At 40.9% G+C, this 141,942-nt stretch overlaps 1 protein-coding gene and 1 pseudogene across 1 annotated transcript; one reads left to right on the plus strand and one right to left on the minus strand.

The window, feature by feature from the left end:
• The first annotated feature begins 39,747 nt into the window (after nt 1-39,747).
• Nucleotides 39,748-121,290, plus strand: PCOLCE2 (procollagen C-endopeptidase enhancer 2). Its single transcript, XM_043474190.1, has 9 exons — nt 39,748-40,120; nt 41,121-41,229; nt 95,161-95,416; nt 100,245-100,369; nt 102,768-102,904; nt 110,379-110,533; nt 114,578-114,661; nt 117,578-117,745; nt 120,715-121,290. The coding sequence occupies exons 1-9, from the start codon at nt 40,038-40,040 to the stop codon at nt 120,843-120,845; spliced, it is 1,248 nt and encodes a 415-aa protein (XP_043330125.1). The 5' UTR covers nt 39,748-40,037; the 3' UTR covers nt 120,846-121,290.
• A 14,349-nt stretch (nt 121,291-135,639) lies between these two features.
• LOC122445634 lies at nt 135,640-135,735 on the minus strand (annotated as a pseudogene).
• Between the last annotated feature and the right edge of the window lie 6,207 nt (nt 135,736-141,942).

Below are 141,942 nucleotides of genomic sequence, written 5' to 3' on the forward strand. Positions count from 1 at the left end.
CTGAATATCCATTGGAAGGACTGATGCTGAAGCTGAAGCTCCAATATTTTGGCCACCTGATGCAAAGAGCTGACTCACTGGAAAAAACTCTGATGCTGGGAAAGACTGAGGGCAAGAGAAGGAGTGACAGAGGATGAGATGGTTAGATAGTATCAGCAACTCAATGGACATGAGTTTGAGCAAACTCTGGGAGATGGTGATGGACAGGGAAGCCTGGCATGCTGCAGTCCATGGGGTCACAAAGAGTTGGACACGACTTAGCAACTGAACAACAACATAATTGGTGTACAATATTATCTAACATACAGGTGTAAAAAATAGTGGTTCACAATTTTTAAACTTCCTTTATAGTTATTATAAAATATTGGTTATATTCCCTGTGTTGTATGACAAGAGACCCCCAACCTCCAGAATCTAAGGCCCAATGATCTGAAGTGGAGTTGATGTAATAATAATAAAAATAAAGTGTATGGCTCAGAAAACTCAAACAGGGGCTCTGTATCAACCTAGAGGAGTGGGATGGGGAGGGAGATGGGAGGGAGTTTCAAAAGGGAGGGGATATATGTATATCTATAGCTGATTCATGTTGAGGTTTGACAGAAAATAGAAAAATTCTGTAAAGCAATTATCCTTCAATAAAAAATAAATTAATTTAAAAAATAAAGAGTTCAATAAATCTTATGAGCTTGAATCATCCCAAAACAATTTCCCTACTCCCTTGTCTGTGGAAAGATTGTCTGTCACAAAACCAGTCCCTATTGTCAAAAAGGTTGGTGACCACTGTCGTACAATACATCCTTGTAGCTTATTTTATACATAATTATTTGTCCCTCTCAATCCCTTACGCTAACAGTGCCCTTCCCACCTTCCCTCTCCTCACTGGTAACCAATAATTTATTCTCTACATAAGATATGGAATGAGTTGCAATGGAATACTATTCAACCATCAAAAAGAATGAAATTTTGCCATTTGCAACAATATGGATGGTTTGGAGGGTTCAGACAGTGAAAGACAGAGACAAAGTAATATCACCTATGTGTGGAATATAAACAATAAGACAAACTGGTATGTGATAACACTAAATAACATTAAATAAAACAGATAAGAATCAGTAGTTAACATTTGCTTCATTGGGTGTTAACATCCTGTGCTTCTGGCATCATTTCTGGGCTCCTCCTGGCAGCCATGTGGAGACAGCCATGGCATCTGCCACCTTGGGAGCAGGCACAAGCCGGGCACATCCCTTTCTGCCTGTGGCATCCCACCAAGTCAGTGTGTTCCCACGGTCCTCTTGTGTCTCATACCTCTGTGGAGACAGGGAGGGCTCAGGGTGGGAAAGAAGGGGCTGAGGTGTGAGGCTCGAGGCAGGGTGATATCTGGGCTGTACCACGGGTGGCCCAGAGAAGCTCTATGACGGGTCCAGCTAATTGAGCAGGAGAAACATGACAACAGCACGGCTTCCACAGATGGAGTTCCATGAGCTTCCCCGTAACAATGGTCAAAACAACCTCTCAGTGGCCCCAAAGAAGGTGCTCTTCCTGGAGGATCTTGAAAAGACCTTGCTAAGTCACTTTAGTCGTGTCCAACTCTTTGTGACCCTATGGACCATAGCCCACCAGGCTCCTCTGTCCATGGGATTTTCCAGGCAAGAATACTGGAATGGGTTGCCATGCCCTCCTCCAGGAGATCTTCCTGATCCAGGGATGGAAACTGTGTCTCTTGTGTCTCCTGCATTGGCAGGTGGGTTCTTTACTACTTGGGCTTCCCTGGTGGCTCAGATGGTAAAGAATCTGCCTGCAATAAGGGAGACCCGGGTTTGATTCCTGGCTGGGAAGATCCCCTGGAGAAGGAAATGGAAACCCACTCTAGTATTCTTGCCTGGAGAATCCCATGGACAGAGGAGCCTGTCGGGCTACAGTCCATGGGATCACAAAGAGTCGGACATGACTGAGCGACTAACATTTCATTTAGACTACCACTAGCGTCACCTGGGAAGCCCCGAGAAAACCTTAGCTGAGCCTAATAAACTGTCTGTCCAAAACATTCTCACACAAGTCTTCTTGTGCACATACAAGAGATTTCCCTAGGGTATATATTCAGAAGTGAATGGCTGATTAAAAAAAAAAAAAATCAGCTGCTTGCAGCAACAGGATAGACTCAGAGGGCATTGTGCTAAGGAAAACAAATCAGACAAAAATACAAATACTGTATATTATTTATATGTGAAATCTAAAAAATCCAGCAAACTGGTGAATATAACATAAAAGAAGCTGATTCAATATATAGGGGACAAATGACTGGTTACCAGTGGGGAGTGAAGGGAGGGACACTATAGGGGTGGGGAAGCAGAAGGCACAAACTATTGGGTGTAAGACAGGCTTAAGGATGTATTGTTCAACATGGGGAATATAGCTGATGTTTTGTAATAACTGTAAATAGAGTGTAACCTTTAAAATTTGTACACAAATAATTTTAGAGTGAGAAGTGAATGGCTGGATCATTTGAAATGTCTATCTTCAACTATACCAGGTATTGTCATATTATACTCCCAAATAATTACTTTTTATTGATTCGGTCTCTTTCTTTTCCTTTCCTGCGGATATGTCTGAAACTCATCTATCATTTAATATATTCACCTGGGAGTGGGAGGGATCAGTGACTATATCTTCCAGAATTTCTTCCTGTTTTTAGAAATATTTTGCCAAACTCATAGGGAAACTGAAAATATGAATTAAATGGTGTCTATGAGGTATTTTGATTTTCTCAAATAGGCTACTTAAATTCACATTAATTTTAAAACCAAAATTTCTCATTGTTTCCAGGAGAGGGCACAAATTTGTTTTATATTTATTCTTAGTGCTCTTAGCCTAGCTAACTTTACCCCACAGGCAAACTTGTTTGTCTGTATGCTTACACACCCTGACTCCCATTTCACACTCACCCAATAAACACACAGCTTCTGCTATCATTTCAGAGTTGGATGATAAACAGCCTTGGGAAGGCTCTTCACCCTGGTGCAAGACCCAGACGATCTGCATGGGCTTCTTGAGACTCCCATGGCTGTGGGAACTGGCCTGGAATGGAAGATAAGGAGGCTTTTACAAATTAAATACATCTGGCTTTAAATTATAGTTTCTATATTAGTTTTCCTCATTTCCTGTGCCACTGATGCTCCAAAAGTAGTCACAGGAATGGTCCCAGGCAATAAAGGAGTGGATTGTCTGTAGAGAGTTTTAAAACAATATTAACTAAGTTGGTCTGCTTTTATTAATATTAATACATAGTAATAATATTAATACATAATCACATACTGGCAATTCTACGCAATGTCAGATACAATGTGAAATACTCTTTCTCCCCCCAAATATTTTTTTGTCTAAATTCTGAAAGAGTTTTGTGGTTACTATTCAGTTTTTAAATTTATTTATCTATTTTTTTAATTGAAGGATAATTGCTTTACAGACTTTTATTGTTTTCTGTCAAACCTCAACATGAATCAGCCATAAATATACATATACCCCCTCCCTTTTGAACGTCCCCCCCTCTTTCCTCCCCATCCCACCCCTTTAGGTTGATACAGAGCCCCTCTTTGAGTTTCCTGAGCCAAACAGCAAATTCCCGTTGGCTATCTGTTTTACATATGGTAATGTAAGTTTCCATGTTACCCTGTCCATACATCTTACCCTTTCCTCCCCTCTCCCCATGTCCGTAAGTTTATTCTCTATGTCCATTTCTCCACTGTTGCCCTGCAAGTAAGTTCTTCAGTACCATTTTTCTAGTTTCCATATATATGCATTAGTTTATGATATTTATCTTTCTCTTTCTGACTTACTTCACTCTGTCTAATAGGCTCTACGTTCATACACCTCATTAGAACTTACTCAAATGCATTCCTTTTTATGGCCGAGTAATATTCCATTGTGTGTATGTACCATAACTTCTTATCCATTCATCTGATGGACATCTAGGTTGCTTCCATGTTTTAGCTATTGTAAATAGTGCTACAATGAACAATGGGATGCAGGTGTCTTTTTCAATTTTGGTTTCCTCAGGGTAAATGCCTAGGAGTGGGATTGCTGGGTCATATGGTGGTTTTATTCCTAGTTTCTTAAGGAATCTCCATACCATCTTCCATAGTGGTTGTGTCAATTTACACTCCCACCAACAGTGCAAGAGCGTTTCGTTTTCTCCACACCCTCTCCAGCATTTATTGTTTGTAGACTTTTTGATGGTGGCCATTCTGACCGGTGTGAGGTGATATCTCATTGTAGTTTTGATTTGCATTTCTTATGCTGTTTTGGTGACTGTAGCTTTGTAGTGTAATCTGAAGTCAGGAGGGTTGATTCCTCCAGCTCCATTCTTCTTTCTCAAGACCATTTTGGCTATTCAGGGCCTTTTGTGTTTCCACATGAATTGTGAAATTTTTTGTTCTAGTTCTGTGAAAAATGCCATTGATAGTTTGATAGGGATCACATTGAATCTGTAGATTGTGTTTGGTAGTATAGTCATTTTCACAATATTGAATCTTCCTATCCAGGAACCTGAAATATCTCTCCATCTGTTTATGTCATTTTTTATTTCTTTCATCAGTGTCTCATAATTTTCTGTATATAGTTCTTTTGTCTCCTTAGGTAAGTTTATTTCTAGATATTTAATTATTTTTGTTGCAATGGTGAATGGGATTGATTCCTTAATTTCTCTTTCTGATTTTTCATTAATAGTATATACAAATGCAAGTGATATCTGTGTATTGGTTTTGTATCCTGAAACTGCTAAATTCACTGATTTTAGCTCTAGTAATTTTCTGATAGTATCTTTAGGGCTTTCTAAGTACAGTATCATGTCATCTGCAAACAGTGAGAGCTTTACTTCTTCTTTTCTGATCTGGATTCATTTTATTTCTTTTCCTTCTCTGATTGCTGCAGCTAGGACTTCCAAAATTATATTGAATAATAGTGGTGAAAGTGGACACCCTTGTCTTGTTCCTGCACTGTTTTAAATTTTAATCACACATTAAAGTTCCAAGTGGTCACAGAAAAATGAGAAAATTCAATTGAATGAGAGAGAACTGAAGTAGGCAAGAGAACTTTAGAGGCAAGATTGCCTTTTAAAATTTAAAATCTTTTGTTTAAATGCAGAAGCAGAGTTTCGCTGGAGTTGGAGACATGAAATGTGTTCAAAGCAAGCTTGGATGATTCTGAACCATTAGGAACCAAACTCTCAAGCAAATGCATGTAGATAAATCCAATTATGCTGGGGATTCTGTGAGTTAACTTCCATGTAGCACACAATGTTTATTGTAGGATAAACAATAAAATATGCTAATTTTATTTTATTATAAAACTGAATAGTGGCCAATATCACTGATGAACATAGATGCAAAAATCCTCAACAAAATTTTAGAAAACAAAATTCAACAACACATTAAAAAGCTCATACACCATGATCAAGTTGGGTTTATTCCAGGGAAGCAAGGATTCTTCAATATACACAAATCAATCAATGTGATATACCATATTAACAAATTGAAAGATAAAAATCATATGATAATCTTAATAGATGCAGAAAAAGCCTTGACAAATTTCAGCACCTATTTATGATTAAAACTCTTCAAAAAATGGACATAGATGGAACCTACCTCAACGTAGTAAAGGCCATATATGATAAGCCTACAGCAAACATTATTCTCAATGGTGAAAAACTAAAAAACAAAAAAATGTTTGGGGGGAGAAAGAGTATTTCACATTGTATCTGACACTGTGTAGAATTGCCAGTATGTGATTATTAATATTATTACTATGTTACTGAAAATATTGTATAAAGTAGGATCTGTTAAACAATGATCTGCTTTGTGAGTCAGATAGGCAGGGCGCACAGCTGCCTCCCAGCACAGTGAGACCACCCTGCAGAGCCAAGGATGGAAGAACTTCCCCCAGCTAAGGAGGCTGCCCCCTACTGCTGGAGTGTGAATCTGCCCACAAGGGCGATAGAAGTTAACCCTCACTTTACCCTCAATCTTCTTTTATTCTGAGATATGTAATTAAGGGAGATTCCCTGGCAATCCAGTGATTATGATTCCGAGCTTTCACTACTTAGGGCCCAGGTTCACTCCCTGGCCAGGGAAATAAGATCCTGCAGTGGCATGACCAAAACCAAACCAAACCAAAAAATTCCCAGAGGTGTATAGTTAATGAAATGACAGCTCCATGAAGATTCGAACTTGGTCTTGTCAGCGCTGATCCCCAAGAACAGAGGGCAGTCAACACATTCTTATTAAATGAAGGGAGCAAGGTGGTGTTACTCTGCACACCTGGGTGTGTGCGTGTGTTCCTGTTTCTGAGTGTTCAGGGTGAGCATTCCCAGGAAAGGTTGGGACCCCATCAAGAGCAGACATTGTGTATTTTTCTTCCTTTGTACCTCCCCACAGCTACCCCAAAATGCCAGAGACTCCATGGTTGCAGACTGACTAATCAATTGACTACAAGGTCAAGACTCAAAACATTATTCTAATGAAATGTAAAATGGCCAAGGAGTCATTTGTAGAGACGTGGATGGACCTAGAGACTGTCCTGCAGAGTGAAGTAAATCAGAAAGAGGAAAATAGTTATCACATATTAACACATACATATGGAATCTAGAAAAGTGGTACCAATGAACTTGTTTACAGGGCAGGAATAGAGACCCAGATGTAGAGAACAGATGTGTGGGCATGGGCATCCCAGTTCATGGGATGAACTGGACCAATGGAATTGACATATTAATATATACACTGCTGTTAAGTCACTTAAGTCGCATACAACTCTTTGTGACCCCATGGACTGTAGCTTACCAGGCTCCTCTGTCCATAAGATTTTCCAGGCAAGAATACTGGAGTGGGTTGCCATTTCCTTATCCAAGGGATCTTCCCAACCCAAGGATTGAACCTGCATCTCTTGCTTGGAAGATGGATTCTTTACCACTGAGCCACCTGGGAAGCCCCAAATATATATTGCTATGTGTAAACTCTATGCCTAGTGGAACCTGCTAAATAGCACAGTGAGCTCAGCTCGATGCTCTGATGACCCAGAGGGGTGGGATGGAGAGTGGATGGGAAGGAGGCCCAGGAGGGAGGGAATATATGTGTACCTATAGTTGATTTACTTCCTTGTACAGCATAAACTAACATAACATTGTAAAGCAACTATACCCCCAATAAAAATAAATACATAAAAAATAAAATGGTCAGGGAAGTAAAATTCAATAAAACAAAATAGTCCTTTTTATTCTTTTCTTATCCTCTTACTGATTTCCTTTGGAGGGAGGGCTACTCATTAGAAAATAAAACGCTCAACATATTAAAAGATACAATGCCTGATACTAATCTTTGCCAAATTTTAATAATGTATTGCTCATTTATACAACTGATGCCAGGAAATACATCTAACTATGTGTCAGAATTACTAAGGTTCTGTTCAAAGCAGGAAAGTAGGAGAATGTAACTTTTAAAGGATCTGAGCAGCTCAGATAAGATGCTCTTTCAAAGATGAGTAATATAGAATATTAAAGACCCTAAAGATTACATAATCCAGCCTTGGTTTGTAAATAAAGATGCCAGAGCCTGGAGAACACAAGACTTCTGTCCAGTCTCACAGAAGGGGGAGAGCCAGGACCAACAGAGAGCAAACTTTACTTTTACCTCAGGTTCTTTTTCTCTGTGACTGAGCTTCTAAAGTTCTAGAAAATGCTCTTTACTTGCTTATTGTATCAACTTGCTTAAAGTACTTAAAAGGTGTTCCAGAGTCACGGCTGTTTATGGTGGCCATTGATTAAACAATGGAAAAGAAATGATATCCTTACATTGGCAAATAACAAGGTACTGATTAATGAAGATTTGAAGATATCTTTAAGAACCACTTATTGCAACACACATATATTTTTTAAAAATTTTAGAGTGTAGATTATTTAGCAACACACATATTTATAAAGTAGAATTGTGTGTTAATTGCTCAGTCCTGTCCAAATTTTTGTGACCCCGTGAACTGTAGCCTGCCAGGCTCCTCTGTCCATGGGATTCTCCAGGCAAGAATACTGGAGTTGGTTGCCATTCCTTTCTCCAGGGGATCTTCCAACCTAGAGACTGAACCTGGGTCTTCTGCACTGCAGGTATGTTCTTTACCGTCTGAGTCACTAAAGGATTAAGAAATATTTATTGAACATCTACCATATACGTGACACAGAGTTATTTCCTGTAGAGATTACTGGATGAATAAATAATAGACACACTTGCAGAACACTCACCATATGCCAGCCTCTGAAATTCTTTACATTCACTAACACATTGATCTTCACAGCAACCTTCTATTATCATCATCCCCCCATTCTACAGATGAGGAAATTGAGGCAGAGATAACTTCGCCAAATCAAACAGCTAATAAGTAGATCTCTACTAATCTGATCACCTGGCAACATAGACTGTACAAACTATTGGATATGATCTCTTTCTTGCTTTAAGGAACATAAATTAGGAAAGGTGAAGGGCAGTGCAGTGCAGATTTAAAGAACACTCAAGGAAGACTCTGATGTCCACCAGGCCATCCACAGAGCTGAGGGGATGGTAAGTCAGGGAGTTCTTTGAGTCCAAGAGGCAGATACTAATTTAGAAATAGCACTGGGAAGACCCAGAGGGATGGGATGGGGAGGGATGCAGGAGGGGGGATCAGGATGGGGAACACATGTAAATCCATGGCTGATTCATGTCAATGTATGACAAAAACCACCACAATATTGTAAAGTGATTAGCCTCCAACTAAGAAAAATAAATGAAAAAAAAAATAAAAGAGACTTAAATTTGAAAAAAAAAAAAAAGAATGAAATAATGCCATTTGCAGCAATGTGGATGTAACTAGAGACTATCATATGTAAGTCAGAAAGAAAAAGACAAAATACCATATGATATTAATTATATGTGGAATTTAAAATACGACACAAATGAACCTATCTATGAAACAGAAACAGACTCATGGACATAAAGAACAGACTTCTACTTGCCGAGAGGGAGGGGGTTGGGGGAGGGGTGGAGGGGGAAGTTGGGGTTAGCAGATGTAAACTTTTATATATAGAATGGATAAACAATGTATAGTACAGGGAACTACAGTATATTAAATATCCTGTGATAAACCATAATGCAAAAAATATCCTGTGTAAAACCATAATGTACATTCAAAAGGAAGCTATATATGAGTCACTTTGCCAGACAGCAGTAATTAACACAACATTGTAAACCAACTATACTTCAGTTAAAAAAAGAAATAGCTTTTTTAAAAAGGAAGAAAGAAAAGAAAATATTATTTACTTGTAACCCATATTTGTTTTTATGAGCTAAATTGTGTCTCTACCCCAAAACTCCAAAATTCATTTACTGAAGCCTTAACCCCAGCACCTCAGAATGTGACTGTCTGGAGAGAGGGGCTTCAAAGAGGTAATTAAGGTAAAATGAGGTCATTAGGGTGGGCCCTTATCCAATCTAATCGGTATCCGTATAAGAAGAGGAGATCTGGACACAGACAGACATGAAGGGAAGACCATGTGAAGACACTGGGAGAAGACAGTCTTCAGTTAGCCAAGGACTGAGACCTCTGAAGGAACCACCTCCGCTAACACCTTCATCTCAGACTTTCTAGGCTCCAGAACCATGAGGAAATACTTTTCTGATGCTTGAGCCACCCAGTCTGTGGTACTTTGTTATGGCAACCCTCAGCGATAAAGAATCTGCCTGCAATGCGGGAGACCCAGGTTCAGTCCCTAGGAGGGGCAGATTCCTTGTAGGAGGAAATGGCAATCCACTCCAGTATTCTTTTTTTTTTTCACTCCAGTATTCTTGACTGGAGAATTCCATGGACAGAGGAGTCTGACGGGCTACAGTCCATGGTGTCACAAAAGATCGGCCACAACTTAGCAGCTAACAACAACGACAAAGACAAAAAGCAAAATAATATAGAAGAATACTGGGTACTTTGCAGAATTGAAGGAAGAGTTGGTTACAGGAACCAGTCAAAGTCAGTAACCACCAGGACTGGAAACAGAGCCTACACACACACACACACACACACACACAAAATCTCTCTCATCTGTGTTTGACTTCATCCTTCTCTTCTAACTCTGCTTTTCTCTCTCAGCTTCAGAATATAAAAATGTCAAGGATGGACTCGGTTGACCCAATGTGACTTGTATGTCCCACCCTAGACCAGTCAGTTCATTCTCTCCTCTCAGCAAGGTGTCTCTGCACATCCTTGGCTGGTCCATATCCCTGAATCTAGAGGCTCCTCTGGGTCACTGTACACAAAGAGCAAACCTGGTTGCTGAGCTGGGAGAAAGATACTCATTTGTCTGCTGAGAGGAGGAACTTGAGGATCTGACTGTTCCTTCAAAAGACTTTCCATGAAACTCCTGTTTGCAGCCCTACCTCCTACCTTCAGAAGAATCTGTGCCCCTCAATCCTAGGGCCTTTCTGAAGTGTGGTGTCATTAACTGGCTTCCTTCTTAACTGTTTCCCATCTGCAGAAACTGTGTTTGGGCTTCTCAGCTCTGCAAGGTTAGTTACCACTCAGCCAGACCCTGTCCCTATTCCCCACAAAGTTGACATTAACTATTCACTCCTTCCCTCTGTCCTTGTGGACTTGGGCCATTTTGACTTGTTTGTTGTCATTTTGGTGGTGTTTGGGAAGGGATCAAAGAAAAGTGAATGCTTTTAAACAGCAATGTTTAACCAGAAGTCTATTCTGGGGATTTTCAAATAATCCACTCTGAACATGCCACAGTGACTGCCTTCCGGCTTGGGAGTGGTGATGGGGGTTTGGGGGCAGAGGGGAGCAAGGTGGAGGGAAGTGTGGGAAGGTGCTGGCCCCCACCCCCTATCTCCAGCAGAAAATCTTTTGCTTTTTTCTGCTTTATATTTTGGGGCTTCTCCAATTTCATTTGGACAAAAAGCCTTTAACTAAAAATAGAAAACCTTTAAAACCACTGCATAACACCAGGCTGCCTCTTACATATTTTATAGAGCTGTAATCATAGTGTACACCCGGTTTGGTATTCTGGCTTGTTTTACATTTTACATTATGTTGCATTATAAACATATTTTCATATTTCTGTAGCTTTTTCATCACCAGTTGTTCAACCCCGTGCCTGGCACATGATAAGTCCTTAGTAAACAGTGATTGAATGAATGAATGATAATATTTAATAGCTGCTGTTTTGGTTTTTTTTTAATTTTGTCTTTGTGAAGCTAGTGAAACTTATATGTTGTACATGATACTAGTAAACCTTAAGCCTAAAAAGTCATTTTACATAGAAAATTGAATGTCTTATATAGCTGTTTCAAATTGCTTCCTTTTCTTTCTTTTTTTGATTAGTTTTTATTGGAGTATAATTGCTTTACAATGTTGTGTCAGTTTCTGTACAGCAAAGTGAATCAGCTATGCATATACACATGTCCCCTCTTTTTTGGATTTCCTTCTCGTTTAAGTCACCACAGAACATTGCGTAGAGTTCCCTGAGCTATACAGTAGGTTTTCATTAATTATCTATTTTATACATAGTATCAATAACATATATATGTCAGTCTCAATCTCCCAATTCATTCTATCACCTCCCAATAGCTGCTGTTTCTAATTTCTTATTATTACCGTAATAACTTGTGCTGAATTCATACATTCACTCACCTAACATGCCTACTACATGCCATACACTGGTGAATGGTGCTGAGAATATGACAATGAGATAGACCTGGTCCTTTCCACACCACGCTTGTAGTCCAAATGAAGAATCAGGCAAGTGAGTTGAGAATCACAATACAGAAACATAAACACTATAGCAAGCAAAAATGACGAAACAAAAATTGGAGCACTGAGTAAGTGTGTGTTAGTCGTTCAGTTGTGCCTGACTCTTTTCGACCCCATGGACTGCAGCCTGCCAGGCTCCTCTGTGAGATTTTTCCAGGCAAGGATACTGGAGTGGGTTGCCATTTCCTTCTCCACTGAGTAGGGGCCAGTAACCTAGACCTGAAAGTCATGGAAGGCTCCCTGGAGGAAGAGACCAAGGAAAATCATTTTAAAAGTAAGCAGAATGTGCCAGGTGCAGAAGGGAAGACAAATGCTCCCCTCAGAGGAAGCAGCAGATGCACAGCTAGGCACAGAGGAGACTATGGCATAGTCTCAAGGTTCAAGATGACTGGAGGACAGTGTGTGTATAGGTGAAAGGCCAGGGATGAGCCAGAGAGGCAGATGGGAGCCAGGGAATGAAAAATCTGGCGGATTTTCTGCATTTGGCCTGCACCCTAAAGGTAATGAAAACTGTGAGCACTCTTAGAGTAAAGCCCACTTGCCATTTCAGGGTCATATCTGCAGATCCTACTATATGGCCTGTAAGCTGTGATGAGTCTGCAACTTATCCCTAAGAGCAATGGATACCATTGAGGGATTAAATAAGCGGACAATATTTGCATCTCAAAACAACAACAACAACAAAAAACAACCACCCAATCTGATTGCAACTTGAAGACTGAATGGAGGGAAAAGGAAGACCATTTAGGACTAGCAGAGAATATAAGAGATGGGCAGTGGGGGTGAACCAAGGTAGATGGGTTCAAGGAACAGGCTCAGAGAGAAGCAATAAGCCTTGGTGGCTGGAAATGGAATGTAAAGGAGAAGAAAGAGGCTGAGATGACACTGGATTTCTGGCTTAGGCAATGCGTGGGCTGTGGCACCACTCATTAAGATAGAGACTGTAGGATACGGTAGCCAGTGAGTTCAGTGGGCACACAGGGCTTAAGGCACCCGAAGAAAAGAGCACTGGACCAAAGATGGGATCTGGGTATCATGCTCAGCATGGAAGTGGTGAGGGGTGTGGAGCTGAAGAGGAGAGTGAGATTGTTCAGGAAGAGATGTGGAGAAGAAGGAAAGAGTCATGTGATCAGATCCCCAGGGTGTCCTGATAATTCAGGATGGGCAGAGGGAGATGAGCTTGCTAAGGAGCTGGGAAAGAGCAGCTCAAGATGCTGGATGAAAATCAGGGAGGAGCCATGTTATGGAGGCCAAGCAAGACAGTGCGGGAGGAAGGGGCAGTGTGTCGGCCTGATAGGGACTACAAAGTCGCATCCAGAATGCTACTGGGGCTTCCCTAGAGGTGCAGTGGATAAGAATCCACCTGCCAATGCAGGGGACATGGGTTTGATCCCTGGTGTGGGGAGATTCCACATGCGGAGCAACTAAGACTGTGTGCTGCAACTATTGAACCTGTATCCTAAACCCTGTGGGCCACAAGCACAGAGCCCCAGTGCTGCAACTACCGAAGTCCATGTGCCCTACAGTCTGTGCTCCACAACCAGAGAAGCCACCACAATCAGAGGCTGAAGCACTGCAACAAAGAGTACCCCCCCCCCCCCGCCCACTGCAACTAGAGAAAGCTGGCTCAAAAGGCAACGAAGACCCGGTGCAGCCAAAAACAAAAATAAATAGAAATGATATGGTAGCACAGGGAACCATGTTCAGTATCTTGTGATAATGGAAAAGAATATGAAAAAGAACATTTTATATATATATGTGTGTGTGTGTGTGTGTGTGTATATATAGTAGCGCTAGTGGTAAAGAACCCACCTGCCAATGCAGGAGACATGAGACACTGGTTCAGTCCCTGAATCGGGAAGATCCCCTGGAGGAGGGCATGGAAACCCACTCCAGTATTCTTTCCTGGAGAATCCCATGGACAACGGAGCCTGATGGGCTACAGTCCATAGGGTCACAAAGAGTTAGCTGCAAAGTGTGTGTGTGAGTAAGAACACATACATACACAGATATATAACTGAATCACTTTGCTTTATAACAGAAATTAATGCAACATTGTAAATCAACTATAATTCAATAAACACTGGGATGACCCAAAGGGATGGGATGGAGAGGGAGGTGGGAGGGGGGTTCAGGATGGGGAACACATGTACACCCATGGCAGATCCATGTCAATGTATGGCAAAACCACTACAATATTTTAAAGTAATTAGCCTCCAATTAAAATAAATAAATTTATATTTTTTTAAAAAAGGAATGTCAGGAGATGCTTGATAAGGCCACTCAAAGCAGAATGATGAACAGAAGTCAGGCTGCAAAGGTTCAGAAGCTTCTGGTTTTCAAAGTATTTAGGCAAGACTTTCAAGAACTAGGGGTGAAAGAGAGAAGAAAGTGATAGGAATCCAGATAAGGAGAAAAAGAAGGTAAAAGAAATTTGAGCATGTTTGAGTTCTACCAGTGGCTACATATTATCATCTATTTAAAACCAAAACCAACCAACCAACCAGATAAACATACAAAACTCTGTTCAAAGGCTGGCTCCAACTTTCTACTATTCTTTCACCATCACCCAGTGCTACAGCCAAACAGGTTAGTTCCCCAAATAAACTGCCCAGGTCACCACCTCTTTTTCTTGCTCTATATTATTTCCTCCCTTGAAATGTTACTGTCACCTCCCCTGGTCCAATCCAACCCACCTGCATCACTTTTGGGAACCCCATGATGCTCCACCTGAGACTCTCCAGAGCTCACTGCTTGACCCACACAGTGTGCTCTTCTTTCTTCTGTCCCTAAGTTATTTGGATATTTCCATCAGGCCTCATCTCCTTCTGCTTCATTGACTATGCTGAAGTCTTTGACTGTGTGGATCACAACAAGCTATGGAAAATTTTTAAAGAGATGGGAATACCAGACCACCTTACCTGCCTCCTGAGAAACCTGTACGCAGGTCAAGAAGCAACAGAACTGGACATGGAACAAAGGACTGGTTCAAAATTGGGAAAGAAGTAAGTCAAGACTGTATATTATCACTCTGCTTTTTTAACTTATATGCAGAGTACAACACGTGAAATGCTGGGCTGGATGAAGCTCAGGCTGAAATCAAGAGTGCTGTGAGAAAAATCAGTAACCTCAGATATGCAGGTGACACCACTCTAATGGCAGAAAGTGAAGAGGAACTAAAGAGCCTCTCAATGAGAGTGAAAGAGGAGAGTGAAAAAACAGGCTTAAAATTCAACATTCAAAAAACTAAGATCATGGCATCCAGTTCCATCACTTCATGGCAAATAGACGGGGGAAAAGTGGAAACAATGGCAGATTTTAATTTGGGGGGCTCCAAAATCATTGCAGATGGTGACCACACCATGAAATTAAAAGATGCTTGCTCCTTGGGAGAAAAGCTATGACAAACCTAGATGGTGTATTAAAAAGCAGAGACATCACTTTGCCAACAGAGGTCCATGTAATCAAAGCTATGGTTTTTCCAATAGTCATGTATGGATGTGACAGTTGGACCATAAAGAAGGCTGAGCGCTGAAGAATCAATGCTTTCAACTTGTGGTGTTGGAAAGACTGTCGAGAGTCCCTAGGACAGCAAGGAGATCAAACTAGTCAATCCTAAAGGAAATCAACCCTGAATATTCATTGGAAGGACTGAGGCTAAAGCTGAAGCTCCAAAACTTTGGCCAGCTAATGTGGAGAGTCAACTCACTGGAAAAGACCCTGATACTGGGCAAGACTGAGGGCAGGAGAAGGGGGTGACAGGGCATGAGATGGTTGGATGGCATCACCGACTCAATGGACATGAGTTTGGGCAAACTCAGGGAGATGGTGATGGACAGGGAAGCCTGGCATGCTGCAGTCCATGGGGTCGCAAAGAGTCGGACAGCACTTAGTGAGAACAACAACTCATGACTTCACTTGACTAAATTTCTAGAAGGCATGGGTTGTTCCTTAGCTTTGTAAGCTCTTTTTATACAGTAGGAGTTCAACAAATATGGATGAGCAAAAACTTCAATGAACTTCATGGAAGTGTTCATCATCCACAGTTGATACCCTGGCAAGAGATAACCCTCATTCAGATCTTGTCCTTGGCCCCTGCATTTTCATGAAATAGCAAATCCCTAGGCGTTCATGATATGCCAGGCATATCATCTATCGTACACATCCGTCCTATGAGGTGGCTACTGTAATCACTCCATTTTATAAATGAGGAAATTAAGGCGCAGAAATGTTAAGTGACCTACACAAAGGACACATAGCTAGTGAATGGCTGAACCAAAACTCCAAATCCAAATCTCTTGGCCCTTGGAGCTTATGACCTTATCCAAAATGGCACACTGACGTTGCCCTGTTCTCTCCGCTATCCTTGATGACTTGAAGAATGGAGAAAAACAATTTTAGGAAGTACTCTAAAAGTGCCCTCAGTAACAGCTGTGCAAAAAATTGTAAAATATGCTGCTTTAGAAAGCCCTTTCAGACTGGTAGAAAAGTTGGTGGATTCTGCCATTTGTTTCCTTTTTAAAAATTTGGTAATGAGTAAATAGCATAAATAGTACACACCTCCAAGAAATAGCCAAATAGAAGTCAGTCATTGAGAAAACAAGATATTGGAATACTGGAAAGAAAGGAAGTAGCTAGATAGCAGAAATATTCACTTTTCTTGGCTTTTCTCTGGCAACACTCAATATTTAGTAAATTCTGGATGTTCAGCTCCCTGGCATGATTCTGAAAACCACTTTTTGTACAAAAATTATATTTCCAAGGAAGATTTGTTCGTGATGACACAAAATTAGGTGTCCTTAATTTTTTAAACTTGTAAAAATGACTCTTTGCTTACATGACTTTGTTTTTCTAGTAGAGAAACATCAAGCCCAACAACTTATCACTGCCTGGAATGAGAACCCTGCCCTCATTCCTAGGTAGTGATCCAGGAGTTGGACTGTGTTTTCTGTTTTCACAGACATGTTGGGGTCGGTCTTTTTCCATTCATCTAATAACATTACTCATTATTTCTTGACAATAATTGCTTAACAACTCATTTGTTTTTCTTTGGAGTACCATTCTAATCAGATATTCATTATAATAAAATTAAAACATAGCTCAATTTCTGCTAATGGACTGTGGCATTCTTCATATTAGGAAAAGCTTCTATCTCTATGTCATTATAAAGATATTGAGTTCCAGGAATATTCTAAACAAAGTCAGAAACATCCAGTAATAGTCCCCACTTTGGCCAGATTCCCAGTAATGTCATTGTGTTTTTTCCCCAGATAGTCTATTAGAATGCTGGTTCCTCATCTTTTAAAGATAAGCTGTCCACCCTTGTTTGATGGAAAAGATTTCTTTTTTGGCCTAACTCCTTTTCTTCTCTCTGACCACTTGTCCTCCATCAAAAAGTGCTTCATAAAACACTTTTAAAAATAAGAATGAATTAAAATAGCTGGGTTTGAGAATTTTTTTTCCTCTCCCCAAAATTCTGGATCAGGCCTAAAAAATCTGTTTTGGTCAAAATAATGTCATAACCTTTAGTGAACCCTTTTAGATTCACTAGTATTGAAATGTTTTATAACTGATTTACTGTTTATTCCTTTTCCCTTTATGAGAAATTTAGAAATTGGTCAAAACAATTTTCTTAAATAGAGAATTGTGGAGAGAAATCTAGCGTTTGGAGGCATGTGATGTCACACTTTTAGCAGTGCAGCAGCTGGGCTTTATCCTCAGCTCCCCAGGGGAGTGAGAAGAGTCCATTCCATCACGCAACTGGCTGCGGCCAAGGCAGGGATGAATACCTGAGGGTGACCTGGAACAGGTGCAATGTGGCTTATCTCAGCTGTACTGTATAACGTAGGATATGCCAGTGCAGTCCTGGCATCAGGTAGAACAGAATTCAAATCACAAAGAACCACTCTGTGACCTTGTTGCTGTTCAGTCATTCAGTCGTGTCCAACTCCTTGCAACACCATGGACTGAAGCATGCCAGGCTTCCCTGTCCTTCACCTCCCAGAGTTTGCTCAAACTCCTGTCCATTGAGCTGGTGATGCCATTCAAAACCATCTCAACCTCTGTGGCCACAAGGTCCCTCTGTGACCTTTGGAAACTCTTTAATCAGCTTGAACTCCTGTTTTCTCATTCACAAAATGGAAAACGGTGATATCCATCAGGGCCTAGTCAAGAGACAAGAAACCATACCAGTCATCTGAGAAGTGAGAATTTAATATGAAAAAACCCTTAAGGACTTCTTTGGTGGTCAAGTGATTAAGGTTCCACATTTCCAGTGTAGAAGCTGTGGGTTCAATTCTTGGTCTGGGAACTAAGATCCCACATGTCACCTGGCAAGGCCGAAGCAAACAAACAAACAAAAGCTGGTGGCTCAGACTTTAAAGGATCTGTTTGCTATGCTGGAGACCCGGGTTTGATCCCTGGGTTGGGAAGATCCCCTGGGAAGGAAATGGCAACCCACTCCAGTACTCTTGCCTGGAAAATCCCATGGACAAAGAAGCCTGGTAGGCTACAGTCCATGGGATTGCAAAGAGTCAGACATGACTGAGTGATTTTCCTTTCACTTTTGTTAATTAGGTATAACATTATTAACTAGGAGACCAAAAAGGTAAAAAGAAGACATTAAGAAATCATACCAGCAGCAACTATGGCAACAGCTACCTTCCCACAAAGTGGAGCAGAGAGACAAAAACCAAGTAATTGGCACAAACATCATCTCTGGAACACCTACTCCATGCCACGCACAATGCCAAGTGCTTCACACGCCTTACTTTATTCACTTATATTAATAACTTAGGGAAGTGTCCCCATTTTACAGATGTATATGTAAAGAAGCTGGGTTTATCTGACTCCTTAACTCCTCTGCCATATATAATGAAACAGTGTCTGGATCTTATCTCAGTAAGCAGACATCCTTCCCACCTCCATCCTCCCTCCCAGTTCTAATATATTCAATATTCTCAGAGCTTGGCAGATCCTGGGGAGAGGCAAGGGGCATGCAGAGTCAGGCAAACTTACAGAGGACCTATGGGGAGGAAGTGGGCCCATTTTGTGGTTCAGAAGTGTATAATGAGACCCTGACAATAGGCAGATGGTAAGGAAGAGCAAGAAGGGAATTCACCTGGCAGGAATTCACTAGGAAGGAGAAGTCTGAGCTCATGGCCAATGGTTCACTGGGGAACAGTGGTGCTGGTCACTGAAGCCTTGGGAGATGGTCTGATCCAAGAGGGTCAGCAGCGTGGAGGTTCATAGGCAGGACTGTGAAGCTGGGGTGGAGCTCCTGAGAGAATTTTGAAGGGAAGAAGCCTTCTTCTTTGTATCTTAAGCCATCACTATGACCTGGAGCCCTGGAATGAGAGAGCCATCTCTGGCCATCAGGGCGGAACAAAGGGTCCAGTTTAGAATGGGCAGCTGTGATGAGAAGTGGCATCTTCCTGAGTTTTGGAGGTTTCAGTGAAGAAGGCAAAGGTTTTTGCAGGAACAGCCCATAGTCATGTCATCTCAAATAGTTCTAGAAAAAGAGTCAGCCTCTAGAGAGGATTGTTGAGGTGAGAGCCACAAGGCTGAGTGAGTAGCATGTTCCATCTGCCTTGGGTCAAATTGCCCAGAGACAGACTCTGAGATGGAGACTTGCAAGTAGGTGTCTCACCAAGGTGTTTAGTCAGCAGTAACACCTATAAAGAAGTGAGGAAAGCAAAACTGGGCACAGGGAGAGACTAAACTGCACTGCAGATGCAACAGAGGCCTACCTAGCTGACTCCAGCCTCAGTGGGAACTGGGATGGCCCCTCAGAATATTCCCAAATTGGGACTGGTCTTTTTAACTCCCACATAGACTTACAACTCAGTGCCATTCTAGGGGAGCGGTTGTAAATCTTGTTCTACAGGAAATTCCTAGACATATGCCAATCAGGAGACCTTAGCATCTGACACCCCAGCATTCTGACACCCCAGCAGTTGGGGCAATGATTGCCTTGGTCCCAAATGAGAGATCAAAGAAGCCCACCACAGCATACCCTGTACATCCATCAATTTTTAAAGTATTTCTCAGATAACTCCTCTAAGTTAGGCATTATATGGAGCACAAGAAACACAACAGTGATTGAGATGGACAAATATTCAGCCTCAAAGTACAGTTACATTTACTAAACTTTTCTTGGCTTCAATGACCTCATCTACAAACTGGATAATAATAGTTCCTAACGCAGAAGATTGCTGTTAAGAAGGAATGAGGTGCTTCCCTAGTAGCTCAGTGGTAAGGAATTCACCTGCCAAGGCAGGAGATGTGGGTTCGATTCCTGGTCCGGGAGGGTCCCACAAGCCACAGAGCAACTAAGCCCTTGTGCCACAACTATAGAGCCCGTGCTCTAGAGCCCAGGAGCCACAGCTCCTGAAACCTGCATGCCCTGGGGCCCATGCTCTACAACAAGAGAAGCCACAGCAATGAGCAGCCCGCACACCACAGCAAAGAGTAGCCTCCACTAGCTGCAACTGAAGAAAAGCCCACACAGCTACCAAGATCCAGCGCAGCCAAAAATAATAAGTTAATAAATAAGATTATTTTTAAAAAGAATGAATAAGACAGCACATCTAAAACCCTTAGATCTGCCCAGTACACAGCAAGCTCTCAATTTGTATTAGATGTTGTTATCATGATGTGCAACGTCCACTCTACAGTATTTGAGGACTACAGCCTGGAGGACCAACAGGGCAGTCAGCTCCACCACTGCCATCCTTCCCAGGCAAGAATTTGCATGAATAATGGGTCATCCCCCAAGGGATAAAGAGTTGGAACTCTGGCACTGATCCAAAAGCAACAGTGAGGAACTCCTGCAGGAGAGAAGTGTTTCTCTGTAGTTTACCTTATCGACTGATGGCCAGTCCAGCCCCCGTGGACTCAGAGAGGCAGAGGACTGCAGGAAAGATTAACTACTAACACACATCCAGTGATGCCATTGAATCCCAGACCAGTCTCGGGATTTTTCAGTTACATAATCTCTGTGGCCAAGTAAGCACAGCCTGGCCCAGCCAGCAGCTCTGAGAGAGAGGACACTCACCAGGCAATCAACTCAAGTTCAAGTCCATTTCTCCCCCTTGGTGCCTCTCAAGTATCTGTTCCCCTCCCCTGGACTTGGGCTCTGAACTGGGACTTGAACCAAGCACCGCATCCAGGAATTTCCCTGGACTCTACGGATTCTTTTCCTTGGCTTTGTGACCACAAACAGCTGTGCCCCAACCCCTTCTTCTGGCTTACCTGTTGGCTGGGCACACCTGACCCCTGTCTGTCAGGTAAGAGGGCCTGAATGGCAGAAATGAGAGCAGAGGGTATTGTCTTCACACGGAGTCCTTGTTGGAGAAGTGAGGAGACGCTTTCAGCAACACGTGCACTGTCTCTGCTGTCTCTGAAGGCGTTGGACGCTGCAGCGGCAGCACTGTGCTTTGGGTACCTTGGCTTTAGCAGCCACGGAAACATCACAGGAGGCCACTGCAAAGGGGGCAGAGGTTACTGGTCCTGAGCGATACCCAGAAGAACTGTTCCACACATGTACACGGGACTCCTCGCTAAAGTCTCCAGGGACTCCCCAAATAATTTGGGAGGAAGCTGAGGTTCTGAAGTTCCCACATAGCAGGGAGGGATAAAGCCAGAGAAATTCTAGTCTGTATGCTCTTGCGACCCTCTTTGTCTCTCCCATCTGCCTCCAGCCAATATCACCGCTCTTGTGTGTCCTGAGGTCTTAAGAGTTATTTATGGATAATTGAGATTTGTTTTGTCATGTAGCTTCTATTCTCCCTACTACTAACCACAGTATAATTTCCCTTGGGGGATCACCAACTCTTCTTCTCTCAGTTCATAGAATGAATATGGGGTTGATTGTACCCTTGGCTCAACATATGGACATGTGTCTCAGCATTGCTAATCAGAAAAAAAATATGACATTTCTTTTGGTCACACTGATTGGTTTGGGGATGGGCACATGATCCAGTCATAAAGCTCAATGAAGTTTTTACTGGGAGTCTTAGGGAATAATTACTCTTTCCCAACATACTTGAATAGAGGTCTGCTGCTCCTGGAAGCATCTTCTAACCACATAATATTTGGAAATTGAACCAACACTGAAGATAACCAGAGATGAGAGAGAGTGTTTGGGTTCCAGTGATGCCATTAAATCCCAGACCAGTCTCCGGATTTTTCAGTTACAAGGGCCAAAACATCTTGTTTTCAGTTAAGGCTGATTGGGTTGTTTTTCTGTCACTTGCAACAAAGAAAATAAAGACAGATGCAGTCTGTAACCTGTGCACGAAAGGATACAGAACTTAAAAGGCATGCAAGCTCACTTCAGTTTCCATCTCTCCTTTAATTTAATCCTTATTTCAACTATGAGATGTATTAACAAGTAAGGATGAGGATTTTATTGTCCCACTGAGGAGGTGATAAAGCTATACCCTTGATATGCTGAATGACTTGCCCAAGGTTTTCTAGTTAATATTAATAGATGATGGAACTTAGGGTTGGTGACCTTCTCATCTGGGAGATAGAAAAAGTCAACAAGATCAGTCCACAACACTACAGGTGATGAGACCTACTTACTGATAGTATTGTCTTGAGGATACTTTTGAGAAAGCATCTGATGCTGCAAATATTTTCTGTTTATATCCACTAGTGTCATTTTATTTTGCCTTTGGTCATATTTATAACCCTAAGTGGGCTTCTCATATTAATGGAGACAAAAAAAGTGCCTGGAGAAAACAAACTCAGTTGATCAATAAGAATTTATCAAATACTTAGAAACTATGCCATGACTTTCAACCTCATTCCCTCAGGTTTTCTGCCCTTGGCTCTCCAGAGCTGCTCACCCAGATCTCCTTCTGAAAGAGAGCAGAGTTGGGGCAAGGCTGCCACAAATACCAGTTCTGGGCATTAGAGAGCTTTTAAACAGCCCTGGGTTTCCTATTTCCAAGCATGAGTCACTCCTTAGCCTGGAAGTTGCAGCTGTGAGTGATGCCTAAGTAGATTCAGATTGACTGACTGACTGACTGACTGACTGTTGGACAGATTGGTTCTTTCCACTGTCAACCCAAAATTCTCCATGACTTCACTCTGTCCAACTGCTGGGATGTGAATATCACTTATAGGAAAACTTGGATAAAGACTCTTGCCCCATTCACTGATTCATGTAACAAATGCTAATCGTATACCTGCTACGTGTCAGACACTGGACTAGATTCTGAGGATACGAAACCAACGCATAGACAGCTCCTGTCCTCAACAACTTTACAACTTAATAGAGAGCAAGCCACCAATGATAAGAATAAGGGTTCTAAAGCAATTTAGGTGTTTTTATACAAATGTGTACAGAGTACAGTGGAGGAAAATGAAGGAAGTTCCACCTTGGGCAAGAGAGCCAGAAAAGGCTTAGAGGTGGTTGGTGCATAAAGTGAATCTTGAAAGAGAAGGACATATTTGCCAGTCGATGGAGGTGGGGTGGGGTTGGGTAACTTCCACGCAGTGGAAACAACAGGAATTTTCCATTCCAGCTGCATGAGACAGAAAACCTGACACTGGTGGGTTTAAAGAAGAAGGGAATTGACTAGGGAACTGATTGAGAAAACAGAAAGTCCCAGGATGGACTCATCAATCATGGTGGGATTCTGGGCCCAAGCACTGTCTTTAGGACCTACTCTCTATCTCTCATCTAATTTCCTTTGAGATAGCTCCAATAGTATCAAGATGGTGACAGCAGATCTGACCCAACATCCCCTCAGTTCTTAGCTTCAGAGCAAAAATGACTTCACATCCCACTCTTCACAGAAATGTCTCATTCTCCAAAAATGTTTCATGGCAACCCATGGGCTCTGGGGAGGGAGCATTCAGATGCCCATCCCTGAAGTGTTCGCTGTGGCCAGGGGAGTGGGAAGCTCTGATTTACTGCTGCCTGAGTCACTGTTCCCCCCAGAGAGCCGGGGTGGAGCCTCCTCGCCAGGACAACTTGGACGAAGAGTGGGGAAGGACAACCCAGGCACTGAGCACAAGAATGGGGAGTTGACCACAAGCGTCCATTTCAGCTCTAACCCTGCCAATCTCCGCTGCCTGGTGTCACTGTGGGAAAGGCTTTCTCTTCATTCCCACCAGAGAGTCCCCACCTCTAGGGAAAGCCAGCAAGCAGCTGCAATCCCAGAGAGGCCCCTGGAGTCTCAGGGGAGTCCTGGCTGCCCCTGACCCCCCCACGACCCCTTTCCCCGGGGACCTAATGAGACCAGGCCACAGGTATCACCACCTCAGTTTTTCACTTTTTATTATGCTCTATTGGAATCTATGAGCCACTGCTTAGGAAGAGCAGCTAGAGCCTACCCTCCCAGGAGCTGAATTTCCAGTTGGTGCAGTGGCCTCACTCTTGTATTTTGGAACCTATTTCTACCTGCTCATTGCATGTTATCCTCAAAGCTAAGAAACATGCTCATTCTTGGTACAGTGTCTTCCTTGTCTGGAACTTTCTGGCTATAGTTCCCTATATCTTCATAGACCTTCTTATACAGAGGAAAGGGAATTTAAGAACACACACACACATATATATACATTTTATAGGTAGATATATATATATTAAAATTTTTTTATTAATATATAAATTTCATACAATAAAATCTACCTATTTTAAGTGTACAATTCAGTGGGTTGTGACAAAGGCATATACCCATTGAACCACCACCACCATTGAGCTATAGAACATTTCCACCTCCCCCAAAAGTCCCCTTGCACCCTTTGCAATCTATACGCATCCACTACCCACCCCTATTTCTGGCCCCAGAAAACCACTGATATGCTTTTTGCTGCTCCAGATTAGTTTTGCCTGATTCAAAATTTCATATAAATGGAATAGTATTCTGTACTCTTTTAGGCTGACTTCTTTTGCTCAGCATAATGTTTTTGAGATTCATCCATGCTCTGGCAGGCATTAGGAGTCCCTTTCTTTTTTGTGACTGAGTAGTTTTCATTGTATGCATGTACTGCAATTTGTTTATCTACATTCCTGTTGTTAAACACCTGGGCTATTTTACCTTTGAGCTACTATGAATAAAATGACAATAAATATTCATGTATAAGTCTTTTTGTAGACATATATTTTCATTTCTCTTGAGAAAAGATGTAGGAATGGGGTTTCTGGGTCAAAAGTGTATGTTTAACTTTGTAGGAAAACAGGCAAAGCAATGGTTTTCCCCAGTGGCTCAGCAGTAAAGAATATCCTACAACACAGGAGACATGGGTTCAGTCACTGGGTAGGGAAGATCTCCTGGAGCAGGATACGGCAACCCACTCTAGTATTGTTGCCTGGAGCATCCCATGGACAGAGGAGCCTGGCGGGCTACAGTCCACAGGGTCTCAAAGAGTCAGACATGACTGAGCACAGCACAGGCAAAGTAACAAGGATATATTTACAGGACAGAGAGTTGTAGGCATTATTTTGTAATAACTTTTTTCACCTAGTACAAAGTATTTATTTTAATTGTAAAAGAAAACCTTAATTATAAAATTGCCATATTTTTATTATAAATAATTCATATATTCAGAAGAGTGTAAGGTAAACATAGAAACCCCTCTTGCAGTTGCTTACTTTCCAGATTTTTCATGCATATACAAATACATATGGATAAATATAAACATATATGTGTGTATACAAACATGTACATATACATACACACAGACATCTATATTATTCCACAAATGGGATCCTTTTATAACAATATTTCACAACTTACTTTTTAAACATTTAAAACCTGATCATTGTTTCTTACTAGTACATAGAGATTTACTTCATTGCTTTTTTTTTCCTTCCAGTTTTTTTTGAGACATAATCTACATAAGATTAGTAGTACTGTATAAGCTTCAGCTGTAGTGCATGATGATTTGAACCACATACACCATGAAGTGATTATCGCAAGTCCAGTTACCATCTCACATAGGTATTGTGAACTTTAAGATGTAGTCACAACCTAGAAGTTCAAAGTCACATTTTATTTGATGGGAATTTGGGGGACTTCAGCCTGGGAGATAGCATCTCAAGTGACCCTGAGAGAGCTGCTCCAAAGAAGCAGGAGGAGGAGTCCATTTATACACAAGTTTGCAGCAAGGGGCAGGTAGTTTAAACACTGAAAGATTATTGTTAATTAAGGAAAATCAGGTATCTCAGTCTAAGGAATTTAGTGCTTTTCTATGTATGGGAAGATGCAAGAGTCTGGACTCACTGCAATCATTCCTTTCATGTGCCTCTCAGCTATCTGGGGCCAGCAGCCTGTGGTTTGATGACTGATATTCTTAGTTCCTTGCTCACCACGGGCAGTGGGGGCAACTTGTGGTGGGAGCTCGACAGCTGTCAGATAGCAGGCATTGTTCTTCCTGGGCTCAGAAATTCACATTTGGAGGGCTGGATCCACGGATGCCTGGGACATCCTCGTTTATTGATATGGCCAGAAACATTCCATTTCACAGTACAGAAGTAAAGAAATATAAAATTTTTTTTCTTGTGATGAGGACTTTCAGTACTCATTCTCTCCAAAATGTTCACACATAACATACAGCAGTGTTAATATATTTAACATGTTGTACATGGCATCTTTGGTACTCATTTATCTTATAACTAGAAGTTTGTACCTTTTCACAGCCTTCATCCAATTCTTTTCCCTATGCTGTCTTCCACTTCTGGTAACCACAAATGTTATCTCCTTTTTAAATGTTTGTTTTTGAAGTATAATTGACATAAAACTATGCTGGTGTCTGATACACAGCATAGTGATTTAGCATTTCTTTGAATGGAATATAATCTATAGAAATATTGAATTACTATGTTATACATCTTAAACTAACACTGCATATCAACTATACATCAATAAAAATTCATTAAAAAAAAGAAAGTAGACAGATGGATATTTAATAGAGAATAGAGCACTCATAGATGTCAATGCTCCAGGCCTTGCTTTCCTCATTAGCAAGATGGAAATAATACCTACCCTAATTCTTGCCACCATTGCAGTGGTCAGAATGGATAATGCATTCAGGACATCATAAAGTGCTAAGCTGCACAGCATGGAAAAAGGGCCAAAGGGATTCCAAGGGAGGAGAGAGTGGAAAGGGTTTAAGCAGGACTGGATCAAGAAGGACCTGACCCTTGTATATTTGATGAAATCTGCCCAACAGGTGGACGGATGTATGGACAAACAAAGAGGTAGACAGATGACATAGTCTCAAGAAATAAATAATAATTTAAAGACTTTAGGGAGAATATTAGATGTATATTAATTAAGATATGTGTGTGTGTGTGTGTGTGTGTGTGCTCACTCATGTCTGACTCTTTGCAACCTCATGAACTGTAGCCTGCCAGACTCCTCTGTCCATGGTATTCTCCAGGCAAGAATACTGGAGTGAGTAGCCATTTATGTCTCCTGCTTGGCAGGCAGATTCTTTACTACTGAGCCACCTGGGAAGCCCTTTAATTATGATACCTGTTTTGAAAAATCACATGGGCATAAATAAGTTTCCCAAGACCTTCACCATACATATTTCTCATTTTGGTGCTCAACTGAGGCAAGAGTGACCGCTGCTAGTGTGGTCCTGCAAGAAAGATGATGCTCCTGTGAAAGAAAAAGCATCATCTTGGCTCTTGCTTCAAAAATTCTGTTATACCAAACTCCAGACTTTCTTAATATTATTTCTGTACTGTGCTGTTCTTTGTCGCTCAGTCATGTCCAACTTTTTGCGACCCCGTGGACTGCAGCCTGCCTGGCTCCTCTGTCCATGGCAATTCTCTAGGCAAGAATACTGGAGTTGGTTGCCATGCCCTCCTCCAGGGGATCTTCCCAACCCAGGGGTTGAACCCAGATCTACTGCATCGCAGGCAGCTTCTTTACCAGTTGGGCTATTTTCTACTAAAAGTTAAAAAAAAAAAGAATTATGCAAAGAATAGAAAATGAAAGACGAGAAGTGCACAAGTTGACTAAAGAATGCTTACTTTTGTGTGGTAAAAGTCTAAGATAATATGAAAGCTTCTCTTCCCTAAAATTTGCTGGCTGCCCAAGTCCCTCCCTTACTGAGGTAGCCAGGTACATTGCTCAGGGTTAGGGAGGAGATACACTATCCCCTTTGCTGCTGCTGGAGACCATGGAAGTCTTTGGAGACTAGAAGCCAAGCTCTTTCTCACCTTTGAGCTGGTGTCTCCTGTTTCCTTCATCCAAATGCTCTTTTCTCTTTCTCAAGCCTGGTTCTTTCTTATTATTCAGGTCTCGGCTTAAATATTATCACAGTGAGGATTCCCTGTTCACCCAGGGCTTTCTACCACAACATCCTGTTTTAATTTTCTCTAGAGCTTTTACTAGTGTCAATATTTTTCATGTATTTATTTGTTTGCTTTCTTATTGTCCTCCTTCCCCACTGGAACACATGCTTTCTGAGGGGAAAGACTTTGTCTTTTTTTTTTTTTTAATTATTGTGTACACATTGGCTTCTCTCTAGTTGTGGTGCATGCATGGAGCTCAGTTGTTTTGGCTTGAAGGCTTAGTTGCCCCTGGGCAGGCGGGATCTTAGTTTCCCAACCAGGTATCCAACCCATGTCCCTAGTATTGAAAGGCAGATTCTTAACCACTGAACTACCCAGGAGGTCCTATGACTTTGTCTCATTTACCACCATATCCCCAGTGCCTGGTTCCTGCTGAATAGTGGTAGCTCAGTAAATATCTGATGAATGAATGAATGAGGTCACTCCTTGAAGAAGAGGAAGAGAAGGGAAATGATGACCACTGAGTAACCACCCAAAATAAACTGAGAAGAAACTGGCAGTGATTTGGGTTTAGACTCAAGAAGTAAGATGAGGCTTTCTGCCTTCTAGGGCCTTGTGTGTGTTAAGTAGCTTCAGTGGTGTCCCACTCTTTGAGACCTCATGAATTGTAGCCCACCAGGCTCCTCTGTCCATGGGATTCTCCAGGCAAGAATACTGGAGTGGGTTGCCATGTCCTTCTCCAGGGAATCTTCCCAACCCAGGGATCAAATCCAAGTCTCTTAAGGCTCCTGCAGGCAGGAGGAATCTGGTGGGCAGGTTCTTTACCACTAGTGGCACCTGGGCTTGAGAGATGGCATAATTTCAGCTCTAGAAAAATTGAGAAAGCTTCATTTTTGTAACATCTAGCTCTATCACTATAGGATTCATATGTGCTGCACAATTCAATTCAAAACTAGTGTCTGATTTGATGGGCAAGATTTTATTAATGATTTAAACAATAGACCTAGTGTCCCTAATTATATATGTGACATTTGACCAAAGTAAATATAAAAATATTTCTGATTTCTTTGAAACACTGTAAGTTTCATATATTGTAAACCTTTTTATAACTTTAGAGAGGCCATTGATTTTTCTAAAGACTCAAAGATTTTTGATTTTTGAAAAATTCAAAGATTTTACTAAAGCTGTTTGTCCTAGCTTTCAAATATATTTTTCATATTTATATAATTGTAAGTTCTTTTAAATCTGTACTTGGCTAAATAATACATAGAATTAAGATAATATGATTTTGTTTAATTCTAACAATTTGAATTTAACCTGTTGATAAAGCTCATTTTCAACAGAAAGGGTACGAATCTCCAGTTGGTTACGTTGAAATTCTAACTGATTTAAAGTCTATTATTTTCCCTTGGGCTTTAAACACCAGGGATGGGAGAGGCAGGCTAAACCTGCTGAGAATGCTTGGGAACATAACTGGTCTTCACACCAGATAACAAAAGAATCAATGAAAGGAACGGCAAGAAGGAAAGAGAGTGGAAGGTAAGCAAGGAGGGGAGTTCTCACAGTGAGAGAGATAAGTTATAAGCATTTGCTAAAGGCAAATGCACTGTTTATTTAAATACTTGCAAGTGAGAAGCTGTTTGACTCTCTTGTAGACCAGGACTATTTATTTAAAATCTAACCAGTCATCTAGATCACTGCTGCCCCATAGCTGTGGCTCCTGGATACTCAAAATGTGAAGTGTACAACTGTGGAACTGAATTCTTAAATTTTATTTTAATTGATATAAGTTTAATTTAAATTTAAATAGTCACATGTGACTGGTGGCTGTCATTGAATAGCATACATCTGTATCCTCAGCTAAATTATGTTTTAATTTACTGTTTCTCAGAACATTAAAGATATCATAGTTATGCTTTAAAATTAATGTAGGGAGCTAGTATTTTGGATAAGTGTAGATCCAACCACAAAAATGTTGAGGAGTAGCAATAGCGAGAATCTCCTAATCACCTTCTCATTGTGTCTAATGTTCTCCTGTTTCCTTTTTTGGAAACCAAGAAGCAAGTTTCTCCTGTTTTTTTGCTTTTGCTGCTGCTGCTGCTAAGTCGCTTCAATTGTGTCCGACTCTATGCGACCCCATAGATGGCAGCCCACCAGGCTCCCCCGTCCCTGGGATTCTCCAGGCAAGAACACTGGAGTGGGTTGCCATTTCCTTCTCCAATGCATGAAAGTGAAAAGTGAAAGTGAAGTCGCTCAGTCGTGTCTGACTGTTAGCGACCCCATGGACTGCAGCCCACCAGGCTCCTCCGCCCATGGGATTTTCCAGGCAAGAGGACTGGAGTGGGGTGCCATTGCCTTCTCCGTTAGTGCTTTTAGCAGAGAATTAAAAAACAAGTCCAACCACCAGGTCATCATCCGAGATATTACCCATCTGGACACTTAGTATTCTGTTGTTTGTTTTTGCCCTGAAGAATTCAGTTGACTGCTGGTATTCAATTTTTTCTTGGTGATAATCATTTTGGAGATGGAGAGTTGTTGGCTTGCTGTACTATCAGTTAAAATCCTTTGGGCTGCCTATGTTTTCACACCCACTAGAGCTACCTGATGAGAGGGCAAGCTGGAGGAGGATCCAACAGAAATGCATTAGGGTACAATTATTCTGGAGATAATCACATGGTTTTGTAGTTTTCATTTTTTAATCCATTTTTTTACTTGGTCTTTCTTTTCCTCAACTACAAGTCTTTTGGTGGTGGTGGTGGCATGGGATGGTGTGGTTTTGGCTTTATTTTGTTTAAGAGAAGAGGAAAAGCAACCCAAGATGTCCCAGACCTGCAGGTCTGGACATCCTAGATTTGTAGGTAGCACAAGCAGTCTAGAAGAGACAGGCAATGTAGGATGCCCGCTGTGTGTCTAATTTTATACCTTACTGCTGGTAAGTGTCTCTTGTGCAAGAGTGAAAAAACAGATTTGGAGCCTTAGACATTCAAAGAAAGGCATCATTACAAATAGTCCTACATACACGTTCAGTGGAGTTGGACCATGGAGGGCAGTAGACCTCTCTCCTGAAATGGAAGAACAGTAATAATGCACTTGTTTATTTTTAAAAGTTAATTTTTTTCACACAAAATTATTTTTGTTAAATTTCACCTTATAAATTTCGTACCACCACTGTGAATTCATAATATAAATTTTATTCATATTATTTATTTTTTTAAAAAATTTATTGAATATAGTTGATTCACAATGATGTGTTAATCTGCTGTATAGCAAAGGGACTCAGTTATACATATATATAGATATATAATCTTTTTCATATACTTTTCCATTATGGTTTAATCACAGGATACTGAATATAGTTCTCTGTGCTTGCTTGTGTCCCTTGTTGCCAGACAGTTAAATTCTTGATATAGCAGTCTTTATATGGGGGTAGCAGTGAAATGTTTCTTTCACTCTCACTGTCCTTCCATGCCTTCCAAGAACTTGAAAATAAAGTTGCCTCTGCAGATCATCTCCCAGGTGGCACAGTGGTAAAGAATCTGCCAGACAACACAGGAGACACAGGAGACTAGGTTTCAATCCCTGGGTCAGGGAGATCCCCTGAAGAAGGAAATGGCAACCCACCCCATTATTCTTGCCTGGAAACTTCCATGGACAGAAGAGTCTGGAAAGCTACAGTCCATGGAGTCGCAAAGAGTTGGATACAACAGAGCATGCAGATATCATACAATCTGTGGATAAAACCCTAAAATATATCCATGTGGCAGCCATGGAGTATACCATACAGATGTCCCTCAGGAGAGAACCTGGGATAAGGACTGTTATTAGCTGGTAGCCTTCAGCTGCCATGCTTTAGGAATCTACTAAGATACATGCCAAAGCCACCAGGCTATTCCCAGTCAATGGCAGAAATATTAGAGCCAGGCCTTTCCTGCCCAACCCAGGTCTCTTCTATCAGGCTCCTTGAGAGAGCTTCTTGATGATGTGGCCCAGCTTTTACTCAGGACTGCGGTTACCCAAAGTTCTTCCCACCCAACCCCCTTCTTTCTCTAACTCCTTTCACGGGTGCCAGTCTGCATTGCAGTCTGAGGCTCCTCGTCTCCTCATGCCTCCTCTTGCCTTTATCTCCCACAGGCATTTCTTGGACACCTAAGTCTGTACTAGTGTTTGCCTCCCAGAGGACCAAACCAACACCATACAAAATGAAAGAGATTAGTTACCTTGAATTACCAAGGAGAAATCATCTTGAAGGGCATTCTCAATGGCTAGAATACAAGCTGGGTCTGCTCTATTCAGCACTGTATACCCAGGGCTTAGTGCAACGATTGACATCAAATAGACTCTCAAAAACTTATGAAAGGAAGAGGGAGGGAAGAAGGGAAGATTTTGGATTAACTGAGGTTAAAAAATCTAATTAAATTTTGTTGTTGTGTTGCTATTGGTCAATTGCTAAGTTGTGTTTGACTCTGTGCAACTCCATGAACTGCAGCACACCAGGCTTCCCTGTCGTTCACCATCTCCCAGAGTTTGCTCAGACTCATGTCCATTGACTCAGAACTGGAGCATTATAAGGAAAAACATGTAGTCAGAAGAGGCTGGTCAGTTTGGCATTTAGAAAAGGGAACGTCAAAGAGTAAAAATTTGTTATTGCATTCTCAGCACTACCTAGGGACAATGCATACACACATTCAAAGCTGCATGCTTATCTGCATATGCATAAACAGTACATGTGCAGAAAATGCTGGGTATATTATACATATATGTTCATATATTACTTTGTTCAGAATTCTCAATATATACCAAAAATGAAGCACAAAGTTCAAAGGAAAATGAAACAAACAAAAAAAATCTCTTCACACTGCCAATGGAAACATTACCAATTGAGAAAACAGACAATTGCCAGCTCCAGGCACAGACACAGCACTTCTGTTGCTACAACTTCTCATTTGTGCAATTAGTTCTACACAGAGAGCCAGGGTACTTCTGTCATTAGCGTCTGGCAAACATCCCTCAGTTCAGATGTTGCAATTGCAGTGTCCCTGAGAAGAGGCTCTGGACTCTGTCAAGAGCTGTAATCCTACTAAATTCCATCAAACAAGTCTCATTTTTAAAATTTTTAAAATGAATAACCACTTAATATCCACAATAAATATATGTTGATTTGCAAACCTTTGGGCTTTATTTAAATTTATGCAAAGTGATATTTTCTTACATATATCTTCTTTTGCAATTATCTTAGTGGAAAAAAGTACCTATTCAGAGTTCAACTCATTTCTTGGGAAAAATGAAGTTTTCGTTGGGATTATTTCAAAAGCATTTACAAGACTATAAAATGTCTTTAGAACTCTGAGGGCAAAGGCCTTGGGACACATACTTGAAGCTAGTTTTATTAATAGCATGGATTTAGAACTGTGTTCATAGCCATAATTCATATATATTTATATATAAACGTATATTCATGTATTATACTGCATATAAATTCTCTACACATAATTTTATATTAATACATTATTTATAAAGTTTTTAAAGAAATTCTTAAAATTTAATTTTGTTTAATTTTCATTCATTCTCAAATTGCAATATCTCTACAGAAATGCTTAAAAGAAAACCAACTGCATAATTCACAGCACTCTAAAGAATGTCTTAATGATTCAGTCTCATAGTTCTAAAGTCTTTGTTTACATATAATATTTATTTGGATAATGGCTTTTAGCTAGTTACCTCACTTTTTCAAAAGCAATAACCCCTAAATAATCTTGCAACTCATAACAAACAAGGCTCAGATTGCAAACACAAATTCTTTTATTCCAGATGTTTAATGAGCAATGAATGTGAATCTTTTCCTTGAGGGACAAATAAAAGCTAATTGAATGGAGGTAGATTTGCTAGTTCTGCCTGTGATTAGAATTGGTTTCTCCAAACAGCAGTTTAGAAGAGTGATGAGTAAGCAGGAAGTGATTTGTGAATGGAGTTAAAATAGAAAAAGATAAACCACCATTCCTCTTAGGAAGTCATGTTCAGTCTGTCATTGCAGTAATGTTGACATTATAAAATTATCATTGATTTTCTCCATTAGTAACTTTCCCAAAATCAAAGAAGGACTTGGATTGAAAACAAACTCTTCAAAGCCCTAGACACAATTTTATAGTAGAAGAGGCACATCAGAAAGGACAGGGAGCAAAATGGACACTAGTATCATCTTCGGATGGCAAAGTTAGTGGTGATTTTCTTCTTTCTCTTTTTAAATATGTTCCAGATTTTATATCATGAGCATGTATTTCCTTTTTACTCAGGGAAGTTTTGACTTAAAAAATAAAAAGAAGAAGACATGGTGACTGAAGATGAAAACCCATAAGAGAGAGTTTCAGTTTTCACTCCTTGGTGCTGGTTAGGGTTGGTCTGACACCACACTCTTGAGCTTTGAGAATCAGTGAAGAGGGCATAGGACCTCAGGGTGGTCTAGGGCAAAGGGATCTGAGCTAATACTCTGTGGTACTCTGGTGTTCTTGTTCCAGACTCCTGGTTCCTTGTTATTAGGCAATCATGGTGGCATTCTTCTCATCTTTGGGGTCCCATCACTTTCTCCCAAGTGACTCCACTGCACTGCCTTCTTGAAGACAGTTGCCATCTTGGCATGACTCATGATTATGAAATAAAGTTGAGTCCTGGTGAGATAGCTAGATGAGTTAGCTACAAAAAGCATCCAAATGGCCTTTTTTTACTTAATTATGGGACATATATCTAACAAATAAAAAGAAACTCTTATCTACAGTAAATAATAATCATTCTTTTAGGCAAATGTTTATCCTCAAAAGTCAACATAATAAAATCATTCGGAGGTGTTTTGGATTGATTTGGTCGTGTTGATAATTATACTCTTTACTTCATGGCCCTCAGTATCATTAATATTCCACTCACTGAGGACTTTTTAGGATCAAGTTAATTTTTTGATTAACACTGGTACTTATATCTTTTCTCATGACCAAGTCTCCTTATTCTGTGGTAGAATTTTGGGTTCTCAACAGAATCTTTTCCAAATTCTTGGAGGTTCATCTTCATGTGGAAATTGAATATCTTGTTTCTCTGAAGCATTTACCTCAGGCTCACTCCTCTTTCCTATAACATCTGCTTCCATGCTGCTTCCAGAGGGTTCAGTTCAGTTCAGTTGCTCAGTTGTGTCCGACTCTTTGTGACCCCAAGAACCGCAGCACGCCAGGCCTCCCTGTCCATCACCAACTCCCGGAGTTTACCTAAACCCATGTCCATCGAGTCGGTGATGCCATCTAACCATTTCATCCTGTTGTCCCCTTCTCCCACCTTCAGTCTTTCCCAGCATCAGGGTCTTTTCCAATGAGTCTGTTCTTCGCATTGGATTTCCTCAATAGAGACAGGTTAATGAAACTTTGTATATTCCCCTGTCTTGGACATTAATCATATTTGTGCCTGCCATTATTTTTTCAGTCGCTTTTTAATATTGAGGGAAATTTATACAGTATGTAATTCTTATCCCCTGCAAAGAGTTGAGCTCCTAGCTTTTCTTGCAGCTGAGATGCAGGCGTGTGACATGAACATTACCATATGCACTTGCAGGGGACTCATTCAAGAGATCCAAGCAAAGAGGGTCTGTGATGAGCTTTCATTCTGTAGGTGGCAGCAGAGCTGTCTGGCCTTTGAGGTAGGAGTGTTGGAGACTGAATTGCACTGGGCAGAAATGCGTGTGCTATGCTCACAGAGCTGGCAGTGGCAACAAGTTGAAGTATTTGCATTTAGTGCTTAGCCTTGGCGGCAGCCGTGTCAACACATTTCTCACGGGGCCATTTCTGAAGCAACGTTTTGCCTGTTATTCTGGGGGAAATAGCCTTGAAATAAGTTCCTCCAGTTCTCTTAATGGTAACATAAACTACCTTCTATTTTAAAATACATTCCTTATACTGCTTGAGCCAGCCAGAATAAACTCAGTTGTTTGAAGCTAAGAAGATTACCCAGTACAATTCCCTCCCAATGCTCTATTCTTAGGAGGAATAGTATGGTTACTATTCATCCAAAAAAAAAAAAAACTGAACTTTTAATTTCCAAAATCCTTGGTCACAAGAACAAGAGTATCTGTGCACAAGAATTCAAAGATGACAGAGTGTTCCTAAATATTGGTAGTATCTAGAAAATTGAATTCAGGAAAGGCATTTCATCACCTAAGTATTAATATCACAACTCTACACTATTATATTTTCCTAGATTAAAGAACACAGGGAGATTCCAGCGCGATAGTTTTGAAGAATGACACACGTTATGGAAACATCCTGAACATTGTGTTGTCACTAACGTGGGCTGCATAAAGAAAATTCTACACAGTGCTTCTCATACACTCTTCATTTCCTTTATACATTTGGAGCACTTATAAATCTTGAGACTGGTGTGCTGCAGTTGGAGCAGTGTCGAGTTCAAGGAAGCACAGCGCACACCTGTGGTCATGCCTCTAAGGGAACAAACGGGAGGGATGTGAGCAGAGAGCCCAGCTCCCTGTTTCGTCCTCTCCCGGCCTCTCCTCCTCAATCTGATGCAGAGCCCTGGATTGTGGTTCAGGTGCCTTTCAGGGTAATTAGAGATGATCATATCTGAGATTAAAAGGCCCCTTAAAATGTACTGAAAACAGGGTCCAAATTTTCACAGCAGATATTGAAAAACTGCTTAGAATTTTACCTTCAAAAACAAAACTAAAAAATTTTAAATTAAATTTTGTATTTAACAAAATTTCATCTATATTTGCAGCTATGTGCCAGTTCTCAAAATACTGAATCAAATGTGGATTTTTCAGAATAATTTTCCCTATGAAAATGCATTTGAGCAAGATACAAATATTCTTCCCTCCACCTTTGACTTTCACAAAATCATAAAGTAGATTACTTTTGAAAAAAATAGCCTAGGGAGTTTTAATTGTTCACATGGGCATCTCTTTAATATTTTTGGCATTAAAAATCATTCTTTTTTTTTTTGTCAGAGACCTTTAGCTTTTTTCCCTTCAGTTGTTCACTGGAGTGATTCTTCTAGGTTTTCATTTATCAAAAAAGTCCATCATTCCTCCATTTCTTTCAACATCACTTGTTTCCATCTTGTGTGATTCTGGATCTTTTACAAGATCAGTACTGCACCATGGATTAAATGTGCAATATATTTATGTTGCATTTTCAGATGTTTGCAAGGCTGATGAACTGACCAGGTACTAACAAGATGTTGACATATTGGGCCTAGCTAGGGAGTTTCCCAGGTGGCTCAATGGTAAAGAATCCACCTGTTACGCAGGAGACACAGGAGAAGCGTGTTTGATCCCTGGGTCTGGAAGATCCCCTGGAGTAGGAAATGGCAACCTGCTCCAGTATTCTTGCCTGGAAAATGCCATGGACAGAGGAGCCTGGAAGGCTACAGTCCATGGGGTTGCAAAGGGTCGGACACAACTGAGCGACTGAGTACACACAGGTGCTATATTATGCAGCAAAATACCTTTGAGTGTGGTTTGATCTTGTTAGTGGTTAGTCCACTGGTGAATATTCTCATATTCTTATGACTTTGAGTCTCTGTGCAATTTGGTTTACTGCAAAGGCTGGGTAATAGACACTTTGAACAAGGATCACCTCACCCACCACTCTGCATCCACAGGGTTTTGGTCCCCTCCACCTTTCCCTCTTCCTAGTGCCTGGAATTCTGTGGCTATCTACCATTATACCAACACCGCATCTCTGAAGTCCAGAAATCGGTCTCACTGAAGGCTCTTACATGAACCTTCAGAGTCCACTTGGGTCTGTCTCAATTTTAACACGTTAAACTTCTCGGGACATTAAAGGTTTATAATTTTGGTCAGAATTGTAGCTCCAAGTTAAATATGCATTTCTAACAGCAAATAATAAGGTCATAGTAAATTTCTAAAATCATCTGGTAACATCTATGTCTTTTTACATATCTCAACAGTAATAGAACTATCAATGTTGAAACTCCAACTTTTTTAGCGAGGATATAAACACAGTATAAACACATAAATTAAGAAAAGAGTTGTTACGTACTTATGTTCAAACAGTTATCTATCCACTTAGTCATGTTTAATACTTTGTTTTTTAATTTAAAATTTTGAAAACTTAGCTTAGTCCTAAGAATGAAGTATTTTCTGGCTATGATCACTTCAAATCATTACCAGAAAGTGAGTTGAGCAATATTTTCACTCTATAATTTAAAACTCTGAGTTTTCAATAAAATATCATCTAAAACACGTATGCTATTGGATAGCGTACTCTTGAAACATGTGCAAAATAAACAATCATTTATTTTCCTATTTGCTGTTTTAAAACAATTTTATTGGGTTGAGGGTGTAGGTTTCAGAATGTAATGTTTGCCAAATTCTGTAATCCTTTTTTTTTCTTTTTAATGTCTCACAGGGTGTGGTGCCTTTAGAAAATTTTTTAAAAGTTGTAGTTCTTGGTGTATTTTTCCTTCACTTTTTCAAAAATAGTAAGAAAATCTAAACCCCACAGGGAAATTCTGGTTCCTACTATTGACTCCTGGACTCCACTTTTCTAAAAATAAGATTATTCTATGTAGCCAACTTTTGTTTATTTCCTTGCCAGGAGTATTTATGTTCTTAACACTGTAGGTTCATTATTAGAAATGAAGTCTTGGTAACTACTATCTTAACGTTTATTATTATTACTTTTTGTTAGAATGGTGAAAATAATGTAGGAGGAACATCTAAAAGGAGGCATCTAAATTCAGTTATGTCCCTTTTGTGGGGACCTGGTTACTGAAAAACCTCAGTGAATCCATTCCGTTCTTGTTTTTCTTTTATTAATCCATGGTTATTGAGAAGCACTTAGCAAAATAAATATTTAATATTATTTTTAATTAAAATTAATTAAAAGAAATAAAGGAAAGTCTTGATTCCATAAGACTGCAGTTGTTCTTAGAAAAACAAATTCTCTGTAAATCTTAACTAATTAATAGTAACAGAAAAAGACATTGTTGGAAAATATCTTTTTAAAAGAGAGAGCGATGCCAGCAAAGAAATACTATTTTCAAAACATAACAGGGGATAGTGAGAACCGATGATCCGGATTTTGTCTTATATTTGGCACAATAATGACAATTCAGTCACAAATCGCATGGCTGAAAACTCGTTTCTAACTCCTAATCCCACTCCCAAATAGAAACTATCTCCCTATTCTCACACACCAGTAAATACAGAATCTACTGACACTGTACGTGTGTACAGAGGGGGTGTGTGTGTGTGTGTGTGTAGGTATGCTTAAAGTAAGAGAATTAGGGTAGGAGTTAAAATATGATAGAATCCCTCTTTTATTTTCCCCTTTCTGTCCTTGGAGCAGGGTGTTAGAAGGAGGAACCCTACGTTTTCCAGCAACCAGCAAGCGTCAATACTTTTTATTTAAAAGCAACTAGAGAAAAACACCGCCTAAAGCAAACCAAGGCCACCCCGCCCCCCCCCCATCATCTGTGGATCAAGGCAGCAAGTCCCATTTGGGTACCACTTGGCAGGGGGTTCTCTTTCATCCTTCTCCTCACCGCCCCTGTCGGCGGGATGTGACCAGGACTGCGGGTCTCGGGGTGCCAGCGAGGAGCCGCCCGCCCGCCCCAAGAGAGGAGGAGGCTCCGGCCTGGGAGCCGCCCCCTCTCGCCGCTGGAGAACAAACGGGATATTCAGCAGTGGCCTGTGGCTGCCAGAGCAACTCCTCAGGGGACATCCAGCGGCGAAGCAGACGGCACCATAATCGCCTCTAGAAAAGCGCCCCGGCCCCGCCTGCCGCGCACACCCAGCTACCTGGGCTGCCCCGCGGCGGCGCGTGCGAGCGAGCGGGAGAAGCCGGGGTGCGGGGCGCGCCGGGGCGGGAGCCCGGGCGGGTGCGGAGCGCGCGGTGCTCCGGTGTGCGCGCCGGGGTGGGGCGAGCCCCGAGAGTCTCCACCAGCCATGAGGGGCGCGGGCGCCTGGGCCCCGCTCTGCCTGCTGCTGGTCGCCGCCGCCCAGCACTCGCGGCCGCAGCTCTCGGAGAGGTAACGCGACCCCCATCCGCACCCTTCCCCTCCTCCCTCCCTTCCCCTCGCCCGCTGCTTTGCTTTACCCAGTCCGCTTTGGGGCGCCGGGGGACCCACGCGCCACCGGGACACGGGACGGCGCCCGTCGTCGGGACTCCCTCCTGCGCCCCTAGTTTCGCCCGCTGGACGGCCCTGCAGCTGGCCAGCCACCACGTGGTAGGGGCTTAACCTGCCCTGGGTCTCCTCTGCCCGCAGCTTTATGCGGGTGCAAAGAAGCACTGGGGCCCAAGTATGTGAACTTTGGTTTACTTCTGTTTTCTTCCCCAAGAGGCTTTGCCCAGAGGCTTAAGCCTACGGAAAAGCCCGAGTTGCCCGGCGCCCGGAGCAGCTCCCGGAAAGTTAACTCTTCACCAGCCTGTGAGCTGCCGGACGGCTCCAGGACCTGGGCTGGACGAGTCCTATGGCCAACTTTGGCATCTCCTTTTCCACCTCCATCACCATCAACCTCCCTTTTCAGTGGGAGGCTCTGCCAATGGCCGACTATTTTCCAAAACGGGAAGAATTAGGCATCTCTCTTAATCTAGGAAATTAAAACTTTCCCACATTAACTAATTACTTGTCTATCTTTAAAACCAAGCACTTCACAGAGCCTAGCTCTCACCCTTTCTCTCTCACTCCCCCCAGTTACATTTTCTATTTACCATTTTCCAGTGACATCTTATCACTTGATAAGGGCTTGATTGCATATGGATGGTGGATGGATGGATGGTTAGATCGGTAGATTGATCTTGTTATTATGGTGTTACTATGGGGGAGATAGTTGTAGCTGGACTGAATGTTTTATTAGGCTATAATTTAAATATTCTAAGAGCTAATAAGTATTTCAAATTCCCTATGTGATCCAGACACTTAATAGTCAGTATTCATTTTATCCCTATTAATAAACTACATCTTTCTGAAATTGACAGTGAATTGTTAGGCTCTGTTTCAGATTTCTTTTCCTCTCTTATTTTCCCAGACCTGTTTTCACATGTGGCGGCATTCTTACCGGAGAGTCTGGATTTATTGGCAGCGAAGGTTTTCCTGGAGTGTACCCTCCCAATAGCAAATGTACCTGGAAAATCACAGTAAGCAGTTTTTAAAAGAGAATTCTCCAAAAATGAATACTGGAAGCAGTGGAAGAGCTGCTGCTTTTTTTCTCTGGTGACAGAATTTGGGTTGGGGGTAAATGTCTGAAATAGTGAAATGTTGGCTTTGCCTCAACTATTTGGGAGATTTTTAATAGAACTGGTGGTGTCCTGCGTTAACAATTAGGAAGGGCTCGAGATAATGCTTGGAGGGATAAATTCTTAAAGCAGATGTGTTTTCTGAAAACCCAGTTGGACTCAGCTGAATTTCATGGATTCAGAATGAAGGCTATTTTCAGGCAAAGGCCCCTTGTAAAGACTTTTAGGAGCTATTTATTGCTCCTGCATTTCATAAATGTCTCCCAGTGGTGGATAGAAAATCAAAGGTAGTACTCACCTCTGACTACTTTATATCCATTGGAGGGCGGTTAGGCAAAAGAAAAAGAAAAAACAAATCCTATTAATGTCTCTGACTTAAAACCACCCCTAAAGGGACTTCCATGGTGGTCTAGTGGCTAAGACTCTGAGCTTCCAATGCAGAGGGCAAGGGTTTGATCCCTGGTGGGGGAAGTTCCACATGCTGCAACTAAAAGTTAGCATGCTGCAGCTAAAAAGAATCCCACAACACAAAATCCTGCATGCTGCAGCTAAGACCTGGCATAGACAAATAAATAAATATTTAAAAAATAAAAAATTAAATGATTGTTCTCACAAATGCATTTGAGGGGGATGGATATTTTCTAAAAACCACCACTAAAGGCAACCTAAAAATAGAGAATAATAGTAACTTAGTGGGGGAAAGGGCTTCCCTTGTGGCTCAGCTGGTAAAGAATCTGCCTGCAATGTGGGAGACCAGGGTTCGGTCCGGGGTTGGGAAGATTTCCTGGAGACAGGAAAGGCTACCCGCTCCAGTATTCTGGCGTGAAGAATTCCAAAGGCCATGGGGCTGAAAAAAGTCAGACAGGACTGAGCAACTTTTACTTTCACTTTCAGGGGGGAAAATGCGTAAATATCAAACAAAAACTAACAGAATGCCCAGGCTGGTTAGTAATAGCATAGATTAAGTTAAGTCAAGATAAGAAGTCAGATTTAGAGACAGCTAGCTTAAAAAAAATAAGTCTGGATTTAGTCAATTAGACTAAGTCATCTTTCCAGTCAGCACAGTAGTGACTGTTATCTTCTGTATTTTTTCATTTTAGGGAATTTGTTTAATAATTGAACACATTAGTTCACTGAAAGCTTCATTCAGCGTCAGCCATGAATTATGACTTTTTAAAGTAGACACCTCTTGTTGAGCACTTACTGTGTGCCAGAAGTTAACAGGCATAATTTTACTGAATCTCTGAAATCACTGTGAGAAAGTACTATTATTCCCATATTATAGATGAGGAAACTGAGGCCCAGAGCAGCAGTATAAATGTTCATGCTCAGCTGCTTCAATTGTGTCCGACTCAATTGTAGCCCTTCCAGGCTCCTCTGTTCATGGGCGTTCTCCAGCAAGAATACTGGAGTGGGTTGCTATGCCCTCCTCCAGGGGATCTTCCTGACCAAGTTATGAAACTTGGGTCTCTTGCATCACAGGTAGATTCTTTACTGCTGAGCCACCAGGGAAGCCCCTCGAAATATTGATATTAGCATAAATGTGAAATAAGGCTCTGAAACAAACATGTAACTTGGTTTTCACGTTATAGTTGTGTTTCAGTTGTAAGTAAATGGCTATGAGTTAAAAATGACCCAAGGAAATTAGGGACCGAGAGGCATCTTGTGCCTGACAAGTAGACTCCATGGTTAGCCCAGGGTTTGGGGTGTTAGGGGCATTGTTAGTGTTGGGGGGAGAGAGGAGGGTGTCCAGTGAAAGTTCTCTTTGACAAACTAGAGTGCTCTAGAGAGCCCTGACTACCCCATTCTTATGTATGGGGGAGGGAAGTATTAATGGATGCTGCATATGGATACAATGCAAAGGTGAGGTAAGTGGGCTCACATTTCTTCACTCATAAGCTGTGTGATGGATTTATCTTCTTTAAACCTCAGGATTGTTGTAAAGACAACATGAGATGGTACATATAAAGCTCTTGGGCTGAGTGCCTGGGATGTAATAAGTGCTCACTAAATATTAGCCAACACTGTTACCCTTTGTTACTGGTATTGACTCATCTTTCCTTCTGACCCGCAGGCAACTTGGCAGATCACTGCCACCTGCTTAGTATATTGGCTCAGCTGGGCATGGCATCAGCTTAAAGCAGCTTATCTTTGATGGAACAATCAATGTTGTCATGTACCTTTAGGAAATTTTTGTACTTCAGTTCTCCTATAATCTTGTTGGGGAGATTCTATGTGAGCTAAGACTAGGTCAGCTCCCAGTTAAAGGGATCCAAAGTAACCGTGGCTCAACCAGAAGCTTGGGTTTCCCTGGTGGCTCAGTGGTAAAGAATCTGCCTGTCAATGCAGGAGACGCAGGTTCGATCCTTGGGTGAGGAAGATCCCCTGGAGAAGGGAATGGCAACCCACTCCAGTATTCTTGTCTGGGAAATCCCGTGGACAGAGAAGCCTGGCGTGCTACAGTCCATGGAATTGCAAAGAGTCGGACACAACTTAGCAACTAGAGCAACAACAAAACCAGAAGCTTGGTTCTCTCTTACATGAAAGGATCTGGAGATAGCCAGTCCAGAATTGGTGTGGCTGCTTCAAATCATTAGTAACTCAGTATCCACTCAGATGTGTGCTCAAGTCCAGCCATCAGGTAGGTACATGGTCTAGCCAGCAAAAAGGAAGAGGAGAAGGGCACAGATCCTCCCTTGAAGGACATTGTGCAGAATTACATGCACCTCGCTGGTCACATCACATTTGCCAGTTATTAATTACATGGCCCCTTCTAGCTGCAAGGAAGCCCTGAAATGAAGGCTTCATGTCAGGAATCCGTGTGCTCTGCTAAAATCCAGAAGTCGTCTTTTGAATAAACGTCTTCTATCAACTGTGGAAAGAAGGGAAAACAAGCAGACGACAGGCAGTCTCTGTGACATATTTATTTGTGGTTTGCCTAGGCTGCCCGAACTAATGTTCAAAAGTTGAGTAACAAATGCCAGCCTTTTTAGAAAAATATATATTTTTAGAAAGCATAGGTAATGTTCAAGAAAGGATGGCACAGTTTGTTTTTCTAGTGAAAAGCTTTATATTTTTCACTCTTAGCTGGTTGATTCTATTTCAAGCGGCTGCCACTTGTATGTTTGCATGTGAGTAGCATCAAGAACTTCCAGAGGAGCCCAGCACATTCTCCTGGTTATAATTGTACCCTCAGCAGAATGTTCACAAAGGCTGTGGATGCTCTCAGGGTTATAGTTTGACGGTATCTTCTTTTCTTCATATTTCACAAGGAAAAGAACTGCATCCTTGGTAAAAATCTTTATAGTTCTTCCTCATGGTCCTCTCGTGTGTCAGAGTAGCTAAAAGGAGCTCCCTAGCTTCTGTGTATCCCTGGGTTGATAAAAGAAGGAGAACTGTGGTTGGGCTACAGTTTGTAGAAGCTTGTAGCCCTAAGGTCTATTATTCATTCAACAAATGTATGTTGGGTCTTGGATATCACTGGAGTTATGGTGAACAAGCTCCTTGCCCTCATGCAGCTAGCTAGCATCCAAGTTTGGAGAGATGAGGCAATTAATGTTTAAACAAACAAGTAAATAAGAAAATATTAAGTAGTGATGAATGAATTATAAAAATAAAGTGGATACTACTTCATACCCATTAGGATGGCTACTATAAAAAATAGAAAATAGCAAGTGTTGGCAAAGAAGTGGAGACATTGGAACCCTTGTGCATTGCTGGTAGGAATGTAAAATTATGCAGCTGCTGTGGAAAACAATGGGACACTTTCTCAAGAACTTAAGCATAGAATTATCGTATTACCCAGAAATTCCACATCAGGGTGTATACCAAAAAGAAGTGAAAGCTGGAATTTGAACAGATATTTATATGTGCATGTTCTTGGCCACGTTATTCACAATAGCCAAAAGATAGAAGCAACCCAGGTATCTATCTACAGATGAATGGACAAACAAAATGTGGTATACAGAGGAATATTATTCAGCTTTAAATATTAAAGAAATTCTGACACATGCTACAACATGGATAAACCTTGAAGACGTTATGCTAAGTGAAATAAGCCAGTCACAAAAGAACAAATATTGTATGGTTCTTTTAACATGGGGGCACCAAGAGCAGTCAGAGTTAGAGAAAGGAAGTAGAATGGTAGTCTTCTCAGGCTGGGGAGTAGAGGAAAGGAGTTAGGATTTAATGGATATAGAGGTTCAGTTGGGAGGGATGAGAAGGTTCTGGAGATGGATGTTGGTGATGGGTGCACCACGGTGTGAATGTACTTAATGCTACTGACCTGTACACTTACAATAATGGTGAAAACAGATACATTTTATGTTATGTATATTTTACCAAGATAAAAAATATTTTTGAAATAAAATAAGGGAATTTTCTCGTGGCTCAGTGGCTAGGATGCTACACTTCCATTGCCTAGGGTGCAGGTTCAGCCCCTGGTCAGGGAAATAAGATTCTGCAAGCTGCATGGTGCAGTCAAAAAATGATAATAATAATTAAAATAAAAAGAGGAGTGGAGTATTAGGTAATAATTGTATAATTCACTTACATGAAATATTCGGAAAAGGCAAATCTGTAGAGACAAAGAGTATTATCGATTAGTGTTTGCCTGTGGCAGGGGATAGGTAGGTATGGGATTAACAGTTAATGGTCATGAGGGATCTCAAGAAGGTGGAAATAGTCTAAAATTGACCTATGGTGGTGGTTGTGCAACTTGGTATTTTCACTGAAAGTGCACTTAAAATGGGTCAGTTTTATAATATGTTAATATTCCTCAAGAAATCTGTGAAACAACTAAACAGACATAACCTAGTGGTGGAATAGCAGGAGCAATGAATGAGGTGATCAGAAAAGGCAAAGGTGACATTTGAACTGAGGCCTGAGTGATAAGGAGCCAGCCATGTGAAGGTCTGGGGAAGAGCATTTTGAGCAGAGGGACCAGCAAGCATCCATACAAAGGCCCTGAGATTCAAAGAAGCTTGACTTGTCTGAAGAACAGCCAGGAGATCAGTGTGGGTGGGAACTGAATGAGCAAAGGGGATGATTAGAAAAGAAGTAAAAAAGGTAAGCAGGGCCTTGCAGGCCATGGTGAAGAGGTTGAATTTTTTGAGTAGGAAGCTACCGGAGAATCTTAAGCAAAGGACTGAGATGATCTGATTTTTTTTTAAAGATATTTTTCTTTGATGTGGACCATTTTTAAAGTCTTTATTGAATTTGTTATAATATCATTTCTGTTTTGTGTTTTGGTCTTTTATCCTCCAGGCATGTGGGATCTCAGCTCCCTAACCAGGGATTGAACTCACACACCTGAAGTGGAAGGCAAAATCTTAACCCCTGGACTGTCAGGGAAGTCCTGAGATGATTTGATTTGAAAAGATGATTCTGGCTGCTGTGTGGAAGATGAGTTGTAGGGAGCTAAGAGTAGAAGCCAGGAGACCAATTAGGAAGCTCTGCAGTCTTCAGGAGAGAGGTGGTAGAATGGACAGGGGTAGTTACCGAGGAGATGAAGAAATATGGAGCCTTCTGCCTAAAGCAGTTGTCTTAAAGGTTCTGAATGCAGCAGGGGTGGAGCAGTACCAGCCAAGAGGCCCAATGCTCCAGGCTGTCTCTGGACCCTTCCTTGTCACCTGCTCCAGACAGGGCTGTGTTGTATAGCCCCAATCAAGGCAGTCTATTAAAGGCTTTCTGAAAGCCAGTGGATCCAGTCTACCTTCCAGCTCCTGCAGTCAGTAAACTGAGGAGTTCCCACTAGTGATTCAATATCATAGAGACCCTCAAGATGGAAGAGTCTCAGAGTAGCCCTCAAACTCAAGTTCCCATAGCTAGAAATATCCCGCCTCTCACCCCTCATCTGCCTCCCAGTCCATTCTTCTAGACTGGAGATGTGTCCCAGCAAGGTGGCTTTCACCATCAAATTCCTTGTCATTAAGCTGTGTCTTATCAGTGGGGGGATTGGGGAAAGTCTGATGTTAATGTCTGTATACTTTGAGAAAGGTGAAGGCTAGCTAGTGGTCACAAGCAAACTTTCTAGCCATTTGTATTGGACTTTCTGATTTGGAAGTTCACTTTGCAGAGTGGAAATTTAGATTTGTCCTTAAATTATAGTACTTAAAAGAATTCATTGCTATTCTGTGGACAGCTGCACTGTCTCAATGAGCAATCAACATTGGCTATTTAAATTTAAACTTAATTAAATTTAAGTTAAAAATTTTTAATCCAGTTCCGTGGAGCTTCTCTGGTGGTCCAGTGGCTAAGACTCTGCACTCCCAATGCAGGGGATCCAGGTTTGATACCTGGTCAGGGAACTAGGTCCCAGATGCCACAACTAAAGATCCTGCATGCCACAACTAAGACCTGGCATGGCCAAATAAAACTTTTAAAAAATCCAGTTCCTCAGTCATATTTCAAATGCTCAGTGGCCACATGTAGATGGCAGTCACCATATTAGACAATATTTAATATGAATATATCCATCATCACAAAAAGTTCTTTTGGACAGTGCTGTTGTAGAAAATGTTCAAGGTGTTTTTTTTTTTTTTTTTTTTTTTAATTGGAATGTAGTTCCTTTACAACATTGCGTTCATTTCTGCTGTATAGCAAGTAAATTAGCTATATCTCCACCCTCTTAGACCTCCCTTCCAACCCCCCGGCATCAACTTCCCACCCTTCTAGGTCATCACAGAGCACCGAGCTATGCTCCCTGTTCTACACAGCAGCTTCCTGCTAGATAACTGTTTTACACATGATAGTATATATATGTCAATGCTACTCTCTCAATTTTTCCCACCCTTTCCCTCCCTTGCTGTGTCCACATGTCTGTTCTCTAAGTCTGCGTCTGCATTCCATCCCTGCAGATAGGTTCGTCAGTACGGTTTTTCTAGATTTCATATATGCAGTATGACCCTCGTAACTCAAAAAGACACATGTGCTCGAATGTTCTTTGCAGCACTATTTACAATATCCAGGACATGGAAGCAACCTAGATGTCCGTTGATGAATGGATAAAGAAGATGTAGTATGTGTGTGTGTGTATATATATATACACACACTGGAGTATTACTCAGACTTAAAAAGGAAAGAAATTGAGTCAGTTGTATTGGTGTGGATGAACCTAGAGCCTGTCATATGGAGTGAAGTTAGTATTCATTCAGTTCAGTCGCTCAGTCGTGTCCGACTCTTTGCGACCCCATGAATTGCAGCACGCCAGGCCCCCCTGTCCATCAGCAACTCCCAGAGTCCACCCAAACCCATGTCCATTGAGTCGGTGATGCCATCCAACCGTCTCATCCTCTGTTGTCCCCTTATCCTCCTGCCCTCAATCTTTCCCAGCATCAGGGTCTTTTCCAATGAGTCAACTCTTCGCATGAGGTGGCCAAAGTATTGGAGTTTCAGCTTCAACATCAGTCCTTCCAATGAACACCCAGGACTGATCTCCTTTAGGATGGACTGGTTGGATCTCCTTGCAGTCCAAGGGACTCTCAAGAGTCTTCTCCAACACCACAGTTCAAAAGCATCAATTCTTCGGCGCTCAGCTTTCTTTATAGTCCAACTCTCACATCCATACATGACCACTGGAAAAACCATAGCCTTGACTAGACAGACCTTTGTTGACAAAGTAATGTCTCTGCTTTTCAGTATGCTGTCTAAGTTGGTCATAACTTTCCTTCCAAGAAGTAAGTGTCTTTTAATTTCATGGCTGCAGTCACCATCTGCAGTGATTTTGGAGCCCAGAAAAATAAAGTCAGTCACTGTTTCCCCATCTATTTGCCATGAAGTGATGGGACTGGATGCCATGATCTTAGTTTTCTGAATGTTGAGCTTTAAGCCAACTTTTTCAGTCTCTTCTTTCACTTTCATTAAGAGGCTCTTTAGTTCCTCTTCATTTTCTGCCATAAGGGTGGTGTCATCTGCATATCTGAGGTTATTGATATTTCTCCTGGCAATCTTGATTCCAGCTTGTGCTTCATCCAGTTCAGCGTTTCTCATGATGTACTCCGCATATAAGTTAAATAAGCAGGGTGACGATATACAGCCGTGACGTACTCCTTTTCCTATTTGGAACCAGTCTGTTGTTCCATGTCCTGTTCTAACTGTTGCTTCCTGACCTGCATATAGGTTTCTCAAGAGGTAGGTCAGGTGGTCTGGGATTCCCATCTCTTTCAGAATTTTCCACAGTTTATTGTGATCCACACAGTCAAAGGCTTTGGCATAGTCAATAAAGCAGAACTAAATGTTTTTCTGGAACTCTCTTGCTTTTTCGATGATCCAATGGATGTTGGCAATTTGATCTCTGGTTCCTCTGCCTTTTCTAAAACCATCTTGAACGTCTGGAAGTTCATGGTTCACGTATTGCTGAAGCCTGGCTTTGAGAATTTTAAGCATCACTTTTATTAGCATGTGAGATGAGTTAGTATTAGGTTTTACTAATTAATTTTGCTGAGTGTGTTCTAAAAAATATTCAAATCAATTTTGCTGAGTGTATTCTAAAAAAAGAGTTCAAATCAGAGAATTTGAGGATTAAGAAATTTTAAAATATTTTGTTATCAGTGATGGGGTTAAGGGTTTCTTAGTTTCCTTTATGAGTTGATGTTCACTACTGTGACCTAAGGAGTGTCTGCATAAAATACTAAGCCTGCATACATAGGGGTGTCAGGAGTTAAGTATGATTTGACAGCTGAAGGATCTCTAATTTTTAGGATATGGTGGCTGGTCTTCTGAACAGGCTTGGAAGGACATGATTGGGTTGAGGCAGAAGTCATCCAAAGTGATTGAAGGAAAAAAAAAAACAAAAACCAAAGTGATTGAAGGATAAGAAGTATTAATAGTAACTGCACCTGTATCAAGCCTGGCAACATGAAGTGTATCTCCACTTATTGACATATCACCACCTGGACCTCTCTATTACAGTGGTCCTTGTGCTGGGCACATGCCCAGAGGGGCAGGACTGTGCTGGAGACAGTCCTGCCGGAGATTGCCCCTCTCCAAAAGTCAGGGAGAGTGGACCATTGTCAACAAGAGCACAGCCAGGGGGATATGGCTTACTGGTAACATTGGCAAGGCACATTTACGAAGAGACCCGCAAGCATGGTTCTAGGTGCTGGAGACACACAGATGAATACGTGGGAGATGTGAGCATGGCGGGCTGGGCAGCCTGGGATGACGTGTTTCCCAGGCTCTGAGTGGGAAGGGACGTAAAGCCCAACAGGCGCCGTGACTTCTTGATTCCAGGGGCACAAAGATCACCATTCTATTAGTGGTTTCCTTATAAATTTGTTGCTAACTTGGCACATCACCAACTCTTCTGAACCTTGATAGTCTCATCCATAACTTGTTCATTTTTCAATCTCATAGTAGAACTAGAAATTCATAGTGATGATGTGAAACAGTTTTTTAAAATAAGAAGACCATACGTAGGTAGCAAAATAATACCTTGCGAAAGCAATTCTATTCAGAGTTTGACTTGGGCTGCATTTGGTATGGCCAGCTAAGTGGAACCAGCTGAACCTTTGTTTATAGCAACTATGCAAATTAGAGGAAACTTGAAGCCTAGAACCTTCTGGGAACTCTCCTCTACTAGGTATGTAGAAATTGTTATTTTAAATTGGTTCCTGACGTTAAAACTAAATATTCCATCTGAATTGCTGTTATTATCTAAAGAAATAGCAGTTGGTATGCAGATGTCAGTGAAAATATTCTGTCCTTACATTTAAAAGTGGGCATCATTAACACAGTTTTTAAAATGAGATAATTCATGTATGTGGTCCTATTGTTGTAAATCATCATTGAAATTGCAAGGTATTTATTTATGATTTATATCTCTTCTTTATTTCCAAGTTTTTTTAAAGGCACTGAAATTAGAGAGCAGATTATTGAAGGTTTCAGTTATTATTTTTGGCAGAAATCTGGCTTGGGAAAAAAACCAGCTAACATTTGAGCAGTTTAAAATTTGGTACTGGAGGTTCCTTTAGTAATGTGGGCCGATTAGAAAGTCACAGATCTATGCCAGAAATAGGAGGAGAATTACAGCGATGAATAGAGTCAGTCCCATTTAAGCTGAAAGTGTGTGGCAAAATTTTCCTTGTTTGGCTAATTAACACAGAAGAAAAAGGCATCAATTGTCATATGTAGATCTTCAGGTTCCCCAAGTAATACATGTACTGTCACTTTGATAGCTACCTTTTTTCTTCTGTTCAACTGGAATTAAATATACTAGTTATTATGTATGTCACAGATCTAAAATAATAACATGTAGTTATTTCATCTGCATCCTATTCCATGATGTCAGTGGATACATGTCCATTTCACAAATAGTGAAACTGAGGTCTAAAGCATTTGTATCTTTACCAATATCCCTGAAAATGGCATGAAAAGACTGGCACATTTCTGGCTTGGCAATATAAATGCACTCTTATGCCCTTCTGTAACAAATAAACAAACATTCATTCAATGCTTGTTGAGCATCTACTATGTACTGAGCATTGGGTGGGGTCCTAGGAGTAAAAAAGGAAGACCTAGTTTCTATCCTTTGGAGAAGGAAATGGCAACCCACTCCAGTGTTCTTGCCTGGAGAATCCCAGGGACGAGGGAGCCTGGTGGGCTTCCATCTATGGGGTCGCACAGAGTCGGACACGACTGAAGCGACTTAGCAGCAGCAGCAGCAGTTTCTATCCTTAGGGAATTTATAATCTGGTAGGGAGTAGTTAGGGTTCCCTGGTGGCTCAGTGGTAAAGAATCCACCTGCCAATGCAGGAGACCCGGGTTCAATCCCTGGGTTGGGAAGATCTGGAGAAGGAAATGGCAACCCACTCCACTATTCTTGCCTGGGAAATCCCATGGACAGAGGAGCCTGGTGGGCTGCAGTCCATGGAATTGCCAAAGAGTCGAACACGACTTAGCGACTAAACAACAACAGGGAGTAGTTAGATAAGAAAATCAAGGACTTCCCTGATGGTCCACTGGTCTACTTGCCAGTGCAGGGGACACCAGTTCAATCTTTGATCCAGGAAGATCCCACATGCCTGCACCACAACAATGGAGCCCGAGCCCTAGAGCCTGTGAGCTGCAACGACCAAAGCCCATGAGCCCTAGAACCGGTGCTTCACAACAAGAGAAGTCACCACAAGGAGTAGGCCCTGCTTGCTGCAACTAGAGAAAGCCTTCGTGCAGCAACAAAGACCCAGTGCAGCCAAAACTAAATAAATGGATAAAATTTTTTAAAAATAAACACCTTAAAAATAGAAAATCAATAGCAATTCTGTTGTGTAAATAATTGTGCTGCTCACTGTAAGTATAGTTTTAAGTATTGATAATGTGGAATAAGGCTTATGAGATTTTAAAAATTATTTAAGATTTTAGATGATTTAAATGAAAATAGTTCTTACCTCATGCAAAGAGTAAAAGATGCTATGACTCATTTTACCTCTGTGCTGCTCTGAGACTTGAGAAACTGTTATATGCCCTTTGTTTGACAGCACAGGGCTGTTTCACAACACATGCCTTGATATTTCGAAGTATGCCTAATAAACAATGATGTATAGGCATTCCTGTACCATGGGGAGATTTTGTTACTAATGTGTGTTAAAGTCATCATATGGAATACATCCTCCAAAAGCCTGATTAAATTTAAATGGCATTCACATTTAGTTTAAAGAAATGATAGACTGAAAACATGATTGGGATGTACATCCTCATAACCTTCATATGGCTTCATGAAAATAAAGCAGGGGTGGGACATGGAATTTCATAGAAATTAATACATATAGTGATTATTTATTAAGATTAGCAATAGGTATATAATTTGAGAAAACAAATAGGGAATTTAGACAGGAACTCAATAAGTCCCTTAATTATACCGAAGGCTATAGCAAGGAGTTCTAAAATTACTGTAATTATTATTTGCCTGGTATAACCACAGCAGCACAGATAGGGGAATGGAATTTTGGCCTTCAACACATATTTCCTGGCTTTAAACTACATGTAGGATTTAGAGTTAAATAGAGATTTAAATTCCAGTCTTAACTGTGGGGTTTGTCTTAATGTACATATACATTGGTTGGGCTAGGCTTCATTATTTCAGCTGCCTGAGTAGTAATTTAACCCAGTGCTTGACTTAATATTTATGTCTAATTCCTTAGTAAAGATGAGTACAGTTAACAGCAATGTCTCATACCCAAATTTGATTATATGAACAAGAAAAGAGCGCCATAGCTTCTGGTTGCTTGTTTCTTAATTAGGAGAGTGTCATTCAGAAACTTTGTGATTCTTACAACCGTTAAGTGTGTGTGTGTGTGTGTGTGTGTGCGCGCGCTCAGTCACTCAGTCGTGTCCGACTCAGTCGTGTCTTGGATTCTAACCTGCCAGGCTCCTCTGTCCATAGGATTTCCCAGGCAAGAATACTGGAGTGGTTGCCATGCCCTTCTCCAGGGGATCTTCCCAACCCAGGGATTGAACCTGCATCTCCTGCATTGCAGACGAATTCTTTACCCAGTGATCCATTGGGGAAGCCCCCTTGTGACCCTTAAATTGTTCCAGTGAGGTTTCAGTTGATAAAACACTGGAAAAATTAAAACGTTTTCCTTGCTGCCTTCCATCCTTCTGAGAAGGAGGGAGGAATATAGATCCTAAACAAATAAGCCAAGTAGATGACGTTTTCCCACTGGGGCCCCAGTCCAATTTTTCTAAATTTGTTTATTTCCCTGTTTGCTTTTAAGGGCTTCTGTTGCTTTTTTTGTTTTGTTTTTCTTTGCTTTCTCACATGGAAATCAAATATGCTTTTGTTGATTAACAACATGATGTTTTATTAATGTGCTTATTTGTACTGCCTGTATTTTTAGTGCTTGGTGAGGGCAGATGCCTTAGATGGCTTAATGAATAGAGAAGGAAATGAGAGACCATGAAAATGAACTCCTCTTTAGGTAATTTTTCTGAAAAAGATTCTCTTTAATAATATATTAACGACAAAAAGTCATTTTTCTGAAATATCGCTATAATAGAGCACAAATATAGCAATCTAAAACTCTCTATTAAAAAGCTGTCTAATGAAAAAGCATTTAACAGAGGTAAAATGCCCAGAAGTGATTTTAAATATTTTATTATTAAAAAGACTGGTGGAGTTACTTTCCCAGAGTTCCCTTTCTCAGAGTTCAATTTATGATATGGAATTATAGGCAAATTTGAATTGTTCCAAAAATTTTGTGGATTCCTTGCAACTGGGATGGGTTGCCATGGAGTGGTATTTCTCCTGGAGTGGGTTGCCATGTCCTCCTCCAGGGGATCTTCCCCACCCAGGGATGGAACCTGAGTCTCCTGCATTGCAGGCAGATTCTTTACTGACTGAGCCACCAGGGAAGCCCTTGAACTTATGCACCCACCCCTTATAAATTAGCAGCTTTATCAACAGTGGCAATGGCACTTTGGGGGTACTCTTGAATTTCTTACTCTAGGAACTTGGGAGAATAGAAGTATTTTCTTCAGTCACATTATTTCTTAGATCATAAGAGTTAATGTGGCAGGTCTCTGGAAAACCAGTATGCTGCTGCTGCTGCTAAGTCGCTTCAGTCATGTCTGACTCTGTGCGACCCCATAGATGGCAGCCCACTAGGCTCCCCCATCCCTGGGATTCTCCAGGCAAGAACACTGGAGTGGGTTGCCATTTCCTTCTCCAGTGCATGAAAGTGAAAACTGAAAGTGAGTCGCTCAGTCGTGTCTGACTCTTAGCGACCCCATGGACTGCAGCCTACCAGGCTCCTCCATCCATGGGATTTTCCAGGCAAGAGTACTGGAGTGGGGTGCCATTGCCTTCTCCGGGAAAACCAGTATAAATTTCTGAAAATAAATGGGACACCCATAGAAATGTGGGGAGTTGCAGTTAAAGCAGGACAAGTCCCTCCCCTAAGTGTCACCTCTCTCTTACCACCTCTCCAACACACTGCTAAGCGTGACACATAAAAAAAATAGTGTTTGCCAAAGTGTGGAGGGAGGGGGAGGCCTTTTGGTCACAGACGGGCTATTCCGTGGACCAGGCTGAGAAGAAACATAGGGAAGCCAATGGAGATTGGATTGCTGTTTACTGCTCCCAGAAAGGAGTTGATATTGTTACTGACTGGGGTTCTTGGCCTTTCTTAATCAATGGAGACTGATAAGAGGCCAGACAAGAAATTCAGGCAAGGCTTCACTGGGGCCTCTGCAGCAGCAGAGGGGAGTGAAAACAAGTAACACGTTCCCTTGCTCATTCCCTGAGGAGGGTTGAGCTGGTTCTTCATAGGGGGTGAGGGTAGGGGTGTGTCCTGGGGTTGGGTCAGAGAGGTGGCTGAGGTGGTTGGCCCACCCCTGAGGTGGTACTGAGTGCAGGGGTCATGCACAATACCCCGTTTTGCCCCTGGCTCTTCAGAAGTGGCAGTTGGGTATTTGGTCTCTTTGTATCTTGTTGTCCAGAATTTGCCCCAACTGCACATGTGCAGGACTCTTTTCAGTCCCTTAAAATTTCTTTGTATTTTGTTGATGGAAGAGATGTTTTTCCAGGTACAGGCACTGCAGCAAAAGGTCTGAAGGCCTGTCTCAGTGGGGGTCTGATGGAGGTCTGACCCAGACTTCCTAAAAGCCTGGGCTATGACTGATCTTCTGTGAAGAAATCATACTTCATGACAGTTTAAGGTACCTACCAGAGATCAGGTGCTGGGTTGGGCACAGAGACTGTAATGATTGGAAAACCACATCCCAGAACAGCTTGGGATAATAAGGAAGAGTCAGTAGTCTGGGAGATGTCCGGGAAATGAATCACGGTAGCACATTGTGACAGGGTTCATGGTGGAACTTTGTGAGTATGGCATTATCCAGTAACGAGAAGAAAGGGCGTTGGCAAGTCATACTGAAATATCGTTCAGCCATTTGCTAGGAATGTGATGCAGTTTCCAGAACTTTCCAAAGTTGGTTATCATCGCCAGACCTGCCTCATAAGGGTAGTGTGAGGATTGAAGGAGGAAGTAGATGAAAGGCCCTTGGCACAGTGCTTGATGCAAGAAAGTACTCAATAAATGTTTTTTTTTTTCAACCTCTCTTCCAGGGTTGTAATAAGGCATAAAAGTGTGGTGTTTGTGTAGAACTTGTCTGCAAGCCAGTGCATTTCAAACTGGATGGTAATCCCTTTGGGGCATGGCTAGCTCCCACTGGAAATACCCATTCCTACTCACTGTGTCCTTTCTTCACTTAAAATATGGTCTTTCATAAGACTTTGTCAACAGAAGCGCTTCCAAACCTTCCCTGATTCTCCTCAGGCCATGGGCCCTCAACCAACCACCCCCATCCCACACCACCTGAGAATGCCCTTTAACTTTTTTTTAAATTAATGGATAATTGCTTTACAGAATTTTGTTGTTCTCTGTCAAACCTCAGCATGAATCAGTCATAGGTATACATATATCCCCTTCCTCTAGAACCTCCTCCCCCATCTCTTTCCCCATCCCATGCCTCTAGGTTGATACAGAGCTGCTGTTTGAATTCCCTAAGACATACAGCAAGTTCCCATTGGCTATCTATACATATGGTAATGTAAATTTCTGTGTTACTCTTTCCATACATCACGCTCTCTCCGCCCCTCTCCCCAATGTCCAGAAGTCTGTTTTCTATGTCTGTTTCTCCATTGCTGCCCTGCAAATAAATTCATCAGTCCCATCTTTCTAGATTCCATATATATGTGTTAGTATACGATATTTATCTTTCTCTTTCTGATTTGCTTCACTCTGTATAGTAGGCTCTAGGGTCTTCCACCTCATTAGAACTGACTCAAATGTGTTCCTTTTATGGCTGAGTAATATTCCATTGGTTATGTGTACCGCAACTTCTTTATCCATCTGTCAATGGACATCTAGGTTGCTTCCATGTTCTAGCTATTGTAAATAGTGCTGCAATGAACAGCGGGGTCACGTGTCTTTTTCAATTTTGGTTTCCTCAGGGTATATGCCTGGAAGTGGGATTTCTGGGTCATATGGTGGTTTTATTCCTAGTTTTTAAAGGAATCTCCATACTGTCTTCCATATGAAAATGCCCTTTAACTTTTAAAACTAAGATGTTAGAGGCAGAGAAGTAATTGCCAGCTAAAAATTAGAAATAATTTTCTGTCTTTAGAGATGGAGATTTTAATTCACTTTTGGAGCCTCAAACCGTCAGAATAATCCCCATTATTCCAAATTAACTAATGAATTTATTCATTATTCCTAATAGAGGCACTTCCATGAGTATAGTTTCTAGAGCCAGACTGCCTGGGTTCAAACACCAGCTCTACTGTTGTGGTGGTGAATCTCCAATGATGTCCTTTAAATAACCTCACCTTCTGGTATTCACACCTTTTCCTAGTCCCTCCAAACATTGAATCTTGACTGACCTGATGGAAAAATAGAGTGAGGCAAAGTGATACTACATGACTTCTGGAGTTAGGGCATAAGAAATCTTAAAGTCTTAGTCCCTTAAAACATGAACGCTGGGGGAAGCTAGCTGCCATGTAAGGACGACCATGCTGTGAGGAAGCCCAAGCTAGCCCTGTAGCGAGGCTTCATGGACAGAGAGAGAAATATGCTCAGACAACCCCCAGCTGTTCCAGTATTCTGAGCTAGGGTGTCAGACATGTGAGTGAAAAGGCCTTCTTGGAGGACCAGCCCAGGTAAGCCTTCAGATGACTTAATCCCTAGCGGAGAACTGATAGTAATTGCATGAGATAATTCAAGCGAGAACCACTCAGCTGAGACCAGTGAATTCACAAAACATAAGAAATAAGAGTATATGAAAGAATCCGCCTGCCAATGCAGGAGATGCTGGTTTGATCCCTGGATTTGGAAGAACTTCTGGAGGAGGAAGTAGCCACCCACGCCAGTATTCTTGCCTGGGAAATCCCATGGACAGAGGAGCCTGGAGGTCTGCAGTCCATGTGGTTGCAAAGAGTCAGACATGACTTAGCAACTAAACAATAACAACACACTGCTATATTTAAAATAGATAACCAACAAGGACCTACTATAAAATAATAATAAATACAATTTTTCAAAAAAGAAATGAGTACCTTGTTGTTTCAAGTCATCAGATTTTGGGGTTGTAACAGTTACTAGCTGTATGAGGTTTAGTTTGGAATTTGTTAGTTTCCTCCATGCCCCAGTTTCCTTATCTATAAACTATGGCTACTAACACTCCCTACCTCATAGGATCACTTTGAACATTAAGTTAGCTATTGCATGGATAGTGTTAAGAAGAGTGGTAAATACTAAAATACTGTTAGCATGTAGTAAATACTAAAACAAAGATATTATTCATTCAGAAAATATTTACTGAATGCTTAGTATGTGTCAAGCCTTGTTTTATATTCTGGAGATATAGTACTGAAGGTTCTTGCATTGATGATGTTTACTTTCTGGGGGGAAAGAGAGACAATAGATCATTGATTGTAGGATGGGGATGGGTACCATGAAGACAGTAAAAGAAGATGATGTAATAGAGATTGACACTGATGATGTGACCTTTGAACTGAAACCTGAATGATGCAAAGCATCTCCCCACTGATGGTCCCTGAAGAAATGGTGAGGTCATCACTGCTCTGAATGCAGATGACTTGGTATGAGGCATTCAGCAATTTCTGAGGTTTCTTGTCCTTTGTGAATACGAAATATCTTCCAGATGATTATGAGTGCAAAGGCCTTACTCACAAATTAAGGTTAGCTCCTGTGGAGAGAATAGTGGATTTGGTTTGCTTCTTTGTCTATTTATGTTTAAGTTGTTTGGTGTTTACTTTAGAAAGCTGCTTTAGAATGTAGGGAGTGTGGAGCTTAAGGGTCAGTTCTTGTGAGTAGTGTTGCCTTGGGTCCAAGGCACAGTGGGATGCAGAGTTGGGAGGCAGGTGTTCTTATCATCCCAGCTCACAAGTTTCTGCAACCTTTTGGGGGGGAGCAGAATCTTAGGAGCATCAGGAAATAGCACCCTTGAAGTAGATGGAGGCTTCCTGTTTATTGGCATGTTCAGGGGACTTGGATGGCACATCAGTCACCAGGAATGTTCTGTTTATCCATCCATCTGTGAAGGGCCACTTGGGTTATTTCCACCTTTTGGCAATTTTGAATAATGCTGCAGCAAAGATGGATGTACAAGTGCGTGTTTGAGTCCCTACTTTTAATCCCTTTGGGCATACCCCTAGGAGTGGAATTGCTGGATCATGTAATTCTTGGCCTTTTCAGAAGCCATCAGTTTGTTTTCCTGGAGAAGGAAATAGAAACCCACTCCAGTATTCTTGCCTGGAAAATCCCACAGACAGAGGAGCCTGGCGGGCTATATCGTTCATGGGATTGCAGAGTCGGACACACTTGTTGACTGAGCACACACACTTATTTTCCAGCAGTAAGAGAAGAAAGACCTGTGAATGCTATCACTAGGGAGCCAGACTACTTTGTAGGCCTGTGTAGATATCCCTTTGGGATACTCCAAAACAACTGAGATTTTAGGAGGGATTCTGGCACAGTCATCAAGTTAATATGAACCTACACCATTGTTTTTAGGGATTACAACTAAGCGTGTATTGTTTGGGGGGTGCATATATGTAGCAGAAAAAAATTTTTTAGAGCAAGAGGTTTATCAGAATCCAGGCAGCTACCCTAAGAGCTGTCTAATATACTTGTTTTTACTATTATAATTGTGAGTTACAGTTTTAATGAACTTGCTTTATTATTCTCCATAAGTCTTATATATATTTATCCATATAAATCTTAGCAATACATATATTGTTTCATTACTTGCATCATTGTATTTAGGGATTACAGTGGTGTAGAGACAATTTATAGAGACAAATCTTAGCTGTTTATATATCTGAAAATAATGAAACTGTATTTCTTGTTAGAGAAATGAATCATAGAATTATTAAGTCAGAAGGGAGTTCCCAGTTAACATTCCTCGCTGTCTCTCTATACCACAGTGAAGACTGGAATCTACTTCCTCTGTGACCCCATAGCATCCGGGGAATATCTGTATTACAGCCCTGATCACTGATCATCTGTTTACTAATCTGTCTTCTGTATTAAACTGCAAAGCTCTTGAGGACGAGACCCTTGTTTTAGTTTTCTGTTCTCCTAGTAGTTAACATGGTGCTTGACACATGCAGTAGTAACTGAGTGAAAGAATGAATGTATAAATGAGTGAATGAATGAGTGAACAGATTCAATGACCAAACCTGATTTTAGGCAGAATGGCATGGAAGCTACAGATCCCTGCAGAAGAGTATCTATTTATTGCCAAAGATCTCTGGGAAAGGAGACAATCTGGAGATGTTCATCATCTGCAGAATGCTGCTGCTGGAAGAAATGTTCCCTTCCTCCGTCCTCCCGTGTGTCTGGCTGTGTTACACATGTATGCTGTTTGCACTTCCCCCGGGGTTTGTGCATTATAAGTCACTGTGTGATTCTACCAGCTGACTGCCAGTCGGTTTGCATATCAGTGACGTGAGCAGAACAACACACCCTGTGGATTGAGTGTTGGTTTTTGAATGTTTACTTTCCTTGCCGGGATGGGTGAACAGTCTTAGATGCATCACGGAGTGAAGCTCTTCCGTGCCTTCTATTCCACCGCACAGCGTTAGTATACGTGTCCTCATGTATGTATTCATTTTGTATAGGCAACAGTACAATGCTGCACTATTCGTGTTGACTTTCAAAGCTGCAGCTTTACATATACAACCATTTGGGGTTGGAATCTGTAAATAGTTGTACTTACTATCTGTTTTGAGAAATCGATGAACAGCTAATGTAAATTAAGAGTGTATTCTACTAGCTAGTTCACTTTGGGAAAAATGTTACTGACTTTTCAAGCCAGCCAACCCTACAAAAGTGTGAGTGATATAGAGCTGACTGAAATAGATTAGATTATAGTATCATTTTAACATTTGTAGAATTGTTTGGTGAATGAGTGTTTATAACATCCAGTCACAACATCTTAAGTGTTATATTTAAGTTTACATATTTCATTCCATTTACGCCCTACATCTTTTGGGGAAAAAAAGTCATTTGAGGGGAATTCTTCACGTCTTGTGAGGATGAATTAACAGTATAAATTGTCATCTTGTTGATGATGGTACTTCTTTCTGGCTGAATAGTGATTTCACAGTTCCCTAAGATATGTATTTAGTGATCCTGGGGACCTTTATGAGGGGAACAGACATGGTGGTTTCTGTCACAAATCCAGGCAACAAGAGACAAGATTTTTCTTTCCACTTGGTGTTATTTTGTGAGCTATGATAAAGACACAAGATGCAGCATCTGTTAGGGACACAACAGGGAACAATGCTGGTATGGAAACTGATGAAATGATTTTATTTGATTTATGCAAAAAATATTTACTGAGCACTGTGTTCCAGGTGGGCTTCTCTGGTGACTCAGTGATAAAGAATCCACCTGCCAATGCAGGAGATGCCGGTTGGATCCCTGGGTCAGAAAGATCTCCTGGAGAAGGAAATGGCAACCCACTCCAACACTCTTGCCTGGAAAATTCCATGGGCAGAGGAGCCTGGCAGGCTACACTCCTTGGGGTCGCAAAGAGTCATACACAACTGAGCGACTAAACAACAACAACAATTGTGTTCCAGGCACTGTTTGGTCACCAGGGATACATCAAGGAGCCTGGCAGACAGAGCTTCTTGCCCTTGAGGAGCTTTGCATGCCTGGCATGTGCTGGGAGCAGCGAAGAGGCCTGTGGTATGAACCAAGGGAAGGGGAACAGATGCTGAGGTCAGACAGGGAAGTGAAGTGTGAAAGTTGTTCAGTCATGTCTGACTCTTTGTGACCCCATGGACTGTAGCCTGCCCGGCTTCTCTGTTCATGGAATTCTCCAGGCAAGAATACTGTCGTGGATAACCCTTCCCTTCTCCAGGGGATCTTCCCAACCCAGGTCTCCCACCTTACAGGTGGATTCTTTACCATCTGAGCCACCAGGAGATCATATAAGGCCTGGAGACCAGTGTGAGCAAGGTAGTCTTATCAATCAGAGTCTCCATAGAAAACAGCACATTCAAAAGATGATGATGGGGGGCAGGGGTGGGTGTTGTTTACAAAGAAGATGTTTAAAAAGGTTAGGGAAGCCTGGAGGAGGGAGATATTACTAGAACACAGGAGTCAACCTACGATGACCTCAGAGAAAGAATCAGGGAAGTTAACATCCCGATCTCACTCTTCCTATTTTCAGTTTCTTGTTGGGGCTTCCCATGGCTCCAGCACCCTGAAGACAATGGTTGATACACGGATCCAGGTCAACCACCCAGGAAGGGGAGTAGGGTGGAGATGGGAAGAGAATGGACCCAGAGGGGCCAATGGAAGATATTGGACATGGGGAACCTGTGTCAGTGGTCTCCAGGGAAACAGGACCAGTAGGAGCTAGATAAACATATACACACGTACAAACATATGCATATGTGCATATAAATATGCAACATCTATATGTATATATGGGCTTCCCAGTTGGCTCAGTGGGTAAGGAATCTGCAATGCAGGAGACACAGGAGATGAGGGTTCTATCCTTGGGTTGGAAAGATCCTCTGGAGAAGGAAATGGCAACCCACTCCAGTATTCTCTTGCCAGGAAAATTCCCTGGACAGAGGAGCCTGGTGGGCTACAGTCCATAGGGTCACAAAGAGTTGGACATGACTGAAGTGACTTAGCACGCACGCATACATATATACATCCATATATACACGTGCTGTGTTGCGCTTAGTAGTTCAGTCGTACATGCAACCCCATGGACCATAGCCGGCCGGGCTCCTTTGTCCATGGGGATTCTCCAGGCAAGAATACTGGAGTCGGTTGCCATGCCCTCTTCCAGGAGATCTTCCCAACCTAGGGATCAAATTCAGGTCTCCCGTATTGCAGGCGGAAGTTTTAGCATCTGAGCCACCAGGGAAGCTCGAGAACACTGGAGTGGGTAGCCTATCCCTTCTCCAGGGGACCTTCCCAACTCAGGAATTGAATTGGGATTTCCTGCATTGCAGGCGGATTCTTTACCAGCTGAACTACCAGGGAAACCCCTCATATGTACATATGTACATATAAATATATACACACGTATACATACACACATATACCAATACATGCTTGTGTGTGCTCAATCGCTCAGTCGTGTTCAACTCTGCAATGTTATGGACTGTAGCCTGCCAGGCTCCCTGTCCATGGAATTTTCCAGTCAAGAATACTGAAGTGGGTTGCCATTTCCTCCTTCAGGGGATCTTCCTCCTCCAGGGATCAAACCCGAGTCTCATGTCTCCTGCATTGGCAGGCGGGTTCTTTACCACTGTGCCACAGAAGTACATATGTAAAGAGATTTGTTTCAAGGAATCCACTTATGCGATTGTGGAGGCTGGCCAATCTGAAATTTGTAATGCAGGTCAGCAAGCTAGCATTTGTCAGTCGGGGTCGAAGATGTTGCAGTCCTGAAGCAGAGTTCTCTCTACCTCAGGAAAACCTCAGTTTTGCTCTTAAGGCTCTTCAGCTGATTGGATGAGGCCCATCCACATTATCAAGATAATCTTTATTTTAAGTGAGGTGATTGTAGGAACTTCAGTGGTAAAGAGTCCACCTTGCAGGGGACTCAAGTTCAATCCCTGGACCGAGAATTAGGATCTCACTTGCTGCAGGGCAACTCAGCCCTCATGCCGCCACTACAGAACCTGAGCGCCGCAACTAGAGAATCTATTAGCTGCATGGAAAGATCCAGCATGCCACAACTAAGACCCAACACAGTCAGATAAATAAATAAGTAGATTAATTAAAAAAAAATAAAACGAGGTGATTGTAGATGTGAACACATCTGTGAAATACCTTCACAGCAACACCTAGATTAATCGAATCTAATTAATTAGATTCAGTTAGAATCTAATTGTGTGAGATTGAATCACTGGGTGCTACAGGCCAGCCAAGCTGAAACTAACCATCCAGAGCCAGTGCCGAGCTCTGGGCGAGCAGGGCCACAACATGACGGGTGTTTGTAATAGATGCCTGGATGCTGTGTTAAGAACAGAGCATGGGGGGTGTGGCAGGGATGGAAGAAGGGAGGTTAGCTAGGCGGCTCTTTCTATAATTTAGGCAAGAAGTAATGATGGCTTGGACCAGCCTGGGAGCCCCAGAGGAGTAGGTGAGAGCTGGTTAGTTTCTGGATATACTTTAAAGTAGAGCCAATAAGAATTGTTGATAGACAGAATGTGGGGTGGAAGAGACAGGGGGGAGCTAAGGATGGCTTCAAAAGTTACTGGTCTGAGCATACCGGAAGGATGAGACCAAATGTGGCAGGGAAGGTGGGAATGGACCAGATTTGCCGGGGTGATCAGGGGTGGTGTTTCAACATGTTGAGCTGGAGTGTACATCAGATCCCACACCAAAATGTCCTTCCAAATACTGCTTAACTTGGAAAGAGAACAGGTGGCAGTTAACAGTTGGCTTCCTATTGAATCAGTCCTTTAGGAAAATAAGGAAAATACAAACATGATCACATGACATCAGTGAGCCCCCGTCTTTAAAGTTTGCAGTTCAAGGGACTGGCTGCAGTAAAGGATATGCTTAGGTGTCTGGCAGCTGAAGATAAATGTGTTCATGCAAGTTTTTGAAATGAAGTGGCATATAGAATTTAAAAAAATAGCTTTGCTTCACTGATAATGTTGATAAAGACATTTCTTTTACTTCAAATGACTTGCTCTGGTGTATGACGGCAATAAATCTTATCTCTTGCCTAGAGTAAACCTATTATTCAGAGCCATAATGTCAGTATTTTGCATTAAAAATTAGGAATTAGAACCTTTGAGATTGAATTGAGGTACATAGGGTTTGGTTGCTGAGAATTTGGCATATTCCCAACACTGGATGTTTTTCTTCACTTTTCAGAGAAATAAATCAATAACTTAATAATAGATATATTTTCTAACCATACCCAGATGCTGCAGCAGAACATGAAAAAACACTTTCTAGAGCTAAATGTTATCGTAGATAGAATCAGGAACCCATTCACTGCTCCTGCCCAAATTGAAACAGTCAGCTTTCTAGGCCTTGAGTGTGATAAACCCATCAATCTGACATTTTACAGAATGCTGTCATTTATAATGAGAAGTCGCTCTGTTATTCTGGATCCTGATTTGATTTGACTCACCAGAACTTTCTGACAGAGCCAGGAAACACTCACTGCCTTTCTTGACATCCTATGATTTTTAGTATTTTCTAACTTTTAGAAACAAGAATAAAAAATAAAACTGCCTCTGGGACTATTATAAAATGTATTGGCACACTTTTTTTGTGAAAGTGTAATTGATTTACAATGTGTTAATTTTTGCTATATAGCAAAGTAAGTCACATGTGTGTGTGTGTGTGTGTGCGCGTGTGTATATGTACATTATTTTTTACATTCTTTTCCATTGTGGCTTAATCATAGGATACTGAATATAGTTCCCTGTGCTATACAGTGGAACCTTGTTTTTATCATTGGCACAGTTTGTAATCACCCATCTTGTTTATGTGAAAATACTATTAATTATAAGATAGTAAATGAATTTAATTTTAGACTTTTTCAAAACAGACCTAAAGTTGACAAACTATATATTCTCAGTATCCATTAAATGGTCCTTGGAGGTCGAAAATTTGAGAAACACTATTCAAGACAATGCTCTTTTGATTTACAATGTTGTGTTAATTTCTGCTATACAGAACTGCTACTGAACTGAACTTGGATCCTTTTGACCACCCATGCAACATAGACAATCTACTGACACTAACTAAGTACAGTGTTTATTTGCAGGGCACCAAGCAAGACTAGCAATCTCTTCAAGAAAATTAGAGATACATTAGAGAACATTTTATGCAAAAATGGGCACAATAAAGGACAGAAACAGCAAGGACATAACAGAAGCAAAAGAGATTTAGAAGAGGTGTCAAGAATACACAGAACTGGGTCCAGATGACGATGATGGTATGATCATTCACCTAGAGCCAGACGTACTGGAGTGTGGAGTCAAGTGGGCCTTAGGAAGCATCACTACAAACAAAGCTGGTGGAGGTGATGGAATTTCAGCTGAACTATTTCAAATCCTAAAAGATGATGCTGTGAAAGTGCTGCACTCAATATGCCAGCATATCTGGAAAACTCAGCAGTGGCCACAGGACTGGAAAAGGTCAGTTTTCATTCTAATCCCAAAGAGAGGCAATGCCAAAGAATGTTCACTTCATTTCACATGATAGCCAGGTAATGCTCAAAATCCTTCAAGCTAGGCTTCAGCGGTACATGAGCCAAGAACTTCCTGATGTACAAGCTGGATTTAGAAAAGGCAGAGGAACCAGAGATCAAATTGCCAGCATCCACTGGGTCATAGGAAAAGCTTCATTGACTACCCTAAAGCCTTTGTGTGGATCACAACAAACTGGAAAATTCTTCAAGAGATGGGGATACCAGACCACCTTACCTGCCTCTTGAGAAATCTGTATGCAGGTCAAGAAGCAACATTTAGAACTGGACATGGAACAATGAAACAACGGACTGGCTCCAAATTGGGAAAGGAGTACATTACGGCTATGTATTGTCACCCTGCTTATTTACTTTATATGCAGAGTACATCATGCAAAATGCCAGGCTAGATGAAGCTCAAGCTGGAATTGAGATTGCCAGGAGAAATATCAAAAACCTCAGATATGCAGATGACACCACCCTTATGTCAGAAAGCGAAGAGGAACTAAAGAGCTTCTCGGTGAAGGTGAAAGAAGAGAGTGAAAAAGCTGATTTAAAACTCAACATGCAAAAAACAAAGATCATGGCATCCGGTCCCATCACTTCATGGCATCAGATAGTTAAGTATATCCTTCGAGGAGGGACTAAGACTGTTTTTTCACTGAACTGTTGTTTAGGCTATCATTATTTTTCTTGCGTAACTGCTTTTCCTTTATTTCTGAATTCTACTACATCTCTAATTAGTATAACTTCTTGAATCTGTTCTCTGGAACTGAGGGAAGGCCTAGGAGACTAAAGCCTTTCTCTACAAACAAGAAATAGGAGATATGGAGGGGCTTTTGTACCTCAGAATGCTCCAAAGGGTTTTGATCATGTTCACTCCCCGCTTCTCTTTGATAGTCCTCAATCCTGAGGGAAAGGGAGGGGGCAAGAAAGCTCAGTAAAGTTTTGGATTGGTTAATCATAAACTTAGCTGGGTAAGTCAGTTTTAAGGAGACTGGGTTTCATTAACAAAACAGAATAAATTGGATGTGGCATACAGTAAGAAGTGAGTTTTTATTCTAGATTACAGGGCAAGAAAATATGACTAGACTTCATAGCAATTTGTTATACAGGTTCATATCAATTTCAGACTTCCTAAATAGTAGGTTTCAAGTGTGCACAATGTTGCGGGTGGCCTTAACTAGTGGCTGGGTTATAATAGATAATACTTGTAATTTTACCCAGAATTTATTGAGTTTTTAATAACTGGCAGGCACTGTTCTAAACTCAGTAGATTGATAGATATATGTTCTTACCACCTGCATGACATTGTGTGTTTCTGCTTATTTTAGTTTGTGTTTTTTTTAAGGTATACTTTATATAGAGTAAAATGCAAATTTAATGTTTACAATTTAGTGTATTTGACAAACACATTACACCTGTGTAACTGATACCTCCATCCACATAAATATTTCCAGCATGCAAAACCTTCCTTCCCCCTTCTTCCCCATTGGCAAAAGTACCATAGATTAGTTTTTCCTATTCTAGAACTTCATAAAAATGGAATAATTTGGAGTGCACTCTTGTTCCTTCTTCAGGGTTTACTCAGCATAATGTTTTTGGATTTATCTATATTGTTGTATCAGTAGTTTATTCCTTTCATCGCTAAGTACTATTCCATCATATGAACCACAATTTGTTTATCCATTCTCCTGTTGACATTTGGGCTGTTATGAATAAAGCTGTTGTGAACTTTCTTCTGTAAGGCTTTTTAATATACACATGTTTTCTCTTGCACAGCTACGTAGGGTAGAATTGCTGAGTCATGAGATAGGTATATGTTTAACTTCATGTGAAACTGCCAGATCAGCTTCCAAAATAGTGACCCTTTTACACTCCCATCAGCAATGGTAGAAAGTTCCGTATGTTCCATGTTCTGACATTTGATATCCTCATCAGTCTTTCTAATTTTAGCTGTTCTAGAGAGTGTACAGTAATGTCTCACTGTAATTTTAGTTTGCATTTCCCTGATGGCTAATGAAGTTGAATGCTTTTTCATGTGCATGTTGGTCTTGCTTTGTGATGTGCTCAAGTTTTGCGCCTGTGTTTCTTAATTGGATTATTTGTCTGTTATCATTAAGTGGTAGGGGTTCCTTATTTATTCTGAATATAAGTTCTTTGTTAGATACATGTATTGCAAATATTTTCTTACCATCTATGGCTTATCTACTCATTTTATGAGTTTCTTTGAATGACCAGAAACTGAAATTTTTTGAAGTCCAGTTTATTGGTTTTTTACTCTTATAGTTAGGGCTTTCTTGCTACCCAGGGTTGTAAAGATATTCTTCTATATTTTCTTTTAGAAGTACTATAGATTTAGCTTTTACATTTATGTCCACAATCCATCTCAAATTAATTTTGTGAGATGTGAGGTGGGAGTCAAGATTCGTATTTTTCTGTGTGGATTTCCAGTTCAGTTTTTCAACATCTTTTGTAGAAACTGTTGCTGATTGAGAAATTAAAATGAGAATTCAGTGTTCTAACAAACACATTCTTTAAAAGGTACTGTTGTCAACTCACTGTAATTTTCTGTGTGGTAACTTCATCAACCAAACTTGTTAGGGGTGCCTTGCACGTTCCTCTTATCATGAAATCGATGTATGAAATCAGGTTTTGCAGTGTCACGCAGATGCTCATCTTTATTACACATTAAGTTTTGATGCTTTCTGTTTGGAATTTGAAACTATTTTAGGGTTGACAATTTAGGAAAACAGGCAAAACATTTGAATACACATTTCACCAAAGAAGATATACGAATGGCCAATGAATACATGAATATATGTTCAGCATCATTAGTCACTAGGGAAATACAACCCTAAACCACAATGAGCTCTCACTTCACTTCCACTAGGATAACTATCATCAAAAAACAGATAATTTTAACAAATGTTGTTGAGGATGTGGAAAAATTGCAACTCTTATATACAGATGGTAGGAATGGAAAATACTATAGCCACTTTGGAAAACAGATTCTTTTAAAGTTAAACATTTACTCAATGATCCAGCAATTGCACTCTTAGGTGCACACATCTACATAAATTTTGCACAAAGATGTTAATGAAAGCATTATTAACAAGAGCCAAGAAGTAGACACATCTTAAATACCCACCAACTGATGAATGGATAAATAATACATGGCATGTCACACAATGAAACATTACTTAGCCATAAAAGGGAATGAAGTGCTATTGAAGTTCATACTACAGCATGCATGAACTTCAGACACTATGCTAAGTGAAAGAAGTCAGATGCAAAAGACCACATGTTATATGATTCCACTGATATGAAATATCCAAAAAAGCAAATTTATAAAGATAGAAAGTAGTTCAGTGGTTGTCTGAGGCTGGGCATGGGAATGAAGAATGACTGAATGAGCTTGAGGGATCTTTTTAAAATGATGAGAATGTTAGAAAATTGGATCAAGCGGGAGTCCTTGGTGTCTAGTGGTTAGCATTCAGGGCTTTCACTGCCATGGCCTGTGTTCAGTGCCTAGTCTAGGAATTAAGATCCTGCAAGACGCATGGTGCAGCAAAAAAATTTAATTTAATTTAAAAGTAAAAATAAATTCACATATAAAAAAGTGGATTGTGATGATGACTGCCCAACTCTAAATATTCACTAAAAATCATTGAGATGAATCAGTTGTATGGTTTGCAAGTTTTACCTCATGTATCCTTAAGAGAAATCAGTTGTATGGTTTGTAAGTTTTACCTTGGTGAAGTTTTTTTTTTTTTTAAGTTTTCAGAATTGGAATGGGGTCTGGGATACTAAAGAAACACTAAAACCCTAACTGACACCTGTGGCTGAGTGGGGACTTATAAAAGCAGAACCGCTGTCTGGCATTACAGGGCTCTAGTTTCGAGAATCATTTTCTTGAATTAAAAACCCACATGATAACACCTCCCCTCGATATCATCCATCCCTCTAGGCAGCCAAGAACTTTGAGGAAAGGGTGAATTTTTTTTTTTTTTTCATTTTATGAATAAGCCCAAGGTTTGCAGTTGCAGAAACAAGAACAGACAGGGGACAGCGTGGAGGCGGAGCAGGACACCGTGCCAGGCCATGTTTGATGCAACGATCTCCGCCCTGCCGTGACTTTCCAAACCATCTGTGCCAATTACACGCCGTCTGGACTACTGAGTTCGTTCCCAGCTTCTCTCCAATTTTCTTCTTCCCATCCACGAGTGTCTTCTTTTTGTGATTTTCCCTCAATGTGCTGTTGTCACAGAACATTTAATTTAAATGTCACACCATCTGAGCAAAAGGATTCAGTGTCTTTTCTCCTGCTGACTGAACTTTCCTCTGGGAGTCCTGAGGTTTTTCTTAAAAAGCATGTTCGTTTACACACTTGTGTTTGTAATTTCATTTGTGTTTTTTGAAAAGCTTCCTTGGGGAGTGGGGCTCTGAGGGGAGGAGAATTTATGAGCAGAGTTATCGAGGTTGTTGGTCTTGGGAAGCCAGTATTGGAAATAATGGAGAAGCTGGCTCTGTTTATGCTCCTAACCACTGTACCAAGGACATGCCCTTCGGGTTGTGGCTTCTGGCACCTCTCAGCCCCGTACACACCCTCCTCTCTACTCTCGCCTTGTGGCTTCACATTTGGGAGACATGTGGCTAAAGTAAGAGTCATCTCTGGGCTCAGACTCTGTTTTCTCTTGTAAAAGTTTTCCATGTCCTCTTTCCTGAGAGAACGACACCTTTTAAAATCATTCCCCTCCCTCCAACCATCATTCCAGCTGCCTTTTGATACTGAAATTATACCTCTGATATCTTATACTTGTCATGTTCAAAAGCAAACTCATGACACCTTCTCTCCGTCCATCCTACTTTCCTCTAAAACAAAACAAAAGCTTTCTCTCTTCTCACTGTTCTAATGTGGATGGTACCTGTGGGCTTGAAGCCTCAAGGTCCTCTTTAGAGAAGTTTCTTTTCCCTGCCACTCTCCCTTTCATCTCCACCACCTTAAGTGAACCCAGTTGTCCCCTGCAGATGCCCATTGTAAAATTAAATCAACAGTGGAATGTCATTTTTTTGCCTACCAGATTGATATGTCTTGATTGCATCAGTGTAGCTGAGGGTGTGAAACATGAGAATATGCATTAGTTCAGCTTTTTCTTGGATATATTCTGTAATCATCTAAAATGCCCATACTCCTTAACTTGACCGAGCCATTTCTAGGAATTCATCCTACAGAAATATTCCCTTAAACACAAGAAGACTTATACAGTTGTGGTCATATAGTAATGAAAAATTAGAAACATATTGGCATGTGTTAATCATGCAGTTGCGTCCGACTCTTTTCAACCCCACGGACTGTAGCCCACCAGGCTCCTCTTTCCAGGCAAGAGGGATTCTCCAGGCAAGAATACTGGAGTGGGTTGCCATTTCCTTCTGCAGGTGATCTTCCTGACCCAGGGATCAAACCTGGGTCTCCTGCACTGCAGGCAGATACTTTACTGCCTGAGCCACCAGGCAAACCCCATGAAACATATTAAAGGGAGAAAATGATGTGATTGTTTCTATAAACTATAGTATAGGCATACACTAGAATAAAGCTATTAAAAATGATAACATAGCTGTCTTTTAGTTCTTTTGAGTCCTCCATAGCATCTAGCATTGTTCTTGGTATGTAAGAATAATGCTTAATAGAATAGAAGAAGCATTATTCCAGGGGCTTAATAGAATTTGGCTTTTGTTTTTAAGCATATTCTTATACATAATTTTATGTTATACATAGCATAGTCTTACAAATAACCTAGAATATAGTGTCATCATTCTTATTACTTTCTGTAAAACATGCTTGAAACTTATCTTTGTCTATGATACAGAGAAAGAAAGGAGGGAAGGAAGAAAGAAAAAGGAATGAGGGAAGGAAGGAGGAAGGGAGGTATTTATCAGTAAGAAAAAGTGAGAAAGTGAAAGTCGCTCAGTTGTGTCCGACTCTTTGCAACCCCATGGTCTATACAGTCCATGGAATTCTCCAGGCCAGAACACTGGAGTGGGTAGCCTTTCCCTTCTCCAGGGGATCTTCCTAACCCAGGGATCGAACCCAGGTCTCATGCATTGCAGGCAGATTCTTTACCAGCTGAGTCACCAGGGAAGCACTCAAAAAAGGAAAGGGATAAGATAAATGTTAGTCTTTATAAAAATCACCTTAGTGACTTTTGGTTAAGCATGGTAGATTAAATGTTCGTGTTTATTTCTGCCTTCTCTCAAGATCCCACAAAAATTACGGTAAAGAAATTTAAAAATTTAAACCCACAAGGACAAAGGGAACTGGAATGGAACTAACAGTAGATGAGAGATATTGACAAAATTTTGGAGGGTAAGAAAGCAGATGATCAGTGGTAACTGAATTAGCAAAGGAGAGAGAATGAAAATTGTGTATCTGCCAGAGGGGAGGGGGACGGAGCCACTGCAGAGCAAGCTGATTTGTGCCACAGAATCCCTGAAAGGAACTGGAGGTGCCAGATTTCTTGGAAGGCAGCAGAGCAAGGGAGGTTAAAAACTGGAGTTACAGTTGAAAGCCTTTTAAGAGCGATTGGGCTTCCCAGGTGGCGCTAATGATAAAGAACCCGCCTGCCAATGCAGGAGACATTAGGGATGCAGGTTCGATCCCTGGATTGGGAAGATCCCCTGGAGGAGGGCATCGCAACCCACTCCTGTATTCTTGTCTGGAGAATTCCATGGACAGAGGGGCTTGGGGAGGCTATAGTCCATGGGGTCGCACAGAGTTGGACACGACTGAAGAGACTTAGCATGCACACATAAGAGCAATTAACCACCTCTCAGTTCCTGCCCCACCCCCCTGCCTGTTGCCTCCATCATGGTAGGGCTGCTTCTTTAGGAAGCAGAGGGATTCTGGGCCTGAGACCTGCAGGCCCAGCAGAAGGGGTCAGGCCTAGGTGTGGCACTGAAAACTGGGTAGTTAAAGTCTGCATATGGAAAGGGGAGGCCCTCCTGATCCCCTTACTCTTTGCTCCTTTCATGAAAGCTGCAGCAAGGTCTTTACCCTTTGGGCAAGGCATTGAAGAATCTCAGAGAAAATGAACAGCCCCAAAGGAAGGCCCTCCAGACACTGACTTTTGGGAGACTCAAGGAAAAAGTCAGTCTGTCCCCAGTCACACTGTAGTGATCAGTCCTGCCACAGGGCATTCTGTCAGCCTGGCCCCAGTTCTGAATATGAATAGACAGCTGAAGGTCCCTAGACATATGAGGAAAACCTCTTACCTGAAAGAGTGGAGCCCCAAACAGAAACTCCAAAGAAACAGACAGTACAGAGGGCAGAAGAAAATTTCAAAATGAATATTGTTATCTCAGAGAGATCAAAAAGATTATTGTAAATTAAGAACAGGATACTTAAGAAACAAGAAGATAAGCAAAATGCTCTTGGAAATTAATAACTTGGTAGAAATGAAAAAGATCAATAGAGGAGCTGGAAGATAAACCTGAACACACTCAAAAAGTAGAACAAAAGGAGAATGGGTAGGATATTGCAGAGAAAAGAAAATTAGGGAACCCCTGTATGACCAAGAAGAGTTCTAGAAAAAAAAGAACAGAATATGAAGGGGAGGAAACTATCAAAGAATACTCAGCACAATGAATGGAAAAAGATAAACACCAAGGCACACCTTTGTTAAACTTAGATGAGAAAATCCTTTCTGGAGGAGGGGGAATCACGTAGAAAAAGAAAGGAACATTAACTTATTGGAAACTAGAAGACAGTGATTAACAGTGCCTTTAAAATTCTAATGAAAAGTATTTTAAGCTACAATTCCATACCCTGCCAAGCTGGCAGACAAATGTGAGCACAGAATTAAGGTGTTTTTAGAAATGCAAGATCTGAAACTTTTCATCTTTGTGTACCCTTTGTAAGAAAACTATAAGAGGTGAGCTCCAGCACAATGAGGGAATAAGGTAAATAAGAAAGAAGAGAGAGGAGCCCCGTGGGGATTTCCTGAGTTGGTGATAAAGGGAAATCCCAGCCTCGCAGGTGTGCAGCAGCTAGTCCAGACTGGAAACAGAGAGAGGACAGGAGGGTGGAAGGTTCCTGAATCATTGTTTCCAAGAGGAAAATGGAAGTGATAGGACACCAGTGCCTGCGCATTATTGTGAAGGGTTTGAGTGACAGGCACGAGACAAACAAAGGCCCCTTAAGGAACAAGGCAACTTATAAATCTAAGAAAAACAAAAAATTATACAAGAACTGTAACAACGTAGTTCAGCAGTGAATAATATTTGTGTGGTCACAATACTGAAAATGCTAAATATTGATTTAACCAGGATTTTGATGATTGGATTCCCTGGTGGCTCAGATGGTAAAGAATCTGCCTGCAGTGAGGGAGACCTGGGTTCATTCCCTGGGTTGGGAAGATCCCCTGGAGGAGGAAATGGCAACCCACTCCAGTATTCAGGCCTGGAGAATTTCATGGACAGAGGAGCCTGGTGGACTACAGTCCATGGGTCACACAGAGTCAGACACAACCGAGCTACTAACACTTGCACTTCTTGATGAAGGAACGGGGGCAAAGTAGTGAGTAAAGAGATGAAGTTTTAAAAGGATAAGTCGAAAAATAGCAGCACAAGCATTTTGTTAAAAAGCAGGAGGTAAAGGCCAGATAAAACAGATGAAAGAGTTAATTTGATTGTCCCTGAGTAATGGAAATCAGGGATCGGAAGAGAGTCAGGGCTGTTATTTTCCATTAAAGTCTTGTAGTGCTCTTTTAAATTATAAAATAGCATGATTTTTTGGATAAAAGCATCAAGTTTATTATTTTTTTATTTTTATTTTAAAATTTTATTTATGTTTTGGCTGCACTGGGTCTTCAGAAAGCTGCACGGGTTTTCTCTAGTCCCAGTGAGTAGGGGCTCCTCTCCAGTTGTGGTGTGGGGGCTTCTCTTTTTATGGAGCATAGGGCTCTAGAACTTGGGCTCGGTAGTTGTGGCTCATGGGCTTAGATGCCCTGCGACATGTGGAATCTTCTGGGACCAGGGATCAAACTCATGTCCCCTGCATTGGCAGGTAGATTCTTAACCACTGGACCACTAGGGAAGCCCAGGAATTAGGTTTAAAAACAACTTGAGCTCTTTCTTGTAACAACCTAATGTGGCCACGTGAACCCTGTTTCTTACTCCTTGAGGAGAACATTGGATGCTCACGTTTGCATCTGTTCTGCTTGAAACGTATTTATTACCTTCCTGTGACTTCTCTCTTCCCAGAAGGGAAGGGCTTTCTGTTTCACTCCTAGTAAAATAGTAGCATTTTGTATTTCTGGGCCATTACAGATTTCTCAGATGAAATCACAGGTTACAAAATTGTTTTCTTGAAAATATTTCAGATTTTTTTCCTTAGGTCACTGCATAAAAATCAATGCTGTCCTATAAAAGCTTTCCAAAAAAATTACACCCACGTGTTCTTAAGGAGAAAACCCCGAGTACTATATGACAGAAAGGGCCCTCACTAGCAAAGAACAACCCTGACTATTCTATCTGTTACCGTTAAACTTCGCTGTCAGAAAACATGAAACAGTGGCTTAGGGTAGAAACGCTTTTTCTCCAAGAATCTCCACCAATCATGTTTATCCCATTCTGGATTAACTTGTGTTGACAGCTTCTAGAGAATTGAAAACATATCCTAAAACGACTTAAGTAAGTACTTTGTTCCATATTTTGAAGGCATGAAAAAATTGGCTAGCTTTAATTTCTGTGACCTATCTGCAGTCTGCTGAAACACAGCTAAGAAGCAGCAATGAATATCCTTACTGTAAAGAGTCATAATCCATTATATTCAGGTTGAGAGTGTGTGCATGCTAAGGCATGTCCAACCTTTTGCAACCCCATGGACTGTAGCCTGCCAGGCTCCTCTGTCCATGGGATTCTCCAGGCAAGAACACTGGAGTGGGTTGCCATGCCCTCCTCCAGGGGATCTTCCTGACCCAGGGATCAAACCCGAGTCTCTTGCATCTCTGGCGTTGGCAGGTAGGTTCTTCACCACTAGTGCCACCTGGGAATCCCATGCAGAGTGAGACAGTACAACAAAGCAGACAGCTTGGGATGGGCACTCTTACAAATCAACTTCTCTCTCCTGAGGTCAAGGAAAACGTCTCTCACGTGTCTTAGTGAAGCCCTGACTTATTCCAAGCAGCTTCCCTGGTGGCTCAGACAGTAACAAATCCTGTGGACAGAGTAGCCTGGCAGGCTGTAGGCCACGGGGTGGCAGAAAGTCTGACACGACCGAGGCGACTTAGCATGCACAACTTGCCCTAGGTAGGTACTGTCAAGTTTTGAGTCAAAGGGAACCTCGGAGTCTGTTTTCTACAGCCTGATGTATGATGCTGTGCCAGCAGCTGGTATTTAACAAATACTTGTTGATTTGCAGGACAAATAATCAAATGGCATAGAAATTCCCCAAACTGTTCACAGATATGAGACTGAAATGAAGATTGGAAACTGTTCCCCATCTCCATCGTAATGATCTTGGAGAGAGCAGTGAGCTGTCCTGAAGAGAGATCTTGGTTCCCTGCCCACAATTGAACGTGGGTTGCCTGGATGAAAACCAGGAGTTCTAACCACTAGATCACCCGGGACTAGAGGCTAGAAGCAAAGGGGTCCGCCATTTGAAAGCAAATGTTTCAAGGAGGCAAAAACTATTTTTAAAAAAAGGTACAAAATATATTATCAGAGACGCAGTACAAGGTATGGGAGAGCACACAGAAGCAGTTTATTATTTAAGACAGAAGCTAGGCAGAAATACCTACCCAGAGAGGTGTGTGTGTGTCTTGAATGAGGAGCACAGAAAAGAGATGATTTAAATGACTTATATCATTCTTCCGGGTCTTTGAAAGTGAAACAATTTGGCCAACTGTCTCCTTTCTTTTTCCACACCTGACCTGTTCTAGGACCCTCCCCAACATGCATATGCAACATTTTGCGAAGATGGAGTCCATTATTGCAGAGGCCTATGGTTGCAAGCCCACACTTCTTACAGGGTGGTACCCCCTCCCTTTTGACCCCCAAGGAACCTTCCTGCATGTGTGCAGACAGGGAAGTTTTCCTTGACCCCAGGAGTGGTCATCTTATCTCTACTTCTGCAGAGCTCAGTTTCTGCCACTAGCTTTGTCCTTGGAGTGTCTGGGTGAAAACAAAGCTTCAGTTTTAATCCACTTGACAAACACCAGCTGTCCAACCCAGGAGCCGTCTATCTCCTACCTAACTAACTTTCGCTGCACTTTTTTTTGATACCTGGCCTCCAGCTGCCTGTGGGTTCAGACTCAGACACAGATGAATCAAATTGAAACAGTCCTGCCTCTGGAAGGTTCACAGTCCTTCTGGAGGCAGAGAACACACACCCCAGGCCCTGTGGACCCTGTAGATGCTGAGGGATCTACCAAGAGAGCAGGGGGAACAGTAGATGAGTGGGCTCTGGGAGCAGAAAGAGGGAAGATAATGTCCCCCTGAGTGTGGACATTGGTGGAGGACTGGGAGGCTGGTGGGTTCCTAGAAAGGTGCCACTTGGCCCAGAATTTGGAATCGGGGTGACAGTGGGTAGTCTGAGACAGGAAGAAAGGGTTCCAGGCAGGGGGTGCACACGTGATCTCATGGAGGTGGAAACAGAAAGGGGCTGGGTGTGTTCGTGGATGGGTAGAATGTCAGAAGGGTGGGCCTCACACACTATTATTCTAAGGAGTTTGGACTTCATTCTCCAGGTGCCAGGAAGCCATTCTTTCACCCTTTTATCCATTCAGCAGCTCTTCATTTGGTCAACCTATGGTTTTTACTTTATTTATGTATGTATTTATTTGGCTATACTGTGGCGGCCTGTAGAACTTCCCCAACCAGGGGTCGAACCTGTGCCCCCTGCAATGTGGGAGTATGGAGTCTTAACTACTGGACCATCAGGGAAATCCTTTTTCTAAATTTTTAAAATTTTATTTTTTAATTTTTTTGGCCATGCCATTTGGCCTGCGGGATCTTAGTTCCCCAACCAGGAATTGAACCCAAGCCCCTGTAATGGAATCATAGCATCCTAGTCACCAGATCATGAGGGAAGTCCCTCAACCTGTGGTTTTTAATGGGACAGCTCCAAACTTTAGAGGAAGGACCCAGGTGCCCTAGGCCAGGATGGCCAGGTGTCCTCATTTGTCCTAGACCATTCTGATGTGTGCCTGTCATTCAGGGCATCTCATGTGGTTTACTATTTGTTGTGGATTTTTCACTGTTTTAAAAGGCATATTACTCCTAAGAGTTGCTTCAGTAATCCAAGATGGGTTTGGTAGAGCTTCCCTTGGTGGTTCCATCTTCTGCCAAGATCTTGTCTAGAAGTACATATTCTATATATGCAGTGCACAGAATTCTCTCTTAAACATGTGGTTAGATGAGAAAGATAAATAATGAGAACTTGTCTTTTTTTTCCCAACACAGCTAAGACCTCTCAAGGGCAGTATTCAGGACACACAGTGATCACATGAGATAGCTTGGAACTTCAGCCACTATGTTCAGTCTTAGGTGGTTGGAAGGATGAGTATTTCATGCTGCTGCTCCCCGCAGCCACGTGGCACCGGTACTGTGGTTGGCACTGTGGCCAGTGAGACACATGAGGCCACCAGGCTTCCAGTGGGCTGGTCCCATGGACAACCTGGGAAGTACAGATTCATTGTTCATGAAATGTATGCTGGGAAACAGAGGCTGAGCTGTTCTGTTTAAAATAGTCTGAATGCTCTTGCTAGGATGGTTTTGTTATTTATTGCTTGGTATAAATCGACAGCTCTTTGTTTTATAAATCTTTATTTTATTGTTTGGTAGTGATTTTTTATTTTATTGTTGGGTAATGCTTTTTTATTTTGCAGTAGATCCTTTCAGGAACAAATAGCCAAAAAGGCACCTTGTGTTTAGTGAAAAATTAAGTATTGAATTTCCAGTTCTCAAGAAAGGTGATGATGAATTGCCTAACTTGCTCAGATTTGTCATCACTTATATCCACAGTAGGGTACTAGTGATGTCATGAGCCACAGGAAAAGCAGAAGAGGCACCAATGTGAAAAGATGTGAGCAGTAGGGAGTTTCTTTAAAAAACTAAAAATAGAGCTACCATATGATCCTTCAATCCCATTTCTGGGTATATACTGGGAGAAAATGTAATTTGAAATGATACATGCACCCCAGTGTTCATTGCAGCATTATTTACAATAGCCAAGGTATGGAAGCAACCTCAATGGCCATCAACAGATGAATCAATAAAGGAGATGTGGTAAATATATATTGAGATACTACTCAGCCATAAAAAAGGGATGAAATAATGCCATTTGCAGCAACATGAATAGACCTTCAGATTATCACACTAAGTAAATCAGACAAAATGTGGAATCTTAAATATTAAGATTATTAAGATTAATATTAATTTTAAATTAATTAAATTAAATTTTAATTTAAATTTAATAAAATTTAATTAAATTTAAATAAAATTTTAAAAAATAATTTAAAATAAAAAATAAAAAATTTAATTTTAAATAAAATAAAATAAAATTAAATTTAATTAATATTAATTAATAATTAAATATTAAGATTAAATATTAAGAATCTTAAATCTTAAATCCTAAAGAAACAAATGAACTTACATGCAAAACAGAAATAGATCCACAGACATAGAAAACAAACTCTTTGTTATCAAAGGGAAAGGGGGAGAGGAATATAGGAATTTGGGATTAACATATACACTCTACTATGTATAGAGTAAACAACAAGAATCTACTGTATGGCACAAAGAGCTATAGTCCATATTTTATAATAACCTATAATGGAAAAGAATCTGAAAGAGGCTATGTATATATATGTCTCCCTGGAGAAGGGAATGGCAAAACACTCTAGTATTCTTGCCTGGAGAATTCCATGGACAGAGGAGCCTGATGAGCTACAGTCTATAGGGTTGTAAAGAGTCAGACATGACTGAACAACTAACACACACACACACACACACACACATGCACACATATATATACCAGTTCAGTTCAGTTCAGTTGCTCAGTTGTGCCTGGTTCTTTGTGACCCCATGGACTGCAGCAGGCCAGGCTTCCCTGTTCATCACCAACTCCCAGATACACACACACACACACACACACACACACATATATAAATAACTTTTATTTATATCTAGTTATATATTTATATGTATATATATAACTGAATCACATTGCTATATACCAGAAACTAACACAACTTTGTAAATCAATTATAATTCAATAAAAAAAAATAAAATAAAATAACTTCATTCAGAATTTTAAAAAAAGGAATACTCTACATTTAAACCTGACTTTTTCTTCTATCCCAAACAAAACCTAAACCAGCAGCTCATTGCCCAGTCTCCCCATCCTGGCTGGAATTTCCTCAGATCCTGTTGCTCTGGGTTCTGCCTTGTTGCTTCAAGTTTTTCCCACTAGCATGTTCCCTCGCGGACTAAGCCAAGTCTTCAGTCATAAGATCCATTTCTTTTCCCAACTGGAGCAGTCCCATTGGCTGCTGACCCTCTTCTCACCTTCACTGCCCAGCCACAGATAAAGGCATCATGGGGTCATGATGGTAGTGTCAGTTAGACTTTGCAGGAGCCATTGAATTTATAGCACATACCTCAGTGACGCTTACTGAATTCACTCACTTTCCTGATTGCTCCAAATTGTCTATCACCTCTCTCACCATTCACACAGCCTGAGACCGTGCCCACTTTTTTGGTGGCCATGTTATAATGTTGATTTGTATAGAACTTAACAGGCACCAAAAAACAACAAAGACATCTCTCCAGTTGCCCGTCACCGACCTGCTTGGGCAGGACAACTGACTTATGTCAGGATAATTAACCCAAAGTGCAAAGCTGTACCCCAAGTCCCCCAAATCTCACTGGCCTCCACAACAAATGGTAATTTCTTTTCCAAAAAAAAAATATTTTATTCAGGTATAGTTGATTTACAATGTTGTGTTCATTTCTGCTGTACAGCAGTGATTCAGTTATATGTATATATACATTCTCTTTCACATTATTTTCCATTATAGTTTAGTTGCAGAATATTGAATATAGTTCCCTATGCTAAACAGTTCAGTTCAGTTCAGTTCAGTCGCTCGGTCATGTCCGACTCTTTGTGACCCCATGGACTGCAGCAGATAAGGCCTCCCTGTCCATCACCAACTCCCCGATTTTACCCAAACTCATGTCCATTGAGTCAGTGATGCCATCCAACCATCTCATCCTCTGTTGTCCCCTTCTTCTCCCACCTTCAATCTTTCGCAGAATCAGGGTCTTTTCAGATGAGTCAGCTCTTCACATCAGGTGGCCAAAGTATTGGAGTTTCAGCTTCATCATCAGTCCTTCCAATGAACCCTCAGGACTGATCTCCTTAAGGATGGACTGGTTGGAGCTCCTCGCAGTCCAAGGGACCCTCAAGAGTCTTCTCCAACACCACAGTTCAAAAGCATCAATTCTTTGGCACTCAGCTTTCTTTATAGTCCAAGTCTCACATCCATACATGACTACTGGAAAAACCATAGCCTTGACTAGACAGACCTGTGTTGACAAAGTAATGTTTCTGCTTTTTAATATGCTGTCTAGGTTGATCATAACTTTCCTTCCAAGGAGTAAGTGTCTTTTAATTTCATGGCTGCAGTCACCATCTGCAGTGATTTTGGAGTCCAAGAAAATAAAGTCAGCCACTGTTTCCACTGTTTCCCCATCTATTTGCCATGAAGTGATGGGGCCAGATGCCATGATCTTAGTTTTCTGAATATTGAGTTTTAAGCCAACTTTTCACTCTCCTCTTTCACTTTCATCAAGAGGCTCTTCAATTCTTCACTTTCTGCCATAAGGGTGGTGTCATCTGCGCATATGAGGTTGTGATATTTTTCCCGGCAATCTTGATTCCAGCTTGTGCTTCCTCCAGCCCAGCGTTTCTCATGATGTACTCTGCATATAAATTAAATAAGCAGGGTGACAATATACAGCCGTGACGTACTCCTTTCCTGATTTGGAACCAGTCTGTTGTTCCATGTCCAGTTCTAACTGTTTCTTCCTGACCTGCATACAGGTTTCTCAAGAGGCAGGTCAGGTGGTCTAGTATTCCGATCTCTTTCAGAATTTTCCACAGTTTATTGTGATCCACACAGTCAAAGCCTTTGGCATAGTCAATAAAGCAGAAATAGATGTTTTTCTGGAACTCTCTTGCTTTTTCGATGATCCAGCGGATGTTGGCAGTTTGATCTCTGGTTCCTCTGCCTTTTTTAAAACGATCTTGAACATCTGGAAGTTCATGGTTCACATACTGCTGAAGCCTGGCTTGGAGAATTTTGAGCATTACTTTACTAGTGTGTGAGATGAATGCAGTTGTGCGGTAGTTTGAGCATTGTTTGTCATTGCCTTTCTTAGGGATTGGAATGAAAACAGACCTTTTCCAGTCCTGCAGCCCCTGCTGAGTTTTCCAAATTTGCTGGCATATTGAGTGCAGCACTTTCACAGCATCATCTTTTAGGATTTGAAATAACTCAACTGGAATTCCATCACCTCCACTAGCTTTGTTTGTAGTGATGCTTTCTAAGGCCCACTTGACTTCAGATTCCAGGATGTCTGGCTCTAGGTGAGTGATCACACCATCGTGATTATCTGGGTCGTGAAGATCTTTTTTGTACCGTTCTTCTGTGTATTCTGCCACCTCTTCTTAATATCTTCTGCTTCTGTTAGGTCCCTACCATTTCTGTCCTTTATTGAGCCCATCTTTGCATGAAATGTTCCCTTGGTATCTCTAATTTTCTTGAAGAGATCTTTAGTCTTTCCCATTCTATTGTTTTCCTCTATTTCTTTGCACCAATCACTAAGGAAGGCTTTCTTATCTCTCCTTGCTATTCTTTGGAACTCTGCATTCAAATGGGAATATCTTTCCTTTCCTCCTTTGCTTTTAGCTTTTCTTCTTTTCACAGCTATTTGTAAGGCCTCCTCAGACAGCCATTTTGCTTTTTTGCATTTCTTTTCTTGGGGATGGTCTTGATCCCTGTCTCCTGTACAATGTCACGAACCTCTGCCCATAGTTCATCAGGCAGTCTGTCTATCAGATCTACTCCCTTAAATCTATTTCTCACTTCCACTGTATAATTGTAAGGGGTTTGATTTAGACCATACCTAAATGGTCTAGTGGTTTTCTCTACTTTTTAAAGGCTCATAGTTTCACTGAGTTAGACAAGGCTGTGGTCCATGTGATTAGATTGGTTAGTTTTCTGTGATTGTGTTTTTCAGTCTGTCTGCCCTCTGCTGGAGAAGGATGAGAGGCTTATGGAAGCTTCCTGATGGGAGAGACTGACTGAGGGGGAAACTGGGTCTTGTTCTGATGGGCAGGGCCATGCTCAGTAAATATTTAACCCAGTTTTCTGTTGATGGGTGGAGCTGTGTTCCCACACAAGAGACTGACCCAGACTTGCCTGTGAGTGTCCAGGAGTCTCCAGCGGAGGTGTGGGTCGGTGGTGGCCTGCTGCAGGGTTGGGGGCACTGGGTGTAGCAGTACGTGGATGGGACCTTTTGAAGGAGGTCGCCGTTATCTTCATTACCTCCACCATAGTTTGGCCCCAGGTACATAGCAGGTGTGCTATACAGTAGGATCATGTTATTTGTCCATTCTATTTGTAAGAGTTTGCATCTGCTAGCCCCAAAGTCCCAATCCTTCCCTCCCCTTTGGCAGCCTCCTCTCTGTCTGTGTGTGCGTGCTAAGTTGCTTTGGTCATGTCCGACTCTGTGGGACCATATGGACTGTATGGCGCCAGGCTCCTCTATCCGTTGGACTTCCAGGCAAAAATATTGGAGTGGGTTGCCATTTTCTCCTCCAGGGAATTTTCCTGACCCAGAGATCGAACCTGCATCTTTTACATCTCCTGCATTGGCGGGTGGATTCTTTACCACTAGCGCCGTGTGTGAAGCACTCTATGTGAGTCTGAACAGATGGGGATCTCTTGCTTATGACGCAGTCCAGTGCCATTGGATGACTGTCCTGGACAGCTCTTTTGAGCATTAACTCTTGTGTGACTCTTCCTTCTAGAACCTTCCTGTTTCCTCCACTGAGTTCCCTCCTTAGAGCCAAAAGAGAACTCTGAAAGGATTGGGCAGAGACATTTATGGCCAGGCCTCGGCGTGGGTACCTGTCTCCCCTCACTACATCCCACTGATCAGGACCCAGGTGTCTGGCCTTACCTAACTGCAGTGCAGGCAGGAACATGTCAGCTTCCTGTGGGGCTGGGGAAAGGACTTGAGATGGTAAGCACCTCCTCAGCCTCTGCCTCTATCAGGCTACGGGAAACACAGTTGGGGAGAAGTCAGGAGACCTGACCCCTGCTGCTGACTTGCTGGGTGCCTCTTTTTTTTTTTTTTTTCCAACTACAGAGGGCAGGTCTTTATTCCCAATCCCGATCCCCCCTCCCACCTCCCTCTCCACCCGATTCCTCTGGGTCTTCCCAGTGCACCAGGCCGGAGCACTTGTCTCATGCATCCCACCTGGGCTGGTGATCTGTTTCACCATAGATAGTATACATGCTGTTCTTTTGAAATATCCCACCCTCACATTCTCCCACCAAAGTTCAAAAGTCTGTTCTGTATTTCTGTGTCTCTTTTCTGTTTTGCATATAGGGTTATCGTATACCCTTTCTAAATTCCATATATATGTGTTAGTATGCTGTAATGTTCTTTATCTTTCTGGCTTACTTCACTCTGTATAATGGGCTCCAGCTTCATCCATCTCATTAGGACTGGTTCAAATGAATTCTTTTTAATGGCTGAGTAATATTCCATGGTGTATATGTACCACAGCTTCCTTATCCATTCATCTGCTGATGGCATCTAGGTTGTTTCCATGTCCTGGCTAATTACACTGCGCGATGAATATTGGGGTACATGTGTCTCTTTAATCTGGTTTCCTCAGTGTGTTGCCCAGAAGTGGGATTGCTGGGTCATATGGCAGTTCTATTTCCAGGTTTTTAAGGAATCTCCACACTGTTTCTCCATAGTGGCTGTACTAGTTTGCATTCCCACCAACAGTGTAAGAGGGTTCCCTTTTCTCCACACCCTCTCCAGCATTTATTGCTTGTAGACTTTTGGATAGCAGCCATCCTGACTGGCGTGTAATGGTACCTCATTGTGGTTTTGATTTGCATTTCTCTGATAATGAGTGATGTTGAGCATCTTTTCATGTGTTTGTTAGCCATCTGTATGTCTTCTTTGGAGAAATGTCTGTTTAGTTCTTTGGCCCATTTTTTGATTGGGTCATTTATTTTTCTGGAATTGAGCTGCAGGAGTTGCTTGTATATTTTTGAGATTAATCCTTTGTCTGTTTCTTCATTTGCTATTATTTTCTCCCAATCTGAGGGCTGTCTTTTCACCTTGCTTATAGTATCCTTTGTAGTGCAAAAGCTTTTAAGTTTCATTAGGTCCCATTTGTTTAGTTTTGCTTTTATTTCCAATATTCTGGGAGGTGGGTCATACAAGCACTCCGAGCTTTCTTCCTTTTCAGAAGGCTGCCACTGCCATTTGTCTTGTACCTGTTTGTTGTTGATTTTTAGTCACCAAGTTGTGTCCGACTCTGTGCGACCCCATGGACTGTAGCCTGCCAGACTCCTCTGTCCATGGGATTTCCAAGGCAAGACTACAGTGAGTTGCCATTTCCTCTTCCAGGGCATCTTCCTGACCCAGGGATTGAACTCACGTCTCCTGCATTGGTCGGATTCTTTACCACTGAGCCACCAAGGAAGTCCATTAGTTAGTGTACATTGTTACATAAGCTTAATGTGCTAATTATAGGAGTCGTGGTCTGCGCTGTTTTTTAAAAATTAAGATTATGAGTGTTTGGGGACTTCCCTGATAGTCCTGTGACTAAGACTCCACGCTTCCGATGCAGGGGGCCCAGCTTTAATCCCTGGTCAGGGAACTAGATCCCACATGTAGCAACTATGGCTCAGCACAGCAAAATAAATAAAATAAATTTTCTTTAAGAAAAGATTGTAAGGATCTCAGTCATTTATTCAATAGTTACCTTTTGAACTCCTGTAATAGGCAGGTATTGGACTAGCTGTGGACAAGCTCTGGTCTCTTGATTGTACATTCTGGTGGAGAGACAGATGATAATCTGTAAAGAAATAACATGGTTATGTGGATGACATGATCTAAAGCAACTGAAGCGCTCAGGAGAGGCCCCTCTGGAAAGATGACAGTTGAGCTGAGTGTGAAATGATGAGGTAGGTAGAGGCAGACGTGTGAATATCAGGGGGGAGAGTGTGCTGAACAGAGGGGCCTGACTGTGTAAAGGCCCTGAGGTGGAGAACCAGCTTGGAGGGTTCCTTGAATAGCCAGATTGTTGCATGACAGAGAAAGGTGAGGCCAGAGAGATGTCAGGGATATTATACGAGGCCTTTCCCTCTCTGTGCCTCAGTTTCCTTACTTGTAAACTGTAAAACTTGACTAACATCACCTTCCTAGGGTTGCTGTTATTAAATAGAATAATATGAGTAAAGTGATTAGGAAAATACCTGGCACCTGATACACACCACCCAGGTGTGTGACTGTAGGTACAGTGAGGATTCTATTCCTACCTCAATGGGAAAGCTTTTGGACAGTTTTCAGAAGAGGAGTGTCATTCTATTTTGACTGGTTCTCATGGCCTGGGCTTGAGGTAGTTGGGGGTTTCCACCCTCCTTTTCAACATGCAGGTTAATAGAGTTGTTTTATTTTTTTAATCCCCAGCCAAAAAAGTTTCTTTTCTAAACGTCTCATGTTATTTCCATGAATCAAAATGTTTGTTCTGTTTTCCAAATGCTTATACAGTTCAGTCTTTCAAAAGAAGAGTATTTACATAGACACAGAATATACATGAATAGGATCTTGAAGCTTTGGATTTATTCCCCTCTTGAGGCATTGCCAAATATTTCTGCATAATTTGTGCGTACGTTGCTCTGGATTACATTTGGGGATATAAATGAGTTGATAACACAGCTGCTATGCCTCTTGAACTTTCCATAAATAAAATGTGGTCAGTGTTTTAGAACACGCTTTCCCCAAGGTCTGTTTGTGGAACAGGAGAATCTTAGATTAAAACAAGGGCTTTTTTTTTTTTTCATTAGAGTGTAATTGCTTTACAATGTTTTGTTAGTTTCTGCTGGACAGCAAGGTGAATCAGCTATACGTATACATATATCCCCTTCCACTTCAGCCTCCCCCCCACCCCACCATCCCACCCTTCTAGGTCATCACAAAGCACCAAGCTAAGCAACCTGTGCAAACTGTAATTCAAAAAGACACACGTACCCCGTGTGTCACGCAGTTCGTTCCGTTCATTCAGTTGCTAAGTTGTATCTGACTCTGCGATCCCATGGACTACAGCCTGCCAGGATATGGAGCCAGGACATGCGTGTGTGCTGGTCACACAGTCGTGTCCAACTCTTTGCGAACCCATGGACTCTAGCCCCCCAGACTCCTCTGTCCATGGGATTCTCCAGGCAGGAACACTGGAGTGGGTTGCCAGTTCCTGCTTCAGGAGCTTGGACATGGAGGCAACCTAACGTCCATTGACAGATGAATGGATAAAGATGTATAGACATATGTGCGTGCATGCTCGGTCGTGTCTGACTCTTTGTCACCCTGTGGACTGCAGCCCACCAGGCTCCTCTGTCCTTGGAATTCCCATGCTGGAGTGGGTTGCCAGGGGATCTTCCTGACCGAGGGATCAAGCCCATGTCTCCTGCAGCTCCGGCATCAGCAGGCAGATTCTTTACCATTGAGCCACCTGGGAAGCATGGTATTAGTCATAAAAAGGAACGAAAAACAAGGACTTTTTAAAAAAGTAGGCTTTAGAAGCAGATCTTTTTGCTTAAATTAGTAAATGGTGTTTTGGGGAAAGAAAAGCTATAGATACAAAGGAGCGTTCCCACTTCTGCGGAAATCTACTCCTCAACACAAAAGAAGCTGACTTCTATTTGCATTTGCTTATGGTTTCCTGAAAATGCAAACAACCAGCCTAGAATGCAATTCCCAGTTCATTTTCTGGCAGCAGCCCTGGCATTGGCATCGAGCGACTTGGCACTCCTGCCTGTGACCGTGAGGACATCCCAGGCGGGGTGAGCTGAGGTCATTGTTGCAGTGCCAGGCTTTGGCCCATGAAGGATTCAGCTGCTGATAGGGAAAAACATGAATACAGACTTATTTTTTTACAGGCAGATAGTTTATCCCCTGGTCAATTTGATCTCACAAATCAGTGGCCTTGTCTAATATGTTACCCCAAGAAAGTGTCTTAATTGAGTTTCTGCATTGTGTTAGCATTTACCGGAGATTTGAAAGATAAAGTTTCCCCAAGGATATGTCTTTTTTTTTTTTTTTTTAAAGAATGACCTAGAAAAGAGAGAGGCCTTCTGGAGGTTTGCTGCTGGATGGGGTATGAGATGTTAAAACTCAAAGAGGCAGAGCCACCTAGGCTGTACCTTGTCCAGGATTTGTGCAAAGAACCTAATGTCCATTTAGCTCTTGATGGATTCATTCATTTAGTAAATATTTATGATGCAACTCTGCTTGGGGCCATGGGTTGTCCAGAAGCTGGGAATGCAACAGTGAACAAGACATGGGGATCCTTACCTTCTAGAACTCCATCTTTCAGGGAAAACAGACAGGGGCCAAGTAAGTGGGTTGAGCCTTCCAGGGCTCAGAGACCCGAGGGCCAGGTTGTTAACTGAGCACAGCCCATCTTGACAGGAGGACGTGGGAGGGGTCTGGATGCACCTCCAGGAAGAGGTGACCTTGAAACTCAGACCGTGAGCCTGAGTAAGAGAAGGGCAGAAGTGGAAAAGTGCTCTAGGCAGAAGAAATAGCTTACCGAGTCCCTGTTGTTGTTTTTATTTCTCTCTCTTCTCTTCTTCCTCACCCTTGGGAAAATTCAAGGATGCCCAGGTTGGGAAGTGATATGTACAGCATTATCCCACTTTCATTTATTTTTAAAACAGACATAAGAACACAATTATGGATTTTGCATGGATACATATACAGGTATATTAATTTAGCTTTTTGAATAGCACAGAAGGAAACTCACTAAATTTGTGAGTGTTTGCTTCTGAGAAAGGCAGGGGAATGAGGCTGTACATGAGGACAAAGAAAGCTATTTTATCTGAAATTATTTATTTACTTTATTGAAGGAGACTTTAAAGAATGTTAACAATAATCAATTCTGGCTTGTTGGTATCCAGGTGTATATTACTTTATGTATCTTCCAATATTTTTTTATACTGCTAACAAAGAAAAACCAAGGGTACAGACTATAGATTCTTGAAGTGGGAGGTCATCTTCAGAGAAGATGCTTTCCAAAATCCTTTAGAATGATAATCCAGGAACTCTTAGCAGAGTTCACATCACAGGGCATCAATCTTGGTTCCTTATATAAAGATGAACAGTGTTGTGCTATAGTGAAGGGTTCACTTCGGCATGCATTTCACTTGCAACAGAATTTCTCTTGGCCTTCAGTGCAAGATGGCATTTATCTATGGTTCCAGGAGACCCACAGTGAATACCGATCTCTCCTGAAATCTTCCCTCCAAAGAATTTTTGTTAGGGTTGTTGGATTTTGTGTTCAGAGTTATACAATGTAGCCCATTTTCTATTACCAGCATATTTGTGTCTCATTCTCAGAGAAGCTTCAACTTTTCATTGCATCCAGACCAAGTAAAGAATGTTGGAGAAGAAATGATTTATCCCATAGGGAATGAATTTCCAAAGCTTGGGTTCCATTTCAACAGCCTCACTGCAGTCACACTATTTTCTTAGTGACAGAGAACTGAGAAGTTACTAATGAAACAAAACTATCATGTCCGTGTCCCTCCATGTTGCAGTCATCAGAAGACTTCAGGACAGCCTTCCTCATTTCTTATAAACTTTAGGCCCTGGCTTATGGTCACTGTTTTCAGCACCAATCTTGTCATCATTCACAGTCATTTCAACATCTATGTGGATGATCCCTTTGGGTCTTTTATCTCCTCTCCTCCATCACTTCTTAGTCACCCACATCCATTGTCATTATCCTTGCCTCCACCACAGTCTACAGACTTCATTTTCTTGGGCTTTAAAATCACTGCAGATGGTGACTGCAGCTATGATATTAAAAGATGTTTGCTCCTAGGAAGAAAAGGTGTGACTAACCTAGACAGCATATTAAAAAGCAGAGACATTACTTTGGCAACAAAGATCTGTCCAGTCAAAGCTATGGTTTTCCCAGTGGTCATGTATGGTTGTGAGCGTTGTACCATAACGAAGGCTGAGCACCAAAGAATTGATGCTTTTGAACTGTGGTGTTGGAGAAGACTCTTGAGAGTCCCTTGAACAGCAAGGTAATCAAACCAGTCAGTACTAAAGGAAATCAGTCCTGAATATTCATTGGAAGGATTGATGCTGAAGCTGAAGTTCCAATACTTCGGCCAACTGATGCAAAGAGCCGACTCATTAGAAAGACCCTGATGCTGGAAAAGATTGAAGGCAGGAGAAGAAGGGGACGCAGAGGATGAGATGGTTGGATGGCATCACTGACTCAAAGGACATGAGTCTGAGCAAGCTCTGGGAGACGGTGAAGGACAGGGAAGCCTGGCGTGCTGCAGTTCATGGGGCGCAAAGAGTTTGACACGACTGAGCCAACAATAGCAACAACTGACCTCACCCCACTGAGTCCTGACTTCTGTCCTTATAACCCAGTGTGGATTCCGTAGTCCACCATTGTGGTCATTCCCCTGCCTGTGTCCTCTCTCCCTCCATCGTCCTAGCTTGGCAAATATCCCTCCACCTTCCCAACCTCCCCCCACAACACTGCTTAAATTCAACTCTGCCTACTCTGGACCTCCACCTAGACAGCTGAACATGGCTGGAGAGAAAGAGAATACAATCATGCAGAGGACTCACTTTTTTCCTTTTAAATGAGATATAGTTTATGTACAAGATTATTTAAGTTATAGGAATACAGCATAGTGATTCACAACTTTTAAAGGTTACACTCCATTTATAGTTATTAACATTATAAATTATTGACTATATTGCCTGTGTCATACACTATATCCTTGTAGCTTGTTTATTTTGTGAAAGTGAAAGTCACTTAGTCATGTCCAACTCCTTGCAACCCCATGGACTATGAAGTTTATGGGATTCTCCAGGCCAGAATACTGGAGTGGGTAGCCTTTCCCTCCTCCAGGGGATCTTCCCAACCCAGGGATCTGACCCAGGTCTCATTTATTTTGTGCATAATAGTTTTTACCTCCTACTCTGCTCCCATTCCCCCCTGCCCTCTCCCCACTGGTTTGTTCTCTGTGTCTGTTAACCTGTTTCATTTTTTATATTCACTAGTTTGTTGTACTTTATAGATTCCACACTTAAGTGATATCATACAGTATTTGTCTTTCTCTTTCTAAATTATTTCACTTAGCCTGATGCTCTCCAAGTCCATCCTGTGCTGTGCTTAGTCGCTCAGTCATGTCTGACTCTTTGCGACCCCATGGACTGTAGCCCACCAGGCCTCTGTCCATGGGGATTCTCCAGGCAAGAATAGTGGAGTGGGTTGCCATGCCCTCCTCCAGGAGATCTTCCCAATGCAGGGATTGAACCCAGGTCTCCTACATTGCAGACGGATTCTTTACCATCTGAGCCACCAGGGAATCAGAGTCCCAAGTCCATCCATGTTGTTGAAAATGGCAAAATTGCATCATTTTATGACTGAGTAATATTTCATTGTATATATGTACCACATCTTTATCCATTCATCTGTTGATGAACACATAGGCTGCTTCAATATCTTGGCTTTTGTAAATAATGCTGTTATGACCACTGGGGTGCAGGTGTCTTTGGATTACTGTTTTTGTTTTTCTCAAATATGTACCCAGGAGTGGAATTGCTGGATCATACGGTAGAGAGGACTCACTTTTAATTCATTCACTTCCAGTGGACCCTCAGTACTCATGACAGTCCTGTTACACTTCTCTAATCTGTTACCCACCTACTCATCTGTTCTCAAACTCCAAGTAGCTCCTCCCACCTCCACTCTTTTGCTGCTGATGACCTCGTTCTCTATTTCACTGAGAAAAACAAAGTGATCAGAAGAAAAGTTTCACATGCCATCACAACCTCGTGTACCAACCTACCTGCATCTGCCTGCCTTCCTGTCACTGGGCAGACCATCCATGCTTCATCAGTGTCTTAGATCAGCTCTCCCCTGGCCTGCTAATGACATTACTCAAGCAATTTTCCCTTTCTTTTACTTCATCAGTTTTGCCCTCTCTACAGGATTATTCCCACTGGCAAGCAAGCATGCCTTAATTCAGCCCATTTAAACATCCTTTCTTGACCACACATCCCCTTCTAGCTACAGCCTTTTTACTCTGTTCATCTTTCCAGCTGAACTGCTTGAAAGACTTGTCTATATTCATTTTCACCAATTCCTCTCACTCCATTTTCTCTTGATCCTTCTCTTCTCAGGCTTCATCCCTACTGCTCCAGCAAAGCAGCCATGTCAGAGTCACCAGTGACCTCTGGTTGCTAAACCCAGTGGTCATTTCTCAGTCGTCATCTTACTGACTAAACAGCAGTGCCTGATTCAGCTAATCAGTCTTTCCTGCTTGACACACTCTCTTCGTCTGGCTCTGGGCACCATATCCTTCTGGTTGCCTCCTACTTATTGACTCAGTCCCTTTGGTGGTTTGGCTCCATCTTGGAGACACAATGACACTGGAATGCCCTAGGACTCCATCCGTAGACCTCTTTCCTTTTTCATCTATGCTCACGCTGTGGGTGGATGAGTATCATAGCTTTGAATTGCCCTCCATAGAGTTTATACATTTACGCAAATAGTCATTATTCACTCAAGGACCATCCAAATTAATTTAGTTCCAAATGTTTTTCTTAACTGGGAATTTTTCAGTGATTCATGGAGAGCTTGCCTATGGTCAGGGTAGCAGATATGGCATCACATTGTGATAATTTTCTGATCATGGGATAAAGAGAGATTGTATGCAACAAAACAATACAAAACAAAAAAAAACCCAAGGATATTCTGCAACAGATATCGCAGTGAGAATGTTTAAAAATTAAATTGTGTTTTCTGTTGTCAACTTCTTAGACTGTGACTTTAGAGCTTCTGATGTTCATACTTAAGATAAGCCTCCAGCAATTAGAATGCAACAATGGTACGGCTAAAATATCCCCCTTGTGATTACTGGGTTATAGTTTCTCCATTTGGGTGTTTATGTATTTGATTAAAAAAGGCAAATAGCACTGACACACTTCTTATAGGAAAAAAAATTTCATGTCACTTACCAAATATGGGGAGCTTACCAACATGGGGAAACCACATTTATGTGATGGCATCTGTTGAGCCTTAAGTCTGAGATGGTTAATTAAGATGAAGCAAACAGTGTTGCTTGTGGATCTTTGTTGTTTTGTAATCACTGACCTTTGTTATCTGTAGGTTTTTACAGAATGAAATTCTTATGCTATTGAGTGTGAAACAAATCTGATCAAGACTTTATGACTAAACAGCTTGTATGAAGAAATTAAAAGATAGTGTGAAATAAATGGGGCTTTTGTAAGAATCCTGCCAAATGCTTTTGTAGCCATTTTTTTCTACCTAGTCAGGGAACAAGGAGGGAGGAGGAAATTATGGTGAAGAAAGTCTTAAGAGAAAGTGGAGAAAGTGAAAACGCATCTTTTTCATCAGTGTATTATGTTTCAAGGCTGCCTAGTATATAGTTTTCACCTGGAAAACAAAAACTCAGTGACTTTGAGAAGAGCTGATTCAACAATTAATCAATATAATCAGTGTAGATAATTGGTCTGGCCTCTTGAGGACCCAAAGTGAATTATCTATAAATTACCTGCACAGTTGCCAAATCACCCTTTGAGTTTGAACTTCATAGAAACATTCTATATCTTGAGATTGTCCTATTATGTTATTTGTAAGAATTGGCGTTTCAGATGTATCTTTGCCGAGCACTATGTCTGAGTGCCGTGGTGCTTTAGAATGTGCAGATGTGTGCTAAGATCCAGTTGGGCCTACAAAGAATACTGTAAGCTATGATTTAGTAATTAATAAGACTGATCCAGGAACTTCCCTCGTGGTCTAGGGCTTAGACCAGTGCTACCAATGCAGGGGGCCCAGGTTTGATCCCTGGTCAGGGAACTAGATCACACATGCCTCAACTAAGAGTTCACATGCTGCAACTAAAACAAAACAAAAACAAAAACGCATGCTGCTACTAAGACCTCGTGCAGCCAAACAAATTAATAATTAATTTTCAAAAATAAGACTGATCCAATAGTTTGCAACTTTGAGACAGACTCCCTAAGAATAAGCTCATGTACCCTAGAGAATTGTGGAATTTGTGAAAAGATAATAAATGCTCATCTTTTACTGGGAATGCATTATGGTAGAATGCCTTTTCTGGCCTCATTGAGAGTCGAAGGAAAAAAGCATGATTTGGGGTGTTAAACTTTTCTCTGCTCATTTCAGTAATTGCCTTAGACGCCGTTTCCATGACACAGTTTTCCCCTTGGCCATTTTCTTGGCAGGTTCCAGAGGGAAAAGTAGTAGTTCTTAATTTCCGATTCATAGACCTGGAGAGTGACAACCTGTGTCGTTATGACTTTGTGGATGTGTACAATGGCCACGCCAACGGCCAGCGCATCGGGCGCTTCTGCGGCACATTCCGGCCTGGAGCCCTTGTGTCCAGCAGCAACAAGATGATGGTGCAGATGATTTCCGACGCCAACACAGCTGGGAATGGCTTCATGGCCATGTTCTCTGCCGCGGAACCAAATGAAAGAGGTATTGTTCCCACATTACGGCAATTATAAGGGCCCATAGTTACTGAATGCCTCCTGTATGTCAGGCACTGTTCTAGGCACTTAATCCAAAGTTGAAGAACAGTTCTTCTCAAACAGAGAGTTAATAAATACCACCAAATCATCAAAATGTTACTCAGTTACATTCAACTCTTTGCAATTCCATGGACTATAGCCCACCATGCTCCACTGTCCATGGAATTCTCCAGGCAAGAATACTGGAGTGGGTTGCCATTCCCTTCTCCAATGGATCTTCCCAACCCAGGGATTGAATCTGGTATCTGGCATTGCAGGCAGATTCTTTACTGCTGAGCCCACCAAACCATCAAGAGACCATTAAAAAAATCGGTCTTGCCAATGGGCAGGGGAGTGGAGAAGGGATGAACTGGGAGTTTTGGGTTAGCAGATGCAGACTGTTACATATAGAATGGATGAACAACAAGTCCTACTGTATGGCACAGGGAATTATATTCATGTATTCTGAGATAAACCATAGACAAAAATCAGTATTTTTTTTAAAGCCCATATATATTCTTATAAAATTCAAATGTAGAAATTCATGGAGTAAAAACTGTGAAACCTTGCACACAGATATAGAGACTTTTCGCCCCATTGTAGTCCCCTCTTAGAAATAGCCATGCATGGCTGGGGGGTCACATACATGCTTTGTGCACTTACTTATAAGTTTGTACTTTTGCAATAACTTTTAACATGTGTAAGTGGGATCATGCTTTCATATTGTTTCACAGCCTTTTCTTTTTGCATCGCCCTACAAGTTTGAGTAGTTTCACGTCAGTACATGTGATCTCCCAAGCGTAGAAACCTCCGTCCTTGGAAGACAGCTGCAATGGCCAAGATCTGCAGCCTTCTGCCCAAGGGCACTGCCTAATCTTTTCTTGCCTTGGACTGTAGCTCAGCCTCTCTGGTTTGAGATATTAGAGTACAGAATCTGGGGCTGACAGAGCAGCCAGAATACTTGGAAGGAAATCCTGGCTGGGAGCTTCTGAAGAACTGAGACACAAAATATACATATAAAATCCACTCAAATCTTTGGCTAACAGCTAAACTCTACATATATGGGGGAGAGCCCAGGTGGCCTGGCACAAAAGCATCATCTGGAATATGAAGAAACCGATCCAAGATACAGCTGCTGCCCATTAGCAGGGTGATAGACTTCGAGCTTGGATCTAGCCAAGTTGAATGCCTGCCAGAACAAAAATCACTTTTCATTGGAACACAGTAGAATCTAGAGACTTTATAGTGTATCATTCATAATGTCCAGTATGCAATCATCTGATGAAACCAGGAAAGTGTGTCTCTATACAACAAAAAAAGCAGTCCGTAAAAACTGACCCCCAGGGCTTCCCTGGTGGTTCAGTGGTAAAGAATCCGCTTGCCAATGCAGGAGATACAGATTTAAGGCCTGATCTGGGAAGATCCCACGTGCCACAGAGCAACTAAGCCCGTGCACCACTGTTGAGCCTGTGCTGGAGAGCCCAGGAGTCACAATTACCGAGCCCACGCGCTGTGACCACTGAAGCCCATGCACCCCACAGCCTGTCCTCAGCAACGAGAGAAGTTAGCGCAGTGAGAAGCCGGCACACCGCACCTAGAGAGTAGCTCCCGCTCACCACAACGAGAGAAAAGCCAGTGCAGCGACAAAGACCCAGCACTGCCAAAAATAAGTAAATAAATAATTTTTTAAAAAAACTGACCTGCAAATAGCCCAGAGGTTACAGGTAGCAGACAAGCATTTTAAGGTGGCTATTATACCTATGTTTAAGGATTTAAATGAAAATATATGTGTAAAAAAATAAACTGGGAATATCAGAAACGAAATGAACTATAAAAAAAGAATAGTAATACTAGAGCTGAAAGATAGAGATTATGAAATTTTAAAATTTATCTGAGGGGCTTACAAGTAGATTGGAGATGGTAGAAGAAAAATGCAGTGGTTTTGATTAGAACTGATTCAATCTGAAGAACCAGTAGGAAAAAGATGAAAAAAAAGACAGTCCTGGAGACTAGTGAGACAGTATCAGGTGGTCTAACATATGTGTAATTTGTGCCTCAGAGGAATAAGGGAGTGATAAAAGTGCAGAAAAAAGGTATCTCGAGAAATAATGGCTTGAAGCCACCCAAAGTTAGTGAAGAACATGAATTTACAGAGCTAGGAAGGTCAACAAACCCCAAATGAGATAAGTGAAAAAATGAAGTCACACCTGGGCACATCATAATTAAAGAAATCAAAAGATAAAGAGAAAATCTTAAAATCAATCAGATAAAACACATATTACATATAGAAGAGCAATGGTGTGAAGGATGGCTTTCTTTTAATCAGAAACAGTGGAGGCCAGAAGGCAGTGGAACAGCATCAACCCAGAATTCTATAACCAGACTTCAAAAACGAAAGTGAAATAAAGACATTTTCAGATAAACAACCATGTCACAAGAAATATTGAAGGAAGTTCCTTAAATTGAAGGGAAGTGGCCCCACAGGGTAACCGAAAGGTCATAGAAGGATAGAAGGCCACTGGAAATGGTAAATATGGCAGACTATGTATTATTTTATTTTCTTCTCTTCATTTCTTTACCATGTGTCTGTTCAAAACAAAACAAAAAGCTTAAGTGTGTATTGTGGCAAGTATAATATATGATATATATGACAACAGTGGAACAAAGGATGGAGAAGCAAGTGAAAATATACAATACATGAAGAAATATTCTGTTAACTCTAAAAGTCTGTGATAAGTTAGAGATGCATATTGCAGTCCCTAGAGAACCCATTAAAAATGCCCTTTTAGTTTTAACTAAAAACCAAAAGGTTAAAATAAATACCAGAATTATTTAACCACTGCAAAGAAGGCAGGAAAGAAAAAAGAGATGGAACAAGAGAAAGGTGTGACAAATAGAACAAAATAGTAATTGGTACACTCAATGCAGGCTTATCAATAAATACATTAAATATAGAGGATTAAATACTCCAATTAGAAGACAGTAAGTATTAGAATGGGTTAAAAAGCAGAGCCCAACCATAATTGTCTACAAGAAAGCACTTGAAATATGAAGACAAAACAGGCTAAACATAAAAGGATGGAAAAATATGTGTCATGCAAACTTCATTAAAGTGAAAACTAATGCTTATAAAAAGATAATTTTACATAGATAGCCTGAAGAATAGGAAAAACATTTGCAAAAATACCTCATAACAGACTTGTATTCAGAATGTATAAAGAACTTATATAACTCAACAGTAGAAAAAGATCCCAATAAATATAAAAATGGGCAAACCCTTGAACATTTACTTTCTAGAAGAAGATATACAAATAATTCATAAGTGCATGAAAAACTGTTCAGTGTCATTAGTTAACAGGGAAATGCAAATTAAAAACACAATGAGATACCATTACATACCCACCAGGTTGGGTTAAAAAAAAAAAAACTGACAACACTTAATGGTGGCAAAGATGTGATGCAACCAAAGTTCTCATCCCTTGAGAGGCATAAAATACTACAACCACCTGGGGAAATATTTTGGTAGTTTCTTATCAAGCTGAACATCTACATCTATGCTTGGCCCAGCAATTGCATTCCTGGGTGTTTATATAAGAGATATGAAAATACAAGTCCACCAAGAGATTTGAACAAAAATGTTCATAACAGCTTCATTCACAGTAGCCCAGACTGGAAGCAACCTAAATGGATATCAACGGGAGAACGGGTGAACAAATTGTTGTTTCCACACCCCAGAATACTACTTAGCAATGTCAAGGAACAAGCTACCAATACACACCGCAACTTGAGTGTATCTCAGACATTGTGCCAGGCGAGAGAAGTCACGCACAGAAGAGGAACACCATATGATTCCATTTATGTGAAGCTCTAGAATAAAAATAATCTACAGTGAAATCTTTCAGAAAAGTGATGTGGAGATCCAGCAAATTGACTGGTGAGGGATATAGAAATTTTGGATACATACATCATAGGCATGTGGCTCACACAGGTGTAACCATTTTCCAAATTTTTACAGCTAAGATTTGTGCATTTCAAAGTATCGAATTTACCGCCCCCAAACCTATAAAGTAATAATAATAATAGTGCAAGTGGTGGGCATTGGCTAGCTATATTGATAGAATAGTAGAATGATGGGATTTCCCTGGTGGTCCAGTGGTTAAGACTCCACACTCCCAATGCAGGGGGCCTGGGTTCAATCCCTGGTTGAGGCACTAACGGTCCGCATGCCACACAGCATGGCCAAAAAGGATAAATAAATAGAAATAAAAAGACATAAAAAAAAGAATAGTAGATTGATGATACTTGTTGAAACTGAACGATGAATACACAGAGATTCATTATATTGTCTGTTTGCTTTGCATATGCTTGAAGTTTTCCATAAACAAAAAGTTGTACAAATTATTCCAACCTCTCTCTCCTTGGGGACCCCTAGACTTTTTTTTTATCAAAAACAAAAGTGAAATAAAGACATTTTCAGGGTCTGGAATTCTCAAGGAGGAAGAAAGGACAACCTTTTTTTCTGTCTACATTCCTTAGGATTATATAACAATAATGTATCCTGCTTGAGGACAGTCTCTGGAAAAAAACCTCTGGCTAATCCTGTTATCTTAAGGTGTAAATTATGGGAGTAGGTCTAGTGAGGTCTTTACAACCTCCAGACATTCTTTTGATTCACTGTAATAACTAATTAGAGAGTATATAATTCCATTGCTAACACTAGCAATATTCTAAGATACTAATTTCATATGGTTGCGTTGCCATAAACTTGGACTTTTTTTCACTTTTAATAACTTCAGGTGATCAGTATTGTGGCGGACTCCTTGAAAGACCGTCCGGCTCTTTCAAAACCCCCAACTGGCCAGACCGTGATTACCCTGCAGGAGTCACTTGTGTGTGGCACATCGTAGCCCCAAAGAATCAGGTGAGGTTCCCTGAAAACATGAAGAAAGTATGCATGTGTGAATTGCCCAGTGTGAACTGTTAAAGATACAGGCAAGGAAGGCCCTGCTGGACACAATATTTCTTCATGCAGAGACCCAGGTTAAAGTTGCCTTTGTGCTCTTTGACTTGCAAAGTCATGGATTTAATTTCCCATTAGAGAATTATAATCTTCCACAGGTTTAAAATACAAATGGCCTGCAAATCCCACATGAGGTTGTTTAAACACTGTGGAAGGTGTTATAAGCACGGGTTTATGAGCAGAAGTGACTAACTGCAGCAGGACAAGAAATCCCCAAGTTTACATACACCTAAGGTTACCATCTGCTCACAGAGCATCATGCGCTGGTAATAGCCCTCCAAATCACCAAATCCAAAACAGCCAGAATGCTTCACTTCAACAAAGCCAGTGCAAGCACATCGCATCATCTTTTCCAAGAACAAGGTCTCTGACATGAAAACTGCTGTGCTCCGTGATGGTTTTTCTTTTTCTTTTTTTGGTTGTTGTTTAAAATTTGTGCAGGTTCCCCACAAATAACTATTCATTGCTCTAAAACAATCAACAGAGATCTAGTTTCCCAGTGTTTATTAGTTTGTGGTTATATAAATTTTTACCCTTTCTGGGGACCACTTTCAGATGTTAATTTCAGGACAGAACTTAGCATGAGAATAGACCAACTCTTTGCTATAGAATTTTGAAAATAACTTTTAAAAATTATTATCTTGGGAAACATAGGCTTTAATCCAAACACTGTATGGTGACTATTATGATACTGTTAAAAAAATTTTTTCTAACTTGATCTTTTGTTTACACAAATACTGTTTGCCATATATTCATTTCCTTAGTGGAAAATTATTCAGGCAAATATACCATTCAACTCAGTGATTTGAGTGCACACACACACATACTTTGATCCTAATCCTAAAACTCAGTTTTATGTTTAAATGAAAAATTTACTCATTTATTTGATAATAAAGAATTCTGTAAATCTATTGAACATTTTATAGTTTAAGATAACATTTAAAAATTAAATTTACCCAACATTTAAGCTATTATGTAATTCTTGAGGTTGTATTGATCATTTTTCTCTTTGTGTCATTTGTAAATATGTTAGATTAAGTAATTTCCATTTAAGTATACTTGCAGATTACAACTTAGCATCTTTTTCCCCAAGTTTTTCTCTTTATTTAAATTACATTTGGATTTTATTTATGTAATTTTTGGCTTTAGCCAATTGAGTCTCTAGTCATAGTTGTAGTGTCTGAAATCAGTGGAAACTGTCCAAATGAGAAAAATAATAAGAGAAAATTAAGTCTTAAGTAATTTCTATGTAAATCTTTGGGCATTTTCTTCTTTTAAAAGACATCTTTTTAAAAAAATCATAGCTTTCCACTTTACCCTCCTTGTTTTTATCTTCTCTCCAAAAATTTGTAACCAATTTCTAAGTAGAAAAAGTTCAGCCAATTTTTTAGTAACCTGGAATGCATTTTATTTCTGACCAATGAAAAGTTACAGGACCCAAAAGGGAAATATTTTAATGTAACTTAAAGCAGTGTTGAGTATGAATAAGCTATTATTCACCCTTTCACTGTGCTTTTGAAAAGTGGATAAATATGTGGATATGTGGCAATCATGTTCAAAGCCAAACTTTCCTTTTATGTCTCTTTGCTGTTACAACTTCACCCACATTACTGTCCAAGTCTTCGCTAGCTAATAGCTAATAACAATGTGACTGTCCTAACATGAGTTAACACCTATTATCTTCCATAAGCAGTAGGGAGGGTTGCCTGCCCACGCAGGAAGAATAGGGACCAGTCTCTGGGTGCCATGGGTATTTATGAACCCAGTGAGACTTCCTTTGATTCATACGGTGGAGGTACTCTTCAAAGATCTGCTTTTATAAGGGGAATGGTTGCTTTTAAATCAAAACTTCCTATTGACTTGAGTATTTTAGGACACTATTGTTGGTACCAGTGCCAAAAAAAAAAAAAAAACAACTTCAGAAATCTAACACTGACTTTGTGCATTCATGCTTCTATGCAACCTCTTTACCAACTGAGCTATCAGCGAAGCCTGATTAAAATTGTATGTTTTATATTATGTGACTTTTACCACAATTAAAAAAAAAACATTAAAAAAAATCCTAACTAGGGTTGATCTAGGGCTTTAAGTGATCTTTTCAAATAGTTAAAAATGAAAGCAAGAGAATAACACAATGTTGTTAACTAAAGAAGTTTGAAAACGATAAGAAAAAATTTAAACAAGGTGAATACATTTTTTTAGGAAGGAAAAACACAGTAACCTAGGGAGAGGAATAATTCTGTTTGAGGTTATCCTGCACTACCCCTTTCACCCTTCTAATGTTGTGCTTTCACTAAAGCTTATAGAAGTAACGTTTGAGAAATTTGATGTTGAGCGTGATAACTACTGCCGGTACGATTACGTGGCTGTGTTTAACGGTGGGGAGATCAACGACGCTGAAAGAATTGGAAAGTATTGTGGAGACAGCCCCCCTGCGTAAGTAGCACCTGTTTTATTTTCAGGGCGCTAAACTTGTTTCTTATGAAACTGTCTGATTATTTTTTAATATGTTTTTAAAGTATTTCTTCCCTTATTCGGCTACGTCAGGTCTTCGCTGCAGCACGTGGGATCTTTGTTATGTTGTGCACACGGACTCTCTAGTTGTGGCCTGTGCGCTTCAGTTGTTGTTGTGGCATGTAGGGTTAGTTGCTCTTGTGGGATCTTAGTTTCCCAACCAGAGATCGAACCCAAGTCCCCTGTATTGCAAGGGGGAGTCTTAACCCCTGGACCACCAGGGATGTCCCCTAAAATTGCCCAATTATATTGTATTTTCTGGAAGATGTTGTGGTGTTGTTTTGTTCACAAATTCTTGGGTTCCTTCCCAGTGGAGTCCCATGTAGCAACAACACAGAGAATAGCCAACCCAGAGAGCAAGGCAGCATTAACAAGAGAGGAGAGAGGCCCGGGCAGCTGAATAGATAAACAGAAGCAGAAGCAGAGTTGGTGATGCCCCAGGCGCAGATGCTAAGCCAGAGCCCTGGAAACCTCCCTGCCCTGTGAGGGGAGATCCAGTGTCAGAGCAGAATTAGGAAAATTCTAAGGAAAAATCTGGGGGCTGTTTATTGAGAATCCAGATGAGGAAACCTGGAAGCTTGGTTGCAGATGGTTTTACCTGATGAGAGGTCTGTCCTGGACCTTTGGAGGCTTTATGCTTCCTCACTTGGTTGCCCAAATTCTTGCTGAGTAAGCCCTGGTAGCTCAGACTGTAAAAAATTCACTTGCAATGCAGGAGACCTGGGTTCGATCCCTGGGTTGGGAAGATCCCCTGGAGGAGGGCATGGCAACCCATTCCAGTCTTCTTATCTGGAGAATCCCATGGACAGAGGAGCCTGGTGGACTATAGTCCATGGGATCATAAGAGTCACACGCGACTTAGTGACTAAGCTACATGTCACACCTTCGCATACAATACTAGTAAAGGTGGCAGTTTAAATGACTACTGCTTGCCCGAAAGTCACCGTTGTGTTAATTTAAATAGTCTTTCTAAAAAAATATTAGTCTTTCTTACCCTGTTCTTCAACCTAATGAGAGTATCTGCATCACTTGATCTTAGTGAATTTCTGTGATTTCCCAAAGGCACATTAGAATTAAAGCACAGCATTTTCTTTATTTTTTATAAATTTATTTTTGTTTATTTCTTTGGCTATGCTGGGTCTCAGTTGTGGCATTCAAACTCCTAGTTGCAGCATGTGGAATCTAGTTCTCTGACCATGGATCAAACCCGCCCCCTCTCCCCCCACTCCCCAGGCATTGGGGACATGGTGTCTTAGCCAGTGGGCCACTAGGAAAGTCCCAAGTTACTTGCCAGTTTAGATTCATTTATATTTATTAAGTTTGATAATATTAAGAATTTTAATATGTACAAGTTAGTAGTAATTTAAACGGGTGTGTAATCAGTCACTCAGTCATGTTTGACTCTTTGTGACCCCGTGGACTGTAGCGCCCGCCAGGCTCCTCTGTCCATGGGATTTTCCAGGCGAGAATACTGGAGTGGGTTGCCATTACTTTCAAAATTACTATATACAAATTTGGCTTTGGAGATGTCTATGTGACACCAGTGTGGTTGAATTAATTTTCCTTCCCCTCCAAGGGAGAAAATAAGGAAAATTGGCTATTTGGGGCCTTGGCTTCTGGTGAAAGGAAGAAAAATAGTCTCTGGTGGGAATTCTTAACCAAAAACCAGTCCACATGTGAATTTGAGGTTATAATTTACACTACCTGACTATTCCCCCAAAAATGCAGTCAGAAACTTAAAGAATTTCCAAGTTGTGAGTGCCCACGTGGTATGACAGAGGAAAACACAAATCCTCGCTGAAAGAATGCATCTTAACTTAGGCTTTGAGAATTCCTATAAATAGTTTCAAGAAATACAAGTACTAATCAAAAAAATCATGAAACATGAAGAAACAGCCAACATAAACCATCATCAGCAGAAACAAGCTGTAATCAGACCTACAGAGGCCTGATTATAGTAATCAGTAAAAATATAGTAAACTTAAAACATACATATTTTAATTTTATATTAATTAAATATAAATTAAATATATTAATTAAATATTACTATATATAGTAAAATATAGTAAAATTATGAGATACAGAATGCAAAATAAGTATGTGCAAAGAAATTCATGTAAAACATATTACTTGAAAGCCTTTAAGGTACAGACTGTTGAAAGTGAATAAGAACCAAGAGACGTTTAGAAATGATCAAATAGATTTAACAAAGAACCTAACAGAATTTCCAGAACTGAGGTATATAATAGTTTAAACAAGAAAGTTAATACATATGTTAAATAGTTGATATGACATAGTTCCAGAAAGGATTTAAGGAACTGAGAAACAGTATGAAACATGGCACAAAGAGACAAATAGATGGAAAATATGGAAGAGAGGTTAAGATTTATAGAAGCCAGAGTGAAGGAACCTAATACACACTTAATCAAGGTTCCTTAAGAAAAAATACAGAATATAGGAAATTTAATGTTTGAAGAAATACTAGCTGAGTGTCTTCCAAAATGGAGGAGAGATATCAATGATCAAATATGAGAAGTCAATAAAGCCTAAGCAATATATATTTTAATAGATCCATGCCTACATGTATTATAGTAAAACCACAAAACAGCAAAGAAGGACGTTAAAAACATCCAGGAAGAAAAGACAGATTATCACAAAGAGCCTAACTGACTTCTCAGTACAACAATGAAAGTTAGGTCTTAGAAAAATATCTTCAAAATGCTAACACAAAATAACTGTCACTCTAGAATTAATTACCCAGAAAAACTTCTCTTTTGTGAATGTGGGTGAAATACAGACATTTTCAGCTGAATAAGAGCTGAGACAGTTTACTACCAACAAAGCCAAACTAAAGAAACTGCATTATGACTCTAAATCAGGCAGAAAGGCAATGGCCACAGAATAAAGGACTGAAATGCAGGAACAAACGCTGAGCAAAGATACTGGATATAGAGTTGAAGGATTCTCGGGTCTCTGTCTTGTTTGAGAATCGGGTGATGATATTGTGAAACTTTATAATATGCCAAAGTAAATATGGATGTGAATTGAGGTATCCTCTTAAAAAAAGTAGAAATGAAGAGGTAGAAGGCTGTAAACCAGCAGGCTTGGTCTAATGGGTAAATAGAGAACACTACAGGACTTCGCCGGTGGTCCAGTGGTTAAGCCTCCACGGTCCCAAGGCAGGCGGCACAGCAGTTTGATCCCTGATCAGGGAAGTTTTGAAGGAGAAGAACTGGCAGGAAGATTTGACCTACCACGATGGAACAAGGTCAGAAAGCTGTTGTAATTAAGACAGTGTGGTTTTAACAGAGAGATAGAAAAATTGACTAATGAAAACACCAGAGAAGCCAGAGGCTTCTACAGAGTGTCTCTACAGAGTGGGCACATTCCAGAGTCCCATGGGTCAGCAGCCAAAGGATGGCCCTGTTGAGAATGGAGGCAGGGACCATTTTTGTTTCCATGGGGAAATGAATTGTGTTCATATCTATGTCACACAAAAATCAATTACAGATGGGTTACAGGTGTAATTAAATGAGAAGTTTAAATGAGAATTTCTGCTCATCAAAACACACCTTAAAGGGAGAGAAAAGAGAAGGCACAAAATGGAGACAGATGTTTGTAAAATATTTGATATACTTGACAAAGACCTAGGTCTAGGTTCCAGAACATATCAAGAAATTCTTAAAAGTGAGTGAGGGAAAAGTAACAATAGGAAAAATGGGCAAGGGACATGAAAAGGCATTCCCAGAAGAAGAAAGCTGCACAGTGAATACATCTTTGAGAAGAATATAAATTGGTACAATCACTTTGGAAATCGGTTTGGCAATAACTACTAACATTGAACATGAACTTGTATCCTTTAACCTAGTGTAGAGCGTATACCCTAACCTTCTGGTGTGTCCACTAAGGACACTTTTGTCTTCGTGCATCACAAGACATAAAAGTGTTCTCTTTAATGTTGTTTGTTCCAGAGGGAGAGTAAACAGTTTATCAATAAGAGAATAGTCAGATTCTGTTGCAGTTCACACTGTATAGCCATGAACGTAGTGAATAAATCTCACAGTTGTAATGTTGAGGGTAAAAAAAAAAACAGAAGAAGACACACTATATGCTTTCATATATATGAAGTTTAAGAGCATACAAACTTGTAGGTTATATGGATATAGACCGGTGTTGTTCAGTCACTCAGTCGTGTCTGACTCTTTGCGATCCCATGAACTGCAGCACACCAGGCTTCCACGTCCTTCACTATCACCCAGAGTTACTCATACTCATGTCCATTGAGTCGGTGATGCCATCCAGCCACCTCATCCTCTGTCACCCCCTTCTCCTCCTGCCCTCAGACTTTTCCAGCATCAGAGTCTCTTCCAACAATTCGGCTCTTCACATCAGGTGGCCAAAGCATTGGAGCTTCAGCTTCAGCAGCAGTTCTTCCAATGAATATTCAGGGTTGATTTCCTTTAGGATGGAGTGGTTTGATCTCCTTGCTGTCCAAGGGACTCTCAAGAGTCTTCTCCAACATTGCAGTTCAAAAGCATCAATTCTTTGGCACTCAGCCTTCTTTATGGTCCAACTCTCATGGATGGTCCAACCCTCCACATAACTACTGGACAAACCATAGCTTATATAAGTAAATCTGTAGATAAAGGAAGGGAAAGAAGAAGCACAAACTCAGGGTAGCAGTTGCCTCCACGAGGGTGGGTGGGGGTGGTGGGGGCGCTGTTGAGCAGTCCTGGCTTCCTGAGAAGTTTGCCTGGAAGAGCTGGACTGCCAGCCCACCAACTAGCATTTGGACCAGAGGAACATCTTCCCACAGTCAGAGTACTTCTGGGGTGGGGCAGTACAGAAAGTGAGAAAACCTGCTTGGGGAACTTTTCCCCTGTTAGATGTGTGAGGAGGAGTGTTGTGATTGTCAGGACATCACCAGCATCCCTGTGCCTGATTCAATGCAGTATCAGTACTGTTGGATTCAGTTCAGAAACGTTTACCAGCCATGTGGTGGGCACGATGTTAGGGACCTGGAACTCCAAAATTAATAAAAGATACGGAGGTGAGTAGCAGGAGGGCTGGAAATAAGGCAGACAGGTAAATGTGCAACCAAAAGTCTTGGGTGGATTTCTGACAAGGAGTACTTTGGTCCAGTAGGGACAAGTGGTGGGGAGATTGGGAGAGATTATGCTTCTTGAAGCTGAGTCTTGTTAGATACAGAACAGACGATTCGTTCCAAGCAGAGTTTGGTTGTAAAGACACACAGAGGAGATGGGTGCTGTTCTGGAGCCTGCACCTTCAGTGGGAGAGAGAGAGGAGGCTGAGAGTGGAGTTAGACTCCACATCATGCAGACATGGGGGCCCTCCCCATGCAGGTGGGGGAAATGACAGGGCGGTGCCCCCAGAACCCCCTCCTAGACAAAAGGAACAGGGAGGAGGCTGTGGGAGCCGTCCAGGTAAATGGGGGTAGGGAAGGGTGGTAGAGATGAAGATGAGGAGGTAAGTCAAGAAATATGGTGGTTGGAAGGCTGCAGACAGTTCTCATTGCCAATTCTATAAGACAGCAGTCAGCATCCTTCACCCAGTCCTGGGATTTGCTAGTGGTGAATGGACACACATGAGATGTCCCCTTGCCTCTCAAGTGATTGTAACATTAATTTGTAAATGCAACACTTGGCCCTCAGTACATTTATGGCACTGCGGTTCTGTCACATTCATACTAAAGCTCAGTAGCAGCATAGCTGAAATATGTCTTTGTTACAAAAATACTCTTCCTTGAGAAAATTCAGCTTCCAGTATAGTGCTTCCAAGATTAGTTCATACAAGAGGCAGTGAATAATCACTATAATTATAACTTCGTGCCCATAAGGCTGGCTTGGTTGGATCTTCAGGTTTTCTTTGCTGCTTACAAGAAGTGCTTTTTGTAATTTTATCATCTAAACAAGGTTAACATGTCTTATTTGTAATTGTAGTTGAGAATTCATGTGTTTCATCCACGCTGTGTTTATTTCATGGAATATTTTCAGAAGCAGGATAAAATATTCGCATTTGCGGCTTGATGCTCAGAAGCATTATTTAAATGACCTTGGTCCCATTTTTGTGACTGGAAGGCAAAAGGGAGGTCACAGAGCTCGTTCTTAGGTTTGGTTCATCCCTTGGCTCGGAAGGCAATAACCTTCAGGATGGAGAAGACCCTGCCCTGTTTCTAACTGGTGGTCAAGTCCAGATCTACCTTCCCCTCCATGCTTCCAACTCAAAGTAGCTGATAGGTGAGGGAAAACAAGAGTTGCCTCATTTATTTGTTGTCCAAGATGCCTAAGAAATGGTTCAGCTGAGAAGATGCCTCAAAAAAGGAGTTTAGTCAAACCACCAATTAATTCAGTTAAATAACTTTAATTTTTTCCACTTCTGAATTAAATAGTTTTAAAATGGAATTAGCCAAACAGCATTTTTAAACCATTGTTTAAATAATAGCAAAAGATTAGATGAAACTACCACCTTTTATAATACAGTTATCCCCTAAGATTTAAGTAAGAGAGCTTCTGTGCCTCAGTAATTATTGCCACTAAATCTTTAGTCCCAGCTAACCAGCACACCCCTAAGATTGCTTTAAAGTTAGATTCTTAATGAGGTTGTTCGTGACCACCAAATCACACTCTCTCTTTCTCCTTAAGAGCATTTTGCTACCCAGATTATAAACAGAAAGGTTTCCATTTTAGGCACGCATGAGAACTCTTATTAACAACGAAATGAAAGTCCCATTAAATTCTGCGTGGCTTTCTTATCCCTAGGTGACCAGCCTGCTGAGATGATCCCTTTGGTTGTGTCTTCACAGGATGCGGAAATTTGTCCACCAGGTTTCTCCATCTGATTCCCCATGACCAGCAATCCCTAGCTCCCCAGGCCAGCTGGAACTGAATCTTAGTTCAAAGATGCTGTGTGGTTGCTGAGTCAGCCCAGACCCTAGAGCGCTTATGAAGCATCAGCTGCAGCTTCAGTGTTTACATGGTCCCTAGTGTCTGCCACCGTCTTCAGAGGCACCTGGTCCTGGGTTCAAATCCTGACTCTCCTACACACAAGCTGAGGACCTTGGGCAAATCACTTGAACTCGCTGATCTTCAGTCACCTGTTCCATAAAAAGGGGATAACAACAGGGTTGTTGTGAAAGCACAATTCAACAGTTTGCAAAAAGCACAGTGCCGAACTGAGCAAACGTTCAGTAAATGTTAGCTATTTGCATGAATATTGAGCAGGTTAAGAATGTCATCTTTTTAAGTCTTTCAACTTTTCGGTTTAAACAGAGAATAATCTATTGTTGGAAATTAAAGGAAAGTTCTACATTTCAGAGGTGTCCCTTACACTTTTAAATCTATATATATGCATTTTTAAAACTTTTTTTTCCTTTTAGGCCGATTGTATCTGAGAGAAACGAACTTCTCATTCAGTTTTTATCAGATTTAAGTTTAACTGCAGATGGATTTATTGGTCACTACAAATTCAGGCCCAAAAAATTGCCGACAACCACTGCACTGCCTGTTACCACCACCTTTCTGGCGACTACAAGTAAGTCTGCTTTGAAATTTCTACTCAGACTTGAGGAGTATAAGAAAAATTCTTCTGAAGTGGGGGGAAAAACAACAACTGATTAAGAGGAAAATACTTGAAACTAAAATAAGTTAAATAAGACAAAAACCTACATCAGAGAATAATATGATTCCATTAATGAAAGAAAAGTATAAGATATAAGAATGCTTATAAGCTAATAATTTTAAAATGTTATCCAAGAAAATTATGGTCACTTAAAAATACTAGGAACCCTATTATAAGTAGAGATCATAACAAGCCTAATTTTCCTTCTTGGCATTTATAAAATCATGTTTTTCTGTTTGTTACATAGAACTGTAGTATTTTGGGTTAAAATTTCAGGGCCCTGATTCCTGCTTGGTTTCATTTCTGCCAGTATTTGGACTTTGTTGTGGGCAGGGGTATGATCCAAAATGTGCCATACAAAATATATTATTTTTTCAAACTGGAGTAAATCAAACAAAAATATTCTATGTATTGTAGACACCAACTGGGGACCTCTGGTCTGGGTATGACCTAAGAAATGCAAGGGCAACAGAGGGTTCCTGTTTCTTGTCTCTACATCCCATCAGCACAGCCCTCCAGGATTTCAGGCCTCAGATCTCAAAATCTAAAAGGGAGGAGAAACAAGTGGGAAGGGGGAATCTAAGGTTAAGACGTGAAATAGGCGGAAATAAGCCCAGCTTTGTTGCCCGCCATTTTCTGCCAGTTCGCAGAGAGGGCTGTCCTGAGTACAGGCACTTCCGGAAGGGCTGATTTTTCTGAGCACTCCGCGAGTGTGCCACCTTGTGGCCCGGAAGTGTACTGCCGCACATCGCAGCAGTGTTTCTCCAGTTCTCTCAGTGGACCTTGGTGTCCTTATTCTTTCCAGTGAATCATCTGTCTGCACCCATGTGGTTCTCCAGCTTTTATATCCAGTCCTAAACTTTCTCTGAAGTTGCAAACATGAATTTTTAATTATCTCCTACAGGTTTGCAACTGCTAGCCACTGAAATGAAAATATATCAGATTTAACTCATTCCTATCACACTATATTCTGTCTCATTTCTGCTTCTCCACCTGTTTTCTCAAGCCTGGGCCACAGCATCTGTAGCCACACTCCTAGAGTTCCCTTGACTTCTCTATCTTAACTCCCCACAGCATGCCCTGCCCCTTCCCCCCACTCCCAACGGCGCAGACTGTATCTTTCCCCCTCTTGTCTACACCTATGCCTTCCAATACGGTGGCCACTTTTAGATGCTTGAAATGTGATTAGTGCAACTAAAGATCTGAATTTTTAACTTCATTAAATTTAAAAAGCCTCCTGTGGCCAGCGGCCAGACCAGAGGACAGCGCAGGGGCCAATCTCCTTCACACTTTGTCCCTGGGGCCTCTCCTTCTAGCTTCATCTTTGGGCTCTATCACCTTGCTCCTTATGCTCTAAGTATTTGGGATTTTATCCTAAGTGTGGAGGAAGCTGTTGGTGGATTTAAGCAAAGTTCAGGGTTAGATTCTCACTTAATGTTGAGACTTCATCTCACTCAGATGTTGATGAGACTTTAAACAAGAGCAGGAATAGAGTGGTACCATCTGATTTCATGATGTGGAGGCTGCCGGACACCCTGGCAGGGGTTGTGTGAGCCAAGTGGTGCAGGTAGAAGCTGGACGAGGGCGAGGGGGCGTGCGGAGCATGGCAAGGAAGTGAACACCGAGTCCAGCAACTCAGTCTGAGGGTTCGGCCCTGAGGAAGGGAGGTAGAGAGCCTGAGTGTTTGAACGTGGTGAAGCTGAGGGGAAGTAGCTTGCAAAGAGGGAAAACAGAAGGGCGGAGCAAGGGAACAACTGAGGAGGAAATTTCCACAAAGATGGCAGGGTCTGGCCTCCAGAGGGCATGCAGAAGGACAGACCTTAGGCCAGAGGTAGACAGCCTCCTCTCTTAGGAGAGGAAGGAAGTGAGGGTACAGATGGAGACAGCTCGGAGGCCTGGTGGAGGACATTTTGTTCTGTGATCTTTGTTCTCACCAGAAAATGGGCAAGGTCACCCGCTGAGAACGAGAAGGGAGGTGGGAGCCCTGGGGGTTGTGGGAGCAGCTTGTCACTTGGATGAGGGTCTGTTTGTGTTCTCAGCTGTCTGTGAGCAGGCACAGAAAGAGGAAAGAGTCTCCTACAGGACTGCTAAAGGGCAGAGGGCAGAGCGGAACAGGAGTGTAAGTATTGTTAAGAAAATGACTGATCTAAAGGACCATGAAAACTATGTGGAGAAGCTAAGGAATTAAGATGGGCCAGGTCAGTGGAGTGGGAAATAGGAGAGGGGTCAGTATGTTGAACCTCTAAAGAAAGAAAGAATAAGTAGTCATGAGAGTAGGAGATTAAATAAATAAGCATGAAGGAAAGGAGGTTCTGTTGGATGAAGGATGAGAGATTGGTGGTGAGACTTCAGCAGAAGGACACATGAGCTTGGGACTGAGGGGCAAAGATGGATCAGAGAGAACATCTGGGGTGGGGGGGGGGGTTTAGGCTACAGCCAGAGAGGGATCGTCCCCAAGGAGGGAGGACCCACCGAGATGGTTGAGGGAGCACGTGAAGAGGAAAGCTGAAAACGCTGTGCCACGCTTGGGTGTGCAGGGCGGCAGAGAGCAGACAGGAAGATGAAGCGTGTCAGGGTGGGACACCCACCCAACGTCCAGGCTAATGTCCTGAGGCCGAGAAGGAGCTGGTTTCAAGTGGTCCTCGGAAGAAGATGCTCTTTCATCAGACAAGGAGAACCACTAAGGCACTTAGCTTTGGACTCAGTGAATTAGATAAATTTAGGTCCCCAACTTTTAGAACAATATTCCCTCTAAATGCTTTCTGAGCTCTTTCTCTAAAATATATATATATATATATATGTATATATATATATATATATATGCTATTATGTATATTTTAACATTATGCTGTGTATATTTTAATATTATAATCCACTTTAGATCCTTTTGGAGATAAGTAGGGATACAAATTAAGAGTAAATTCACAGAAGGGTTAGCAGAACATATTAGAAGGACAAATTACCCAATGTGCACAACTCTATGACAGTTGTTCTGTTTAGTTCTTCCTGAGATGTTGCCACATATAAGGGAATCATTACCAAATGTTTTGGAAACATTTTTAATGATGATAATGAGGATTAAATATTTTCATTTCATTTCATAAGAATTAAATATTATCATCATCATATCACAGCTTTCCAACCTTGGCACTATTTACATTTTTGGCCAGATGATTCTTTGCTGTTGGGGGCTGTCCTGTTCACTGTGAAATGTTGAGCAGCATCACTGGTTATCTATCTACTAAATGCTGGTATCATCCCCTAGTTGTGACTGCCAAAAATATTTCCAGAGTTTACCATATGTCACCTGGTGGGAGAAATCACCCCCAATTGAGAACCACTGTGTTTATCTATTTAGTTGTACTTTAAATTTGTCTACTCAGTTCTTAAGATCCTTATAGGCAATGACAGGCTCAAAATGTTTTAGTGATGGATTGCATCTAATTACAGATATAGCACACTTCATCACATGAGCATTGTTCCCCAAAACCTGTAATACTAACATTTGGGTAATTGTGTATTTCAAATGCACCAAGAAAACTCCCTCCACTCAGGGGAACCCCATAAGATTCCTTTGGTGAAGTGAAGAGTTAACCTATTCTGTGTTCTTATTTGTTGTTCTGGGTTTTTGGTAAGCAGGGCACATGAGACTGCATCTATTTTTGGTTACATCATTAGTTATATATAAAGGAAGAAGAGAATAGGGCTAAATTTGGGTTATCTTTGATCTCAGGTTTAAAGCTCAGCAGAAGACATTGAGTTACCCTGAGGAAATTAAGAGTAGAAGTTGGTAACATGAGGCATATCCTTTGCAGGTTCTTTAATTATTTCATTGCAGTGGCAGATTGGTGGCTCAGAGAAATATATGGGAATTTTAAATGGGCTTATTCAGATCTAAACACCAATTATATATGCATTCATTTCCCTGAATCTTGTGTATTTCTTCTTGGAATGAAGGTTTAAAGCCCACTGTGGCCCTGTGTCAGCAGAAGTGTAGACGGTCGGGGACCCTGGAGAGTAATTATTGCTCAAGTAACTTCGGTAAGAAAGAAAACCCAGCCTTTCCTCTTTAATCAGAAACCCGAAACTGCATGCTTAATCTCAAAGGCACTGCCATGAATGGGATGGTAAAGGGTCAGTTACACTCTGCATCTACCCAGGAAAATATTTTCCTCCACGCTAAGGTGTGTTGCACCATTCGAAGTATGAGTTCACAACTGAGAAAAATGTGTGCAGAAAATATACATTTCTTACATAAACTTAAAACTTAATAATTTGACTTCTGGTATATGACACTGCTGTCCTGTGTATTCTGGCTGGCTCAGTGTTTCCCTCACCCCAGAAAAAAAGCCCGGCATCCTTTTTTTTTTTCTCACATAGTTTTCATGTACTGAGTATTTTTTCACACATCTGTAATTCAACTTAAAAAAATCAGAAACATATCCTAGCTGGCCTCTCTCAGAAGAAATTCAAGTTATTTCCTTTGCAGTGTCCCTCCAGAGGACGAAATTAAAACTTGAAAATCTGAAATCCATTTGGAAACGCTTATAAACTGGAAACTGAGGAGATATTACCTAATGAATCAGAATTCCTAAAGAGTTTTTTTTTCCAATTAAAAAAATCTTGCACATTCTGTAAAAACTGCTTAAGAGCAAATGATCCCAAGTTGAATTATGTTGGTTATGTTTAAAAGGAATTTGGAAGAAAAGTCTTATCAGGAAAAGAAAGTTGCTACAGCCTAAATAGGTTACCCAACACAGAAGGCCTCCCAGAAGAGGCTTTGCTTGCTTTTTCTTATGCCTTCAAGTGGTAACTGCAGCCCAGATTGACCATATTGTAGTAAAGATGTGAGGACAGTAAAGAATCTAGGGCCCTCAAGAGGGAGGGAATATATGTATACATATAGCTAATTCAGGGCTTCCCAAGTGGCTCATTTGGTAACGAATTCGCCTGCCAGTGCAGGCGATGTGAGAGTTTAATCCCTGAGTTGGTAAGATGCCCTGAAGGAGGAAACGGCTTCCCACTCTAGTATTCTTGCCTGGGACATTCCGTGAACAGAGGAGACTAGTGGGCTACAGTCCATGGAGTCAAAAAGAGTCGGGCATGATTGAGCGTGCACACACACACACACACACACACACACACACACAGAGCTAATTCAGTTTGTTGTACCACATTATAAAGTAACTATGCATGCTCAGTAGCTCAGTCGTGTCCAATTCTTTGTGACCCCACAGAGTGGAGCCCGTCAGGTTCCTCTGTCCTTGGGATTTCCCAGACAAGAATACTAGAGTGGGTTGCCATTTCCTACTCCAAGGGATCTTCCCGACCCAGGAATCAAACCTGAGTTTCCTGAGTCTCCTGCATTGGCAGGCAAATTCTTTAGCACTGAGCCACCTGGGATGCCCCCAAAGCAACTATACCCCAATAAAAATACTAGGGCCCTAAGTCTAACTGGAGTTTGCATGTCAAAATTCAAATAACCAGCATGAAAATGAAGACCAGTTGCACCAGGTGTCATTGCTCCCACATCCCGTGTGATCTCCTGTAACAGGTGCTTAAGGAAATCTCCCTCCCAGTCCTTCGGCGCTATCTGATTTCACTCTGCTACCAACTGACATTTTGCAGAGAATCGCTCATCACTGGGAATCAAAGTAAGGCGTAATAAAAATTCTGATGTGATGAGCTGTGCACACCACATAAGCAGTGAGTTTTCATTTTATCCTGAAAGGGTAATATTATCAAGTCCAAAACTCCATCTATTCCATTGTGACATTCACACGGCAAAATGACCCAATATTATTACCAGAGGCCAGTTGGTTCCTAACCAGGATTGGTAATGGTCTTTTAGGGGCAGGGTTTTGTTTTTGTTTTAATTGGCCACATCATGAGGCATGCAGTAACTCTTGGTTCCCTGACCAGGGATCGAACCTGTGCCCCCTGCAGTGGAAGCATGGAGTCTTAACCACTGGACCACCAAGGAAAGCCCTTTAGAGGCAGGTTTTGGTTTCACAATGACTGGGGGCTGCAGTTGGTTTTCTGGGTAAGGACAGGATTGTCAAAAAGACATTCAGTGCAAGTCCTGCATCACATGGAATACACCCCCTCCAAAAAATGCCCAAAGCATGCCTTTGTGAAATACTGCATCTTTCTTTCTGTGGCTCAGAAGTAAGACTCTTCTCTGAGTGTTACATGGTAAGAAGAGAGAGTTACATAATGAAAAGCAATGGAATTTTGCTAGAGTTTTTCTAACCAAGGAAATATTTAATGTTATACCTCACTTCTATACTTTGACTTGTTAATTGAGATAAAAAGGATAGATAAGAAAGAGAATATGAAAGACCCAGAGGGACTTCCCTAGAAGTCCAGTGGCTAAGACTCTGAGCTCCCAATGTAGGGTGCTTGGGTTCGATCCCTGGTTGGGGAACTAAGATCTTGAATGCAGCAACTAAGACCCAGCTCAGCCAAATAAATAAATAAAAAGAGAGGAACCAGGGGGAGATACAGAAAGGTAAGTGCTCACCCACACAGACACAAGGACTCAGATCTTTATGGCTCAACCCTCCAGCATGCAACTTCTTATTATGGCACTGCCTTAAAGATACACAGTCCTGTTGAGTATTAACAATTACCATGTTTGGTAATTGATCCACACGTTGGATAAAACATTGGAACAAGTCTCTGTCTCAGCAACTGGCTGCAGTTTGGTAGTTATTTTGGTTTTTTTCAATGCATAACAGCTAGGGTAACATTACAGCCCCACGACTCCTATTTTTCAACCTGAATTTTGGTGACAGATATATAGAATTAAATTTAATGACTCTTATTAGGCCCTTCTTTCTAACATTAAAATGTTTCCCACCTGAAAGTTAGAGGAATGTATCAACACAACTGTTTTCAGTTCTGCTTACATTTGTCTTCACTGTCCTATGATTTAAAAAATGTTTTCTTTTGCAGTCTTGGCCGGCACCGTCATCACCACCATCCCTCGAGGTGGGAGTTTGCATGCCACGGTCTCGATCATCAACATTTATAAAGAGGGCAATCTGGCAATTCAGCAGGCCGGCAAGAACATGAGTGCCAAGGTCATCGTGGTCTGCAAGCAGTGCCCACTCCTCAGAAGAGGTGAGCAGGAAGAAAACTCCATTCTATCTTCCAGGGGAGCTCAAGGGTAGAGAAGGGGAAAGAAGAGCCTCTCCGAACAAGTCATGGATCTTTACACACCGTGGCTGGTCTAGAGAAGTCAAGTCATGGCTCATGTATTGCCCGCTTCTGATGGAGAAGGAGGGCCTTGGAGTCAGGCAGAACTGGGCTCCAATCTCAGTTCCTGTAACTTGTGAGAGAAGACAGGATGATGGAAATGGTCAGTGAGTTCAAGAAGCATTTGAAATTGGATCAATAGGGAACAGACAGAGAAAGAGGTTTAGGAGAAAGATTTTCAGCTATTGCACTTAAAGTACCACTACTATGTGTAGAGGAAAATATCTATCAAGGAATAGGAAATTCAAGGACTTCCCTGGTGGTCCAGTGGCTAAGATTCTACACTCCCAATGCAGGGGGCCCGGGTTCAATTCCTGATTCAGGGAACTAGATCCCACATGCTGTAGTTAAGAGTTTACATACCTCAGTGACGATTGAAGATCCCATGAGCAGCAACTAAGACCCAGTGCAGCCAAATAAAAATATTTTTTAAAAAAAGGAACAGGAAATTCAGAGCTGGTGTTCAGAAGAGAGAGGTATCTATGGGCTAGAATGAAAGATCTGGGGCTCATCTGTAGATATGAGATTATTAAATTCACAGGTGAGAGTGAGCTTATTAAGATAAATTTTAGGAAAAGGAAAATTACCCTAGAGCCAGAGCACGTGATTTTTTAAAACAGGTATATAAAAGTAATGTTATGTTCTATGGTTTTTTAAAAAGTTAAATAAGTAGTGCATGGTTAGTCGCTTTAGTCTGTTTGGTCTGACTCTTTGCGACCCTATGGACTATATAGCCCGCCAGGCTCTTCTGTCCCTGGAGATTCTCCAGGCAAGAATACTGGAGTGGGTTGCCATGCCCTCCTCCAGGGGATCTTCCCAATCCAGGGGTTGAACCCACATCTCTGATGTCTCCTGCATTGCTAGGCAGTCTTTACCACTAGTGCCAACTAAGTAGAGAAGGATTTAAAATAAAAAGGGAAGCCCTTTCCCTTTCCCTGGAGGCACAACGAAAAGCTCCTTCCAGAAAGTTCTGTCCATGTAAAAATGTACATACACATGTAGACAAATGGGATCTTTCTACACATATTCTGCTCAAACTTTCCTCCACATGATATGTACGTGGACAGCTTTCCATCAACAGCACATACACAGCTCTCTCTTTCTTTGGAATGGCAGTAATGGCAGTAATGCCTGGCACTCCACTGTGTGATGAACCGTGACTTCCCACCCGACATCAGCTTGTTCCTTTTCTCAGTCTTATTACAAACTTCTTCCACAATCAAAAGAAGCCAAACCTCTACCACACATACAGAAATACAAATATCCACATTAAGAAAGCTTTACTATGAATTCAGATTGTTCAGAAAAGTCAGAGGCCAGCAGCTTCACATTGACTCTATTTTTGAAAAAATATATATATTATAAGAAAATCTTTCTACAATAAAATGGAAAATGCCAGAAAGGGAAATTTTGATCAGTTTTATCATAACAGATTTGATCTTCAGAGCTTCATATAACATTATAAATGAGATTAAAATGCAAACAAACATGATAAATATAATGGTAGAGTAATTTTTGAAAACACAACGGATAAAAGGTTGATATTATTTAAGTAGTATTAAGGACTTGATTTCTGAATAGAAAATAATTGGTGATTTCAAAGCAAAATGTAGAAAGGATATAATCAAGAATAAATTATAAATTAATACAGTAACATTGTACCTCACTACTAAGAAAAGGAGTGAGCATCAGAAAAATAAGGCCAATACCACCTTATAGTTTGTTGAAAAAGCAACATAGTACAACTTTCATATGCTCACATACTGTTGCTCAGAAATTACACTCTAAAACATAGTTTCTTAAAGAAATAATCAGAGAGAAGCACAAATATGCATGCAAAACACATAAATTCCAAATAATAATCCCATTGACTCTCAAGAGAGAATAGTAAAGACTCTGTAAAAGGTAAGACTTCTTTCCAGAAGTACCTGGAACAGCAAATAATCCAGGTCTGGACACTTACTGTCATATCTCATCTCATCTCATCTCATTAGATCTCATACTTAACTGTCATCTCTATTGTGGTGGCATCTGCCCGCCCAGCCTGCCAAGCCTTCATAGGCTCAGGACCACTACAGTTATAGTGGTAGACCACAGAGGAAGGCTTATAGAGGGGGAAAATGTCTCTTATGACACACAGAGGGAGAGGGAGAGTAAAGGAGGTGGTAACACATACATTTTTCTGAAGCAAGGTAAATCTTCAGAGCTGAACCCAACATTCCTCAGTGTGGGCTCCAGTCTAGGCCTACCTACCTTAACCAGACACACAGATATATAAAAAAAAATAGAACAACAGATAGAAGTACTTTTTAGCACATATCTTTTTAGGGACTATAAGAACGTAAGGAAGTATATGGTCCAACCATGCCCTCAAAAAACTTACATAGTATAAATGTTGGAGGGGTTAATAAAAAGTTCAAGACAACAACTTGGAAGTCAATGGATCAATAGTTGCCAAATGCCTGGGGAGATCCAGAAGCCTAGTGGGACCAGGAGGGGCCTTCTGAAGACGGCCCCTTGAGGAAGGGGAGCTTTTCACAGGAATAGTGTTTGTAGAGAACACTCAGTAAATATATTAGACCTTATGCAGAACTGGACCTGACTGGGTCTAATCATTCCATCCAGTTTCCTAATGTAAGCAGACCTGGAACATTCTATTCTGTCAAAGTTAGATTTTTTTTTTTCAATGAGAGTCTTAAACAAGATTTTATGCTAGAAAGAACAAATATCTAATCACACCATTTATAGAACGTTTACCTGGAGGTAAGTTATAGTCTAAGTTGTTTCAAACCAACACACACAGAGAAAAAAATTAATCTTACATTCTCTTTTAGGTTTAAATTACATAATTATGGGTCAAGTGGGTGAAGATGGGCGAGGCAAGATCATGCCCAACAGCTTTATCATGATGTTCAAGACCAAGAATCAGAAGCTCCTAGATGCCCTGAAGAACAAGCAATGTTAACACTGTGTCCATTTAAGCTGTGTTCTGTCACTGCCTTTGAAAGATCTTTTTTCTCAGTAGAAGAAGAAAATTTATAACCTGAAATATTGAGCATTCAGAGAGATTTACTCTTCACAGGATGTAGGTAGGAGAGCTCGGGTGTTGCTGATGGAAGTTCTGTTGCCTGCATGGAAGAGGAGCAGATATCTGATTGGAAGCCTGCAGACTCAGTGGGGTGATGAGGCTAAATGTATCAAACGTTGACAGTTTGGAAGCAGTTTATTTATGCATCTCTGTAAAAGGATATTTTAGAAATGAGTTGTGTGAAGATGTAAAAAAGAGATTTTTATACGTGCAATATTTATAGTGATATTTGTTTTACCTTCAAGCATTTGCTCTGAGGTGTTATATTCTTCTCTCGCATTTTTAAAACCAGTGCTTAATAAAATATTTTTAAATGATTATATAATTGCCATTAAACTTTTTTTTATTAAAAAGTGGAACAACATGAAAAGAATATTCCTTGGTATTTACCTGTAAGGTTGTCCTTGTATCAAGTGGCTTCCCTCATAGCTCAGTTGGTAAATCATCTGCCTGCAATGCAGGAGACCCGGATTCGATTCCTGGATCGGGAAGATCCCCTGGAGAAGGAAATAGCAACCCACTCCAGTATTCTTGCCTGGAGAATCCCACGGACAGAAGAGCCTGACAGGCTACAGTCCATGGGATCGCAAGAGTCAGACATGACTTAACGACTAAACCACCACCACTGAAAGATCAGTCCAAGGACGACAGGAACCAGTTGGATCCAGTCATGTAAACAGACTATAATTCTTTTCTGCAGAACCAGAGAATTGAGAGCTGGAATGGTGTCCCTCAGGAATCTCGTTCAGGTCCTTCACTTTGTAATAGAAATGGAAGCTCGGGTATATTTAGTAACTTGTTCAGAGCACACACCTCCCAAAAGTCAGAACAGGCAATCAAGCTCAGAAGTCCTAAGTCCAAACCCAGTGCCCTTCCTGTCACTAGAAGAGGTCTTCTCTGCCCCAGAGGAAATCTCTCATCTTGCAGAGTTCAGTCTTTGTTTCCCTAGCCTAAATCATAATTAGTCATTTTATAGGACTTGCATTACAAGTACAGAAATTAGAAGGGCGCCTCCCACCGCTATTTTGTTCATCCCTAGTTAACTGGGTCAGGGTGTATCTGCTGGGATGCATTCTGCCACTGCCTTTAAAAAATCTATACTCACCCAGGAGAGGAAGAACTGTAAAAGCGCTCCCATTGTGTGCAGAGCTACTTAAAAAGCAGCCGTGTTTCCGGGGGTGTGGCAACCAGCCTCAGGAGGTTGTCAGCCTGGAGCTGCAGAAGAGGGAACAACTGTCCCTATCCAAAGAAGGTAGAAAGCAGACGAGCGGATAAACACAGACTTGGGTCATAAGGTCCCTCATAGCTGAAGCAATGTTTTAGAAGTAAGGGAAAATACTCCTTTGGGTAAAAATAATAACTCCCAGCCCTAGATGTGACCAGACACTCAAAGAGCAGAAAATGGAAATTCAAAAGGAAGAATCCTGCTTGGGCAGCTAAGGGAGCAGAAGAAAGCAATGAATGTGGGCAAGTTTGAGGGTCAGGAATCATTCCTAAACTCTCCCAGTGGGATGACCATCAGTACCAGGGAATACAGGGCGTCCCTGGTGGCTCAGCAGTAAAGAATCCGCCTGCCAATACAGGAGATGTGGGTCAACATAGGTTTGATCCCTGGGTGGGGAAGATCCACTGGAGAAGGAAATGGCAACCCACTCCAGTATTCTTGCCAGGGAATTTCCACGGACCGAAGAGCCTGGAGGGCAATAGTTCAAGGGGTTGCAGAGTCAGACTCAACAACTAGACAACAACAACCAGGGAATTCGCCAGCTGAGGAAGTGGATGAACCAGAGGAGCTGGTGGGCGGCTTCCCTGGCCAGTGCCACCTTTTAGAAAAGCCCTCTCAACCCACAGAGGGCACAGGGCAGCTGCGAGCAGCCAGGATTTAACTGTGGAATCCTGATTGATTCCACCCTTCTCTAGACAGCTCAGTACCTTTCAAGAGTGCCTGTTATGGGACCTTGGGAGCAATTAAGAAAGATTTTAGCATTTCTTACAGAAACTTATTGGTGTACCACGGGTAACAGGTTTGCAGCCATCAGCTTCCTTCACAACCAGTGGAAATACCTCCATAGGTTTCTGAGAGTGGCTTGGAATCACAGTGAGGTAAAAAGTAATCCAGACTATTCATACCACTGACATTTCTGACAGAAGACTTAGAACCATTGATGGGATTTGTGGTTAATAATAGATGGCAATGATTTTTTTTTAACAATTTTTTTTTCTTTATTGAAGGATAACTGCTTTACAGAATTTTGTTGTTTTCTGTCAAACCTCAACATGAATCAGCCATAGGTATACATATGTCCCCTCCCTTTTGAACCTCCCTCCCCATCCCACCCCTCTAGGTTGATACAGAGCCCCTGTTTGAGTTTCCTGAGCCAAACAGCAAATTCCCATTGGCTATCTATTTTACATACAGTAATTAAGTTTCTATGTTACTCTGTTCATACATCTCACCCTCTCCTCCCCTCTCCCCATGTCCATAAGTCTATTCTCTATGTCTGTTTCTCCATTGCGGCCCTGTAAAAAAGTTCTTCAGTACCATTCTTCTAGATTCCGTATATATGTGTTAGAATACAATATTTCTCTTTCTCTTTCTGACTCACTTCACTCTGTTCACCCACGTCATCAGAACTGACTAAAATGCATTCCTTTTTATGGCTGAGTAATATTCCATTGTGTATATGTACCACAACTTCTTTATCCATTCATCTGTCCATGGACATCTAGGCTGCTTCCACATTCTAGCTATTGTACATAGTGCTGTGAATAACAATGGGATACATGTGTCTCTTTCAATTTTGGTTTCCTCAGGGTGTATGCCTAGAAGTGGGATTGCTGAGTCTTATGGTGGTTTTATTCCTAGTTTTTTAAGGAATCTCCATACAATCTTCCATGGTGGCTGTATCAATTTACATTCCCACCAACAGTACAAGAGTGTTCCCTTTTCTCCACACCCCTTCCAGCATTTATTGTTTGTAGAATTTTTGATGAGGGCCATTCTGACTGGTGTGAAGTGATATTTCATTGTATTTTTGATTTGCATTTCTCTAATAATGAATGATGTTGAGCATCTTTTCATGTGTTTGTTACCATATGTATGTCTTCTTTGGAGAAATGTCTGTTTAGGTCTTTTTCTCACTTTTTGATTATGTTGTTTGTTTTTCCAGTATTGAGTTGTATGAGCTGCCTGTATATTTTGGAAATTATTCCTTTGTCAGTTGTTTCAGGAGAAGGCATGGGCAACCCACTCCAGTACTCTTGCCTGGAAAATCCCATGGACATGGACGGAGGAGCCTGACAGGCTGCAGTCCATGGAGTCGCTAAGAGTCGGACAGGACTGAGAGACTTCACTTTCACTTTTCACTTTCATGCATTGGAGAAGGAAATGGCAACCCACTCCAGTGTTCTTGCCTGGAGAATCCCAGGGACAGGGGAGCCTGGTGGGCTGCCGTCTATGGGGTTGCAGAGAGTCAGACACAACTGACTCGACTTAGCAGCAACAGCAGCAGCAGTTGTTTCATTTGCTATTATTTTCTCTCATTCTGAGGGTTGTCTTTTCACCTTGCTTATAGTTTCCTTTGCATTTGTGCAAATGCTTTTAAGTTTAATCAAGTTCCACTTGTTTACTTTGGCTTTTATTTCCATTACTTTAGGAGGTGGGTCATAGAGTATCTTGCTTTGATTTATGTCATCAAGTGTTCTGCCTATGTTTTCCTCTAAGAGTTTTATAGTTTCTTGTCTTACATTTAGGTCTTTAATCCATTTTGAGTTTATCTCTGTATATTGTGTTAGGAAGTTTTCTAATTTCATTCTTTTACATGTAGCTGTCCAGTTTTCCCAGCACCATTTATTGAAGAGGCTGTCTTTGCACCATTGTATATTTTTGTCTCCTTTTCAAAAATAAGGTATCCATAGGTGCATGGGTTTATTTCTGGGCTTTCTATCTTGTTCCATTGGTCTATATTTCTGTTTTCGTGCCAGTACCATGCTGTCTGGAGGACTGTAGCTTTGTAGTATAATCTGAAGTCAGGAAGGTTGATTCCTCCAGCTCCATTCTTCTTTCTCAAGACTGTTTTGGCTATTCAGGGTCTTTTGTGTTTCCATGTGAATTGTGAAATTTTTTGTTCTATTTCTGTGAAAAATGCCATTGGTAATTTGATAGAGATCACATTGAATCTGTAGACTGTGTTTGGTAGTATAGTTATTTTCAGAATATTGATTCTTCCTACTATTTCTCCATCTGTTTATGTCATCTTTAATTTCTTTCATTAGTGTCTTATAATTTTATGTATACAGTTCTTTTGTCTCTTTAGGTAAGTTTATTCCTAGATATTTAATTATTTTTGTTGCAATGGTGAATGGGATTGATTACTTAATTTCTCTTTCTGAATTTTCATTGTTTCATATAGAAATGCAAGTGATTTCTGTGTATTGATTTTGTATCCTAAAACTTTGCTAAATTCACTGCTTAACTCTAGTAATTTTCTGATAGTATCTTTAGGGTTTTCTAAGTACAGTATCATGTCATCTGCAAACAGTGAGAGCTTTACTTCTTCTTTTTCTGATCTGGATTCGTTTCTTTCTTTTTCTTCACTGATTGCTGTAGCTAGGACTTCCAGAAATATGTTGAATAATAGTGGTGAAAGTGGACACCTTTGTCTTGTTCCTCATCTTAGGGGGAACGCTTTTAGTTTTTCACCATTGAGAATAATGTTTGCTATAGGCTTATCATATATGGCCTTTACTATGTTGAGGTAGGTACATCTATGCTCATTTTTTGAAGAGTTTAATCATAAATGGTGCTGAATTTTGTCAAAGGCTTTTTCTGCATCTATAGAGATTATATTATTTTTATCTTTCAATTTGTTAATACGGTGTATCACATTGATTGATTTGCATATATTGAAGAATCCTTGCATTCCTGGAATAAACCCAACTTGATCATGGTGTATGAGGTTTTTGATATGTTGCTGAATTCTGTTTGCTAAAATTTTGTTGAGGATTTTTACATCTATATTCATCAGTGATATTGGCCTGTAGTTTTCTTTTTTTGTGCTGTCTTTGTCTGGTTTTGGTATGAGGGTAATGGTGGCCTCATAGAATGAGTTGGGAAGTGTCCCTTCCCCTGCAATTTTTTGAAAGAGTTTTAGAAGGATAGGCATTAGCTCTTCTCTAAATATTTGATAGAATTCTCCTGTGAAGCCATCTGATCCTGTGCTTTTGATTTTGGGGAGATTTTTTTATCACAGCTTCAATGTCAGTGCTTGTAATTGGACTGTTCATAATTCCTATTTCTTCCTGGTTCAGTCTTGGAAGATTGAACTTTTCTAAGAATCTGTCCATTTCTTCCAGGTTATCCATTTTATTGCCATAGAGTTGTTCATAATAGGTTCATAATCCTTTGTATTTCTGCATTGTCTGTTGTAACCTCTCCTTTTTCATTTCTAATTTTGTTGATTTGATTCGTCTCTCTTTTTTTCTTGATGAGTCTGGCTAAAGGTTTGTCAATTTTGTTTATTTTCTCAAAGAACCAGCTTTTAGTTTTATTAATCTTCAGTATTGTTTCTTTCATTTCTTTCTGCTCAGATCTTTATGATTTCTTTCCTTCTACTAATTTTGGGGTTTTGTTCTTCTTTTTCCAGTTGTTTTGGCTATAAAGTTAGGTTGTCTATTCAATGTTTTCCTTGTTTCTTTTGGTAGGATTGTATTGCTATAAACTTCCTTCTTATAACGGCAGCTTTTGCTGCAGCCCATAGGTTTTGAATTATCATGTTTTCTTTGTCATTTGTTTCTAGAAACTTTTTGATTTCCCTTTTGATTTCTTGAGTAACCTGTTGGTTATTTAGAAATGTGTTGTTTAATCTCCATGTGTTTGTGTTTCTTACAGTTTTCTTCTTGTAATTGATATCTAGTCTCATAGTGTTGTGGTCAGAGAAGATGCTTGATATGATTTCAATTTTCTTAAATTTACTGAGGTTTGATTTGTGACCCAAGATGTGGTCTACCCATCTATCCAAGATGTGCACTTGAGAAGATGTTTTCTGCATTTGGATGGAATGTCCTGAAGATATCAATGGGAACCATCTCATCTAATGTACCATTTAAGACTTGTGTTTCCTTATTAATTTTCTGTTTTGATGATGTGTCCATTGATATGGGTGGGGTGTTAAAGTCTCCTACTATTATTGTGTTACTGTCAATTTCTCCTGTTATGTCTGTTGGTGTTTGTCTTATGTATTGATGTGCTCCTATGTTGGATGCATAGATATTTACAATTGTTATGTCTTCCTCTTATATTGATCCCTTGATCATTATGTAGTGTCCTTCCTTATCTTTTGTAATCTTTAAGATCTATTTGTCTGATATCAGGATTGCTACTCCAGCTTTATTTTGCTTCCCATTTGCATGGAATACATTTTTCCATCCTCTCACTTTCAGTCTATATGTGTCTTTAGGTCTGAAGTGGATTTCTTGTAAACAGCATATATATGGGTCTTGTTTTTTGTATCCATTCAGCCAGTGTGTGTTTTTTGGTTAGAACATTTAATCCATTCACATTTAAAGTAATTGTTGATATATATGTTCCTATTGCCATTTTCTTAATTGTTTAGGGTTGATTTTGTAGTTCTTTTTCCTTCTCTTGTATTTCTTGGCTATATAAGTCCCTTTAACATTTGTTGTAAAGCTGGTTTGGTGCTACTGAATTCTCCTAACTTTTGCTTGTCTAAAAAGCTTTTTATTTCTCCATCAATTTGAGTGAGATTCTTGCCAGGTACAGTAATCTTGGTTGTAGATTTTTCCCTTTCAGTACTTTAAGTATATCCTGCCATTCCCTCTGGCCTGCAGAGTTTCTGCTGAAAGATCAGCTGTTAAGCATATGGGGTTTCCCTTGTATATTACTTGTTGCTTTTCCCTTGCTGCTTTTAATATTCTTTCTTTGTGTTTAGTCTTTGTTAGTTTGATTAGTATGTGTTTTGGCGTGTTTCTCCTTGGGTTTATCCTGTATGGGACTCTCTGTGCCTCTCGGACTTGATTGACTGTTCCCTTTTCCATGTTGGGGAAATTTTCAACTATAATCTCTTTCAAAAATTCTCTCATACCTTTTCTTTTTCTCTTCTTCTTCTGCGACCCCTATAATTTGAATGTTGATGTGTTTGATATTGTCCCAGAGGTCTCTGAGACTATCCTTAGTTTTTTCATTCTTTTTACTTTATTCTACTCTTCAGAAGTTATTTCCACCTTTTTATCTTCCAGCTCACTGGTTTGTTCTTCTGCTTCAGATATTCTGCTATTGATTCCTTCTAGAGTATTTTTAATTTCTGTAATTGTGTTGTTTGTCTCTGTATGTTTATTCTTTAATTCTTCTAGTTCTTTGTAATTGCTTATTGCCTTTTCTCCAATTTGTTTTCAGGGTTTTTGATCATCTTTACTATCATTATTCTGAATTCTTTTTCAGGTAGCTAGTTTGCCTATTTCCTCTTCATTTTTGGACTTCTGTGTCTAGTTTGTTCCTTCATTTGTCTCTTTTCCCCAGGCTTCAAGGTTGAATTCTTTCTTCCTTTTGGTTTCTGCCCTCCTAAGGTTGATCTAGTGGTTTGTCTAAGCTTCTTATAGGGTGAGATCTGTGCTGAGTTTTTGTTTGTTTGCTTTTCCTCTGATGGGCAAGGCTGAGTGAGGTGGTAATCCTGTGTGCTGATGATTGGGTTTGTGTTTTTCTTTTGTTTGTTGTTTAGATGAGGCATCCCGCACAAGGCGCTACTGGTGGTTGGGTGATGCCGGGTCTTGTATTCAAGTCGTTTCCTTTGTGTGAGTTCTCACTAGGCTGCAACGGACCGCACAGAAGCGTGGCCATGAGGAGCTACCCCTCGTCCAAGGTCAGGGGTAGTGACCGAGAGCGCCAGGCTGCAATGGCGCAGGAGCGGCCGAGAAGAGCTAGCCCATGCCCGAGGTCAGGGGTGGTGGCCGAGAGGACCTACCCCACATCCAAGGAGAGGCGGCCGCATGGGCACAGGAGGGCCGAGAGGAGCTACTCCACGTTCAAGGTCAGGAGGGGCGGCCGTGAAGAGATACTCCACGTCCAAGGTAATGGACCACAGTCTTGTCTAACTCAATGAAACTAAGCCATGCCGTGTGGGGCCACCCAAGACGGTCGGGTCATGGTGGAGAGGTCTGACAGAATGTGGCCCACTGGAGAAGGGAATGGCAAACCACTTCAGTATTCTTGCCTTGAGAACCCCATGAACAGTATGAAAAGGCAAAATGATAGGATACTGAAAGAGGAACTCCCCAGGTCAGTAGGTCCCAATATGCTACTGGAGATCAGCAGAGAAATAATTCCAGAAAGAATGAAGGGATGGAGCCAAAGCAAAAATACCCAGTTGTGGATGTGACTGGTGATAGAAGCAAGGTCCAGTGCTGTAAAGAGCAATATTGCATAGGAACCTGGAATGCTAGGTCCATGAATCAAGGCAAATTGGAAGTGGTCAAATAGGAGATGGCAAGAGTGAACGTAGGCATTCTAGGAATCAGCAAACTAAAATGGACTGGAATGGGTGAATTTAACTCAGATGACCATTATATCTACTACTGTGGGCAGGAATCCCTTAGAAGAAATGGAGTAGCCCTCATAGTCAACAAAAAGGTCCAAAGTGCAGTACTTGGATGCAGTCTCAAAAATGACAGAATGATCTCTGTTCGTTTCCAAGGCAAACCATTTGATATCACAGTAATCCAAGCCTGTGCCCCAACCAGTAACGCTGAAGAAGCTGAAGTTGAACGGTTCTATCAAGACCTACAAGACCTTTGAGAACTAACACCCGAAAAAGACGTCCTTTTCATTATAGGGGACTGGAATGCAAAAGTAGGACGTCAAGAAACACCTGGAGTAACAGGCAAATTTGGCCTTGGAGTACAGAATGAAGCAGGGCAAAGGTTAATAGAGTTTGGCCAAGAGAACACACTGGTCATAGCAAACATCCTCTTCCAACAACACAAGAGAAGACTCTACACATGGACATCACCAGCTGGTAGACACCGAAATCAGATTGATTATATTATTTGCAGCCAAAGATGGAGAAGCTCTATACAGTCAGCAAAAACAAGACCTGGAGCTGACTGTGGTTCAGATCATGAACTCCTTATTGCCAAATTCATACTTAAATTGAAGAAACTAGGGAGAATCACTAGACCATTCAGGTATGACCTAAATCAAATCCGTTATGACTACACAGTGGAAGTGAGAATTAGATTTAAGGGACTAGATCTGATAGACAGAGTGCCCGATGAACTATGGGCAGAGGTTCGTGGCATTGTACAAGAGACAGGGATCAAGACCATCCCCATGGAAAAGAAATGCAAAAAGGCAAAATGGTTGTCTGAGGAGGCCTTACATATAGCTGTGAAAAGAAGAGATGTGAAAAGCAAAGGAGAAAAGGAAAGATATTGATATTCCTAGTTGAATGCAGAGTTCCAAAGAATAGCAAGTAAAGATAAGAAAGCCTTCCTCAGTGATCAATGCAAAGAAATAGAGGTAAGTAACAGAATGGGAAAGACTAGAGATCTCTTCAAGAAAATTAGAGATACCAAGGGAACATTTCATGCAAAGATGGGCTCGATAAAGGACAGAAATGGTATGGACCTAACAGAAGCAGAAGATATTAAGAAGAGGTGGCAAGAATACACAGAAGAACTGTACAAAAAAGATCTTCACGACCCAGATAATCACAATGGTGTGATCACTCACACTCAGCTAGAGCCAGACATCCTGGAATGTGAAGTCAGGTGGGCCTTAGAAAGCATCACTATGAACAAAGCTAGTGCGGGTGATGGAATTCCAGTTGAGCTATTCCAAATCCTGAAAGATGATGCTGTCAAAGTGCTGCACTCAATATGCCAGCAAATTTGGAAAACTCAGCAGTGGCCACAGGACTGGAAAAGCTCAGTTTTCATTCCAATCCCAAAGAAAGGCAATCCCAAAGAATGCTCAAACTCCTGCACAATTGCACTCATCTCACACGCTAGTAAAGTAATGCTCAAAATTCTCCAAGCCAGGCTTCAGCAACACGTGAACCGTGTACTTCCAGATATTCAAGCTGGTTTTAGAAAAGGCAGAGGAACCAGGGATCAAATTGCCAACATCTGCTGGATCATTGAAAAAGCAAGAGAGTTCCAGAAAAACTAAGCCTTTGACTGTGTGGATCACAATAAACTGTGGAAAATTCTGAAAGAGATGGGAATACCAGACCACCTGACCTGCCTCTTGAGAAACCTGTATGCAGGTCAGGAAGCAACAGTTAGAACTGGACATGGAACAACAGACTGGTTCCAAACAGGAAAAGGAGTATGTCAAGGCTGTATATTGTCACCGTGCTTGTTTAACTTATATGCAGAGTACATCATGAGATACGCTGGGCTGGAAGAAGCACAAGCTGGAATCAAGATTGCCGGGAAAAATATCAATAACTTCAGATATGCAGATGACACCACCCTTATGGCCGAAAGTGACTAGGAACTAAAAAGCCTCTTGATGAAAGTGAAAGAGGAGAGTGAAAAAGTTGGCTTAAAGCTCAACATCCAGAAAACTAAGATCATGGCATCTGGTCCCATCACCTCATGGGAAATAGATGGGGAAACAGTGGAAGCAGTGTCAGACTTTTTGGGGGGGGGGCTCCAAAATCACTGCAGACAGTGATTGCAGCCATGATATTAAAAGACGCTTACTCCTTGGAAGGAAAGTTATGACCAACCTAGATAGCATATTCAAAAGCAGAGTAACTGCTGTCAGAGTCCTTTCCCTCGCTGGGAGTCACAGCCCACCTCACCTCCCTAGGAGGCCCTCCAACACTGTGCTGATCTCTAGACCTGCTGTGGGGACAGCTCAGATTCTAATCTGGTCCTACTCCTGTGTGTTCTTGCCTCCAATGTCCACAGCTATCAGAACTAATGCATTTTCTTTTGTGGGAGCTCTTAGTGTCCTTTGATGTATTCCATAGACACAGAGTCTGCCTAGTTGATCGTGTGGATTTAATCTGCAGCTTGTACAGCTGGTGGGAAGGTTTTGGGTCTTCTCCTTTAGCCGCACTGCCCCTTGGCTTCAACAGTGGTTTTATTTCCACCTCTGCATGTGGGTCGTCCACTGGGGTTAGCTCCTGAGACTGCCCTGGAGGGCTTGGGTTTGCCCCTGTGAGGGCCAGGTGAGGAGGTGGTGCAGCTGCTTGGGTCGCAGGGCTTCTGGCAGCACCAGGTACTCAGGGGAGTTGGCGGCTATGGCAGCAGGAAATATATGCTCTAGAAAGGTATGACCACAAATATTGCCCAATATGCTCCAGTATTCTTGCCTGGAGAACCCGCCTCCCTGACAGAGAAGCCTTGAAGGCCAGTCTACAGGGTCACAAAGAGTCGGACACTACCGAAGCAACCCTGCATGCATAGACACAAGACTTTTTTGCCTGTGGCAGCTCTGCCCCAGTGAGAGTTGAGCATGAAGGCAGCGCAGCTACTTGGCTTGTGGGGACCCTGGCGGTGCCAAGTGTGCAGGGACACGGATTGCCTCCTCCACAGGAGTCATGGCCCTATCAGAGTCTTTCTGAGCCTCTTTCTGGTGATCAGAACCCCTCTTTGGCCAGCCTTTCTCTGTAGCTTTGCCTGTTCAGGTACTTAGAGGGCTCCCATGCCTGGGGTCCTTCTCTGTTGTTGGGTGCAAATGGCACATAGAGGGGCCCCTCTGGCTGGAGTCCTGTTCTGTAGATCACATGTCAGGCACTTAAAGGGGCACCCTGGGTGGGGCCCTACTCTGTAGTTTGGTGCATCAGTCACTTAAAGAAGCACCCTGGGTGGGGTCCTACTCTGTAGTTCAGTGTGTCGGGCGTTTGATGGGCCAGCCTGTCTGTTGTTCAGCTACTGATGCTGGCGTGTGGGGAGAGAGAGGTTATGGTGATGGTGCCCCCCACCCCCCATGCCTGACTCAGCAGTATCGCCTTGCTTCCATGGCTGCCTGGCTTTCCTCCACAGGCATTTCCCACCACAGTCTCCTCCCTCACATCCCCTCAATCTGCCTCTCCCAGTCAACAGCGGCCCTCACCCGCTGGGGTTGCTGCACAATCCCTAAACTCCAGCTCCCAGCTGCTCTGCCTTGCAGGTCCCAACCAACGCCATGACAGTTCTGAGGCCAACCTTAAAAAAGGCCCAAAGTGGAAAGTGGCCCAATTTCTAGAACTCTCCACCTCTTCCACAAAAGAGTTGAGATAATCCTCCCACTCATTAGCCTATGAAATTATGCAGCCCACTTAAAAAAACAAACAAAAAAAAAATAGAAATAAGGTGAATAGTAACATTGTTCTTTCTGGTTCAAAAACCATGCCTTAATTTCTTGTTTATTACATCATTTATTCTAACTGAACTTCGGCTTCCTTAGTTACAGATTGAAAGAGTTAGATCAGATGACTTCTGGGGTCCCATATTACTTTCTTCTTTAGGAATCATTTCCTTTAAAAGTTTTGTTTATTTTTAAAAAATAGTTGATAAAGTTTTGTTTTTGTTTTTGGTATTTGTACTTGGGGAATTAAATACATGTAACTAACAAATGGGTGAGCATACTAAACCATCACAAAACAAATTTCGAAATGATAAACCAGACTCTGTGATGTGTTTCAGAGCGTCTTGCTGGCCTAACTTTCATCCTTTGAATTCAATTACTATAATAAAAACATAAGAATCTGCAGAGTTCCCAAATCTTAAATGTTGTCATAAACTTAGTGGGAAGTTTACCTTCTTTTCTTCCTTTCCTATAGGAAAGTGCAGCCAGGCTGCACTTAAACTTTCTGGACTATCAAGTGAAAGAAACTAAAGACAAAAATCTTCTTTAAAGAAAAGTCCTATAATATAACAGCTGCTAATCAGGAGGCTCTAGTGTGAGCTAGTATTAACCAAAAAGTTCTTTTGCTTATATTCACATATGTATTTATATACATGAAAACAAATCTGCAAAAATAGTAAGTTCATGTGGAAAACATTTAAAAAAACAAGTCTTGGTTTAAGTGTCCTAAGGCTTTTCTATTGAGAAAGAGAAGGATAAATATATTGATTAATTTGATAACAAGTATTTACATTAAAATATCTAGGGTAACGATAAAAGAGCATTTTTTGAAAAATTTAAAATAGAGAAGAAAAAGGTAAGAAATCAAAGAAAGCGAAATAAAGGAAAAGAGAACAACATATGATGGCAAAAATGCAAATGTATCAATAATTTCAATTTATATAACTAGACTAAAAAATTAAAAGCCAAGATTATCAGACTGGATTGGGAAAAAACTCCAACTATATGCTATTTGAAAGAGACATCTAAAACAGAAGGACACAGAAAAGTTGAAAAGAAAAGGATATAAAAACATAAATATACCAGGCAAAGGTTAACCAAAACAAAATTGACATGGCTTTAGTCATACAAGGAAATAAACATACTTTAAGGCATTTCTCAATATAAAGACAGTTACAAGGATATACAACAACTCTAAAAATTGTATGCAGCTAATAACATCTTTCAAAATACATAACTAAATCTGGCATAGTATAAATGGAAATTGACAAGTTCACCATCATAGTGAGAGATTTTAACATACTTCTCTCAGAAACTGGCAGGTTTAAAGGGGGGGAAAGATATGAATCACACAGTTAACGAATTTATCTGATGGACATAGAACAGAACCAAAATTCACTTTTAATCTCAGTATGGAACAACTTCAAACCTTGACCACTTACTACACCATGGAACAAATTCCATCAAATTTCAAAGAACTAGTATCACACAGACATCCTTCCTCAGCAACAATGAATAATTAGAAGTTAATAACACAAAGTACACAATAGTTTTTAAAAATATGGGGGAAAAAAACCCTGATGTTGGAAATTGAGAAATGTACTTTTAAATAATTCATGATCAAAAGAAAACTGTAATGAAAAATAGAAAATATTAAAAACTGAACAATAATAGAAACACTGAATTTTAAAATGTGTGAAATGCAATTTATAACCTTATGTTTACACTCTAAAGAAAAAGCTTAAAAATATTTTATGAATGATAAGAATTAGAAAGTTAGTAAAATAATAACAGAATACACTTTTAAAAAGGAGGAAATAAGCCTAAAAGCAGAAATTGAATAAAATAGAATCATAAATAAAATTAACGAAGAATTAGTTCTCTTAAAATGACTAATGCAATTGATAAAACTGACAAGATTAAGCAAGAAGAGAAGTTTTTAAAAATTGACAAGAAGACAATTTAGGCGTGAAGGAGACCTTACAACAGATGTTACAGACTCATAAAAGGCAGTAAGAAACCACTTACGCCAGTATGGACTACTTATATCAATAGATTTGAGAACTTAGATGAAGTGGAAAAATTCCTGGCGGGGGGAGGGGACTTATCACTCGGACTCAAATAGAATACCCAAATAGTCTTAGAGAAACTAAATTAGAGAAATTCAATCCTAATTTAGAAACTGTCTTTAAAGAAAACCTGAAGCCCAGACATTTTACTTAGAAGGTTTACAAAACATCTGAGGGGCAAGTACTGCCAATCTAATATATACTATTCTAGAATATAAGTAGAGCAGTAACACTCAGTAATTTTTTATGAGATTAATGCAATTTCTTTCTTTTTTTTTTTTTTTTTTAAAATATGGAACGCTTCACGAATTTGCGTGTCATCCTTGCGCAGGGGCCATGCTAATCTTCTCTGTATCGAGATTAATGCAATTTCAACATCAAAGCTTTCACAGACAATAGGATCAGGAAAATCACTAGTCTGATTTTATATATGAATCTAAGTGCAAAAACCTTAAAATAAAATATTATCCAAAAAAATTCTGGAAAAAAATAGGTCATGATAAGTTGGGTTTATCCCAGAAATGTTTTGATTGATTTAACATCAGAAAAATCAATGATCAGAACTTCCCTGGAGGCCCAGTGGCTAAAACCCCATGCTCCCATTGGAGGAGGGCCCAGATTCAATCCCTGGTCAGGGAACTAGAACCCACATGCTGCAAGGAAGACCTGGGGTAGTCAAATAAATAAATCTTTAGAAAAGAATGGATCAGGCAATAAATGTTTCTGAAACATGGAGCAATAAATGTTATTTTAAAAAAAGAAAAGAAAGTCAGTGATCATATTTCACTGCATTAATAGATCTTTAATACCCAACTAGGGAGTCTGAGGGACAACTATTCAGATTCAGCAATACCACAAGCCTCCACTGGTACCAAATCCTCAGATTTAGCTCAGGAACCAAAGCTTAATGAGACACTGTTAGATTTTCTTCCATGGGAGTCTTTGCAGCCATCCGGCAGCAGTTCACATCAGTTATCCCTGAGCTGTTTGTTCTCTCTGCCTCCTTAAATGATGTCTTAGATGCGAGGAGACAAGATTCATGCCGGATGGATGCTAACATGCCGCTGAAGGTCCTGTCTCCACAGAAGCCAGTATTTCTTGGAACAACTCCATAGGCCAAGCTCCTAGACGCCTCATAGATGGCACACCTGGTTACAAGAGTTACACACTCAGGAAAGCCCAAAGCTCTGGCTCCCGCTCAGGTATTATAGTTCATTTATATTGGATTGGATTCCTCTCAATCCAATGCAATTTACCGATCAGGAAGCAACACAGTTGACACACTGTACTATCAGATTACTAGGTAAACCAAGCTAGAGCTAAGCAAAGATCATCTCTTAATGGGGAAAGGTCCTGTTAAGCCCTATTCACAATAGATTAAAGTGGGAAGAAGCACTTGATATAATTCAACATTGACTCATGACAAAAATAAATTCTGAGCAAACTATAAACAGAAGGGAATTTCCTTAAGCTGAGAAGAACACCTGCAGCGAATCTTATATTTATAGGTGAAATATTGAAAATATTTCCTGTAAGAGCAGTGATAAAGCAAGAATGCTTGAAATCACCATTTCTATGAAAAATTGTACTGAAGAGTCTGGTCAGTGTAGTAAGGCAAGAAAAAGAAATGATATTGGAAAGGAAGAAACAAGACTATTATAATGCAAAGATGATATGATTATCCAAATAGAAAACCTGAAGCAATGATTAAAATTGTTTCACAAGTTTGTCCCTGGCCCTAACCCAAAACAAACTATAAATATTTTATCTTTTATAATTAAGCACCTCGAATCAAGCACCTGAGGGATATTATTCACACACTAACAGTCTTTTTTTAATGCAGAACCTGTGGTGGTGTACATAGATGTGGAGAATTAGGGATTCAGATGAAGAAGCTCTGGGACATTCATGGAAGTTTTTCTGAGGGATTTTAAAGTTATTTAAAAGTCTGACTTTGTTTTTGCAGTTTGCTTCTTCCTCTTAAAAACAATGTCAACAATTAGGTTTTTTATAAAAAGGCTAAAATTTAAATGGTATAGAAGATTTTATTTGCAAAGCAGAAACACAGATGTAGTGAACAAACGTATGGACACCACGGAGGGAAAATGGAGGCAGAATGAATCAAGAAATTGGGATTGACATATATACACTATTGATACTGTGTATAAAATAGACAACTGATGTGAATCTACTGTATAGCACAGGGGACTCTACTCAGTGCTCTGTGGTGCCCTAAATGGGAAGGGTATTTTAAAAAAGGGACTGTGTTTATATGTATAGCTGATTCACTTTGCTGTCCAGTAGAAACACAACATTTTAAAGCAGCTACACTCCAATAAAAATTAAACAAAAGAAAAAAATTAAAAGGCTAAAATTTAATTAGATGTAAATTTGAAACTGTAGTTTTTGCTTAAAGGATGTCCCTGTGGCATTCTAATACCAAGATTAGGTTAAATTTAAACAGTGAGTTTTAAAGTATAGAAATAGTAATATATTGAGAAAAATTACAAGCTTAGTGTATGACTTTATACAGCTGATAAATTTATCTCATGAGCAAGAAATTGATATTAATAATAACATAATACAATGAAGAGCCTCCTGGATGAGAAGGAGAAAGACTTGGATTCTTCTTCACATTGTAGCATTGGAGAACCTTAGCTTCCTCATCTCTGAAATGACAAAGTTTAATTGGATTCTTTCTGAGATCCTGTACAGGTCCAAATCCTTGAATAACCAAATTGATCAGGATATAAAGTGGCACAGAAATAAAACTAATCACTTTCTCCCTTCTAAACACATGGTCCCTCCACGGCCTGGCTTGTTTATTTTCTAAAATTGACTTGTGCTTTTTCATTTATACTTACTACCACACTGTTCATCCTTTCCCTCTTCTTCTTGCTCATCTTCCTCTCTGCTTTTGACCTCGGTCATAAACTTAAGTCTTTCACAAACTAGTCATTTAGAGAAGTAGGGACTGGACATCTTAAGTTCTAGTCTCTGACCAAGATGAAACTGCAGTGAGAAGTTCATTCCAAAAAAAAAAAAAAAAGGCAAAGTTTGGGGATGTATCTTTCCCAACACAAAGAAATTGAGTTCAAGATCTCAAGTCAGTCATTATACAACCTGGACAAATAACTTAAAATGTCAGTTTTCTATGAATTAAGACGTTTGAAGTAGATGATCTAAGTTATCATCCAATCCAATTTGATGGAATTGGACAGCTAGAGCCTGCAATTCTTAGAAGCCTGTCTAAATGACTGGATATCAATCATTTCCAAGATATTTACACAAATAGGTAATGGGTACATTTCATTCAATGAATTTTAACATCGGCAGCAACTGAGAAGATGGAGACAAAGAGAACTGCCCCCTCTTATGCTTAGCTTAGTTTTATACCTTAAAAAAGAAAAAACCTTCTGCTTTAAAATAATCTGTATAGTAAATATGGTGATTGCTTGCTATTTCCACTGAAATATAAAATGGGGGAAATGAGTTTTAAAATGTGGAGCTGAATTATCTCCCAGAATTAATTTAATTTCTGAATGAGTTAATGAGGTGGCTAGTACACTTTCTGTCTCAAAACACTTTTCAAATTGCACCGGATAGTTTTATCTCCCAGTAAGAATAATTTTGTCTATAACTGAAAGGAATGATCAAATAGTCTTTCTAATGGAGAGAGACAGAGAGAAATGTCTGGATTGCTGGTAGCAGGATGAAGAAACCTGTCATTATCTGGCTGAAAAAGTTCTCTTTTGAAACATACATTTACCTTCTACCCAAATATGCTGCTTTGCTTCTTGCACTATTGTTATTTAATTTACATCAGAAATCATGCTTCTTAAAGATGACTTTAAAAAATAAGCATGCAGCTAATATAAAAATTTTCCTACTCTTCGGTTGCATGTCTGAATATGTATTTCAAACTGAAGGCAGGATGAGCAGGAAAAAAAAAAGTGTGAAATGATCAAATGAAGAACACTGTCATTGGCACTTCCTCAGTATATCTTCAAGAAACACAACATATTTATCAAGAGAGCAGCCAGAAAGCTAATGAATTTACTTACAAATGAGAAATTCAGAGCAACATGGGTAAACATATGGCTGATTCATGTTGATGTTTGGTAGAAACCAACATAATACTATAAAGCAATTATCCTTCAATTAAAAATTTAAAAAAAATTCAGAGGAGCCATTACCCCAGGTACTATTAATATTTTCTTAGTGTAATTTTGAATAACTTCACTCCCCAGAGCCTATAACCTCAGCCTATTTGTTATTTTATAACTGTAGTTTCTGAAGAAAACAAAATTTTCAATAACAATGCAATTCCAATTAAAATCATCACAAGCTTTTTTGGCAGAAATTGATGGGTAGATTTCAAAATTTATATGAAATAGCAAAAAATCTAGAATTACTAACATAAATTTCAAAAAATACAAAATTCTTCACCTTGGCATTTACCACTGTACTTTACCTGTGTTGGGTTAGTGATGGGTTACCCATTTTGAATATTCAAGCAGTTTTCAGAACTTCCCTGTTAGTCCGGGGGAGGACCGTGCCTTCACTGCAAGGGGCGCAGGTTCAATTCCTGGTAGGGAAACTATTAAGATCCCCTGTGCCAAGTGGTGAGGCCAAAAAAATTCCATTGTTTCCTTCTGGAGTGGTAATAAGTCACAAAATTCTACTGTTTCTTTGGGGGCGCTGCACCACACAGCATGGAACCGGAGCACCACGTGGTGGACGTGCAGAGTCTTAACCAATGGACTGCCAGCAAGTCCCTCCACTATTATTTTCTTGGTTCTTTATTTTGGTATGTTGTAATATTATGTATTTTTGTCAGGTTTACTAAAGCATAATTCCTGCTTTGAAAATGCATAGTTTATTAGAGACAGCTAGTGTCTTTTTAAAATTATTTTTTATTTCTAATTTCATAATCCAGAACTAAATTTTTCACAGAAGCTGAAGTGTTGAGCCACGCAAAAGTAGCTGGGTGTCAGTCTCCCTGTCCTAATTAAAATACAATGCAGTATCGCTTATTTCATTCAGTAGCATTTTTTCTAAAACATTAACAATCAGATTTGCTTACCAGATCTTTGAAGTAGGAGATATGTTTGCCTAAAGATAGATGCCCTTTTCAATCATCCCAGACATTCAGTGGCATTAATAAGTCTTAAAGTAGTTATATCCTCTTCTCGTGTTGGATAAAATATGTGAAGTTTTTCTTGCTATTTCAATAATGGATGGTACTGCTAATTCCCAACATTTCTTACATTATTTTTTATATCGTACAGTTTTCATTGATTATATGGATATGTTTGTTCATCTAATAAATCAGTGAACTGTTAAAAAAAAAATAAAATGTGTAGTTTAATGAGTTTTGCAATCAGTCTTCTCCTCCCACCAGATCCTGGTAACTCATGATATAGTTTTGTCTTTTCTAAGATGTCGTACTCATGGAACCTCAGCCTATAGCCTTTTGTGACAAGCTTCTTCACTTGCCATAGTACTTCTAAGATTCATCTGTGTTACTGCATATATCAGCACTTTGTTCCTGTGTCAACCTGGGCAGGCTGAATTATGTTTCCCAGAATTCTCTCCACTGTATGCTAAGAAGGAGGTTGGGCCCCAAGACACACTCCAGTGTGAAATCTGAAGGGCAGAAGTGGAGCAGCAGGCATTTGGGATTTTTTTTCCAGGCCCTTTCATAGTTGACACATGTTGAAACTTATCTCCTGGATCAACTGGTGAGGCGCAGCAGCCAGGACTATTAACTGTTCCACTTTTCTTTGGATTGTCCTTCAGTTTCTCTCATTCCTGGGCCAAGGGTGTTCAGCAACGTGCCAAGAGGTAACTTCTCCCACAGGACACCCACATCACCAAGGCTGGAGACAGTGACAAGTAACAGGTCTCAGTCCATCCTCATGGGTTCTAGCTTGTCTGTGGTTCTTCCACTTTGACATCTGTCTTCCTCTCCCAACAGCCTACCCGATGAACTTCAAGCTCCAGAATTAGATACAAAAAACAGTGCTGGAGACTACTTATCCAATCCAGTAATTGTGTAATGTCAAATCCCTATAGATAAATCACTTACACATACAGGTGTGCCTGCAAATATCTTGGTACTTCTGCTTCTCTGACTGAACTCTGGCTCATACAATGCCTTTTTATTGCTGAGAAGATATCCATTGTGTGGATGTATGATTTACTTATCCATTAACCAGTTTAAGGGCATTTGGTTGTTTTCAATTTGGGATCTTGGATAAAGTTGCCATAAATACTCATATACAGGGTGTTTGTGTAGACATATCATTTCAAAATATCGTATTTACAAATATAAGAAGAAATAGCTACAAGAGTTAAATGTGACTGCCACCACAGGGCGGAAGGGATATATAAGGGTCTGATGTTACACTTTGAATTTTAGAACTTTGTTGCCATAATTAATAAAAAAAAAATCAGGGAACTGTGCACTTTAAAAGAGTGAATTTTATGATATGTGAATTATATCTCAAAGTATGCAATAATACAATGAACAGACTCTGCCGATTTATAATCTAGTGTCAAGTTTTATTTACCTTTTTTCTCACAA

Source organism: Cervus canadensis, chromosome 7 (assembly GCF_019320065.1).
Source record: "Cervus canadensis isolate Bull #8, Minnesota chromosome 7, ASM1932006v1, whole genome shotgun sequence".
Classification (NCBI taxonomy): Eukaryota; Metazoa; Chordata; class Mammalia; order Artiodactyla; family Cervidae; genus Cervus; species Cervus canadensis.

Bases quoted from the DNA above. Each gene is read 5' to 3' on its own strand.
- PCOLCE2 (XM_043474190.1), top strand. From the start codon at position 40,038: ATGAGGGGCGCGGGCGCCTGGGCCCCGCTCTGCCTGCTGCTGGTCGCC. The intron at 95,417-100,244 runs GTATTGTTCCCA...TAATAACTTCAG, and splicing joins CGCGGAACCAAATGAAAGAG to GTGATCAGTATTGTGGCGGA. The intron at 117,746-120,714 runs GTGAGCAGGAAG...ATTCTCTTTTAG, and splicing joins GTGCCCACTCCTCAGAAGAG to GTTTAAATTACATAATTATG.